This window comes from Fundulus heteroclitus, chromosome 20 (genome assembly GCF_011125445.2).
Source record: "Fundulus heteroclitus isolate FHET01 chromosome 20, MU-UCD_Fhet_4.1, whole genome shotgun sequence".
Taxonomy (NCBI): domain Eukaryota; kingdom Metazoa; phylum Chordata; class Actinopteri; order Cyprinodontiformes; family Fundulidae; genus Fundulus; species Fundulus heteroclitus.
In genome coordinates, this window is record NC_046380.1 from 47695110 (window position 1) to 47839288 (window position 144179).

The 144179-nt window shown below is 42.8% G+C and overlaps 1 long non-coding RNA gene across 2 annotated transcripts; it reads right to left on the minus strand.

Moving 5' to 3' along the window:
* Positions 1-33079: 33079 nt before the first annotated feature.
* On the minus strand, positions 33080-34953 carry LOC118567292. Of its 2 annotated transcripts, none has more exons than XR_004933576.1 (3): positions 34817-34953; positions 34320-34602; positions 33080-34204 (listed from the first exon to the last, which is right to left on the minus strand). It is a non-coding gene; the product is annotated as an uncharacterized LOC118567292 (long non-coding RNA). The 2 variants fall into 2 exon arrangements; XR_004933575.1 differs by having other exon boundaries at positions 34748-34953.
* Between the last annotated feature and the right edge of the window lie 109226 nt (positions 34954-144179).

The following is a 144179-nucleotide window of genomic DNA, read 5'->3' on the forward strand; positions in this document are numbered from 1 at the left end:
GTTTTATTTAAACAATTCTTTATAAAGAAAAGACAGCAAATCATCTTTTGTGTGCAATAAGTGATAGTTATGTAAAGTCAGCAATACTACTGTTAAATGGTGTATTAGAACTTACTCTGAACGTCCTTTTGAATCAATCATTTATATAGGGAAAAGATGGCCTCCTGTGTCATTTTGTGAAAGAAAAAGAATGGGTGAAACATGCCTCATGCAACAAAAGTAAAAAGTTTTTTTTCAGCCTTTTCCTTGGTGGCTGTTATAAACAGACAAACACATCATTTAACAGTGGCTTTTAAAAACGAGGAAGAAGTTGCTTTTTAAAATACAGTATAATTAAAGGCTACCATTTTGTAGAACATTCTTGTAGCCTACTTCACTTTTTTCCCCCATGCTCTAGCGGGTCCCATGGAGGCTCTGATATAAAGGAACAAAGTAAATATGAAATTATTAAATGCCAAAATACATACTGTAGAAAGTGATAGAAACATCTAACATGGACAGCAATTATGCATGTAATTTGTCTGCTGCTTTCTGCCAGCCCTCTCTCCTGGCTTTAGCAGACTTTGAGGTTGTAACAACCGTAATTGTGTATATCTCTTTAAGATACTACAGTCTCACTAGTGACGTCATATGTATGCGCCACTGTTTTCTCTGTAGAGAGCGCGGGAGATGTATACGCTAAACGGAGGCGGTCATGTTACACCGCCTCGTGAGGTTGGTGAAGAGAGTTCATTAAAGAACAGCATTGTGGAATTTCCAGTACCAATGTGGTCGTGAGTTTTTGACCGTCTCGACGAGCCTGTGCCTCCTCTCCTCACTTCCACGCAACCCAAACCGTTGCAAGGTGTCCCCTGTCGTTTTAATTAATGACTCAAATTCAGCATAACCTTCCATTAAAAGCTCGTGTTCCGCTTGTGAGAAAACTGTGGACATTCTTTGGCCATGCTGAACTCACCTTCCTCGGCTACCGTGTTACTCCATCTGGCATTCATCCTGACCCCGATAAGGTGAGAACTGTGACTGAGTTTAACATGCCAACCACGACAAAGCAGGTGAGACAGTTTCTTGGTTTAACAGGGTACTACCGCCGCTTTGTGAAAGACTGTGCCAGTCATGCAGAACCACTCTTCGCTCTCACAAAAAAGGATGTGACATTCAACTGGAATGACAAGTGCCAAGCAGCTGTGGACTTTCTAAAACATTCCATAACTTCGGCACCAGTCTTAAAGTTCCCTGACTTTACGTGTCCATTCTTCATCCACACTGATGCATGTGATGCTGGACTTGGAGCAGCTTTAATGCAGAAGGATGAGGATGGGAAAGATGTGGCTGTGAAAGGTGTGGCTGTGGTGTTTGCTAGCCAGAAAAGCCCTATTCGACTCCAGAAAAAAAATGTCTGGCTGTTATCTGGGCATAGGAACATTTCCGTCCCTATGTTGAAGGTTTACATGTGACTATTTACACCGACCACAGCAGCCTCAAGTGGTTGATGTCTCGCCCCAATCCCTCTGGTAGGCTCGCCAGGTGGTCTCTTTGCCTTCAGGACTTCGACTTCAGCATCATACACAAACCTGGAGAACGTAATAAGGTGCCTCTCACTACCTTTCTAACTACTTAATTTCTTCAAAGTAAAAATGAGATCATGTGTGCCCAATTGCAAATATGTGTTGTGCACAACACATATCTGGCTTGGCCATGGCAAAAACCACAGCTGGAATTGGCCACATGGGCAGATATTTTCTTGAAAAGTTTGTTTTCATCTTAGTAGTGATTTATTTTTTTCCTTAAGAGGAGTATTATTCTTTACATAACCATAACGCATATCTGTTTTCCAGCATCCACTGATGAGGTGAAGGCCATCAAAGTTCTGGGCTGGATGGAAGGCTCCTACATGAACTCTCACTATGGAAAGTAGCCATGGTGGTCCACCAGGTCATCAACCTGCTTTGAGACACGCCGACTTCCATCACAAGACTACCAAGACTTAAACAATTCAATATTTGATGTAATCTTTAAACACAGGACAGAGGATTTGGGCTTGTTTAAAAATAATCTTAATATGTAACCGTTTTAATTTCCAGTATTAACTACTTTGATCAGTAACTGTTGCAGCATGTCGTTCATAGCACTTAGCGGAGCCGTTTAGGCTGAACACAAAGGTTAGGGGAAAAAAAGGCCAGGTTTGACATTGTTCTAATTTTCCTGACAGTCTTACATGCAGAAATTGTTTTTCATAGTCCTGTTTTTGGCTTCATCCATTTCATCAGCCCCCTCCCTGGGCTGCCACCTTACCGTGGTGGAGGGGTTTGAGTGTCCCAATGATCCTAGGAGCTATGCTGTCAGGGGCTTTAAGCCCCTAGTAGGGTCACCCAAGGCAGACAGGTCCTAGGTGAGGGACCAGACAAAGCGCAGCCCAAAACTCCCCTTATGATGAGTACGATTATTGGACCTCGTGTTCCCTCGCCCGGATGCTGGTCACCGGGGCCCCACTCTGGAGCCAGGCCTGGAGGTGGGGCACGTTGGCGAGCGTCTGGTGGCCGGGCTTTTGCCCATGGAGCCCGGCCGGGCTCAGCCCGAAGAGGTGACATGGGTCCCCCTTCCGATGGGCTCACCACCTGTCGGAGGGGCCAAAGGGGTCGGGTGCATTGTGCAACGGGTAGCAGTAGAGGGCGGGGACCTTGGCGTTCCGATCCTCGGCTGCAGAAGCTGGCTCTTGGGACGTGGAATGTCACCTCTCTGGTGGGGAAGGAGCCTGAGCTTGTGCGCGAGGTTGAGAGGTTCCGACTAGAGATAGTCGGACTCACCTCGACGCACCGCTCTGGCTCCGGAACCAGTCTCCTTGAGAGGGGCTGGGCATTCTTCCACTCTGGAGTTGCCCATGGTGAGAGGCGCCGAGCTGGGGTTGGCATACTTGTTGCCCCCCATCTCGGTGCCTGCACGTTGGGGTTTTCCCCGGTGAACGAGAGGGTGGCCTCCCTCCGCATTCGTGTGGGGGGACGGGTTCTGACTGTTGTTTGCGCTTATGCGCCAAACAGCAGTTCAGATTACCCACCCTTTTTGGAGTCCTTGGAAGGGGTACTGGAGAGTGCCCCTCCTGGGGACTCCCTCGTTTTGCTGGGGGACTTCAACGCTCACGTGGGCAATGACAGTGGGACCTGGAGGGGCGTGGTTGGGAGGAATGGCCCACCTGATCTGAACTCGAGTGGTGTTTTATTGTTGGACTTCTGTGCTCGTCATGGATTGTCCATCACAAACACCATGTTCAAGCATAAGGGTGTCCATATGTGCTCTTGGCACCAGGACACCCTAGGTCGCAGTTCAATGATCGACTTTGTTGTCGTTTCATCTGATCTGTGGCCGTATGTCTTGGACACTCGGGTGAAGAGAGGGGCGGAGGTCTCCACCGACCACTACCTGGTGGTGAGTTGGCTCCGATGGCGGGGGAGGAAGCCGGTCCGACCGGGCAGGACCAAACGCACTGTGAGGGTTTGCTGGGAACGTCTGGCAGAGTCCCCTGTGAGGCGGAGCTTTAACTCCCACCTCCGGGAGAACTTTACACACGTCCCGAGGGAGGCGGGGGACATTGAGTCTGAATGGACCATGTTCCACGCCTCTATTGCTGAGGCGGCTGGTCGGAGCTGTGGCCGCAAGGTTGTCGGTGCATGTCGCGGCGGCAACCCTCGAACCCGCTGGTGGACACCAGCGGTGAGGGAAGCCGTCAAGCTGAAGAAGGAGTCCTACCGGCCTTTTTTGGCCTGTGGGACTCCGGAAGCAGCTGATGTGTACCGGCAGTCGAAGCGGCAGGCGGCTCGGCTGGTCGCCGAGGCAAAAACTCGGGCGTGGGAAGAGTTCGGAGAGGCCATGGAGAAAGACTTCCGTACGGCTTCGAAGCGATTCTGGTCCACTATCCGGCGTCTCAGGAGGGGGAAGCAGTGCAGTACCAACACTGTTTACAGTGGGGGTGGTGTGCTGCTGACCTCGACTCGGGACGTCGTGCGTCGGTGGGCGGAATACTTCGAAGACCTCCTTAATCCCACCAACACGTCTTCCATTGAGGAAGCAGAGCCTGAGGACTCTGGGTCGGGTTCTCCCATCTCTGGGGCTGAGGTTGCCGAGGTTGTTAAAAAGCTCCTCGGTGGCAAGGCCCCGGGGGTAGATGAGATTCGCCCTGAGTACCTTAAGGCTCTGGATGTTGTGGGGCTGTGTTGGTTAACGCGGCTCTGCAACATTGCGTGGACATCGGGGGCAGTTCCCCTGGATTGGCAGACTGGGGTGGTGGTCCCCCTATTTAAAAAGGGGGGCCGGAGGGTGTGTTCCAACTACAGAGGAATCACACTCTTAAGCCTCCCTGGTAAGGTCTATTCAGGGGTTCTGGAAAGGAGGGTCTATCGGATAGTCGAATCTCGGATTCAGGAAGAGCAGTGTGGTTTTCGTCCTGGCCGTGGAACACTGGACCAGCTCTATACCCTCAGCAGGATTCTTGAGGGGGCATGGGAGTTTGCCCAACCAGTCTACATGTGCTTTGTGGATCTGGAGAAGGCATTCGACCGTGTCCCCCGGGGGATCCTGTGGGGGGTACTCCGGGAGTATGGAGTACCGGACCCTTTAATAAGGGCTGTCAGGTCTCTGTACGACCGGTGTCAGAGTCTGGTCCGCATTGCCGGCAGTAAGTCGGACTCGTTTCCGGTGAGAGTTGGACTCCGCCAAGGTTGCCCTTTGTCACCGATTCTGTTCATAACTTTTATGGACAGAATTTCTAGGCGCAGCCAAGGTGTTGAGGGGATCCGTTTTGGTGGCCTTAGGATTGCGTCTCTGCTATTCGCGGATGACGTGGTCCTATTGGCTTCATCAGGGCGTGATCTACAGCTCTCACTGGAGCGGTTCGCAGCCAAGTGCGAAGCGGCCGGGATGAAAATCAGTGCCTCCAAATCCGAGACCATGGTCTTGAACCGGAAAAGGGTAGAGTGCCTTCTCCGGGTTGGGGAGGATGTGCTGCCCCTAGTGGAGGAGTTCAAGTATCTTGGGGTCTTGTTCACGAAAGAGGGGAAGATGGAGCGGGAGATCGACAGGCGGATTGGTGCTGCGTCTGCTGTGCAGCGGGAGCTGTACCGATCCGTTGTGGTGAAGAGAGAGCTGAGCCAAAAGGCGAAGCTCTCGATTTACCGGTCGATCTACATTCTTACCCTCATCTATGGTCATGAGCTTTGGGTCGTGACCGAAAGAACGAGATCCCGGATACAAGCGGCTGAAATGAGTTTTCTCCGTAGTGTGTCTGGGCTCTCCCTTAGAGATAGGGTGAGGAGCTCAGTCATCCGGGGAGGACTCGGAGTAGAGCCGCTGCTCCTCCACGTCCAGAGGAGCCAGTTGAGGTGCTCGGGCATCTGGTCAGGATGCCTCCTGGACGCCTCCCTGGAGAGGTGTTCCGGGCACGTCCCACCGGGAGGAGGCCCAGGGGAAGACCCAGGACACGCTGGAGGGACTATGTCTCCCGGCTGGCCTGGGAACGCCTTGGGATTCCTCCTGAGGAGCTGGCCCAAGTGGCTGGGGAGAGGGACGTCTGGGCCTCCCTACTGAAGCTGCTACCCCCGCGACCCGACCCCGGATAAGCGGAAGACGACGGACGGACGGACGGACATTTCATCAGCCAGTTTTTTTTAAACAGCCCGTTTTATGGTAATACATGGATTGTTTAGTGGGAAAAATCTGGACAATTAATGGAGTTCTTTCAGTCTTAATTTCAACAATAAAAGCAATCCTTGTGGAAAAGGTGTATTGACCTTTATTAATATTGGTAAGAATTGGAAATACAGACTTTATCTTTAAACTGAGGCAGTTTGGAGGAGCGCACCTAACGGCTGCGCTGATGTGCTTTAAATTTAAATGCTTAATACCATGTCTCTTTGTTTAAGAGGTAAATAAAAATATTTCGGCATGAAAATGGGTGTTTATTTACAAGGGGACAGATAGGGCATTCGGACTTGCTCAACAGCCAATACCGCACAGTGGCTTCACAAACTGGGAGGAGGCAGTGCTGTTCTTCACCAAGATGGCAGCCCCCATAAAAGGACCTTCAAATGAGAATTACTCTTAATTAAAAAAGCTTATCATTTATTGAACAGTATGTAATAATTTTATATTTAAATAACTTTCAGCAGTTTGAATTCTGATTTTGACCAGAGTTCTCATTTAAAGGCTGAGCTAAAGTCCATGAATAGCATCCTAACATAGGTGTTGGGATGCCGCAGATGAGTCAGAGCCATGTGAAGTGCCAACGAGACAACATTGTCCATGGAGCAGTTCTCCCTGTAGGCAAACTGCTGGATGTCAAGGCCAACATGGATAGCATTCTTGATGTGTTTCAGGAGGACTCTCTTGGAGCACTGCATGATGGCAGGGCTCAGAGCAACAGGAGGGATATTTTCATAAATATAAATTTTATTAGCATATAACATTCACAAGACACATGCACAGATTCTACTTCATACCCCCAATGGTAGTGTGAAGCCTTCACGCAGATACCAAATGAAAGCAAATACCTTTATGTTTATATATAAGTGTTAAGTTACATCTAAGGCTCTCCTTACAGGAATGGAGCAGACCTGTTAGTATTCTGGTGTGTTTGGTTCCTTTTTATGAGTGAGTTTCTGTTTCAGAGAAGATCTCTGCTGGACAGTCCCGTCAGCTCTGGTTCCTGCAGACCTGGAGCAAATCTCTTGATCAGGCTGAATGGAGCTTAAAAGGAGCAGCAGGATCATCACTCTTCGCTGGATCATTATCTATAATGGTATTCCCAGCCAGTTCTCGAGCATTAGTGGGTTTTTGTGTGAATTTTCTGACCTTATGATCTTTTTCTAAGGATTATTTTATTCATGTGTTTCAGACCTTTTTATTGATTGCAAGTTTCCTTCAGATTGGTTGCAAAGGAAGTTTTGCGTGCTACAGCTTTGTGATGTCCTCAGTCTCCTTTACCCGCCTGCCTGCTCTCCAGCGTGCTGCTCACTCCAAGGAAACAACCTTACTGGAAGTCACCCTCGTTCTCTCGGACCCTGGACAATTACATTTCCACCAATACTGAATCCTAACTCCCCCCCCCCCCCCCCCCCCCCCCCCGCTCTTGCTGCACCAGCTCCCATGCAGACTTGTTAACTCATCTCTCTCCTCTGTAGACGTACCCAAAAGCGGATTCCGTAAATGCCAAGCTGACCTTGGTGGATTCCACTGCTTTACTGAATCCTTTCATATGTTGTAAATAAACCTTCACTTTGCCCCTCGCTTTTCAAGGGATGAGAGTTTAACTGTCACATGCAAATTTAGGTCTCAGTTTGGCCAAAGTTTAAAAACAGGCTTACATTATATAGCAAAAAATATTCGCTCACTCATACAAGTAATGGAAATCAGGTGTCCTAATCACTTTCATGGCCACATGTGTATAAAATTAAGCACCAGGTAAGCAGACTGTTTCTACAAATATTTGTGAAAGAACAGGTTGGATGGTTATATGATAGGATGCCATCTGTATACCCCCACCCCCCACTCTCCTTTTAATATACAATGTACTTCATTATACAATAATTAAACTGCACCAATCTACACATAAAAGCTACCTAGCTAGTGATTTGTGTAAGACAATGTTGAATTTTAGTATTGTACACTAAATTCTTTAAAACTTCATCTCATGGATTTCTGTTTTTTAAGGGTCAAAAGGAGTTAGGAGTGTAAATAAACCTCAGACAGTTAGTTATGTGATATTTACAGTTTTCTTGTCCAATGTATGTTTCAAGATATATTTAGGAGTTTAAATTTTATTAAATTAATATTTCACATGAATTTTATCTGTTTACATATAAATGTCTTTCACATACTTAATTTATTAAGGTAAGTTTATTTATATGGCACTTTTCAGTAACAAGACAATTCAAGAAGCCATGTGTCACATAGGCCCTGTCTGACCCCAGATAACACACACATATCTGATATATGGACAAAAATGCACACACAGGGACTGACAGGGTCTCAGCAGGGACATCCCTGTCAGTCTGTCAACTCTTGGGGTTTCCAAACAAGTCAAGGAAGACTTTCTGTGAGATAAACACACGACAACTCATCACTTTTGGCTATTTGTCTTTTGGGATGTCAGTCTTTCGCTGAAATGTCATGTTCCTAAAAATAAAAAATAAAAACCAAGACTGTATCCTCGTAATGCTATGGGAATAATATTTGTTTTTAAAATAAACCTTATTACCATTGATTTTAGGAAAGCAATGATTTTTAGAAAACAGTTTTAAGAAAACAATGTGTACTGAATTGTTAGACTATATCTGAAGATTACAGGCACAATAGTAATTAGGATTAAGCAGTACAGAAAAGAACAACACTGCACACTTTGGAACCCACCACTCACCCCTATGTTCACACACCCTCTCTTTAAGTGATATACTTTCACATACATATAGACAGGTTTAAATCCAGCGGCCTATCTACTCACTAACAAAAGGAAGCACAAATAAACACTGCAATCTCATTACTGATGCTGTTCTTGGTTAAGAACCTTTCACGGTTCATGCTCCTTCTTGCACTTTTAGGAAAAAAATCTGATAAATTCACACAAGTTCAATGACTGGCCATTTATTTTAATTAACTCAACACCATGTTCTTGTTTTTTTTTTTAAGGAGATCAGCAATTCATTAGATTTTTTTCTTTTGATGCCAAACAGCAGAGACATGAATTTTACATGGAGGGAAGAATAATTACAGGTAATAATTATATTTTAAAAGGGGCATGATGATGCTTAAAGCTCATGAAAGGATACACAATATGGCATTCATTATATAAACTATAGACTATACACTTTATATATATATATATATATATATATATATATATATATATATATATATATAAACTATATATAAAACTTATTTTTTATTAATTTTTAACAACATTTAGTGACAGTTTTCCATAGTTACGTTTTCTATTTCGTACAGGTAAATATTGTCCCTATAATAAATTGACAAAAGCCATTAGCTTTTGTCAATTTATAGCAATATTATAGCAATAATGACAAAATATTCAGTGCAATAGTAAAAACAAGGTAAAGACAAAAAACATAAAAAGAAGTTTTTTTTATCAAGGCCTGAGTAGCCAGAGTAAAATCCATATTTTGAGAAAAGCTCTTTTAGGTAGAGGATTATTGATGAAGGTTCTGTTAATACAATAATGCAGCATCGGCATTCAATGAGATTTTTTGTACTTCATTGTTTTTTACTGTGCTTTTAATATTAGCATCATATCTAATGAGTTGGGCTAATGGTTCAATATTGGCGAACAGGAGGGGTGAGAGGGAGCACCCCTCCTACATGTCTACACCCTGTTCTAATGGAAATCTGTAGCCCATTTGAGCTAACTTTAAAGCTGCCCTTTCCATCAGTTGGCTCAATTTTATGTTTTTTTTTAATCTGCCAGATCTTGGTTATCACTGCAATATTGGTGTTCTTATATAATAATTTGTAAAATTTTGTGAAGGACTCTGCTATTTTGTCATGTTTTGTCACAATAGTCTCTTGAAATTTTATTTTATAAACCACAGTAGAGGACTGCGTTTTCTCAGTCTAAATGTTAATCCAAAAAAGGGTAAAAAATAAAACAGCTGGACTTCTATTCTAAAACTGAAAAAGCTTTCTCATTAGAGCTTAGATTTGCATGTAGATTCACCTGGAAATGATCTCACCTCATAATGGAGAGTCGTTAGGCTCATTGTTTGCTGTTTTGCTGGGAGATGCTAACAAACGTTAGCCAGTTCCTCGTGTTAACCCCTGATGTGCATGCACAGTATATACTTCCGTTAATATTGTAAATAAACAAAACATGCTTTATTTACTAACAAACTGAGCAAAAACAAAGCATAAAACACCAGAATAACAACTAATACAACAGCAGGACGTGATAATCTCTCATAAATCATTTTATGTAACCAGAGTGAGCTACTGACGTATAAATGAAAAGAAAAGTCAAATAACGTGGCTTAACACCTTTAAAGTAAACTTCAAAATGTACTGTTCAAGCTCCTGCAATCCCTAAGAAAAAATTTATATCTAAAATAAAACAGCATATTTGCTCCTATAGTTCCAGGCTATACATTCATCGTCACACAATAGTGAAAATAGTTCCTAATATTATTGTCTTAATATATAACTATTTGTTACCAGGTCAAAAAAAATACAAATAAGTTGAGTAACCTACTTACTGTGTTTTTGTCAGGTATCTGGGGTTGTGCCATCTGTCCCTTTCCCTGCTCAGGTTCATTTGGTGGGCAGAGGTGAGCTGCTACTACAGTCCACATTTAAAAATCATCAGGCTTGTTTTGAGGAGCTTAAGAAGAGCTGGCTGCTGGTCATTAATCGTCTGAATGTCAACCTTATTGGTACCTCTAACCATCCAAGTTCTTGTGTTTCCCTGGCTTTTTCAAGTTCTAATCCTGGCTGTTTTTTCCTTGATAAAGTTAATCTTCCCTTGTCTGACTTCCCTGGTTCAATTTCTCATTTGATTAACTCCTGGATCTTCACCCCACAGCTGGCAGCATTTATCCTCCTCAGTCTTCCTCTTTTCAAAGAGCCTGTCCACCCTCCAAAGAACCACACTACAACACACCAGCTCAAACAGCGACCGCTGGTCCTACTAACCTCCTCTGGATTCAGAATGCTTCTTTCTCACAGTAAGCCACCAATCACACTATCTCACCTTCTCTGGAAACCATAACTTGCAACTCACCTTTCTTTCCTCCTTCCAGTAACCATTACCCGGATCCGTGGTTACCATCAGACCACCTTCCAGAATTCTACATTTTCAATAAAACTATTTATTTCATATCAGTTTCTTAGGTTTTCACCATGTGGGTCAAGAAAATATTTCAGACTATGGCTACGTTCACACTGCAGGGAAATGCAACCCAAATTCGATCTTTTTGCACAAATGCAAAGACACAAAAAAGCCCCGATTTGTGTCACTTTCATATGTGTTGTGCAATTATACACTGTTTTAAAGTTATTTAATGTTTGTTAAGTAACCCTCTGTCTGTTAAGCATTGTCTGGTGATGATCAGCTCTTAAGCTGATATCAAGACAATGGTTGAAAGGGATGAATTCGAGCACTAGCGATCTTTTAACAGCAAAACCTGCACACACATAGAATAAAGGAGTGACAGCTTCTTTTCAAGTTCAAGAATTTAATAACGGAAATAAAATGAACATCCAGAGAACATCACTATAGAATGCTGTTTATCTGAAATAACACAATATTTCAATCAGTAAACCCTCTCTACTAGGCTAGTGAAACTTAAACTATTAAGCAAAATGAAGATAGAGAAGCTAAGCTAAGGAACTATTTACATGCAAAGGTAAGCAAAAAAACAAAACAAAAGTGGTTGATCATAATCAGAATGAGTCAGTGACTCCTTGTTCACTGGAGATCTGATTCAAAAAGCATGGAATGGAGTTAAAAACATTTGGCACTTGTTTCAATCCATTCACAATGTGAATCCTGAGTTAAACAAAACATTATTTGATGAAATAATATTTTGTTTAATTAAAGACCCAAATTTTAACTTAAAGAATGTGAATTGATGTTAAATTAGCTTAACTAATGTAAACAACATTTGATATGTTTTAATCCATTCACAATGCAAAGCCCAAGTCAACCAGTACATTATTTTGAGTAAATAACATTCTGAGGACCGGTTTGTCCTGTAAAGTAATTTAATTCAGAATCGCTTGCCTTTGTTTATGCAATTCTACCTCCGGACGCTAGGGGTCACTGTGGCGATCAGTCGCTAACCTGGTTAAAGTCTGAAGTTATCAAAATTGCCTTTAAAACCGACATTAATATTCAATATTAATGCAGGAATAAGGCTCATAGATCATAAACCGGATGTTAGCAAAAGCTAATAGCATTTTGGCTAGCGGGCATTCGGCGCTAACAAATAAAGGCTTTAGCTTTATTTTTAGTCATGAGTGGACTGGATAACATAAACATTAATGTCCCATCAATGTCTGAAACCCTTTTGGAGATAACCTTGTTATAACCCTAAAACACACTCAAATGATATTAGCAATACCATGAACGGAAGGCTAGCGTGAGCTACCTCCGTTAGCCCTTTGTTCTAAAGGCACCATTTGCACAACGATTTACAAAACATTTCAAATAAACCCTCTTAACTTCTCTCTCAGCTGTCTGCCCAAACCTGTAAGTCCATGTGAGTTGGTCCACTTTGGTCATACAAAGGAAGGCAGTAAAACCAGGAAAGTTGCTGATTGTTCTTGTCGGGCTAGCATTTAGCTCTCCAGCTATGAGCAAACCAACAGCCTGTTCGGGCAGCTTGGCGAAGCATGGTGGGGATAGCTTGGAGGCCTCGACTGATGTCCATTTAATAGTCTGATCACTCAGTTTGTCTGGTGAGGGAAGGCATCCATCGTCTCGCGTCTGCTTTCCTGCAACAGCTGACAAAAATGAACAAAGCTGTTTTGGCATCCCTTACTTTGCGGCTGGTTTGCGCAGAAGTCAGAGTGAAACTTAGCTCTGTCCCAGCAGTTCCTCCGATACCAGGGAGGTCCTCCATTGAAGCACGCAGAGGAGTTTAGCAGACCCTGGGTCAAGCATGGCTGGTCCAAGCACCTTTCTTTAGATGCTGGCTTGTATATCGGTCAGGCCCGTGCAGGGCCCATGGCCTGAAGTGGTTTTCTGGTCTGCTCCAGGACGAGGTGGTCTGAGCAGCTTGGAGTCTGAAGAAGTCAGAAGAGTCTGGGAGAAGAGAGGTGGGAGCTGCAGGAGAGGGTCTGAAGAGGGGGTGGTCAGAAGCACCGTGCTGAGAGAGGAGGTCCTTTGTGCCTGTGAGGGTCTCATGTTTGCAGCAGGAGTGGAATTATTTTTGTTACCTCCTCCATACTACATGGCCAGAATTCAGTCTGACATCAAATATTATTATCATGGCGTTATTATGGCACAACAATATGTGATATTAATTTGAATACCTTATGGATATTTTTCAAAGTGTCGGCAGTCTGAACGTTCATGTCACATTTTATCCATCTTTTATTTCACTGTCCTGGCTCCCACTACACAACCACACAGAGTAGAAGCAGTTAGTGCTCCACAACAGCAGAAAGACCTCTCCAAACCAGCCTCTCGGACTGAATTTCAACCCTAGCCCTTGAGTGATGATTGAAAAGAGCCGCCTATTAATATGCTAAACCTGGTGACAAGCGAGAGAGAAACAACCTGAAGAGTTATACTGACACTCTTCACACACTGTGAATTAGGGATGTAGTTTTTAGTTTAGCCTGTTCATTATTTTGTTATCTGTTTTCTGTATTAGTTCTGCGATTTGTTTTAATTATTGTCCTTGGACTTTGTTTTTTTTCCCTGCTCCTGTCAGTTCTGCCTTGCTTCCACCTTTGGTTAATTAGTTTTCATTCCGCTCACCTGTTTATCTGTTTATTTAAGCCTCACTCCCTCCTCAGCTAGTTGTCGGGTCGTCACATTCACATGCCCATGCTCTGTTCCTCCTCGTCCTCACTCTGCCTCGGTAAGAGCCCCGTCACCTTGATTCTGTTTTTGGTTAACCTGTTTCTGTTTATCCTGCCCAGTTTGTTCGCCTGTTCCCGTCAGTTGTTTTTGGATGTCTGCCTTTTTTCGGATCCTTTTTCTGTTCATCGTTCCCTCAATAAATCCCGTTAAATGAATTACTGTTTCGGCTGAATATCGGGTTCTGCCCCACACCAATCATTACAGAACGACCCGACCGGTTTTCATGAACCCGTCTCCGACTCAGTTTTTCTTTTTGGAGCAACTGTGCCCTACTCACCGACTCACGGCATGCACTCACCGGATTTCTTCCTGGAGGCGGAGGAGGAATCCATGCCAGGATTCTCTTTCGAGGGAAACAGGTTGGTGATCTGTCGGTCCCAGCCGTCACCTCCCTGGCAGCGACACTCCCCCGCAGCGGTGCCATCCAGACCTGGATTTTTTTGGAGGTCATCGCGGAGGTGGACCCGCCTCTTCTCAAGTCCCATGAGGGGGTCCAGGAGGACCTGCCTCCGCTCAAGCCCCCGGAGGCGACCCAGGAGGGTCCGTCGTCGACTTGCGATGCGGAGATCCAAGAGGGTCCGTCGCCGTGTTGCGACGCGGGAACCCAGGAGAGTCCGTCGCCGTCTTGCGACGCGGAGACCCAGGAGGGTCCGTCGGCGTCTTGCGACGCGGAGACCCAGGAGGGTCCGTCACCGACAGGGCGACGCAGAAACCCAGGAGGGTCCGTCGCCGACTTGCGACGCAGAGACCCAGGAGGGTCTGTCACCTACTTGCGACGCGGAGACCCAGGAAGGTCCGTCGCCAACTTGCGACGCAGAGACCCAGGAGGGTCCGTCGCCAACTTGCGACGCAGAGACCCAGGAGGGTCTGTCGCCAACTTGCGACACGGAGACCCAGGAGGGTCCGTCGGCAACTTGCGACGTGGGGACCCAGGAGGGTCCGTCTCCGACTTGCGATGCGGAGACCCAGGAGGGTCCGTCGCTGACTTGCGACGCGGAGACCCAGGAGGGTCCGTCTCTGAGCCCTAATCCGATGGGATTAGTTTTACCTAAAGACCACATGCAATTTGTAATAATTGCAAAGATTGTTTGTGTTGTTAATCCCATGCGAATCGGCCATGTCAGTAATTTGTAAGGTAAAACTTATCTACTATGTTTTGCTGAACTTTGAGGTCCTGCGTGATATTACTAATTCAATGTGAAAAGGATCTCAGTGATTAGGACTAAAATGGGCATGATCCGACAGTTTTGGTTTCCTGGGCACATTTTTATTTGCTTTTGTTGAGTAATTGGAGTGTTTAGAAAACGTTTTGTGTCTCGGGCCACCAAAACCATATTGGCCCCTAATGCACAGCATCAAAAAGAAGAGGCTGAAGAGACAGAGTAATATCAGATCCATGATGGATTCAACATTGTAATGCCAATTCAGACGTGACGAAACTGCATTAATTCAGGACATGATGGACTGCGTTTCCCATGATGCAATGTGGTCAAAAAGGCCACCAACTACCATCATGCAACATGGCCCAATAAATGGCCGCCGCCCTATTAGGGAACTTACTAGGGAAAATGTATTTACGCACGACAATCACCCTTCTTCTTGGCATTCAGCCAGTCAGAGAAGTCATGCAGCTGCTACTCCAAACTTCCCCCCACGCCATGTGCTCGAGTTTCTTGCTGGACTGAGATTTTTCAAAGCAATCCTTATCCCCTGCTTTGTGGACACAGGAGGTCGACTTAAAAGGTACTTTTTAAATTCTCTCTGATCAAAGACTTGTAGCCGCCTTATCTCCCAGTGATCGACAGAGGACTACGCTTTTGCTGGGCCGAGCAAAGCGACTGTAAGCCCGGAGGAAGAGATAAAGGAGCTCCTTCATCCCATCCCCGCTGCTGCCCGCTCCTGCCTACAACCGTGCACCTGCGGTCGTCGAGAGCTCCAGGACACTCACGGACTCCGGAGTCAGGATTTCACTCCTGAATCACCTCAAAGTAACGGGATTCTCCCCTTTTTTTTCACCCACAGGGTGTTTCAGAAGTTCCTGGGCATGTGTAGGAACTTTAAGTTAATGCTTGTTACTCCAAGGCGGAGTTTGTTTTTAACTGTTGAATATTTTTCTTTGTATCTGCATGCATTTGTGAAAGCGACTTAGGCTGTGTTTGATTTTGTGGCCCGCTGCGGGTCCTGCTGTAACTCTTTTTCAAATTCTTCCATCTTTCCCCCCTCTCTCTCTTCTCCTTATCAGTTGAGGCGATCGCTTTGTGTGAGACTTAGTTTGCGTTTTTTCTTTAAACTCATCGGTTAGCCGCGCCCTCTCGAAGCGAGATATTACCCCATCAGCGTAAGCGTGGTTACGTCATTAGGACCTCCCCTCACGCATCACGCAAATTTGTAGATCATACATCATCATAGTCGCCATCTTGGGAGGGTGTCGGGTGACTGAACTGTAGGTAGCTTAGCTGAACTAGCTTTTTTAAGACATCAAAGCGTCCAGTGGGACTCTCAAAGCTGTTCTGTCTGCCAATGCTGCTACGTCAAATGCCGATGTTTTGAAGGTGGTGTTAAACAACCGTGAGCTGGACTTAGATTTGCTAACCGCTCATTTTAATCCATTGTTTATTTTTGTTTTGTTCTTTTATTTCCACATACATATTTTGCATGTTTAGTTTTAGTAGTGAGTAAGATTTCCAAGGTTGTTGAATCAGAGAATTACTGTAACAGGGAATTGCTTTTGGTTCAATAAAAACAACAACTGCGGAATAGAAATTGTTTTGTGTTCAATTCAATTCACAGTTGCATGGTTATTCAGAATTCAGAGCTACCTCCTTTTGGAGTCAACATCTGATATTAATACAGAGACATCATCATTGGATTGGTGATAAGGAATAAGGATTTAAACTGTGATTGCAGTTATATTGGGGTTCTCACAGTCTGCCGGATAAACCTCGTCGGTTAAAATCTGACCAGATAATTTATTCCAGCATAAATGAGTTCATAACAGCTAATTAATTAATGCATTAGTAGTATAAATCATTACAAGCTTCTGGCTAACATCACCACCATTTAAACTATATTTTGTTATAGCGGAATTTTGAGTTGAATGACTTATTACTTAAATTATAATACCAAATTATAATTATTAATAATAATAATAATAAGCATATTCAAACAGCTACTGGCATAACAATAAATTGGCGTCCCTGGGTGGTCGGTGTCTTATTGGCGTTCTTTTAGACTAAATTGAATAACCAGCAACTTATGAATTTAATGAACACAATCCATATTCCAACATTTTGACGGCTCACCTTGCCAAAAGGGCTATTCAGTCATATTTGATTAAGGAAGTATTCCTACTAAAAATATACGTGTTTGTGGTGGTTTGAGGTTGTTAACCTGAGGTTTGAATATTGATTCCTGAACTGGAAGTCAGCTATTTTGAAATAGACAGCACAATCCAGCTTCTGCTACTGATCAATCATTGTCTGGGTCGTGTTCTGCTTTGAAAAGAGAGACCTTGCCTCCATCTGGTGGACGTTGTGTGTAATTGCAGCATAATTGTTTTGATGAGGGACACAATTCCCCATCTGCTGGACATTGTGTGTAATCACAGCTCAGTCTTCCCAAGGTGAAGTGCACCCTGCCGCCATCTGGTGGCCAGGATAGGTAGTTGCAGTCACGGTTTAAAAGACAGCTGAGATCCCTCAGTGTCCCGGAGGGACCATTTTGAAAGCCAGTTTCTTAAAAACTTGCCTTACGGTTACGCCCTTTTGATACTTGTAATTTAATTTAATTTATTTTTCTTTTGAACTTATCATCATATCTTATTTTTATTCCTTTTGGGATTTTTTTGTATTTTTTTTCTTTTCTTTTCCTCCCTCTTCCCCCTTCTGCTCATCATAAGTGGTCAAAATTGAGCTGTGATTTTGTAACTAAGGTTGCAATTTAGCGGTTTTAACTGTCATTCTTTGCCACCTCTGAGGTTCCAAACACTTTGCTATTTTCCACACATGTGTAGAGCACCTGTTCTTAAATAACTTACATCACAAACAAAGCCACAGCTTATCACTCAATTACAGGCCAAAAGGTTAGTGGTCCATGTCACTCACAGTTAATATTCTAAAAGTTAAACAAGCATATTAACCGTTCCTAAACATAAGTTGTAAGTCGCAGGGTTGATTTTTTCCCCTGTGCAGCCTAATTAAACGCACGTATTTGAACACACTTCCTGCAGTAAAGTGTCAGTCATAGTGCGTGTTGCTGTTAACAGTTAAAGTGAAACCACTTAACAGTTGTTGTTAGCAGTTGTTGTTTAGCACTGAGCTAAACTAAAGTGTTGTGTTGTTGTTGTTTAGTGCTAAGCTAAAATACAGCGTTGTTATTTGTTGTTGTTGTTGTGTAGTGCTGAGCTACAGCTGTTGTGTTGCTATCCATAGCTGACAAAGAATGGATAGTAAAGGTTCTTCAGTCAAAGGAGCTGAAGGCCCAGAACCCTCCATTGGAATGGAGGCCCAGGGTGTCATTAGCTCACTGCTTAAAATGACACCGGAGGACCAAGACCGCTTGAATCGGTTTGGTAAAGAGGACTGTGAAAGAAAAATTCAGGAATTGGTGGAGGAGGTCCAAAGTAAGCCAAAGGGTAGATTGGTGGCAGATGCCCTATGTGAATTATCTGCGTTATACCACTGAAGGTTAATGCTAGAAACTGATCTGCGTAACAGAGAGACTGAAAGCCGTGTTTTAGCTGAGAAAAGAGTCAGGGAGCTAGAACAGAGAAGTGTTCAGGGCAGCTGTCATCTCAAGGAGGAGCGAGAGGAGGATCTCACTAGCTTGCAGACAGAAGGATCTGAATGTGAGAACCCCAAAGGAAAACATGGGGACCACACCTGGAGGACATTGGATGAACTGGGCCCTCAGGCTTCTTCTGAACAAAGGGTAAGCAAAGGTCAGGGCAGGTATAGCTGTGTGGTTCGGGAAAAAGTGCCTAAACAACTTAAGGCGGGAAACAGGACTGATCCACATGATGTAAATCATGGAACAACACCTGCTTCCCACCTGACCCCTGACACTGTCCGCTATGATCTTTTTCCCCCACCAGGGCGACGGGAGCACAGTTCCTGGGACACAGGTGAACCCCACTCCTCTGAACTGCGTCAACGGACAAGAGTTTATGACAGGGAGGGTCCCCTGGCGTCCCATGAACGGCAGCCGACGCCAGGTAGGTGGTCAGAACTGGAGCCCCCTTTTCATCATGGTTATCGCAGGCAGGAGTCCTCAGGAGAGGACTCAGATGGACCAGCCATGATCCCTGAACAGGGACTGCGGATGCGTCAACTTGAGTCCCTGGCCCGAGATATAGAGCGCTTTGATCCTAGCAATACAGAATCCACCATTGATGACTATCTCAGAGAGGTAGAGCGCAGTCTGCTAGACTTATATAACCCCTCTGCTCGAGAAAAGTTGAGGCTTATCTGGAAAACCACGTCCAGAAGTGTCCATGTTTTCATAGAAAGCCTCCCTCCAGCTACACGTGACCGTTATTCAGCTCTTTGTCAGGCTTTAAGAGAAGAATATTCTGTGTTCACAGACCCAGCTTCTGCGACTCTTGAAGCTTTTGCAATTCAGCAAAAGAGAACTGAAGCACCCAAGGAGTACTACCGCCGTTTGCGGGCTGCTTACCTTCAGGGACGAAATGCTCCCGGCTTAGAGGAAGACCACACTTTCAAATCTTTGTTCCTCCACAACCTTCATGAACGCGTGCGTTATGAGGTTACCATGCATTGTAGAACCAAGAGACTTGCCATGCAGGAAATCAGGAAATACGCGCAGGTTGCATGGGAAACACGTGTCCGGTCCAACAAAGGAGCCGACAGTGATAACAGGGTTCCGCAGATTCAGACCGAACCAGAAAAGAGCTGAGGTCTGGAGGGACATGAGATGCCTCCCTTCAAACCTAAAACTAGGTTTGGGTCCAAGAAGCAACATGGTTTTGAGCCGCAGTAGAAGAAAGCTTCTCAGGATAGGAGAGGTCAGCATGACAGCATGGAAGGTGAGAGGTTTTAAAAGCGGCACAGGCCGGATCCAGCCCGATACGGTAAGCAAACCGACAGGTCGGAAAAGCTGAAAAGCACACATGACAACAAAGGCTGGAAACTGGGCATAGAGGAGTCAATGAGAAAGGAGATGGAAGAGAATTTTCGCAGGTTGCTAGCCGAAACAGTGCGTTAGATCACGCCGCAGCCGTCCCAGCCACCATCCAATCCTGCCGACCCTCCTGGAAAACCAGGCCCAAAACCCCTGTCAGCATGACTAGGCGTGGACCAGGCTTCCCCTTCTAACATTGTTTATCTGATTAAGTGGGGGAACCAACCGAAAAATCACCAACAACCTTCTAAAATCCCATCAGCAGGTGATCAGAAAACCCCTTTTCTAAGGTTTTTAGGTGAGCTAAACCACCGTGAAAATGCGCACCACTTATACTGCTCGACAGTTATCAGAGGATGTGTAACGGCAAATGCTCTTTTAGACACAGGTTCCGAGATCAGTCTGATGTGCTCAGATTTATTTGATGAGGTGACCAGAGCTATGGTGTCTCTTGGGAAACCGTTCCAGGTGGAGACCTGTAACGTGGGCATTACCAGCTACACTCAGAATCAGTCATGCATCACCAAACGGGCATGGTTAGACATCACTTTCCGTGACATGACCCTGGTGCACCCCATCTACATCTGTACTTTGGACACAGAACCTTTTCTTGTGGGTCAGGATCTGTTGAACAGGTTAGCTCCACTCATCGACTGCCATCATGGTCATCTTTGGGCCCAAGTGGGGACTCCCAAGCCTCTTACTTCTGGAAGTGGACCGTCCGTCCCTATCCACCAGTTGACCTGCTCAGAAGAGTCCAAAGGACTCTTAGCACCATTTTTGCCTACAACAGAGCCGATTTCCAAATCCTCTAACACACCACCGCTTCTCAGCGATCAGAGAACTTCTCTCTGCAGCCATACATCTTTCCGCTGCTCACTAAAACATTCTGGAGTTGAACCCTATAACCCCAGAGTGGCTGAAGGTGTGCACCTGGAAAGCACAGTCATGCCAGACGTGCCGCTGGCTCTTTGGTCAGAGAAATCTGTGATCAGCAGAGATCTGTACAGCTCTCTGTGCCGTGAAAATCCCCATTTGGCTGAAACAAAACACAGCCACTACTTGCTCTCAGCAGACTGGCCTCGCTGGCTTCTGAAAGCAACGGGGGTGTGCATACTTTATGCACAGATTGGCACAAGACAGCTCTCTCATCCTTTCAGCATTGTGGACAATTTACATTCTCCAGTGTTGGTGCGGATCTTCTGGTACGGCTAGGTGCACAGCTGGACACTTGTAACCAGGTCCTGTGGGCTCAGGCTCACGCGACCCCAAGTTCCTTCCTGGGCACCCCTGAAGTCATGCGATCAGGGCAAACCATCCCACAGTCTTGCCAGGTGTCTAGCGAAACAAACATGCTAATGCCACCCCAGACTGCAGGTGTACCTATCAGATTAGCCATCCTGAAAGAACAAAAAATACAGAGCATTTTTTTCTTTCAACCACTTTCTTACTTCCAGGAATCCAACCTGGTCATCCGGGGCACACCCCTGCTTGAGCTGAACAACCGCTCAGCTTACCTCTTGGTGGAGAATCCAACCCACATGCCGATCCAAGTGGTGGCGAAGAAACCTCTTGGGGTGTTCATTGAAAGCTCTTTCCACGACTTTGAGCTGAGCATTCCCGTCATCGGAGACCTGCCCTTATCCTTGACCGGCAGACAGGACTCTCCAGACACCGTGTTTACTTTTCCTTCCAACATGATCCAAATCAGGCGACATGAAGCTCTGCCTGCTGGATCCATTTGTGGTGCTACGCTTGAAGCTGAAGGAAACCTGTTGATGTATGCGATAGCAACCAACCCAACAGAACCAGCACCAAATCAACCAGAGAACCAGGACTCACCCACTGAGCAATAACCTGGTTTGAAAACAGAAATTATGCAGCAGCTGGGAAAAGCTGATGCACTGACCACTGAAACGCAGGAAACAGCACTTAAAGAGTTGCTCCATGAGTTTCAGCCCATTCAGCCCAAAGATTCAAATGAACTTGGGATCACATTGACACACATCCATGACTCACCAGTAGGAGGACACAGGAGCTGCAAAGCTAATCTGAAAACTCTCCAACAGGTGGCGTCCCAACCTTCAACGGCCCAAGACACCCAGGAGTATGTACAAGGCTGCTTAACCTGCTGCCAGTTACAACCCACACGACCACTAGACCGAGCCCTGATTCAGCAAAGGGGGGTTACATTTCCGTGGTCACATTTGCAGACTGACCGGAACGGTCCAGTCCCCAAATCGTGAAGAGGTAACAGATATCTTTTGACAATAACAGGCAGTTTCACAGAATGGGTCGAATGTTTGCCGGCACCGAATGACCCCGCTGTCACCACAGCAGTCCTGCTGCTAAATCATGTTTTCAACCGGTGGGGCCTTCCCCTGTCCATCGACTCGGATAAAGGAACGCATTACACGTCAAACATTATGACTGCACTTTTTGACATGTTGGGCGTGGAAGTTAAATTCCACATCCCCTATTACCCACAGTCATCGGGACAGGTAGAGCGAAAGAACCGCACCGTGGTCAGCATGTTGAAAGGACATGCCAGCAGCCATGGCAGGGACCGGGACATAAAGCTTCCCCTGGTCCTAATGTTAATCCGCTCTACCTCACCATGCTCCACAGGGGTGACACTTTTTCAGATGACGACAGGGAGACAAATTACACTTCCCCTGAATCTCATCTACCAGCCCGAAGACGTCAGTGTGACAACCGTCTACATGGCACACCAGTGCGTCGCTGATTTAAAAGACCGTCTCCGAACGACTTTCACCTGGCCTCGAAAGAACCTAGAAGCCAGCGTGCAAAGTCCAGAGTACAAATGGGTTCATGCAAACCAAATTAAACTGTCCACCAAACTCTTCTCACAGGGAACAGAGCCTAACTCCGCCCCCGTCGAAGAGAACAATGCATAGCATTAAATAGGACAGGTGCATATTCAACCAGGACATGTAAACATGCACTAATAAAACAAATGTCCATACATAACTTCGCGTCTATAATTCCACACTCAGCAATAACACCATGCATTGCTTTGGAAACGCTCACAGAAGTGGTAAAGAATGACATGATGTATACTCAGGTGGTTAGAGACTTAATGCAGGACCTCACTCGAGAGGTTAGTTCATCCATAAATAGCCTTGCTGAAGGACGGATTCGTCCGTACCTGGTTCCAGTACATTTGGTTGAAAAGGTTCTCAAATCTGCCTCTAGTGAAACACTGCAACCACCACAAATACACCTGGCGTATAGCCTAGTGCAATTCCAATATTTGTAAATCCTGACAACTTGGAGATAGGATTTATGCTAAACCTTCCCATCATTGAAAGAGCTAACGTGTATAGGTTTAAATGAGTATTGAATGTCGGTTTTTGGCAAGGTGAGACCCACGTACACCTACAAACCCCCTCAGCTTTTACTTGCAGGCACCCAGCTGATTAAATTCAGTCTCAATCCATCAGAGTTGAGCTCGGTCCCTCTGCGTTGCTTCCCCAGAGCTCCAGAGTCGACCGACACTCACATTATGACCATTATTGTGGTTCTCCTTGTATTTGGATGGGCCATCACTACTGCGATGGCGTATGCAGCATATAAGCAGATCAAACAGTTGCAAACCAGGATTGACGCCCTCACCTTCGTCGCCCCCAGGTTCGTAACATCAGCGCCTCAAATGCCACAAGCTGATTAGACTACGGACCGCTGTCTCTTTCCTTTCCCTTTTCCCTCTCTCCTTTCCTTAGTTCAAAGTTCAAACCTGATGACCAATGAATGTATCGACACTAGTGATTGTGAAGTTTGTATTTCTTTTTTTTATTTTATTGTTTGCCTTAATAGCCAATAGAAATTACTATCTATAGCTTAGTCCTGCCCAGGCAGGACTAAGCTACTCCTAAACTGCGTGCGTGTGCATTCGCGCACAGCATCTGGATTCAGCGCGCACAGCAAAGCTATGCTGCACAGTAAATAAAATCCAAGCTGAACTGTAAACAAAATAATAAACCAAGTTTTTTTAACCATTTTGCAACTCTGGTGAGATGGTGTACCACGGCCTGCTCTGTACGCCAGGTGCTGATCGGAGCGCACCACTGATGGATGGGTTGTGCAGACGCCTTTATGGTTGGGCAGGTTGCGCTGTGCGTCTTTGTTCTGAGCGTCGTTTCAGAAAAAACGGCTGATCTACTCTTAGTAGAAAGCTGCTGCTCTGAGTAGTTCTTCCTCCCTTTGTCATTCTCAGTATGTCCATTTTCAGAACAGATGATATCAGTCAGGTCACTAAACACAGCGCCCGACCGACCATTGAACGTGAGCATGAAAAAAATCCCGATCACTAGAACGCAAATAACGTGATTCACCATGGCAATGACAGGAAATAAGCTTGGAAGTACTCATGTCCTACAAGTAGAATTAGAAATCTTTAAAGAAGGCATATGGACAATATTAAACCATAAGAAACAATGCCATTGCTGCTGAAAACCGCAAGAGAGAATTGTTGAAAAAGTCAATGCATGCGCGATATCAAAGTTATGTGATGGAGAATTAAAGCTGTTTTCACCACACTTCACTGTTCAACACAAAAGGGGGAGTGTGTGTGTGTGTGTGGGGGGGAGGGTGCATTAAAAGGACATGGCAGCAAAAAAATAAAAAAAAAAATAAAAATAAAAAAGCCAGTCCACAAGCATCCTCATTCACAACATGTTTACTTAGGTTATTATGTTATGATACGGGTTCACATTATTTATTGACTTTATCTAAAAATATATATATATTTTAAATTCAAATGAAAATATAAAATAATACAATGCAACAATGACTTAAATTGTATTATTGTGTATACTTAGTCATCAAATCAGTGTCAGTTAACTCTGTCAACTAGGTTGCCTGTAGTGATTTTTAAGGTCCAGTAGGTGTCAGTATTCAGTGACACAGTATCGGCACAGTATCAATACAGTTTGACGTGACAAAACGCTTCATGACGCCTCATCAACCCATCACTACTCAGACTGGTTGGGGTCCGACAGGGGGCAAAACTGTCCAGGGAGAACAGGGCAGAGATCCAGAGTCCAACGGTTCAGGTCTTCGATCAGGCAGACAGAATCAGACATGGGGCAGGCAGGCTCGGTAACAAGGTAGAAACAGGTCAGGCAAAAACAGGCTTGGCAAACAGAGAGGCTAGAAAGTTCTCACCAACTGGTTAGAGACGATCTGGCACTGGAGGCTGATTTGGATGGGGTATATATGGAGGCGAACCAGGTGGAACCAGTGAAGGTTAATTGCAGCGAGAGAGGAGTAGAGCAGGTGTGCTGAATTGTGGATCAGCTCCAGTGCCAAGATCGTTACAGTTTTCTCATGTCACTGATGCTTAGGTTAAGTACTAAGCATTTCTAGCTGTTAAAAAAAGTGATGGAGTTGATGGATACATCTAGCTTTAGCATTAGCTTGCATGCGAATCCCATAATTTAGTCTCTAATGGCTTTTGTTGTTTATTAGAGTGTAAGTTTAGCCCTATTTCACATTGTTAATGTTAAAGCCAGCTCTTTCTCTGCTCTTTGGTTATTTTTTCTTTGTTCTGTTTTAAGATTGAACACAATTCAAACTTTAATCAGGTTCCTGTAAGAGTGATTGCTGTTGTTGTTTTCAACTGTGTTTGGTTGGCAAAAAGTTGATGGATTCAGATGTGTGCAGTTTAAGTCACAGATCTATTACAGTGACAGGGAAACATTATGAACAACAACAAGCTCATGAACAATGTTTTTTTTCTTATCCCATTATTATTTCTCACTTAATGCACAATAACACTTATGATCTGTACTAAAACACTACTTCCTGTGTAGCTGTGCCAGCATCTTTACATTAAATCTCTGAAAGACATAACTAAAACATGGTTTTGAATTGCAAATCTAAACCCAGAGTACAAGTCAATATACAATTAAGTAAAAAAAACAGCCAATACTCTGAAATCCTTCTATTTGGCTGCACCCATATTTTCACTGCTACATGAAAATGACAAAATAATGCCGGGCATTCACTGCACAATATTTTCAATTGTGGTACTCATGTACAGCTCAAACTGTACGACAAAACCGCAGGGTTTAAAAGTTCACTGCTCACGATATCTGTTCTTACGCTCTGATGACCTGACTGCTCACACAGTGCGATCAAAAACCACACGTCGGACTCAGCCCCGTAGAGAGATGGCGCTACTCGGACTTGTCCACCCGGAAGGCAAATGTCAACAGTAGAAGATTAAAAGACCGAAGTGTCGATGCTCACTGTTAAATATGAGGCTTACTAGAACAAAACGCTCTGCCTTCGAGTTGCTCCTCCGTAGTTTGACTCCATGTCACACGTACGGCCATCATGCTTCTCTCTGCGCCTATGTTTTTGTTTGAGAAGACGAAGAAGAATCTTCTTGTTTGCTGTGATGATCCTGGCGCTGGGGTTGGGGTTTCCTTCACTCAGTACACCTACCTCAGCTCCACTCCACCTGCAATCAACCTTCACCAGCTTCACCTGGTTCCACCTCCTTATAAACCACCGTCAAACAAACCACCAGCGCCAGATCGTCTCCTGCCAACAAACCTGAGTACCTTCCAGCATTGCCTGATTGCCTGATTGCCTGTTTCCGTTTCCCGACCTTGACCAGTTTTTGGATGACCTGTTTTTTGCCTGTACCTGGATTACCGAGCCTGTCTGACCCCTTTGTACCTACGAGCCCGGACGTTAACGAACCCTGGATTGGACCTGGACCTGCCTTTGGATTTCCCCTTTTTTGAAACGCTGTGTGGACCTGGTGTGTATTAGTGATTATCCTGGACATTCTCTGGATCACACCAGGAGAGTTCCAGTGGACCATCAGCCCGGCTGCCGCCCCACGGCTTACGCCCCGCAGACCCAGTCGGCAGCCGGACCTCCAGCTCTCAACAGGTTAGTGATTCAGCTTCACTCCCTGTCGACCATTCTCCTCTTTATGTAATGATTCTAGCTCAGTCTTTCGCCTGATCACCTCCTCCCCACTGATCACCGTCACCTGCAACTAATTCCCTGCTCTAATTACTCCTGTCAGGCCATCCCTATTTAAGCACTCCTCTTTCAGTCTGTCTTTGCCGGTTCGTTCTGATCTCCAAGACCATCCACTCCCTCGATTACCAGACGTCCAGCTTCCCTCACGCTCTCCAGCCTTTGTACTCCTCGCCAGCCAGTCTGCTACCTCACGCCATCCCAGCTTAGTGGATCTTGCCACCCACTCACCTCTCAACTTTGTGTTCCAGTCTCCCCTCCTGTCTCGATCCACCAGCACATCCTGGCTTTCACCCTGACGCACCACAGCCACAGTCCTTCTTCACGTCCTGGTCCCTGCTCCGACGCATCACCTGTCCCACTTCCTCAAGCACGCCTCGGACCCGGCTCCGGAGCTCATCAGGCCCGGTCTGTCAGCGCTCCAGCGTTTCGTTCTGCCCGCTTCAGCTCCACCATCTCCAGTCAGCTTCGGCCCGGTCCTGTCACTGTTCCATCCAACCTTCTTTGTGGCAATAAAACCTCCTTAATCCACGGCTCTGTGTACGGTTGAATTCGGGCTCTTGACCCCAGGCATTACACTTTATGCTGATCACTAACCCGTTGTCTCTATCACAGGAGGTTACCAGCTTGTGAGTGAGCTGCGCGTCACCAGCAGCACACTCAGCTGCTAAATATAGAGCCTGTTAAACTTTCCACTGACCTGTTCTGAGTTGATTCTTGGGTCCGTTTTCCCGTTCCTTACAGTTTGCGCAGTATAAGAAATTCGTTAGTAATATTAGTTCATGATTTGAAGGCTATGTTATATCCAAGGAAAATGTTATATATTTCATATTGATTAAATTAAAAATATAAATCCTTATATGTCTGTGCAAATACTCAGTCATCCATCTCATGGCAACCACAAAACAGGCATAAATTGGAGGCAACCAAACTTTCACTCACATTTTATAAAAATGTCTTTGTCAATTATTTCAGCCTGTTTTGTGATAAATTTTTATATACTACATTTAGATATATCATGCCTCTTCTCCAAAATATGTGGTGTCACTGATGATTTTTTTCATGGTGGCAAGCCTTTTCATTGTTTTACAGGGTGTGAAACCAGGCCACATATGCGACATAGCTTTTGTCTCCTCAAGGCCAAAACAGCACATGGTACGAAATAGAGTAAGGTAGTTGATGTACTTAATTACAGTGGCTTGCAAAAGTATTAATTCCTCCTTGAACTTATCCACATTATATCACATTACAACCACAAACATAAATATATTTTATTGGAATTTTAGGTGAAAGACCAACACAAAGTGGTATATACAACTGTAAAGTAAAAAGAAAATGATACATTGTTTATTTTATTTTTTTACAAATAAACTGGAAAATGCTGCATGTCTTTTAGGGCATGTCTCTTCAAGCTTTGCACATCTAGTGACTGAAATTTTTGCCCATTCTTCTTTGCAAAACAGCTCAAGCTAAGTCAGATTAGAAGGAGAGGGTTTGTGAACAGCGGTTTTCAGATATTGCCACAGTTTCATGATTTCATGGTCTGGACACATGAATATGTTTTGTTTTAAGCCATTCCATTGTAGTCCTGGGTTTATGCTTAGGGTTGTTGTCCTGCTTCAAGGTGAACCTCCGTCCCAGTCTCAAGTCTTTTGTAGACTCCAACAGGTTTTCTTCCCAGATTGCCCTGTATTTGGCTCCATCCATCTTCCCATCAAATCCATCTTCCCTGTCCCTGCCGAGAAGCAGCATGATGAAGTGACGATAATTTAATGATAAAATGAACACAAAGTCCAAAATAGTACAGAGCAGGAAAGCCAAAACTGGGGAACACAATGAAGGAACAAGGATTGATCACAATGGAGGATCTGACAATTGGTGAATGGAGACAGGTGGCTTTAAATACAGGAGGACAAAGGAGAAATCAAAAGCACAGGTGAAGACAATAAATCAATAATTAAAGTGACAGGTGCCAGCAAAGAAAGTGACGGAGGAAAGATGGCAGGGCAGACAGGGAGGTAAACAGAAATCTAACAGAAGCAGGATACAAGGAACTAGTAAATAGATAGAACACTAGAAATAATAACTGAGGGAATGAACCAAATAGGCAAAGTCCAACACAAGACTGAGGATCGTGACGGTATTTTTTTATTTATTTTATTTAGTGTCTTATCTTCCAACTAAGTCAAATATTTGTTTTCTTTTTACTTTTCTGTCTTTAATTTATCTTCCATATAAATGCCAGGTAAATTTTTCACCTGGATTGCCTGACGTTGGTCACTTGACTCACATACATGAATGGTGACATCTTCCTTGCTTGCTTCACTCAACATGGCAGACTAGGATTTTATCGAACAAGTCACAGGGCTTTATTTACCATGAAAATCAGAATGATGGCATCGGCTCTCCTGGGTCCACCAGATCCTCCAGAGATGCACCCGTTTGGTGAAAACCGCGTGAAAACCTGTAGCTTTTTCTTGATCACAATCACATTGTTTAAGCTATATCTGGATGGGGTCGTAGAGCTGAGTGGAAAGTGCAGCTGGTAGGCTTGACTGTATATTTCTTTGACACCGACAAACATGGGGTAGCGGTTCAGATGTAGATTATGTGTGATTATATGAGTAAGATACGAAACTAGCTCTCGACTGAGGAGATTGCCAAGTCTATTTAGTAAATAAACTTACCACTGAGCAGCGGCAGCAATAACTCACCAGCGTCCACTCAGCTGGAGACGCATGACAGCAAAGCTAAAATATAGTTGCTATAGCATTCCAGTCAAAGTTCAGACCTTAACCTGATCAAACTGCTGTGGTGTGACCATGAGAATGCAAATTAATGTCTGTACGCCTCAAAGAAATTAATCAATGTTGAAAAAGGAAACATGGGCTCAAATGTCTTTATAAAATGAAGTATGAACAAATTAACAGATTCCAATGTTGGTTCTGGGGCACCTACTGTACATAGCACATATGTTGAGATAAGTAGGTTTGAGTGGTTCAATTGCACCTCCTTGGTACTCAAAAACAAAATCCATCTAGGCTACCCTGATAGCTGAATTATCTCCAAACCCAGTGGTGTGCTCAACGTATGGCTGAGAGTTTTTTGTAGTCATACGGTATACAAATAAAGCCATTTAATAAACAACTGTAAAACACAAAGAGTTATACATGAAGCATATTAGTCATACTTAGCAGTTACTCCCATTCTTGTATAATCTTTTGGAAACTTTTAATTCCTCCATTTGTAGATGAAAATAGCTTTTAGATGTTTTTTCCCTCTGGCATTCCATGCTGTGCTGCTGGAGGGATTAATGCTCATACTTTTTAACTTTTGGACATTTGTTGAGATGCATAATGCTTTCTAGAACTGCACCGCTCATAGTGGTAGCACGTTGGCGTAGCTCTGTACTTTTCATTTAGTTTTTTTTTAAAAAACCTTTCATTCCAACCTTTTTGGAGGAAAAATAGCTTTTTATGGACAACTGTTGCTTCTTGTTCTGAATACATTTGATTTGGACGGATTTTTGGCACCATATTTTATATTTACCTATTTTCTATGATGCATAACCATAGCAACAGAGTGGTTTACAACGTAGAGCAGCTGATTGTCATTGGAAAAGCTGAAATTGTCAGGGTTCTCTGTGTTTTGGCTGCTCTAACTCTACTCCTCAGGTGTGTCTAGTTGGCTGAGGAGGCGTGGTCCACACCTGCTGCTCGTTGCAGGCGGCTTCCTCTGGCGTCTTAAGCAGAGCGCTGACAGATGGAAGACGCCGGAGCCTTAACCAGTCGTGGTACGACGTGGCCTCAGTCCCAACTCTCGGAGACCAGCTTGTGAGTTTTTTGTTACTCTTCATTTTTGGATTAATTTTTGAACCTCTCTGTTGCTTCAGATTTTGGTGCTTGGATGCACTCACCTGTCTTGACGTCTCGTCCGAAGAAACAGACCAGCGGAACCTGCCTGCTCAGATTTTGCTCTGGCGCTCCCCTCATACTTCCTGGAAGCTACCCAGCGAGGCCTGAGATCCCCTCTCCCGGGTTCTGTTGGTTCTGTGTTCACTCTGGTCAATCCATCTGTCAACCGTTGCCGATGAGGCTCGCTCAGGATTCCTCGCCAGCTACATCAGCCGCCCTCAGCCACTAGCCGCCTATCTCCAGCAGAGTAGTATCATAGAGTTCTCCTGACGCTACTTCTTCCCGGTTAGGTCCGCCCAGCCTAATGGTAAGCAGCGCTACTTCTAGCAATTCTCCGGGTTCTTCCTTCAGAGTACTCACTCACTCTCTCTTGCAGACTTTCCAGCCGTGACGTTCTGACCCAGCCGATTCACCTGTAGTTCCGTCCGTAGACCTGCCTGTTTTCCAAATAAAATATCTTAAAACTGTGCATTGCCTCCCGTTCGTATCTGCATGTGGACTCGTCACCTGAAAACCATGACAGAAATAATGCCACAACTGAAGCCAGAAATCCCAGAATATTTGAAAATGAGGTGCCATGGATGTAGAGCAGGAGCAAAGAGGACAGAGAAGGAGGACATTCAAACCATCTCTTCCATCCATCATACTGGGCAACATGAGATTATTAGCTAAAAAAATGGACGAACATCAAGTCCTGACAAGGAGTCAAAAGGAGTATATGTAATGAAGTGTAATGTGTTTTACAGAGACACGGCTGCATGATTATATCCCCAACTCCAGCGTTTCTTTGCCCGGCTTCCTGACAATAGGAAGCATACAGGGATTTAAAGAGCAGTGGGGAAAAGGAAAGGAGGTGGATTAGCAGTTGCTTGTGAATGGCAGATGGTGTCATGGATATTTTGCTGTGAAGTGTTGTTTCTGCAGTCCAGGCATTGAACTCTTGGCAGTAAGTTTCCGTCCACATTATTTACCAAGAGAGTTCACCAGTGTTATTTTGGCAGCTGTTTACATTCCACCCTCAGCTGTTGCTGATAATGTATGTGAGGTTATCGGTTCAGTTGTTGCCAGGATACAGACACAATCCTAATCCCAATGCATTTGTGTGCAATATCTGATGGTTTTAATAATGTCCCGCTCTCTTAAACACTGCTGTTTCATCAGTTTGTCAGGTGATTCACCTGGAAAAACAAGACATTAAATTTGTTTAATACCAATGTCAAGAATACATCTCCCAACCAAGACCTCTTCTGGGGAAATCCAATCCCAATCTTGTTTTTCTCTGCTCTCAATATAAATCTCTTGTTAAGAGACTACCTATTAGGAAGATGACTGTTAGAAAGTGGTGACAGAAAGCCGAAGAAGCCCTACAGGGTTGTTTTGAAGCAACTGATTGGACTTCTCTTTTCCAGCCACATGGAGTTTATGTGACTGACTACATAAACTTCAGTGTGGACAACACCATCCCCACCAGAACAGTGAGATGGTTCCCTAATAATAAACCCTGGATCAATGGTGAGCTAAAGGAAATGGTAATACTAGAAAAAAAGAGCAATTAGGGAGTGAAAAAGGGAGTCATTGTGGAGTATACAGAAGCAGTTCAAAGTCAAGATTAAAGATAGCAAGGAGAAACACAGGAATAAGCTGGACAATAAACTACAGAGGAACAATATCAGAGATGTGTGTTCAGGGATGAAGAAGATCACAGGCTTCAAGCAAAAGGAGGATTGTATAGATGGAAGTCTGGACAGAGCCAATGAGCTAAAGACATTCTTCAATAGGTTCTGTTCAGGAACAAGCTCATCATCATCCTCTCCTGTCCCCAGCCAAACAGACATCCCACCCTCATCTGACCCAAAACTTTCCTGTCAAACCTCAGATGTTCCACCTCAGTCATGGATTATTCTGCTTTAGCAAGTTTGCTTTTAACCAGATCTGGAGATGCTGTTGCTCCTTTGCCTCCCCTTCCCACTTTTCTGTATCTAGAAGTCAGGTGAAAAGGCAGCTGGAAAGACTGAACCGGAACAAGGCTGCAGGTCCAGATGATATCAGCCCCAGAGTCCTGAAGGTCTGTTGTGAGCAGCTCTGTGGGATTCTGCAACATCTCTTCAAACTTGGCCTGACCCAAGAGAAGGTTCCATTGTTGAGGAAGAGATCCTGCCTTGTTCTGGTACCGAAGAAAACTCATCCTCCAGTCATTAATGACTATAGACCTGTTGCCTAGACATCCCACATCATGAAGGTCTGGGAGAGATTTCTGTTGGTCCACCTGTAAGCAGATAAGCACATATCAGGGCCCCCTGCAGTTTGCTTATTGCCATTGAGTTGGAGTTGAAGATACCATTATACACCTGCTTCAACACACCCATTGTCATCTGGACAAAGCAGGCAGCACTGTGAGGATCATGTTTTTTGATTTATCGTATGCATTTACAGTTTTTTTGGATTGCTTAAGCACGATTGTCAAAACAGGGCCCGTGTTTTCAAAACACTACACACAATTAGCACAACCACACACCCAATTAGCAAAACACTACAGATCCTTTGCATAATTAAACACTCTTGTAAAAACTATACACTTCTGTTTAAAAACCACACTTTGTTACCATATGAAACACACGTTTCACATTACTATACTCTGTTTGCACGAGTTACACTCTGCTGTGATAAACCTAAAACACTTTTAGCACTTCTACTTCCCTATGATTAGAGTTGGCTACCATCAACAAAGTACAAATATAATGTAAATTCACCAAACACTACACAAGACCAATGTTGCAGACTGAAGAAACTCATTTATTTCTCAACACGCCCAAAATGTTGACATGGAGATTCATAATACTGTAACAAAATGTCACTTTACGTATTGTACTGTAAGTTTACTGTAAAAAACAAAACAAAACAAAAACTAGACATTGTCTCTTCGCCTAGCTGGATCTGGCCAGAGAATTTCATCAACATCGCAGGCAATGTTGTCATTAGCAAGACACCTTGGAAAGAAACGTCTTGAATGACGAATCCATCCTTGCATTGCTGCTACCTCCATCTGGTCACAGGCCTCCTTCATGGCTTGGATGAGGGGTACCTCGGCCTGGAGATGGAGATCATATACCTTCCACCGCCTTGCCGAGAAAAACTCTTCTATAGGGTTGAGAAATGGAGAGTATGGTGGAAGATATAGGACGGTGAAATGCGGATGTTGCTGAAACCAGTTCTGAACCAGAGCAGAGCGGTGGAAAGACACATTGTCCCAGACAACAATGTATTGCATATGATCGATTTGATTTGCTGCTGTTATGTTGTGCAATTGGTCCAAGAATGTAAGTATGAGTGCTGTGTTGTAAGGGCCCACATGGGCATGGCGGTGGAGGACCCCATTCTGTGTAATGGCTGCACAGAGTGTTATATTACCCCCACGTTGCCCTGGGACATTGACTATAGCCCTGTGGCCAATGATGTTTCTTCCCCTCCTTCGTGTTCTCGTCAGGTTGAACCCAGCCTCATCTACGTAAATGAACTCATGCTGGATCTCCTCTCCATCCATTTGTAAAACTCTCTGAAGAACAGTGTCAGGCAAAATTGTGTTCAGTGTAGCTCTAGTATACATATTACAGTACAGTAAAAGATTATGAGACAGTATGCAAGATCACAATGCTTAGGTGAATACATACCTCTGCATAATCATGCCGCAGTCGTTTCACCCTTTCGGAATTGCGCTCGAAAGGCACTCGATAAATTTTCTTCATTTGAATATGGTTTTTTATTAGGATGCGTGCCAGTGTTGATGTTGAGACCTGATAGCTATTGTTGAAACCGACCTGGTTATTGACAATGTTAGCTTGGAGCTGATTGAGGGTTATAGCATTGTTGGCCAAAACCATGTTTACTATCTCCCTCTCTTGCTGTTCTGTGAACATAGGAGGCCTTCCCCCTCGTCGTTCCTGACCCTCAATCCTATGTAGAAAAAAAACAGTAAACAATAGTACAGTAATTTCACAGGAAAAGGTAACAGAAGTGCTGATAGTGCATAGAATACAGTACTGTAAACAGTTGCTGAAACTGTGCAGATGTTTTTGATATGAGGATATTTTTACAATACCTATTTTCCAGTCGAAATGTTCTTATCACACTTGTCACTGTGTATCGGCTTAGATTTGGATGTACTCACAGTCCAGCCTCCCTCAGCGTCAGGCCGTGGTTGACAACGTGGTCAACCAGTGTTGCGCGGATCTCATTTGTCAGATTCGGTCCTCTTTGAGCACGTTCTTGTCTTCCTCTTCCTCCATCATGGCCTCCATCTCTTCCTCTTCCGTTGATTCCTCCTCTGTTGATTCCTCTTCCTCCCCTTCCTCCTTGTCCTTCTCCTCCTGCTTGTCCATGTCCTCCTCCTCCTCCACCTCGTCCTCAACCTCGTCCTCCACCTCGTCTTTCCATTGTGCTTGAAGACCGATGAACTCCTGCTGCTTTTTATAGTGCTTATACACCTGTTTGGTGTGTCTACAATTAAGCAAACAAGTGTTTGCATACCTGATGACTGTGTTGAATCAATTGGTTGGAAGGTGCGGTAATTTGACAGTCAGTGCTTTGGTATTGCAAGGAAGTGACTTCATAATAGAATTTTGTGTGTAATGTATGTTAAGTGTGTTTAGTGTTTTGCAAATCACTGTGTAGAGTTTTGCATCAAATGTGAGGTTGACAATGTGCTTATAGTTGTGCAAATATGGGCTGATGTTTTGCTTCTTAAGTGTAAGGTTTTGCTAATAGTGTACTACTTTTAACTTTAATGTGTAAGCAATCCAAAAAAACTGTAACACCCTTCAGCCTGGTTTGCTTTGTGGGAAACTCCAGAAAACTCAAGTCAACAATCACCTGGATCTATGACTACTTAACAAACAGACCATAGTTTGTGAGACTGAAGCAGTGTGTGTCTAACCAGGTAGTCAGCAACACAGGAGTACCACAGGGGACTGTACTCTCACCATTCCTTTTCACTCTGTACACTTCAGACTTCCAGTACAAGTCCGACTTCTGTCATCTACAGAGATACTCAGATAATTCTGCAGTGTCGGATGAATCAGAGATGGACAAGAAGCTGAGTACAGAGAGCTGGTGGACCACTTTGTAGGATGGTATGGAAACAATTATCTCATCTTCAATATGACTGTCGAGGGACCAAGCAGTACATAGTGGAGGACACAGGTGTTGGATTCAAAAAGGGGGTTTTATTTACCCAAAGCACAAAAATATTTAACAAAGTCAGGAATTAAACTGGCATGCCATTAAAAGAGGTCAACTGAAAATACTGAACACAGACAGACACAAACAAAACTGACCTAATGAAATGACAAACAAGTTCCCTTAAATAATAGTTTAGCTAAACCATAGACACATACAATAGGGGAAAACAAAATGGCTGCCACATAACTACTAACTCAAATGAAATAAACCTAAACACCCCCTAAGACTCCCCCACTTGGCAAAAGGCACTTGGTTCAGTCCAATGAGGCCATCAGCTGCACTTCAGTGATCAGCCACGCCTTAGACACGCCTTCTCCCACCCGGAAGGGGAAGCCAAACACCAAAGTAACTCAAACAAAGAAAAGAGTATTAGTACAACATAATAATCTGAATTGACCTTGCAGTGTTAATATGTGTGCACTCCATATAAACATTGTAAGGTAAAAAAGGAATAAACTAAGAGATACAATGAAGGAATATTTAAAGTAATAACTAAAGTGAATTAAAGAGAAAGCAAATTGTTGTAGGGTGTGTTCTTACCCTGTGTGGCTTGCCATCACAATGACCGAAACAGGGCATACATCAGACAATGTTTCTGTCATGGGAAAACAAGTGGAGGTGGTGGAGTATAAATATTTTTGTGTTCACCTCAACAGCAGACTGGACTAGAAACTGTGAAGCAGTTTATAAGAAGGGACAGAGCAGACTGTACTTCCTGAAGAAGCTTAGGTCCTTCAGGGTTTGTAGCACGATGCTGCAGATGTTCTATAAGTCTGTTGTGGAGAGAGATTTGTTATGTCATCATCTCTATGGATAGCAGCATCAGAACCAGTGACTTAAAATGCTCAACAAGCTTATAAAGAAGGCTGGCTCTGTATTCTATCAGAGGTTTCTTCAGATCCACTGTAAGACAGATCTCTACAGAAGATCCTTTCTGCCCACAGCCATCCTCCTCCACAACACCTGCAAAATATGAATATGAAGTATTTTTAAATTACACTGAATAGAATTCAAATGCTAAAACAATTGTAATATTATATAGAAGTTGAACCATATTTTACAATTTTTTTTTTATTTTTAGTCTTCAAGCTCTGCTTGAAAGTTGCTGGATAATAGGAAAATGCTACACAGCTTTCTATCTACATCTATCTTTGTATCAATACAACCTGTCTACACAACTTCAAACATCATAAAAACCATCGTTAAAAAAAAACCCAAAAGGACAAAGAATGTCGAAAATCTTCTATAAATGCTCGTGAGTACCTCCGAGCTTCTGAGCTCTCTTTTTTTATGTGGGCAGTCCTTTGCTAAGCTCGATATTTAAAACATAATCAGATAAAAGCAGCAAGCCTTTCAAGGATATGTCACTTCATATCAGGGCTGTTGAAGGCAGGTATTCCCAGCTGTGTGTCTCACACATTGTCCTTCCCAAGCATGGCTCATTACAATGCCTTACAAAAGTATTTACAAAAGCACCTTGAACTTTTTCACGTTTTGTCAGGTTGTTACCATAAACTTTAATGATAAAAAAGTATATTGAAGTTTTGCCACAAAAACAAACTATGCAGATGAAAAAAGCTAAGGTGCTCAGGTCAACTGAGACTTGGAAAAAACTTTTGAAGTCTTTTTTTCAAAAAAGTTTGTTCTTTAAAGTATTCACTCAAGGGTGGGTCGAATATAAATGTACTTTGCTGATTTATTTATTTATTGGCAAAAGTTGTAACTAAATACATAACACAATAAAATGTAGGACAGTTGAAGAAGTTTGAATACTGTTGCAAGGCTCAATTACTCAATCTGATGTACAACACAAAGGAAATTGAAAAGGAATTCTAGGCTGTTTTCATTTTAAACAAAATCTATCTTCATGTGTTCATCTGCCAAATCTACTCTTTTTTTTCTGTCTAAACAGATTTCCAGATATCCCTGGACAAGAGATGTAATGATCAGTGTCTCCGTGCAATTGTGGAAATTAATGAAGAAGCGCAACAAGCCCCCCACCCCACTGTCAGCCCCCCAGTAACAACATGATCTAGTTGCTGAAAATTTTGTTTCCATAACAAAGTTCCTGCTACACTCAGGTTGGAACACATTGCTTTCTGCCTTTTTTAGCTAGCTGTTCCCCGGAAATATATTACAATCCACAATAAAAACAATAACAAACACTGCATGACAATATATTTCTGTGATTAAAGGGTGGCATGTGTTACTTAGGGAACAGCTGTCATTTTAGATGCATACATTTAGCAAAGGGACTCTTTAAAATTCACTGATCTGACTGGTGGTACCTCCTCCTGTCATCTCCAAATGCATCTCCTCGCACATTTCCACTTCTGAAGGAATCCTACCTGCCTCATGGAAGCAATCTTTTTGTGTAAGGTGAGGATGGGTTGCATGTCTGAGCATAATTGGAGGAAGTTATCTGTCTTTGCACCCCAGGGTTTATTTTTACAAGCTTGAAACAATGGTGTCAATTCATTCTAGTCTTTCATGACTCTCCCTGCATCTATTTTCTTTGCACAAGGATCAATATGGGACACCATCTTGCAGCTGGTAAACTGACTGCATCGTTATGTTTGTGTGCATGTGTGTGTCCCCATTCAATCCCAATTTGTGTCTGAAGAGTTTTGTATCTACAAGAGGCTCTCTCAGAGGAACAGTTTATTTGTAGAGGAACAGTTTATTTGTAGAAGAACGTGAGAAAAGAGAGGAAAAGGGTGAGGAATGATGGAAAGTAAATGGCAACTGTCACCAGACATCCCATAATTCCTTGAAAAAGTACTCTTTCTTATTCAACTTTTTCACATTTTGTCTTGTTCTAACCACAATCTTTTAAAGTATTTTATTTGGATCTTATGTTATGGAAAAGTACACATGATATAAAAAAGCGGATATGTAAAATTCTTTTTAAACACAAATCGGAAAAAGTGCAGAGAGCATTTGTATATAGCGCCCCTGAGTCAAAACTTTGCAGGACCATTTCTCATGTCATGCATATCTGCCCACTTAGCACATGTGGACACTAAAAATCTGTGTCCATACTTTTTTGGAAACAAAAGCTCAGTTTCTGTCAGATTGAATGCAGAGTGTCTTTGAAAGTTAGTTTTCAAGTCTTGCCAAAAATTCTCAATTGGATTTAGATCTGGACTGCGCCATTCTAGCTCATGTGTAGGCTTTGTTGTGCAATTATACACTGTTTAAAGTTATTTAATGTTTGTGACAGATAGGCACAGAGCTGTTTCGCATGCAGGATCTTTGTCCCTGCATCTGATTGTGAAGTTAGGACTGCAACTTAGCTCTGTATTTGCCTGGACATGTTGTTTGTCCGGATTCAGTCAGGTCCTCTGCTGAAGCAGGCAGTCGGGTCTAGCAGACCCTGGATCAAGTGTTGTTGGTCCAGGCAATCTTTCAGATGTTCCAGCAGATGAGGCCATATGGCCCCATGGTTCAGGCCCTCTCCCTTGTCCTGGAGAGATGATCAGTGCAGCTGCTGAAGAGGTCTGGAGAAGTGGGGGTCTTTTTCTGTGGGAGGAAAGTTTTTATCACCAGCAGGGGACCCCCTGGTGAGAGAAGGAAGGGGCTGTCCCCACTGGCTCTCTCTCCTCTGTGGCTGTGTCATCAGAATGGCATACCGCGCACGTGACGTCACCGTCTCAAGAGCAACGCCCCTTGCCGCTTAGGTAGGGCATACAGGTAGAGAACATCCGTAGCAACCAGCTATTACACGCGCAACAGAACCAGCGATATGACCGACTTTGCAGCCGTTAAACTTTCCCAAGACGATGTTCCAGGCGCACGGATTACTGGCCGCACTGTCGAAGAACACACCAACCTTCAGCTCAAACGATGGCTTGAGTGTCGAGGGCTTAAAAAGACGAGAAAAGGGGCCGAGTTGATCGAACGGTAAGCTTTGTTTTTTTTCTTCCTGCGCGGCGGTCATGGCGTCATCGGCCGTTTTTTTTGTTTGTAATCACCGTCCAGGGATCGGTATATGTTTAATGTTTGTCTCATTTGAAATGTTTTTGAGTAAGCTATCCTGGTAGCAGGCTATCATGTTAGCGCCTGCTACCATGATAGCCTATATGCTGTCATGGTAGCAGGCGCTTCATTATTAACATGTCGGCCACCAAAATACTCTTACCTGTTCACTACTTGATGTCGCTGGAATTGGGTCAGGATGTTCTTCGGTTGGGCCCTTTCCTCCGACAAAATGCTTGCTACATATGTACTTGAATTTGGTAACTTTTTCCGGGTTGAACTATTGTGTAGGCCGACCGCCCCGGTGTACCAGCACACACATTTCTCCTTGGCAGTCTTGAAGAAAACATCCTTCATATGCGGCCGATCAGCGTACCTCGAGTCGCTGTTGCCCGTTCCATAGCAACAATGTTTAAGAACCATGGTTTTAGATTTGGAAAAAGCAGTCGTTTACCGAGTAAAACCAAGGGTAACGCACGTCTCTTTTACAGCGAAACAGCGGCGGACTATGCAAGCTTGTCCTACTGCGTACCACGTGATGTGACGTCATTGTGACGTTACGTTTCTAAAAATAGCTCGCTCGCGGTACGCCATTCAACCATTTTGATGATGCTGGCGGTACTATCACAACAGCTTTGATCTAAATTATTCCATTGTAGATCTAGTCGTACATTTAAGTTTTGTGGCCCTGCAAAAACACATGTTCAATTAAATTCAGTCACACAGATTCAAATACTAATTATAAAACACTCCTTTAAAGCACAGGTTATATTACTAAAAAGCTTTCTATCTGTAGAAACACTGCCGATTTACAGCAATCACACCTGAATGAAGACATGAACTTTAGTTTGCCATCCTCTTTCTATTTTCAGATAATGGATTAAGCAGTATTCAACCCTATATATGTAACGTCTGCCTTCATGAAGCAACAGGTGGAATTTGTTTACCTGTTGGATGACTTCTAAACTTACTGCACTGGAGTTTATTTAGGAGTGTCAAAGTAAAAGGGGCTGAAAAAACATCCACCCAAAACTTTAAAAATTTTATCTGAATATTTTGTATCCTCTGTCATGTTTGCCTTATCGGGCCCACATGCAGAACACACTCGGTGACAACAGGTAAGTTTAAAGGTTTTACTTGACTCTGGAGTATACCAGGCTGCAGAGCTAATCTGCGAGGGCAGGAGACGGCTCGAACGGGAGCCCAGAACCATGGAACCGGATCAATCTGGGAGGTAAGGGAAATGATTAATTCTCGGAAAGTAATTTTGTAAAATAACTGAGGGACGTAAGCTTACCACGAGGTGCAGTGTGGACTCAGCTTGGATGTTGGCAGCAGGTGTACTGGCAGCTGGAGAGCGGAGTGAGGGGGTCCGAGCAGCACCGGGGGAATCCAGGGATCCAGAACAGCGGGAGGAACCAGGGAAACGTCGGAAGGAGCCTTACGTCCAGGGAGCAGGGGTCGACTCGAGAGGAACCAGGGGAACACAGGAGGAGTCACCTCGAGGAAGACAGCAGAGCACGAGGAAGGACGAAGGAACACAAGAAGGTACCTGGGAGACACAAAGGGCGATTATGAGCACGGGAGGTAGGTTAAGTGGCGAGAGGTCATGGCTAGTAGGCATACCACAACGGTAACACTCTGGCATCCTCCTGCTGTTCGAGCGCAGTTCTTATAGTGCAGCTCCGGTGCTGCTGAACGAGCTGCAGGTGCGCGCACTCCGCCCACCAGCCAACCACGAACACCTGTGGAGAAAGCGGAGACGGCAGCAGGCTGCATGGCCCTGCCGGCTGAGTCCTGACACCAGGGGTGGACTGGGACAAAAAATCGGCCCTGGCATTTTGGATTAGACTGGCCCACCACATGGTTCCTAAACAAGCGCGCTTGGCCTCCCCTGGGATTGCCAATCCCATGTTAACTGCGCTGGCTTCCATTCTGTGAATGCATCTTCCTGTCTCTAGATCATAAATTCAATTGTTCAAACAGTTATGAGCTGATTTTCCATTTAATATATGTGGATTACTGCACAGTGGCGCAGTGGGTAGCACTGTTGCCTTGCAGCAAGAAGGTCCTGGGTTCGAGTACACCCCTGGGTCTTTCTGCATGGAGTTTGCATGTTCTCCCTGTGCATGCGTGGGTTCTCTCCGGGTACTCCGGCTTCCTCCCACAGTCCAAAAACATGACTGTTAGGTTGATTGGCTTCTCCAAATTGTCCTTAGGTGTGAGTGTGTGCGTGAATGGTTGTTTGTCTCTCTGTGTTGCCCTGCGACAGACTGGCGACCTGTCCAGGGTGTACCCCGCCTCTCGCCCATTTGACAGCTGGAGATAGGCACCAGCAACCCCCGCGACCCCATGAGGGATAAGCGGTTTGGAAAATGGATGGATGAATGGATGGATGGATGGATGGATTACGAATTGTGTTTTGGTCATCAAACTGTGTGCAGGTAACATGTTTTCGTGCTGCTGGGCGATCATAACCAGCAGAGAGCTGGTTGTAGGTGAGACCGGCAGTTCCTTGGCCTCTAGGCAGGGGGCGCTCAAGGAGCACCGCTCCTGATCCAAAACTGTAGAGTGACAGCAAATTATGGATGTATTATTAGCGAGTTTTGCTAAACAAGTAAAGCACTAAAACGACTCTAAACATCCAGCTGGAACAGGACTGATGAAGGAAGGCTTTCCTCCCTGGCAGTGAGCTCCACTGAGACTGAGAAACTTTTAAAACTGAAGAAGATAAAGAGAACTTTTACTGGAAAATGAAGATATTTTTGTGCAGAAAGAGCTGCACATGGACTTAATTTATAAGTAGAGGTAAGACAGCGATAATTATTCATGTTTTGTTTCTGTAATGAAATGTGCTTAATGTGGGTTATAGTTTTAGAATGTGTTACAAATGCAGAAATCCATCATAACTCATAAACTGTTACAGTCAAATGACAAATAATTAATTTTTATTTGTTCATCAAATAATCAATATTTTTTCCATGTATCTTGGTGAATTAATTTGGCTCAATCAGTCGCCTTCAGCACTTTGCAACGAGTCTATTCTGTAGAGTGTATATATTTGTAAATCTGACTCTGATGACGTCAGTGCCTCACCAGCTATCAACCCTACCGCACGTCGCTGACTACAACCACCACCACCATATTTTACATCAGCAACCGGAGCAGATGAAGGGCCTGCTGTTGGGAACATGTCAGTCAGTTTGACACATTTCGCAGCGTCCGTTTGAAGAACTTGTTTCTTTTTTTCGCGCAGTTCTCCGCGCAGTTCTCCGCGCCTCCCTTGCGTTTCTTATCCATTACTGTCAACACCGCTGCACAAAGTTTCACATGGAGCGTGAAGGTGTTTTTCTCCTTTATGATTGGCCTAGCCCTTTAGACTGTCAGGGATGATAACCAATGGGCTGCAGTAGCCTGTGGTAAGGGCCGGATGATCGGAACAGACTCTTGCGCTGCTGATTTTATTTTTCTTCATGCATTATGCAAATATAACGAGGCAGATATATATAATAATAATCCATCCATCCATTTTCCAAACCGCTTTATCCCTCATGGGGTTGCGGGGGTTGCTGGTGTCAATCTCCAGCGTTCACCGGGCGAGAGGCAGGGTACACCCTGGACAGGCCGCCAGTCTGTTGCAGGGCAACACAGAGAGACAAACAGGACAAACAACCATTCACACACACACTCACACCTAAGGACAATTTGGAGAGGCCAATTAACCTAACAGTCATGTTTTTGGTCTGTGGGAGGAAGCCGGAGTACCCGGAGAGAACCCACGCATGCACAGGGAGAACATGCAAACTCCATGCAGAAAGACCCAGGGTGTACTCGAACCCAGGACCTTCTTGCTGCAAGGCAACAGCGCTACCCACTGCGCCACTGTACAGCCAATAATAATAATAATAATATTAATAATAATACATATTATTAATATACATGTCGGGTCTGCCGGCCCAAACAGCACGTCGGCCCACCGGGCAAATGCCCGGTACGCCCGATTACCAGTCCATGCCTGCCTGACACTATCACTTTTCTTCCACTGCACAATAATATGGTATTTGATGTTGGTCTATCGCGAGACAAAATGTGAAAAAGTTAACTGGGTTTTGATTGTTCCTGTGTGGGACATTTTTTTGCTTTAACATGAGAGATGAGATGAAATGAGTAAACACGGAGATGGAGAACAGGTATCTTGTCAGCATTTCTGCCTGTAGCATGCCTACACACATGTTTGCGAGATCAAAAAGTCTCAATTTGTCTTTGTGCCAGAAATTGAAAAGGATGGTTGGGGTTATCAGAAACTATGGGAGGTTCTGCAAAGCTTTGCATTATTAGATGTGGGGTCAAATAAAGTTCAACACTGCAGTTTGACCCAGAACCATTGTCAGGATACATGCACGCTAACAAGTGCGTCCAAAATTCAGCTTCATGGGAGAAAGCTGCTCACAGCTCCTCAAAGCACCATATAGACACCAACACTCACACACACATACAGCTGATGAGCTTATCTCGACTGAATGCAGCCTATTTATTTGTTTGCCGAGACTGGAGATATAGCATAGGGAGCAAAAAGCCCAAGACACTGTAAATCCATTTATGTGTGACAGAAAGTGCCAGTTCCTATCTAGCCATGTTTGTACACATCTGCACGGTCTAGTTATCATCAGACTGAACTGAAGCTGACTCAAAAGAAGCCCCTTTGTGTCAGTCCTTTAGCAGCACGCCACCTATAAGGAGAGAGGACATTTGTATTCAGCAAGCCTCCTGCATGTTGGTGAGCTGCTTCACTTAATCAGCCTTTAAAAGCCAAAGCAAATCACTCTCTTGTTCTGATTAGTAAAAGCCAAGCATATCAAGAAGAAAATTAATCTTATAACATTGATTTAGATCTTAGTTGTCGTCATAGAATCATATTCTGTACAAGGTCAATTTCATCACTTTTTAAAAATAGAATATCTGCTGGGTTTAACATGTTTCAGTGAAGATCGAAGTCCAAGCGCCAGATAATCAGTGAGATCCTACAAATCATTAGAATTCCACAACATTCTCAGATAATGCTCTGGAGTTCTTTAAAGGCAGTTAAAAATAGCACATAGAAAGTGATTGCATCAAATGGAAGACAAAATGAATGCACTTTTGTTTTAAGGGGAATTGTGCCGCAAAAAAAGCCCTGTATTCAAGAATTTTGAATTGGCCCCTTCTTTTTATAGATTCCACATCCTGAGAGCCAGCTTCTGCAGCCGAGGATCAGACCGCCAAGGTCCACGCCATCAGCTGCCACCCATCGCACAATGGACCTGACCCCTTTGGCCCCTCTGACAGTTGGTGAGCCCATTGGAAGGTGGACCCATGTTTCCTCCTCAGGCTGTGCTCGCCAGCGTGCCCCACCTCCAGACCTGGCTTCAGAGCTGCGCCCCGGCGACCCACATCTGGGCATAGGAACATTGTTTCCAAATATTAATTTCTTGTCATCAGGGGTATGTGGGCTGCACTCCGTCTGGTCCCTCACCTAGGACCTGTCCGCCTTGGGTGTCCCTACTAGGGGCATGAAGACCCTGATAGCATAGCTGCTTGGGTCATTGGAACACTCAAACCCCTCCACCACGATAAGATGGCAGCCCAAGAGAGGGGTCGGGGAGGATGTCCTGCCCAAAGTGGAGGAGTTTAAGTATCTCGGGGTCTTATTCACAAATGAGGGAAAGATGGAATGAGGGATCAACAGGCGGATTGGTGCTGCGTCTGCTGTGAAGCGGGCGCTTTACCAGTCTGTTGTGGTGAAAAGAGACCTGAATCAAAAGGCGAAGCTCTCGATTTACCGGTCGATCTACGTTCCTACCCTCATCTATGGTCATGAGATTTGGGTCGGGACCGAAAGAACGAGATCAAGAATACAAGCGGCCGAAATGAGTTTTCTCCGTAGGGTGTCTGGGCTCTCCCTTAGAGATAGGGTGAGGAGCTCAGTCATCCGGGGAGGACTCAGAGTAGAGCCGCTGCTCCTCCACGTTGCAGGAGAGACTATGTTTCTTGACTGGCCTGGTAAGGCTTTGGGATTTCCCCGGAGGAGCTGGCTCATGCGGCTGGGGAGAGGGAAGTCTTGGCCTCCCTACTAAGGCTGCTACCCCTGTGACCCGACCCCGAATAATTGAAAGAAGATGGATGGATGGATGGATGAATGGATGGATGAATGGATGGATGGATGGATGTAGATTCTATATTTCTTATGTGTGCATGGATTTTTCTCTCAGCATTCCACTTTCTTCTACTGTCCATATTATGTTTATGGCTGCTCTGTATTGGGAACATGTGCAATGTCTGTGCATTGCTGCCTGTCTCCATGTTGATCCAATTAAACAGATGACACAACACAGTTATGTGTAGAGGCTTTATTTTATCTGCTGGTTACTTTACACAAGGGTTTTCTTATTAATACTCATCTGATGCAGTTATTTTGACAATGCTGAATGAATATATCTTACATTACATTTATATCCACTACTGTTTGTTGATGGTCATTCACTGATTTTAAAATGGAACGCAGAGATGAAAATTACAGTTCCACAGCTTTAAGCAACTTTAACGATAATAATGTACAAAGGGCATGTTCATAAAAAATATTTTTTGAATAAGCCTTGTTCCACATAAAACTAAATATCTGGGAACAATTAACTGACCATGAAAATGTGGGCAGTCCCATGCCAACTTTACAAGGAGAATATGCACATTTTTAGAGTTATTGGTCTATTGGCGATACATAATTAGAGCAGCAAAACTGTTAATCATATGAAAACAATTGTACACACCAGGGATGCATGATAAACAATCTATTTTCCATATGTCTGCAGTTACAGAGTATGTGTGCCAGACCACAGAACTAATCCTCTTTAGGACAGACCAGGAAAGGAGGGGCCACATAGAATTAACAATAACTTTTTAATCCATCTAAGTAGCATATACAATTTACAGATGAGATTTACTTAAAATACACAAAAATATAACTACCTGCAAAGTCTTTCTGTCATGGAGATATGCCCCATTTCGGAACCTCTCGAGCTTGAATTACATTTAGGTGGGCTCCAGTTACGTTATTTCTGGAAACTTATAAATGGACTCATAATTTGCTTTCATGACAGATCTTTTAAAACATAACATTCCATTTATCAGTGAAACAAAATCAAAGTGCAATGGGTCTTATTTACTGAAGCTGTATAATGATACAGGTATGCAAAGGCAGAATACTATACAGAAGATGTGTTTCAGTTTTCAATGCATGTCCTTTGATATGGTTATACATAAACTAAGGTAGGTAAGATTAGTCAACCTTGTTCTGGAGTTTTAGATCTAGTTATATATCCTTCTCAAGTAATCTCTGGAGTCTCTTCACTTTTGTTTTACAACACAAGATCATGCTTTTCAGCTTTTACTATAGAATTCTGACTGGTTGCCGCACAACAAAGAGTAAAGCTTAGCAGCTCTCCAGCTTGGTGGCTGATTAGTGGGGATACGAAAAACTCCCATTCCATTTAGACTTTACATATTTTCTGTTGACTTTAATGAGAAACACTTTTCTTGTTTTAAGTAAATGGTGTCATTTTTGTAATAACTTTGCCACCCAGTGGAGCTCTTTGTTTCAAACAGTTCTCCTCTTATTATGAAATAATGAGCCCCAAAGTGAATATATGTATAGCACACATCAGCATCTTAAAGGTTACATGCTCAACTTTAATATTGTAAAGTACTGCATGGTGTTTGTTAGGTTTAACTAAGTCATCTTGGAAACCCAATGTAGAGCAATAAAGCATCCTGTTTAGCTACAGCCTCCAATTAATTTAAACATACATTGTTCTCCAGTTGAGACATTTTTAAAGCACAAACCGCATATAATCTGTTTTTCATCCATTTAAAATAGTTGGTGTGCTTTAAAACTATTACTGGTTCACTAGTCTCCTCAACAGCATTCCTGATAAGACAAATGCCTGATTTTCAAAGATTACAAATAATGACCAGTAAACTACATTGAACTGTGAGAGCAAAAAGTGGGTGTGTTGCACTTGATCATCAAAGGTTACGTCCCTAGAGGAAAACACAGATTTGGTCCGCCCCCTTTAAATGAGTAAACTGTGTCTACTTCTGGCTGTTTGGGAGCTGCTGTCAAACAAAGAGGAAGCTCAAATCCTTCACATAATCACTCCAAACACCCAGGATGCACAAAAAGGTTTTTAATGAATGGAGAATTGCCTCTGTTAAACATTGTCTTAGAGACAATAATAAATATTCTTTAAAATAAAGAAAAAAGGTTTTGTCAGCAGACGTTCTGCAAAACTGAAGAAAAACTTGTATTTTATGTCTCACTTTAATAAGAAATATTACAGTGGACAAATCAGATTTATCCCTGTTTATCATTATTCTATGAGTTTGTGTATCAGTGACGGTGGTGGTGTCAAATGCGACAGCTGAGCAGAGCTTCTCCAGCACTGTTTTCCTCCAGTTGTTGGAGGTAATATTGATAATAACTATTTAAAGAAAAATAATAATCTAAATAGGTCTGTTTACCCAGCCTCTCCCCCATTGACCAGCTTCCCCGCGACCCTGCAGGGATAAACGGGTAGAGAAAATGGATGGAAGTTACAGAGACCGTAAGGGAGGGAGGTATGGATAACCTGTTGACCCGCTGCTCTGGAATAACCACACACACACACACACACACACACACACACACACATGCTGGTGAAGATTCTCAGTCATCCAGGTCATGATCATTTCAAAAAAAGTAAAAAAACGAAGCAACTGGACTTGTTTTCTGTAGTTGAAGACGTTTCGCTTCCTCTCCGGGAAGCTTTGTCAATTCACAAAGTCTGGAGTAATGTGGAGTACCAAGCTTTATACTATACGGAATCGGCCGTCAGGAACAACAATCTGGATGAAACAGAGGCAGAACAACTCAGGATGAAAATAACAGCTACCCTATCCAGCGCCAAACCCCCTCCCTCCAATCTCACACTACAGGAAAGGAAAGCCATAAGATCGCTTAGCCAGGACCAAAGCATCACCATATTACCAGTAGACAAAGGAAGATGCACCGTGGTCCTCAACACTTCAGATTACCATGACAAAATTCACACTCTACTGAATGACCTGAGTGGTCTGGAGGGTTGATACACTGATAACAAGTCTGTGATGTATTTAGGTGCTAAGCCATTCAGGGATTTATAGACTAACAGAAGTATTTTAAAGTCTATTCTCTGAGATACAGGGAGCCAGTGTAAGGACTTTAGAACTGGGGTTATGTGCTCTACTTTCTTAGTCTTAGTGAGGACGCGGGCAGCAGCGTCTGGATCAGCTGCAGCTGTCTGATCCACTTTTTAGGCAGACCTGTGAAAACACCATTGCAGTAATCAATTCTACTAAATATAAATATAAACGCATGGATTAGTTTTTCTAGATCCTGCTGAGACATCAGTCCTTTAATCCTAGAAATGTTCTTCAGGTGATAGAAAGCCAACCTTGTAACTGTCTTTAGATGCTTTTGGAGGTTCAGGTCTGAGTCCATCACTACACCCAGGTTTCAGGCCTGATCAGTGGTTTCTAGCTGAAGCGACTGAAGCTGTGTGCTAACTTTTGATCTTTCCTCTATTGGTCCAAATATTATTACTTCAATTTTGTTTTTATTCAATTGAAGAAAGTTTTGGCACATCCAGGCATTGATTTCTTCTAGGCATTTACTCAGTTCTTGAACTGGTTCATAGTCACCTGGTGACATGGTGATGTAGAGCTGTGTGTCGTCTGCATAGTGATGGTACCTGATGTTGTTGTTTTTTATTATCTGAGCTAGAGGGAGCATGTAGATATTGAAGAGGAGGGGACCCAGGATGGACCCTTGGGGAACCCCACATGTGATTTTTGTCATCTCTGATGTAAAGTTACCTACTGATACAAAAAAGTCCCTGTCCTTTAAGTAGGATTTAAACCAGTGGAGAGCTGTAGCAGAGAGGCCGACCCAGTTCTCCAGGCGTTCTAACAGGATGGAGTGATCGACAGTATCAAATGCTGCACTGAGGTCCAATAGAACCAGCACGGTGGTTCTTCCACAGTCTGTATTTATATGGATGTCATTAAACACCTTGATAAGGGCGGTCTCTGTTCTGTGGTGAGAAGCCAGACTGGAAAACATCAAAGCGGCCGGTTGTTGTTAAGAAGGTGTTTAATTGTTGAAATACAGCTTTTTCAATAATCTTACTGATAAAGGAGGTTTGAGATGGGCCTGTAGTTCTGGAGTAGAAGTTTGTCTAAATTGTTCTTTTTCAGCAGCGGTTTGATAATTGCTGTTTTTAGGGACTGGGGGAAAACACCTGACAGGAGGGACGTGTTTATTATCTGAGTCAACTCAGACGCTATGACAGGCAGAACGTTCTTAAAGAACGCTGTGGGGAGAACATCAAGGCAGCTTGAGGAGGAACTTAGCTGCTGAATGATCTGCTCTAAGCTTTTGGAGTTTATTTGGCTGAATTGAGACATTTTGTCAGGATAAGTTCCAGCTGAATACGGCTTTGGTTCTGGTGCTGGTGTGGATGTACAAACTGATCCTCTAATTTTTAGGATCTAATTTTTAGGATTAAAGAAGTTAGCAAATTCATTGCAGGCCCTGGTGGAGTGGAGTTCAGAAGCCACTGACACAGGAGGATTTGTTAAACTGTCAACTGTGGAAAATAAGACACGAGCATTATTAATGTTTTTCTTGATGATCTCAGAGAAGAAAGATTCTCTTGCATTTTTCATTTGTAAGTTATTTCTGTAAAGTCTCTCTTTATAGATGTCATAGTGAACCTGGAGTCTATTCTTTCTCCACCTGCGTTCAGCTTTTCAACATTCCCTTTTTTCACCTCTAACTGATGGAGCATTTCTCCAAGGAGATTTTTTCTTCCCGTAAAACAACCTTCACTTTGACTGGAGCAATGCAGTCAATGATGTCTGAGACTTTAGACTGAAAGTTATCTACTAGTTCATCTACTGAGTTGCAGCCCAAGGTTGAAGTATCAGAGTAAGCTTGAATAAAAGTTTCTGTGGCATTGTCCTTAAAGGTGCGTTTTCTTATAATGTCCCTTCGGCTAAATGAGTCACTGGTAATGATGCTTTCAAAGGTAACAGAAAAGTGATCAGATAAGGCAACATCAGTTACATTGACCTGTGAAATGTTTAGACCTTTAGTGATGATCAGGTCTAAAATATGTCCCTGTTTGTGTGTTGGCTGTTTAACATGTTGAGTTAAACCAAAGTTTCTAAGTGTGTCACACAGTTCTTTTGCACTTCTGTCTTCAGGGTTGTCAACGTGAAAGTTGAAGTCTCCCACAATAATTAAACAGTCATAATCAACACATATCACAGACAGCAGGTCACTAAAATCATTAAAAAAGTTTGATGTGGACTTAAGAGGCCTGTAAACATTCAGAAACATAGTTCGTACCGGGCTCTTTACCTGGAGAGCCAAAAGTTCAAAAGAGTCAAATTTTCCCAAAAACACCTTTTTACATTTTAGTGAATCATTAAACAATGTTTCCAATCCTTCACCTTTCCTTTGCTGTCTGGGTTAGGGTTCACAAATTGTAGTTTGGAGGAGTCGACTCCAACAGAATAACTTCTTCATTAGATTCATGTAACCATGTTTCTGTTAAAAACATTACATCAAGATTATTGTCAATAATGAAGTCATTAATTAAAAGGGATTTTCCTGACAGAGATCTAATGTTTAATAAACCCAGTTTATATGACTTAGTGGTTGATGATGTCTCTGTGACAGGTTGCATCTGACACTTTATGATTTTTAAGTATTTGTTCCTGTTTATCCTTTTGTTTTTCTTATTTCTGCCATGTATCATCACAGATATTCCATAATCTCCGGCAAAAGGCCCAAGCTGATTCTGGAAACTGTCATGTCTGATAAACGTGTGGCCAGGGCCCGATCTGTCTCACAGCGAAGTAATCTGGAGGTCCTAAGCACCAGAATGTTCTGTGATACGTAGAGGAGGGGGATCTGAGGCTCTGAGGCCTTTGGAGAATCCTGGTTTAGTCACAGCAGAATGGGTATGTGGAGAGGATGTCATCTGTAGGCCAATCTTAAATACTTTGTTCATGTTGTGAGAAAATTCCAGAAAAGGAACTTATCGGCTTTGTGGAGAAGAAGGCGAGGCGGGTCCAGTCTGGATCGGTGTTCATGACGATGGAGGTTCTTGGTCCTCTCTTTGTCCTGCTGAGATCTGGGATGAATCCTCCTGTAGCTCTGACGAAGCCTCTTTCTGTGTCATCTTTCTGGACATCTTTATCTTGGCTTGTTCGGGCTGTACTGGGCTTATCATTTGTTTTGGCACTGGTTGAGCTTTGTTTTGAGAAACACCTTGACATTAAGGCCATCACCTAAATTCAACAGATGAATGTAGTCCTCTTTCAATACTTCTGATTTTCTTATCCGGTTGATGTCATCCAGGGCAGCTTGTATTATGAGTCTTTCCAGGGTCGGGCGTTCTTTCAAGATCCTTGGAAGGATGTCTGATACATTAGACACCAGGCCACAGTTCCTATGGTTAGAAATCAACACCTCTGTTTTTTTCTTGTTACAGAAATGTTTAATCACACTTACAGATCCATTGCATAAAATCAGGGTCCTTGGCCCTGTGGCGTGTTTCTTCTCTGGTAGCTTAGAGTGAAGATTGTTGACATACCTCTAATTGTTGTCATCATCCTCCTGGGTCACATTTTGGAGCGGAGCGAATCTGTTTAGTAACGGAATTCCAACATTTCCAGCAGGTTTACTCCTATCATTTGTTGTGAGAACAGCCCGTTGTTGTTTCACTTGTCTTGGGACAGTTCTCTGTAGTCTCGGCCAGTTTTCTTTGTCTAGGCGTGGGGTTCATTGATCCTTTGGTCTTGCACCCAGAGTGGTCCAGGGATTCTCATTTTCCTCAGGGAGCTGTTTGCTGAGTCGCTGGGCTGGTGGTCACCATTCAGAATCACAGGCAGGGTTGTTTCATTTCCATGCGTGGCGTTTACATCATAATTCACTTCGAGTCAACAGATTTTCAGTTCCATAACAGCTATCTTCTGTAAAAGCTTGTCAAAGTCCATTGTGGTGAAGGTAGGCATCTTTTCAAAATCAAAAATAAATAAAATAAAATAACTAAATCCAACTTTCTGTGGTTTTGGTTAAGCGATAAAAAGGAGATAAAAAGTAAAAGTTAGGAAAATGCAAGCAAGCAGGGAGCAGAGAAAAAAGCGTCCGAGCAAGCTGAGAGACGGAGAGTCTAACAGGCATGGAATGGGCAAACAGAAGAATCCGGCGTTGAGCAATGACAGCCAGTGTGTTTAAATATCTAGGCAGGGTTGAAGAATGATAAATGAAGCAGAGGACCTAATCAGAGGAACCCGGCACCTACAGAGACTACAGGTCTCTGTAGGTGCCGGGTTGCAGATTTCAGGAGGCGGGTCCCCCTGGACCCCCTTGCAGGACTCGGGAGCGAGGATGGGAGACAGTTCCACCTGGACCCCCTCACTGGACTCGGGAGTGGTGGAGAGAGGCAGGTCCTCCTGCACCCCCTCCTCAGGAAACTCGGGAGGCAGGACCCCCTGATGAGGCCAGTGGCGGCAAAGCAGCAGCCGGCCAGCAGGGGAGAAAGTCATCCCGGTCACCATAAAAGAAGTCCCACAGCTGGGTCTCCTCGATGTGCGGGGCCCGAACCGATGGGATTGTAACCCTCCAATCCTTAGCCTTTAGCCCGCACCCTAGGGACCAGCTGCATTTCTAGGAGGTGGTGACCGAGACGACGGCTAACCGAGAAACCTCCACCCCGACCCGCCGGAGCAGCTGCGACTCTGGCAGGGAGATGGAGGTGACGTTAGCCCCAGTTGGCGGAAACGCTGGTTCCATACGATCTGCGCCACTTTCAGTCAAGCCCACGGCGGATCAAAGGCTGCACAACTGTCCAGCACTCACACATAGGGACACACACACAGAGTCTTGTTAAGAGGCAGTTTATTGAAAGCTTTGCATTGTGGATGAGAGAACGAGAGTCTTTACCGGGGTGGAGAAGATGGATGAGGAACACTGAAGCCGGCTGACAGGAGGGAGCTGGAGAACTGGAGAGCCCTCGGAGAACTGTGGGTGCTGCGCTGCAGAGACTGGAATCCCTTTGAGCAGGTGAGAGAGTGCTTGGGCATTAGTTGGACTGGCAGCATGGCAGAGGAAGAGTTCTTAGGACACAGGGGCTGCAGTAGAACCAGCAGCAGAGAGAGTTCTTGGGACTTAATGCTCTTTTAAAGGTATACTATGCAACCGGGGTTGATTTTCCAGTGAGGCTCCCCCCAGAGGGCGAAAGTAAAAGTGCACTGTCATAAAGATGCTCAGCTGTTCTGGTTTCTCCGTCAAGCCAGGCGCGGTTGTTTTGAGCTTAGCAGACAGGCGAACGCAACGAAAAGTAAAAAAAAACTGCAGTACAAACAATGACTAACACAGTGAAAGTATGAACATCAGGGTTTCCCGCAGCGCTATCTTGGCGAGGCGGCCGCCGTGGACGCCTCACCGCGGCCGCCGCGGTAGTGTCTTGCCAACATTCAAAAAAAAAAAAAAATAATAATAATAATAATAATAATAAAACTCAATATGCTTGCATATTTATTTGAGGTTAACACGCGGTTCTTTGTTGTTGCTTTCGCGCTGCTTGATGGCTGTGTTCAGACAACAGAGCTCCTCCGCATGCAGTGTTGCATTGGATCCAAATGTTGTTCGAAGACGGTCTGATTTCCCTACGTTAGTGGCGGTATAGCTTGCTCCAGCTGCTGCTGTGCTGTTTATGCTGCTTGCTAGCTAATGCGGACGTGACTGCGTTGGTTACAGAAAAGTAACTTGACATTGTTAGCCGTTGTCTGTCCCTTGCAGCTGATCTGTGGCTGTCTGCAGTGGTGTAGTGGTCCCTGGAGAAGTGGGTGTACTCTAAGTGTTTGCCTTTTTAGACGCAGCTCAGAAAAATGCTGTTTTAGAAACAATGACACGTAACACTGCTCTATTTAGTTTACCCAAAAATCCATCACTAGGGTTTACTGATTTTAGCCTAAAATATTTAGCCAAAAACATTTAGATAAAAATATTTCCTTGAGCTACTATGTGAGGTGTGAAAATACTGTTGTCTTTTTTTTAAAGATTTAATCTAGCTTCTGGCAGGTAATGTAAAAAATTATTTGGTTTATATTGAAGGAATTCCTACCCTACATCCAGAATCAACTTTTCATTACTTTACTGTAGGTTTTTTAATATAGACCTAGATGATAAGGCATATGGAAAGTCCTAAATTTAATGAGAAAGAGATAAAGTTAATGACGAGGAGAACATCAAAACTCAAATCTCTTTGTCTTTGCAAATTATAAATTGTCAAATATACCAGTTGAAACACCCAAAGAACTGTTGATTCTGTTGATTTAGACACCTGACAATGAATGTTTATACCCTCGATTTTAAAATGGATGGTGATTTTAAACTTGACAGTCAAAAATGACTTCAGTTAAGTCATTTTTATCATGTAAGGAACAAAGCAAAGGTAAAACCTATTCCTTCAAGGCAAAAATATTGAAGCACTACTCTAAGCCTTCATTTCTTCATGGCTGGATTAGTTTATTTCTCTTTATCTCTGAATCGGTCAGTCCTCCCTCAGATGTCTGCAGTTGGTTCAAATGCTGCTGCACACCTTTTAATGGAAAAATATAAAATAAAGCATATTACCTCATCATGTCCTCCCTTCACTGGTTGCCTGTTTATCTTAGAGTTCAGTTTACCTCGTGTTAAAGTGCTCTTTAAATAATGATGACAATGATGATGATTATGATCACAAGAAACTTTTACATCATCACCCAGAAGCTGAAAAGAAAAGAGACAAAAAAAACATTTTCACACCTCACTTAGTAACTCAAGGAATTTTTTTACACAAAATATTTAGGATAAAATATTAAACTGTTTATTGGTTGTTGTTTTTTTCTTCAATCCCACCATTATGTTTAGTAATTTCTGCCAAAAGCTGCAGCATTTTCATTTAATCCATCTGAATGCAGTATTTGCAAGCCCTGCTCTGATTGGATGGAAAGAACCCTGTCTGTGATAGGCTGGTGAGGAGGACAGTTTTTGAAGTCACAAGCGCACAGACAGAAGCTCAAACAAAAGACAGACACTCCAGAAGTGGGTATACGTAATTCTGACTGAAAAATAAGTGGCTATGCGCCGTATACCCGCGTACACCATGGACTACACTGTCCAACTTCATGTGGGATCGTGAAGCAATGACACCCATTGTGCAAAGCTTAATTTTTTTTTTACAAACACGGCAAAATCCTTCATAATCTTTACCGTCGACAGGCTGCAGCCATGTCCCGAATTCCCCGTTTTCCACCCACTTTTGTTGAAATTAGCATTTTCCCCCCATTCTCTAGCTCTTTTTCCGTCTTGAGCTCCTTTTCCGAACATTGTAAAAACATACGGCTTTACGATCAACCGGAAACAGTTCCGCGCAAACACGCGGAATCAGTTATATCTGATATAATATATCTGACGAGACTGTTTTTATGACCGTATTTTTTTAAGAAAAAAAATAAGGCATTTTTAATGCCACAGATAATCACATTTAATGATTTTAATGCCAATTAAGGCCTTCATTTTAGAAATTTTTATTTACAGTTATTTTGGATTGCTTACACACTAAAGTTAAAAGTAGTACACTATTAGCAAAACCTTACACTTAAGAAGCAAAACATCAGCCCATATTTGCACAACTATAAGCACATTGTCAACCTCACACTTGTTGCAAAACTCTACACACAGTGATTTGCAAAACACTAAACACACTTAACATACATTACACACAAATCTATTATGAAGTCACTTCCTTGCAATACCAAAGCACTGACTGTCAAATTACCGCACCTTCCAACCAATTGATTCAACACAGTCATCAGGTATGCAAACACTTGTTTGCTTAATTGTAGACACACCAATCAGGTGTATAAGCACTATAAAAAGCAGCAGGTGAGTTCATCGGTCTTCAAGCACAATGGAAAGACGAGATGGAGGACGAGGTTGAGGACGAGGTGGAGGTGGAGGAGGAGGATGAGGACATGGACAAGGAGGAGGACGACAAGGAGGAAGGGGAGGAAGAGGAATCAACAGAGGAGGAATCAACGGAAGAGGAAGAGATGGAGGCCATGCTGGAGGAAGAGGAAGACAAGAACGTGCTCAAAGAGGACCGAATCTGACAAATGAGATCCGCGCAACACTGGTTGACCACGTTGTCAACCACGGCCTGACGCTGAGGGAGGCTGGACTGTGAGTACAGCCAAATCTAAGCCGATACACAGTGGCAAGTGTGATAAGAACATTTCGACTGGAAAATAGGTATTGTAAAAATATCCTCATATCAAAAACATCTGCACGGTTTCAGCAACTGCTTACAGTACTGTATTCTATGCACTATCAGCACTTCTGTTACCTTTTCCTGTGAAATTACTGTACTATTGTTTACTGTTTTTTTTCTACATAGGATTGAGGGTCAGGAACGACGAGGGGGAAGGCCTCCTATGTTCACAGAATAGCAAGAGAGGGAGATAGTAAACATGGTTTTGGCCAACAATGCTATAACCCTCAATCAGCTCCAAGCTAACATTGTCAATAACCACGTCGGTTTCAACAATATCCATCAGGTCTCAACATCAACACTGGCACGCATCCTAATAAAAAACCATATTCAAATGAAGAAAATTTATCGAGTGCCTTTCGAGCGCAATTCCGAAAGGGTGAAACGACTGCGGCATGATTATGCAGAGGTATGTATTCACCTAAGCATTGTGATCTTGCATACTGTCTCATAATCTTTTACTGTACTGTAATATGTATACTAGAGCTACACTGAACACAATTTTGCCTGACACTGTTCTTCAGAGAGTTTTACAAATGGATGGAGAGGAGATCCAGCATGAGTTCATTTACGTAGATGAGGCTGGGTTCAACCTGACGAGAACACGAAGGAGGGGAAGAAACATCATTGGCCACAGGGCTATAGTCAATGTCCCAGGGCAACGTGGGGGTAATATAACACTCTGTGCAGCCATTACACAGAATGGGGTCCTCCACCGCCATGCCCATATGGGCCCTTACAACACAGCACTCATACTTACATTCTTGGACCAATTGCACAACATAACAGCAGCAAATCAAATCGATCATATGCAATACATTGTTGTCTGGGACAATGTGTCTTTCCACCGCTCTGCTCTGGTTCAGAACTGGTTTCAGCAACATCCGCATTTCACCGTCCTATATCTTCCACCATACTCTCCATTTCTCAACCCTATAGAAGAGTTTTTCTAGGCATGGCGGTGGAAGGTATATGATCTTCATCTCCAGGCCGAGGTACCCCTCATCCAAGCCATGAAGGAGGCCTGTGACCAGATGGAGGTAGCAGCAATGCAAGGATGGATTCGTCATTCAAGACGTTTCTTTCCAAGGTGTCTTGCTAATGACAACATTGCCTGCGATGTTGATGAAATTCTCTGGCCAGATCCAGCTAGGCGAAGAGACAATGTCTAGTTTTTGTTTTGTTTTTTACAGTAAACTTACAGTACAATACGTAAAGTGACATTTTGTTACAGTATTATGAATCTCCATGTCAACATTTTGGGTGTGTTGAGAAATAAATGAGTTTCTTCAGTCTGCAACATTGGTCTTGTGTAGTGTTTGGTGAATTTACATTATATTTGTACTTTGTTGATGGTAGCCAACTCTAATCATAGGGAAGTAGAAGTGCTAAAAGTGTTTTAGGTTTATCACAGCAGAGTGTAACTCGTGCAAACAGAGTATAGTAATGTGAAACGTGTGTTTCATATGGTAACAAAGTGTGGTTTTTAAACAGAAGTGTATAGTTTTTACAAGGGTGTTTAATTATGCAAAGGATCTGTAGTGTTTTGCTAATTGGGTGTGTGGTTGTGCTAATTGTGTGTGTGGTTGTGCTAATTGTGTGTAGTGTTTTGAAAACACGGGCCCTATTTTGACAATCGTGCTTAAGCAATCCAAAAAAACTGTAAATGACTTTTAATTATGTTTTTTTTTTTTGGGGGGGGATTTTTTGCGGCTCTAGTGGCTCACTTTTTTTTCGAAAGTAGGCTGACAGAAAGGGGGTAGAAGAGGGGGAGAGACATTTGGCAAAGGACCACGGGTCGGATTCGAACCCGGGTCGACCGCGTCAAGGACTAAGGCCTCTGTATATGGGTCGCGCTACCCGCTGCGCCACATGCGCGCCCGACTTTTAATGATTTTTTTAATGCCCCACGGAAACCCTGTTCTTTGGGTCAAGCAAACTACCTTTAACATGTATTTATTCAATTTGGCACCACATTTACTTTTTTCTATGTTTTTCTTCAACTTCAGCTTAATTGTTCTTCCTCTTCAGCCAGGTGATCTCGTAAATGTATTTATGTTCAGAGCTGCAATTCTCTTGACAGAGTCAACATTTTGCTGTTGGGTTCTGGGAGTTTCTCCCTCTGTTTTTCGCTGCTGCTTCCTCTAGTCTCCACAGGTGGTTTCTGAGAGCAGGGTGGTCGAAGGTTGATAGGTGTGACTCATCACCCCATCAGGCAGGAGGCTTAAAAGGAGCTTGCTGCCAGCACTTCAGTGCCAGAGTGTTAACCTATGTGGTATGCCTCTAGCTAGTCTTTGTCTCCAGCATTTCTCCCAAGAGAATGTTCTCACTGTGTTTGTGTACTCCTCCTCAGGTAGCCTCCGTGTTCCTGGATTTCATCTCCAGAAGTTCCTTGGTTTTTGAACGACCAGACTAAAGCCTACAGATACTCACCTCGCCGTTTCTCCTGCTGGCAGCTTCCTGGCATTCTCCTCCTCCGAGTTCCACTCTTCAATCGAACCCTGCTCACCCTCCAACAGCTCCACCACGATAATTTATCTCTTTATATATATATTTTTTACTACTTTATACTTTTTCTTTTAGTTTCATACCATTGTATACTGGCCAGTTTCTTGTCTTTTTGTTGTTTTTTTTCACATTTAATCGAGTTAAGCCTCTTTAGGAAGGGCTTATTGGAGCCATCTAAACCAAAGAACTTGACCATGGTTGACACTTTTTTGACCGCTTAGGGTGGTCGACGGACCTTAAACCATAACAGAGTCTAAAACGACTCTCTGTTGCAGAATGGTTGGACATGGCTAAGATTTGGTGCTGAGTCCTTGACCACTGTCCTTACCCTGCTATGTCCACTTGTTACTCTTCCTCATTATTATATATTCTGAACAATTCCTCTGCCCTCAAAATTACAAAGAAATATGCTCACAGAAGATCGGACATCATAGCCTCTAGAGATTTCAAAAAGGAAATGTCACCTTATTTTCTTTGCAGTTGCCGCTGTGATGTCATCTCCCTCTGTGGCACCTCACCAAAAAAATAAAGATTAAAAACACCGACTCATGTCAAGAAGAATTGACCACATCCAATTGTGGTCACCCCTGGTTCTTTTTCCTGAAAATATGTTTTCTTCAAATTGTAGACTTTAGTGACTTCTTTAGAAATAAAAGGACTCTTGAAACAGAACCTGTACTTTAACATATTTAATTTAAATGGGCAGAAGGATGTTTACAGCTTCAGTAAAGGACTCTCAACACAAACAATGTGAGATAGGTAGATTTCCAGATGTGAGGAAGAGTGTCCCACTCTCAGTTACATCAGCTTATATGGATGAGCAAAGCCTGTCACAGAATTAGTAAATTCTTGCCGTGTGGCCTTTGGGATATGTGGCATTGTCAGAATGAAAGACTTCAGGGACTCCAGGGTCCAGGGATATCCACGTGTCTATTCTGCCCCAAGATAACTGTCCATTTGTTTCTGCATGCCACACGTCCTTGGCTTTGTGAGATATCTGCTGTTTCTCTGGTAACTGTTTTTCGCAGCCCCCAGCCTCTGTGATCTCCTAATCCATAACAATTATTAATTGATTGTTCCTTTATTTAAAGTTATGGTTTCTTCTGTCTGGATGGATGTAGGTAGAGGTTGAAGGTTAGCGTTCTCTTATAACGTAACAACTGACATCATTTCATATTGTTCGCTTATTGAGGCCTATTGGTGGCTGAATAGAGGCAGTTTTTTTACACTTTTGACACTGTGAGTCAGATTCAGCTGGCCCTTAGAGTGATGGCTTGGTAAAAGAAACTGTTACCTAGACTGAAAAGTCTAGGTTTTTTAATTCGGTAAATGGCGAATAGTCTTGTCGTTTAGGCTGTTTGGCCACGTGAATGCAGTGTTTTGGGAGACCATAAACAGTCAATTTTGAAACCTGGTCCCAGAATGAATAAATTTCAGAGTGCCGGTTTTACTTTTGCATGTGTATATGTGAGCCACATCTTTTTAAAGTAATGATGTTGTAGCTTTGCCTACTTCTGTAACCCGCATGCACCTCACTCTCACAAATAACAAAGATGGTGTTGTTGGGTGTTGCGGCTTCTGTTATGGCTGTTAGTATCATCTCCTGACTCTTCCTTTTTAAAAACCCTGCCCAACAAAGTCAAACTTGTGGAAATCAAATACAATTTGAAAAAGATATCACCTTTTGAATGTTGGCACTTGGCAAAGAAGATTAGGAAGAAAACAAGCCTCAAAGTTTCATTAGAATCACCCCAAGCAGGGGAGCTGCGTGGTGACGGACATGGGTTACTGACCTGGTAGCTGTGCTGCCGCTGGGTGGGTCCTGGGTGGGCCTGGGGTCCCTGGGGCGTGCCGCCCTCGGGCGGGGGCCCCGGCGGGGCCCCGGGGGTTCCGGTTTTGGGGGTGTGCCGCTTTTGGTGATGGCCAGCGCGCGCCCGGGTGTCCGCCTCTGCACGGGGCCTCTGGTGCGCTGGGGGGCCTCGGGGCCTGTTGAGCTGGTAGGGGGGCATGGTCATCAACATCTCAGGGCAGATGCTCTTCTCCTTCATTGGATAGGCACTCTGCTAGTGGGGGGAGGGGGAAGGAGGGGGAGTAGGGACCTACCCAGCCTGGATGTCTACTGTCGAATGTATGGTGAGTTGTTTGAACATTAGTGTTGGGGAGGGATTAAATGTACGGGTGTGTGTGGGTTGGGGGGTTGGGTGGGGGGGGGGGGGGGGGGGACGTTTTGGTGGGCTTGTGTCCGGCGCCCTGTCCCGGTCCGTGTCGTCTTCCGGTGCGGGTTTCGCTTGGGGGGTGGGGTTTGGGATGGCTCGTGCGGGCTGGCACGAGCCAACACTGGTAAGCACTATTGCCATGCAGGAAGAAGGTCCTGGGTTTGAGTCCCACCCTTGCCCTTGGTCTTTCTGCATGTTCTCTCTGTGCATCCGCACATGACTCTCTAAATTCTCCTTAAGTGTGAGTGTGTGCATGAATGGTTGTGTGTCCTATGTGTTTCTGTGTTGCCCTGTGACAGACTGGCTACCTGTCCAGGGTGTACCCCGCCTCTCGCCCAGTGAATCCTGGAGATAGGCACCAACATCCCTCATGACCCCACAAGGGATAGGCATGTTAGCGAATACATATATATATATATATATATATATATATATATATATATATATATATATATATATATATATATATATATATACATATATATATTAGGGCTGTTATCCTTTTATTTCTGAAAGTGTAATAGCCTGTTTGGGCATTTTAATATGCAATTTTGCAATAAATGACACTAATAAAATACATGCTTGTACAAAAAATATTTTTATTTTGTTATTTTTCAAACACTTTTCAGAATTGGAATGAAAACATCCTGGTGCCAAATGTTAAACTCTGGACTATAATGGCTATATGACTAATCATGACGCCCTGATGTTTAAACAGTGTGTAAACAAATATACACACCGATATATTTTTTTTGCCTCTTAAACAAAGATAGACATGGTATTATGCATAAACATATAAATTAATAAAAATTGTACATACATCTAATTCTGAGCTTTCACACCAACAACAATAATTTCTTTGAATATTTTTGCTTGCTGTTTGTATCCATATTCATAGAGTTTAAGCCTGAAAAAAGGTTTTAAATCTCCAGGTCATTCCAGTCTTACACTTTGCTTGTAACTGGGCAGGAGCTTAGTACCCTGAATGAGACTGTTTAGCAACTGTTTAGTAACTCCAGGTCCTTCGTTTGGCAACGTGATTCATCCTTGGTTTGTCAAATACAGAGAAAACAAATTAATAAGCATTAAAGTACGGTTTATGGGATGGGGTTTCTGCAATGTTATCAACGTGTAAAAACTCATCTTCTGAACCAATGTCTGCTCAAAATGGTGATCTGCACCAAGTAATCTACTTTCAGTAGTTATCACCGGTTATTGCACCGTAAACTGCAGAAAATACGGGCAGAGTTGCTCTGTCTGCCTTTACTACCGTCGGCTCCTATGGCGGAGGGATATTTCAGCTGGATACACTCAAATGTAGTACAGGCAGGTCTCTTAATAACCACTGTTTCGTCACTTATTTTAGAGCCCAAATAAGTGATTTCACTTTCAGAAACCTGCCCAAAAAAACCGCAACCCGTGACTCATGAAATTTAGAAGCGCTTTTAGAAAACAGAAGCCCAAAGTCGCTTGTGTCCGAGGGTAAAAGAAACTTCGCGCTCACTGGTCTGTTTTGCTACAGTTTTCTAGCGCTCTTTAAACTACGGAAAGCGCCGAGGGTAAAAGAAACACAGTCCGGAGAGCGCGGCGGAGGGAAAAACATTAGGGAACGGTGTGTGTTTTGACGCGCGATTAACAGCGACAGAAAAATTGTCGTCGTTAAAATGGGTTTACGTTAACGCCGTTAATAACGCGTTTAACTGACAGCACTAATATATATATATATATATATATATATATATATATATATATATATATATATCTGTTTTGGATGTATTTGGCCCACATGCAGAGAAACACTTGGGAGGACAATGAGCAGTTCAGATATTTTATTAAACAGGTGCTGAGTCGGCCGGACACAGAACCCTAATGGATCAGAGTCCGAGGCAGGACGGAGCCAGTGTGTGGCGATGTCGGGAGAAAGGCAAGATGTTTTAGGCTGGGTCACGGTGAGAGAATAATGAGACAGAGGCGCTTATCACAAGGCACGGAGACCGGACCAGGGGGGAGTGGAGCGGAGGAGAGAACTTAGCGCTGTCAGCTGTGATGGAGGTTGGTGACTGAGCGACGGTGAGCGGCAGGAGCGAGGATGGGGTCCGAGCAGCGCCCGAGGTGGTCGAGGACAGCCGGGGGAACCAGGTGAGTCTGATCAGACTCGGTTTGATCAGGGAGACTCCAGGAATTAATCAATGAGCGATTCCAGGCAGGATAAGTACGTGGGAGCCACGGAGGGAAATCAAAGCACAAGGAACCTGGGTGGACAGGAGACACAGGTTAGATGTAAGTTTGAAACTGTCGACAGACAGTGGCCACATAATGATACCACTCAGGCTAACAGTGGTTTATAGGAGTGGTAACACTCTGGCATCCACCGGCTGTCTGAGCGCTGCTCTTATGCTCCAGCGCTGAATTGCAGAACGAGCCGCAGGTGTGCGCGCCCCGCCCACCAGTCAACTGCAGTCACCTGTGGAGAGAGCAGAGGGGACAGTGCCAACAGAGAACTGCATGGCGCTGCCTGCTGAGTTCTGACACCACCTCCCCCTCAACGGTCGCCACCTGGCGACTCCGAGGAGGAAGTGGAGGCACGGGATGCCAAGAAGTACTCTATCAGAGCAGGATCAGAGATGAAGGAACCCGGTACCCAAGACCGGCCCTCAGGACCGCGGTCCTCCCAGTCGACGAGGTATTGGAAACCTCTACCTCGCCGACGGGAGTCCACGATCCTTCGGATCCAGCACCCCTGGTGGTCCTGGGCGGGAGGAGGGGGCTCGGCCAGAGGGCACAGGTTACAGGAGTGCACGGACTTGATTTGGGAAACGTGGAAGGTAGGGTGAACACGGGAGTGCGGACGAAGACGGACGGCCGTGGGGCTGATGATGATCTGAATTTCGTACGGGCCAGAATAACGGAGAGCTAATTTACGGCGAGAGGATTGGGTGGAAGTGTTCTGGGTGGAAAGCCAAACCAGCTGGCCGGGGCGGTAGTGGGGGGCTGGAATCCTCCTCCGATCGGCGAACCTGTGGTTTTGCTCTACGGATCTTTGAAGGGCCTGCTTCGTCTGGTTCCAGAACTCGTGGCAGCGGAGAATGTGTTGGTGTATGGATGGGGCGGCAATTTGTCGGGCACTGGTGGGGAATAAAGGGGGCTGATAGCCAAGAGAGGCTTCAAAAGGGGAGAGTCCGGTGGCTGAGAAGGTGTGGCTATTATGTGCGTATTCCACCCAGGGGAGGTATTTATTCCAATCCGATGGGTTGGAAGATGTTAAACAGCGGAGGGTGGACTCCAGTTTCTGGTTCAGCCTCTCTGTCTGGCCGTTGGTCTGTGGATGGTACCCGGAGGAAAGCGTATACCTGGCTCCAAGAGCCGAGGCAAACTCTCTCCAAATCTGGGAGGTAAACTGGGGACCACGGTCAGACAGAATGTCTTGAGGTATGCCGTGCAGGCGAAAGACATGCTTCACCAGGAGCTGGGCCGTTTGGAGAGCAGAGAGGAGTTTACGAAGGGGGATCCGATGACAGGCCTTAGAAAACCTATCCACTATTGTGAGGATGGTGGACAGGCCTTGGGATTGCGGCAGGCCAGTGACAAAGTCTAACGCTATGTGGGACCACAGGCATTCCAGAACGGGGAGTGGATGGAGGAGGCCAGTGGGTGGTCTGTTAGAGGGTTTATTTTGTGCACAGGCAAGGCAAGAGAGGACAAACTCCTGGGCATCCCTGGACATTGATGGCCACCAGAAATAACGGGAAAGGAAAGCAGTTGTATGGCGAACACCAGGGTGGGTGGAGAATTTCTCAGTGTGGGCCCACTGTAATACACAGGGATGAAGAGTAACGGGTACAAAGGTCCGATCAGGGGGTCCATTGCCTGGGTCAAAGTCGGATTGTTGGGCCTGCTGGATCAAATCTTCTATCTCCCAATGTATGGCTCCAACGGTGCAGGTGGGAGGTAAGATGAGGGCCGGTTCTTTTTCGGAGTCATGAGGGGCGTGCAAGCGAAAGAGAGGGCATCTGGCTTTTGATTCTTGGAACCTGGACGGTAGGAGACGGAGATGTCGAACCTGGAGAAAAAGAGGGACCAATGGGCCTTTCTTGGGTTGAGCCGCTTCACGGTCTGTAGGTAGGTGAAGTTCTTGTGGTCCGTCCAAATAACCATGGGCTGCTCGGACCCCTCGAGCCAGTGGCGCCATTCTTCGAGAGCGAGCTTAATGGCCAGCAGCTCTCTGTCTCCCACGTTGTAGTTGCGCTCAGTCGGGGATAAGCGCCGGGTCCCTTGTGGAATGCTGGGAGAGCACGGCTCCAACCCCGGTATCAGAGGCATCGATCTCATCAATAAACTGCTTTGCAGGGTCGGGATGTATGAGGACCGGTGCTTGAGAAAACTTGTTTTTTAATTTGGTAAACGGCGAGTCGGCGTCGGAACTCCAGCGGAAAGGCACCTTTGTGGGTGTGAGAGCGTGCAGGGGGGCGGCGATCTGACTGTAACCTCCTATAAACTGGCGATAAAAGTTGGCGAAGCCAAGGAAACGCTGGAGCTGCTTCCGTGTTTCGGGCACCGGCCATTCGATGACAGCTTTGATTTTCTCAGGATCTGATCGGACCCACCCACCCTCCAGGATGAGGCCAAGGAAAACAACTGAAGGCCTATGAAACTTGCATTTTTCAGTCTTGACGAAAAGGCGATTTTCCAGGAGACGCTGAAGAACTAGACGGACATGATGTTGATGTTCAGAGAGAGTCTTAGAGTAGATCAGCATGTCGTCTAGGTAGACGAAGACAAATATGTTTAGAAAATCCCGGAGGACATCATTCACCAGGGCTAGGAAAACAGATGGTGCATTGCACAGGCCGAAGGGCATCACCAGGTACTCAAAGTGGCCTAGCAGGTTCTGACATATATATATATATATATATATATATATATATGTATATATATATATATATATATATATATATATATATATATATATATGTATATATATATAATATATATATATAATGTGTGTGTGTATATATATATATATATATATATATATATATATATATATATATGTGTATATATATATATATATATATATATATATATATATATTATATATATATATATATATATATATGTGTATATATATATATATATATATATATATGTATATATATATATATATGTATATGTGTGTGTGTGTGTGTGTGTGTGTGTGTATACAATAAAATGCATTTCCCACTACAAACAATCACCTTAGGCACTTATATTAACAAATTGATGCAAATTAGCTTAACTCAAAGCAGATTTTAAGTTGATTGAAATTCTAACATCCTGATGACTGACACGATTCAGCCGGCGGAGCCGTGCAGTTTCTGCCAGTCCTGCCCTCTTTGCTTCCCTCTGCAGGTGTTTGCGGTTGACTGGTGAGCGGGGTGCGCTCACCTGTGTCTGATTCAGCAGCGTCCGGCCGCGCTATAAGAACCGGGCACGGACAGCAGGAGGATGCCAGAGCATTAACCTGAGTGGTATGTAAAGAGCCACTGTCATGGACAGACATCCAGTTTCTAGAACTGATTATTTCTCCTTTTGTGCATCCCAGGTCACACCTCGAGCTCCCCTGAGCGCCCTTCTCGGTGGATCTCCCTCTTATGTCATCTCCGGCTTTCGGGTATTGGTCCCCGCTCGGTGCGGTCCCTCGGATCCCTTTCCCCATTGCCTAGTCACCGGGCCGAAGCTCCTCTGTACTCAACTGGTTCCTCCTGCTGCTCCTGGACCTCTGGTTTCTCCAGCGTTGCTCGGACCCGCTCAGCCTGCGCCCACTGGTCACTCAGACACCTGCCACCAGCTCCATCAGGCAAGGCTGAGTCCACTCCATCCTCCCCGGTCCGGTTTTCTGCGTCCAGTGGTAAGCTGCGCCCAACTCTGACGTTGTTAGTCTCCATCAGCCTGTCTAACCACTCTCTTTCCCTTTCACTGTCTGAACGTGTCCTGGCTGAGCCTCGTTCCCGCTGTCTTCGTACAACCGATCTCCTGTTATCAATAAATCCTTTGAAACTGATCCCTGCTGCCGATCATGTCCTGCATGTGGGCCAAACACTTAAAACCAATCATGACAATGACAATCTAGTGTTGATAATTAGTAAACTTACAACACTGAGTCAACTATATTGCAAACTTTCACAGGAGTTAATCTAAATATTTTAACCAGTTTTTAGTTAGAACAGCAAGTTACATTTTTGTTACTATCCCCAGGTATTCAATTTAGTTTTAGTTTAGGTTCCTGGGGATCATACATCTAGTATTCTCTTTTTGGCATTGTTGATTAAGTTTATAGATTATGTTCCTTTTATTTCTTGTCACTTAGTGTCCTGTGCATTATGTATTTATTTAGGTTATTCCTATTTCTGTTACATTGTTATGTTCCCACCTGTCATCCTTTTTCACTTAAGTAGTCTGTTTATTCCTTGTGGCTTTTGTATGTTTAGATCTTATGGCCTATTAGCCTCTGATATTTTATTGCACTCTCTCTCTCCCTCTGGTAACACCTGATTGTCTTCCTAATTGTCTTCACCTGTGCTTCTGATTTCTTCCCATTGTTCCTTCCCTCTATATAAAGCCACCTGATTTCCTTCACCAGTTGTCAGGTCCTCTGTCAAGCTCCCTGTGTTTTCTGGTTCACGTCTTTGTCTGCCCTGCCTGCAAGGGTTTGTTAATTTCACTCAATAAATCATCGTATTTACTTCAATATGAGTCTCCCAAACTCTTGTCTACACTTAGGTCCGCAAACCAGCCCACGTCATTTTAAGCGGTTAAATGATGACATGTGGCTAAACATGTCATCACTGGTCACATCAGTAAAACATGCATGTTTGCATAGACAAAATCAACATTCCAGTATAAGAAATAAAAAAAAATATTCCTTGACATAAATTGATGACAGCAACAAACACTGACTTACAGCATATAAAGTTTTAAATGAAAGTAAAAAATAGAATGAATCAATCCAGGATTCTAAGTGTCAGCACCTCTTTTTGATTCATTTTTGGCTTATTCTGCACTCTGAGTGGTGTAGTGCTGTGTGGTGCATCCAAATTGCTGAATACATACTTAAAGTATGGATTTTTCCATGGAGTTAAGCTGTCAGTTTAGCACCCTTAGTTGATGTGATTTTGTCTCTGCTGGATTTGGTGCCTGCTTCCTGATGGGAGAAACAGAAACGTTAATCAATACATTCTCCCCCTTCTTGACTTGCCCTGTCTCTCTAAGATCAAAAACAAGCAAACAAAAGAGCAGCTAAGCCTCACCAACATGGACTTAGATGTGACAGCAACTTTATAGAAAAAAGAAAGAGCAGTGTTGATGCTTAAAGCACCTTGGTGAGCATATATTGTGACAATGTCTTCTGCTACATTCTTTGTCTTTAGATATTAAACAATGTCCTTTTGTCCTTGGTGTAAAATACACAAGCCATTGGTTAGGATGCCCAACAGGAAAGGAGAGCTTGCAAAGTAAAAGATAAGAGTAGGTATTAACTTGCAGAATGAAACAAATAAAGATTTAGAAAACATTCACGTGCATGTTGTTGTTTTTTTATTCAGAGGTGCTTCTACAGTACTTTGCACAGAAGTCACACAGGCATACTTCTCTTGTCATTAATCATACTGATAGGCCTTTGGTTGTCCCTTGGCAGGTATGTGCTGGGAACATTAGTTTTCTATTTGTGATGGCAAACACATGTGCACAAGACACCACCCATGTATATACATGTGGGACCGTGAGCTGATGTTTACCTTGCTTGAACCCACCAATATACAACTTGCTGCAAATGTTTTTTCATGCTTTGATAGCAGTTACAATCGAAGTAGACAATGTAAATAAAGCAATCAGGGATTTAAATATCATCCTGAAAATTTTCCACACATTAGTTACTGTCCTGTTTTTTGTATTTCAGGTATACCACATGGAAAGACTGTTTGCCTAAACGAGACAGGGCAGTTTTACTCAACATCTAGTTTGTATCTTACTTGCATAACTGACCTTACAAAACGTCAAGACTGCATCTGGCATAAAACTAGACTTGACACATCTGTGAAATTGGAGATTTCATTTGTGTGTGTATGTGTTACTATTTAATAATTTTTGGACAGTTGAAAGATGTTTCTGTTCAATGCACAGATGTAACACAAATATTGTTATGCAGAGCTGTAAATTATATTTACATAGAAAAATAGTTACATTGACACCATTGACAGGCATCGAGTGAATGGGAGGTGTTGCTGGAAGTTATGCAAAGTTATTCAAATTAACAGCTTTTGTTAATGCCCAACTGGCTTCCCAATTGATCCTAAAGAAACTTTAAGGCCTGTTTTCCCACGACCTTCGTAGGAGAGTGCCAACGTTGAAATTGTTATTTCTTAAATTATTTTTTGATTTTCACTAGCTTGACACCATTAAAAAGCTTAGATTCCACTCCTTCAGGATCTGTACATAACACAAACCTATCCTAGAGAGACTTGTTTCTGGTTTTGCCATGGCCTGTCATATCTTTAAAAGCTCAACAACTGGCTGATCTAAGAGCTAAAACAGAGCATATTCCATGGCTTTTGCTTCATATCCGTAGTTGTCTGATTGGTGCTAACCTGTTTCCACTGCCCTGTTAGTCCTGTCTTTGATATCAGACTCTACCGGCGGCTTTCCAGACTGATATGCCGTTTTTATGGCGCAAGTCAGTATAGCTGGCCATGCTAGTTTTCTGTGATGGACAAGTATTTGCTGCAAAATCTGCAAATACACAAATCTGGGGGGGGGGGGTGTTTTATTTATAAATATATATATATCAAAACTGAATTGGAGTGATAATCACCTGGCAGACTGAGGGTTATTGAATTGAATATTAATTAGCATTTAATTGCACAACAAGTGCACCATGAGCACATGCCCTGGCCAGGCCTAATCTACATAAGCTAGCAAGGCTGGCTCGGGTAGCATGCGAAATATACCCACTCAGTTATTTGTAGTATTCGCTACTTAGCATAAGCTAATTTTGTACTTTGGGATGTAGAAATGTTAATTTAATCACCTTGATAGTGAGCAATTATCCCAAAATTTGTGAAGAAGTGAAAATGATAGGTCTCTCACTGGCTTCATGGTGAACTTGACAGTTTCCAACAGTCACCTAAATTAAACACGACCATATTTACAAGGATAGTTAAAATGAATAACATTTCAGATCTCGCTCAGCATAAAGTTGTCAAGCATGTGGATTAAAAAAAATTGTTAAAACAATAGTATAATTAAATGCTTGCCAAACTGACTTATACTGACATATTGACATAAGTGCAACATTACATTTCACAACAATAATTGTTCTGTTAAAATTAGTTGAGAAATATTTTTAATTGAAAAGAATTATGTGTTACCTTCTGTTTAAAAAAGACAAATCCCATCAGAGTATGGTACTATGAAGTCACACGTAACAACTTTTAAAATCATTGCCATCCATGTGTAGGCATAGTAACAAGGCCTCAGCACAGCTCAAAGTCCTTGGGCTCCAAGCTGGAAAATGTCTTCTTCCTGAATATTGGAGACAAGCACAGGGGAAGTGAACTGTCTCATACTGTCCCAGATGGACTCATTATCCATGTAATGAATCTCTCCCCCATGCACACTACCTCTTTTACACACTCATTCTCAGTTGTCCCTCTCATGAGCACATCAAACAAAAGCCGTGTGATAAAAAAGAACAGCAAGATGAACTAGAGGAGAGTTTTTCCTTAACACTCTTTTCTCCTCCTGATTAAAGATGATGGGGATTTTCTCCAGCAGGATAATCACAGTTTGCTTCATAGTTGCCTGTGAGCAGAATCAGTTGAAAGCTAAGATTTAAAATTCAGTCAGGGGCAGTTTCTCTTTTTTATGCAAATTAGAAATATGCAAGTTTGGAGTTTTTTTTTTTTCTTGTTAAATGTTTTGTTAACAGTCCGCAGTCAGGGTTTGGCCAGCATAATACTGCTGATGGCCTACAGGTAGAGATGGGATTTTCTGAAAATTTAGAGAACACATCTCTCAAATATTCTGTACAGAGTCACTATAGAAATCAACATTCAGCGGAACCACTCAACATAATGTTATCAACAAATGTGTGCACGACTCACTGTGGGCTACTGTTTTGTGCATAGCAGAAAATAATATGCTGTTTAACACAAGGGTACCTCAGTCCCTCTGATTGCCTCTGCAAAGTCGGGGCACAATTAAAACAAGCCAGCTGCAGTTATTAGCTGCCTCTCCTCCTCCACATTCACCTCTTTAATAATTCCTCCTTGCTCTTCATTACTTTTTTTAAATAGAGAGAAAAGCCAGGTCTGGTTTAAATGAAATCTCAGACCTCACAACTTTTCCAATCAGAAACACTTTGTCAGTTCAAAGGGAAGGAAGAGCCAACAACAAATATCAAATTTAATCAAGCCAGAAATGATGGTGAGTGTTTCCTTAGGCTCTAAACTACAGTGTTTGCCAGAGGTTTGCAAACAGTCTTCATCAACATGTAATTTTCATTTTGGCTTTGACTCCTAAATAGGGTGTAGGTTAATAGTATTCCTGACACTTAATGTTGGTGAGCCTGGGTCTTCATAAAATCTGTATGGATGTACCTGTGTGTGTGTGTGTGTGTGTGTGTGTGTGTGTGTGTGTGTTTGTTCACTGTCTTTTTAAAACAACCAAGAAATTGGTCTGGACATCTATGAGGGTGACCACAAAAAGTGTGCTGGAAAAATGTTACCCTCAAGCTTAACAGACATTTGCAGCTGAAAGTTTGGTCAAGAAGAGTGTTTGGAGGAGATAAAGTGATGCTTTCAAACCTGAAAAACACATTACTAATTGAGAAGCGCAGCGGTGGTGGAGTGCTATGTTATGCACAGGGTTTGGTTTGTTGTCAGTGGTAATAGTGCATAACACAAAGTTGATGGAATAATTAATGCAAAACTATGTAAGATTAAACAGGTACACACAATTATTGTTTTTAAAATAATGAATGGACATTACGTCAGGATTTGTCTTCGTGAACCCGGATTGAGCACACACACACACACACACACACAGAGCTCATTTTAGGCAGTTTATTGAAAGGAATGAATACTGGATGATGAATACCAGAACCGGTTACTGGACTGAAGGAAATGGGTGCAGGAGCTGATGGCCCAGAGAGAGTTCTCGCTGACAGGTTTGCTGCAGCATAGAGGAGACAGGTACTGCCTGTACAGTGTTAGTCTAGAGACTGAAAGTTGGCTAAGCAGTCAGCAACGAGCTGAGGAAAAACTAAAGACTAAATGTCCAACAAGAAACTTAGACTTAACTTAGGATGCAGGAACAGCAGGGTTCCAGCAGAGGCCACATCAGGTAGACTGGTGAGGGATAAGTGACGTCTGAAGACGGACCGGCAGAGGAGTGAAGGCAGAGGGAGGCTTATATAGGGAGGCTGGCAGGTGAGGTGAATCTGACTACTCAATGACCAACAGGTGTGACTGACTGCAGAGGGAGTGACGGGTAAGCTGGGGCCGTTTCTCAATATGCGTTCTCGTGTGCTCGTGACACGTCATCAGCCTCAGCCCGAGCACTGTTCCAAATGCCGAGAACGCAAAATCCCCGGATGTTGTTCTCGCCCGCCCTCTTTATCGAGCATGCATCAGAGCAGACTTGTGCGTTCTTCAGACTGACCGCTTGCCCAGAATGCACCGCGGCCGCAGCTTGATTCGAGACGGCGCAAACAGAGTCACAGCGGTAAGTTAAAAATTCCCTTTTCTGCTGCTGTTGTTCTTCAAAAGTACGTTTTCAGATCGTTTGAGGTGAGAACATTACACTTTTAAGCTTCCCTATGTGACCTGTTTACAGAGTTATTGCGTAATTAAAAATAGTAGTGTGCATAATACCGCTGGTTATGATTTATTTGTTTTTTGTTTATCTGACTGACGTGTGTTGCTTTATTAACTCAATACTTTCTGGAATAAATTGTAAATGTCTGCCAAGGACGACAGCAGCATATAAAATAAATACATAAATAAAAATGTGTTTCCTATCTAAGTGAGTTTGTTCTGAGTCAGGACACGAGTAATTGAGAGGATAAAGAGGGAAAGAAAACAATAGTAATAATAGTATATGAAAAAACAGACATTTATTTTATACAAATGTTTAATCTTTGGAAAAGAATGAAGGTGTAATATATTCAACAAATTATTAACAGTTACTAACATGGTTTAAAACAAAGAAATAAATCCTATTAAGATCTTATACAAATAGACAACGCCTATAAACTTACAATTAAAAATAGTTGGAATGGAAATTATTTAATGAATATTTATTTGGATTTTCACAGGTAGTGAAAAAGATGAAATGAAGCAGCATGTGAACATGACTCCAACTGATCTACATTAGGTCAGGTGTAGTCATGTTCACTTAAACATGCAGCCAGCTGGAGCCGCTCCCTGTCTTCAGCCGCTGGATGGTCATCCTCCTCTGGATCAACCTCCTCATCCTCCTCTGGGTCAACCTCCTCATCCTCCACGTCTAGCTGGTCCACTGCCTCTATACTAATATTGTGGAGGATGCAGCAGGCGGCGATTACTTTTGGGGCAAACGTCAGGCGGACCTCCAGCGCCCTGAAGAAGATGGAACGCCACCGTGTCTTCAGACCACCAAAGACACGCTCAATGATGTTTATCAGCCTTGGCGTGGTGTCTGTTGTAGCGTGCCTCCACTAGACCTGTACCAAATATAAAATAACTTGTAATTTAGGTAATATGCTGATATGTCTTAATCTTCTATCTAATTAATATTGTCTATCAATTGTGTGTCATTGCTGGCTCTATTTAAGGACAAGAAGGTATAGATCTTACTGGCAAGCTGTTTCCCTATAGGATGCACCACAGACCAGCCAGCAGAGGGTCACCAGCACCTCTATCTCCTGTGGCCATCCATGGGCCTTCTGGATGGGCAGCAGCTGAAGGAGGAGGACGATGGTGGCCTTGTTTAGCTAGAAGGCTGGTTTCAGGTCCCCTTCATTAAAAAAATATTTGGAGGATTGGCACAGAAGTGTTTATCCTCACATATTTTGTTTCTGTTTCTTCCTGTAAATAAAAAATGCCAAATGTTACCATAATTGGTTTTTTTTTCAATTTTCACCTTTTCACAATATAAAACTATAACTGCTTAACATGCAGATTATTATAGCTCTCAAGAAAGAAAAGGTAAAATGTATAGTAAATATAACAAATGGCTTCCCTTCTCTGGTATTTTTACCATTTCATTGTAAAATGAGCTGAACTAACTGCACATAATTTATAGATTAATCACTGTAAAGATGGACAGACATAAAAATATGTTTTTTTCTCCTTTCTTAATGATCAACGCTGTGAAGGTCAGGAGGTGCAATAAAGTAGCTTAACCCTACTGTCATACTGTTATTAATGTTAAAATTGGGTCTTCATTTTAATTATTTATAGAAAAATAGTCACAATTTCAACCTGTTCACGTTTTTAATACCATCCTCAATGTCTTTTTAAAGATAAAAGTAGGAAATAGGCTGTCAATCTTAAAATGCCTACCAGTTGGCAATAGATGGGTGAGCAAAGCCTGCCTTCTGAGCCTCCTCTGCTGCATCAATCTTCTCCTTGCTCGGATTTGCCTCCTCAACTGCATCACCTCCTCTTCAGCCTGCTGGTAAAGCTGACCAACGACCGAAGCAACAGCAACATTGCTCGTATCGCTCATTTTGCTTCTACAAAGTGCTGATTTTTTAAAAAGATTCAATCGCCTCTGCAACTACAACAATTACAACTCCCCAGAAATTCCCACTATTCCTGGTTTTATACCCACAGTTCTGACATTTTTTTATATATATTTTATTAGACTTTTTAGAAATTAATAAAAAAAGCGTTTTCAATAAGATATGATGGTGTAGTGAATAATTACTTTGGAACGTTAAAGAAATGCTCAAGAGCTGCGGGTGTGATGACGTCACGAGTACGCTTCTGTTCCAATGCACAATACGTGCTGCGTGCTCGCGTTCTTGTCAAGTCCGATCTTCCTGTGTTCTTACCGAGAACAGACTTGACGAGAACGCGAGTACGGACTCGCGTTCTCGTGAATTGAGAAACGGCCTGAGTGTATGGAGGGTGAAACATGTCATAATAGTCCAAGATGCAGAGAGCAAACACTGCACCCTGACACATTAACTCATGTTTATTTCTTGGTAGGTTGTTGGTGGATCTGCAATGGAAAGGAAGAGGTTGGGTAGCTCAAGTGGAACTTGAAGGTAATATAGAGTTAGAGAGTTTCCTTTGCAGGGTGGTGAAGTAGCATGGAGGTAAGTTGTGAATCAAAGGGCATCAGATAGTTCCAGATAGCTAGAAGTGTGGCAGTCAAAGGGCAGGCAGGTATTGGATAGAATTGAAATTATACTTTTTTGACCCTGGGGGAAATTCATTTGTAGCAGAGTCCATAAAGTCTACACACAACAATAAACACTCATGTTGTGGGGTTAAATGTTTTTAAGTTATTAAAAGGAGTCATCACTTGGAATTCTGACTTTTTCATGTTAAAACCTGTGTGTTGGTGGTGGTTCTAAGTTCCAGAAAATCAGAAGTCTGAAAGTGATGTGTGTTTTTTGTAGGCTCTTTGTACAAACCATAAACCCCCACAAGAGTAGGCTGTCTGTCAAGGGAGAGTTTGGTGCTCATCCTTGATTTACGTCACTTGCGGAAGGACGCTAACATAAGCCATCAACCGAATCTCCCCTGCAAATCTATGTATGTGTGTGTGTCACATTTTGCTCCGGAAATTTTTGTTAGCTTAGGATAATACCAGGCGACAGTGGCATCAAGCCTGGGTTTGGAGAAAGGAGCGATTCCAACAGGGACTCATCTGCAGTGCACTCAGTATGTATTGTTCCTTGGGTAAGTTTTTACCGGGGTTCTCTATTCTCTGTTCGCTTTGCTCTGACTTCAAGCATGGAGCTTTTTATGACGGCCAGCTGCAGTGTCTGTGTGTGTGTGAGAGAGAGACAGCACTGCCAGCAAACAATGGTAAACAAACCATGGCACATGAAAAAGTCAAATTCTCCTGCATAGTCTCATGAGAGATAAAAAGGGGTATGAAAAAGGTCAGAATGAGCTCTGTTTAAAACATTTTTTTCCTAAAAAGTACTAGACATGAACTTAAAGACATTTCCAAAAGGATGTTATATGTAAAATACCTTTAATGTTTAATCAAATATCCATAGGTCTATCATGTATTGTCCTATGAATATGAGCCCGATTTCTCTTTGATATTTGGACAATAGGTGAAAGAGGGATTTGAGCTGTAGCATTCTCTAACAGCAAACTCTGCACACACATAGAATAAGGTGACAACTTCTCTTTAAATATACAAAATTATTAACAGATATAATTCAACTTCAAGTTAAACAAACTTCAATCAACAACTCTAGACTTCTGAAACAACTAAAACTATAAAGTAAAATTAAGATTAAAGAAACTAAAGAACTTTGTTCACAAAAAAAGAAAAAAATACAAATACAAACGTTTGTAAACCATTGCCATAAAAAATGTTAAAGTTCAGAAAGGATCTTCAATTTAGAGATCCAAAGTTCATCTTAAAGAATTTGGAAGGAGGTTAAGTAATTCAGAACAACAATTGGCATGTCTTCAAACCATTCGCAATGCAACTTAGAGTTAAAATAAAACATTATTTGAGAAAATAACATTAAAAAAATTATTTGCAAAAGTTTAATTTAATAACCTTTAGGACACTTGATTTTTAACGAATCTATTTCCATCCATCCATCCATTTTCTAACACGTCTATCCCTTGTGGGGTTGCGAGGGGTGCTGGTGGCTATCTCCAACTGTCAATGGACGAGAGGCAGGGTACACCTGGACCCTGGACAGGTCGACAGTCTATCGAAGGGTAACACAGAGACAACACAGCATTATCATATCAATAAATCTATCCATCCATCCATCTATCCATCCATCCATCCTCTTCCGCTTATCCGGGGTCGGGTCGTGGGGGTAGCAGCTTCAGTAGGGAGGCCCAGACGTCCCTCTCCCCAGCCACTTGGGCCAGCTCCTCAGGAGGAATCCCAAGGCGTTCCCAGGCCAGCCGGGAGACATAGTCCCTCCAGCGTGTCCTGGGTCTTCCCCTGGGCCTCCTCCCGGTGGGACGTGCCCGGAACACCTCACCAGGGAGGCGTCCAGGAGGCATCCTGACCAGATGCCCGAGCCACCTCAACTGGCTCCTCTGGACGTGGAGGAGCAGCGGCTCTACTCTGAGTCCTCCCCGGATGACTGAGCTCCTCACCCTATCTCTAAGGGAGAGCCCAGACACACTACGGAGAAAACTCATTTCAGCCGCTTGTATCCGGGATCTCGTTCTTTCGGTCACGACCCAAAGCTAGTGACCATAGATGAGGGTAGGAACGTAGATCGACCGGTAAATCGAGAGCTTCACCTTTTGGCTCAGCTCTCTCTTCACCACAACGGACCGGTACAGCGCCCGCTTCACAGCAGACGCTGCACCAATCCGCCTGTCGATCTCCCGCTCCATCTTCCCCTCATTCGTGAACAAGACCCCAAGATACTTGAACTCCTCCACTAGGGGCAGCACATCCTCCCCAACCCGGAGAAGGCACTCTACCCTTTTCCGGTTCAAGACCATGGTCTCGGATTTGGAGGCACTGATTTTCATCCCGGCCGTTTCGCACTTGGCTGCGAACCGCTCCAGTGAGAGCTGTAGATCACGCCCTGATGAAGCCAATAGGACCACGTCATCCGCGAATAGCAGAGACGCAACCCTAAGGCCACCAAAACGGAGCCCCTCAACACCTTGGCTGCGCCTAGAAATTCTGTCCATAAAAGTCTACTGTTCTCCAGTTTTGCATTGTATTACATTGAAATGACTGTCGTCATTTCAGCTTTTAACTTTTTGCTCTCTCTCTTTTTCTTCATAGTAGGTACACCTGGTCTGGCGTTCTGTTAACTGTGACATCATCCAGAGAAGACGGCTCACCCGCTACTACCATCTAATGTAGAACAGATTACTAGATCAATGTGTGCTTCTGTGCTTGTTTGTCTGTCTTGTTGTGTCTCTGTTCTGTCTTCTGTAACCCCAGTCGGTCGAGGCAGATGACCGTTCATACTGAGCCCGGTTCTGCCGGAGGTTTTTCCTTCCCGTTAATGGGTGGTTTTTCTTCCCACTGTCGCTTCATGCTTGCTCAGTATGAGGGATTGCAGCAAAGCCATGTACAATGCAGACGACTCTCCCTGTGGCTCTACGGTTCCCTAGGAGTGACTGCTGCTTGTCGGGACTTTGATGCAATCAACTGGTTTCCTTATATAGGACATTTTTGACCAATCTGTATAATCTGACCCAATCTGTATAATATGATTGAACTTGACTTTGTAAAGTGCCTTGAGATGACATGTTTCATGATTTGGCGCTATATAAATAAAATTGAATTGAATTGAATTGAAAAGTTATGAACAGAATCGGTGACAAAGGGCAGCCTTGGCGGAGTCCAACTCTCACTGGAAATGAGTCTGACTTCAATATCAAATAATTTAAGAAAAAAATAGCTGAATTGTGTCCTTTTGTCTCAAACAAAAATTTTATTGAAAAATACCAAATAAACAACATCAGTAAAACTAAATTATCAATAAAACAAGAATGTGAAAAACTTTTCAAAAAGTAGATAAATGTGTAATAACTAATAAAAAGCTAGCAAAAACTGTGTAAATAAATGTGTAGCAAAAAATCTGCAAAAACTTGAAAAAAATTTAGATATCTGTGGCTCAGTGTCTGGTTCACCTGGAAAGTATCACATGTCATCAATAGGCGGAGGGGTAGCTTGAATCGGCCGCCTGATTGCATCTGATTTATAATAAGCTTAGTAATACAACGCTAACACAGTAATGACACATTTTTTGTAACCACAATGGAATGCAGAATAGACTTCTCACCTTGAAAAAGAAGAGGAGGCTTTCACCGTAGTGGTTGGATGCACAGTACTTTCTGTACCAGATGGTCCTGCTTCCTCCTTGCTATAATAACATGGAGATAAGGTAGTTAACTGCCAAGTTTTCAGATAATGAGATGATTCTCCAAAAAACAGTGAAACAACAAAATAAGTGTTGTAAACCCGCTTCATAAAAAAATACTTTTAGATCACCCAACATACAGTACAGGTAAATCTTCCTTTAGTATACAGAAACAGGGGGCAGTAGCACAAATTTCTGCTTCAAGACAATTTATTTCTTACTACTCCAAAAATAGCAAATTAAAACACAAAACAACACTGGTATAAAACAGTAGTTGTATTGGGAAAGTGTAAATTATATAAACACTTCATATAAGGCTTTTTTTACCATCCAATTTACAGTAAAATTAATAAAGTGATTGTGCTGCTGCAGTGGGGAAGGAGCGGTGAAGCTAATCACAACACCATACATGGTTTCCTACAGCTCTCCAAAAATAGCAAAATACCATAAAACAACACTGTTGTAAAACATTAGTTATTCATGACTGTAACTAATTGCATTCGACATATAAGGTAAAGATGCTGGAAATAAAAAGTAACCCTACGACTTACTCATGGACCAGGTCCAGAATCAACTTCTGCTCGTCTTCCTCCTCTTCAAAATCAGTCCAAGAGTCAGAAGATTCCTCTATCTCAGCATGACTCCCTCATAATTTCTTCCAAAGTCTCCTGAATGGTACATTTCCTCTTCTGTGCCATCAAGACTATATTTAAATCCCATATTAAACAGGTTTCCAGAGTTTCCTTTTTTCACCTCAGGAATATCACCAAAAAAACTAGTCCATGCATTTGTTACTTCAAGGCTGGACTATTGTAATTCTTTACTATCAGGAAGTCCACAAAATGCAGTTCAAAGCCTTCAGCTGATCCAAAATGCTGCAGCAAGAGTTCTGATGAAAATCACCCAGAGGGATCATATTTCTCCAATTTTAGCTTCCCTTCATTGGCTTCCTGTTAAATCAAGAATAGAATTTAAAATTCTCCTTCTAACGTATAAAGCCCTTAATAATCAAACTCCATCATATATCAGAGCTCTGATTACCCCGTATGTTCCTAACAGAGCACTTCGCTCTCAGACTGCAGGTCTGCTGGTGGTTCCTAGAGTCTCTAAAAGTAGAATGGGAGGCAGATCCTTTAGCTATCAGGCTCCTCTCCTGTGGAACCAACTCCCAGTTTTGGTCCGTGAGGCAGACACCCCGTCTACTTTTAAGACTAATCTTAAAACTTTCCTTTGTGACAAAGCTTCTAGTCAGAGTGGCTCATGTTACCCTGAGCTACCTCTGTAGTTATGCTGCTATAGGCTTAGGCTGCTGGAGGACATCAGGGTCTATTTCTCTCACTCTACTGATTTCTCCTAGTGTTCTCCAATTTGCATTGTCTGTTGTTATTTCAACTTTTACCTTTTTGTTCTCTGTCATACACCTGGTCTGGCGTTTTGTTAGCTGTGACATCATCCAGTGGAGGCAGATCATCCACTATTACCATTTAACATAGAAAGCATTCCTGGATCAATGTGAGCTTCTGTGCTTTTTTGTCTGTCTTGTTGTGTCTCTGCTCTGTCTCCTCTAACCCCCATTCGGTCGTTCATACTGAGCCTGGTTCTGCTGGAGGTTTTTCCTTCCTGTTAAAGGGGAGTTTTTCTTTCCACTGTTGCTTCATGCTTGCTCGGTATGAGGGATTGCTGCAAAGCCATGGACAATGCAGATGATTGTCCCTGTGGCTCTACGCTCTTTCAGGAGGAGTGAATGCTGCTTGTCAAGACCTGATGCAATCAACTGGGTTCCCTTAGATAGGAATTTTGTTTTGACCAATCTGTATAATCTGACCCAATCTGTATAATCTGACTGAATTGGATTTTGGAAAGTGCCTTGAGATCACGTTTCATAAATTGGTGTTATATAATAACATTGAATAAAAATTCAGCTTTTGTTAACACCCCCTGCTTGGGGTGATTCTAAAAAAACTTTGAGGCTTGTTTTCTCCCTACGCTCTACGCTTCTCCAGGAGTGAATGCTACTGGTCGGGACTTTGAAGCAATCAACTGGTTCCCTTATATAGGAAAATTTTGACCTATATGTATAATCTGACCCAATCTGTATAATATGACTGAATATAACCTTGTAAAGTGCCTTGAGATGACATGTTTCATGAATTGGCGCTATATAACTAAAATTGAATTTAATTTAATTCAATTGAAATCCTTCTGATCCTAACACATCAGCCATCCAACAAGATTTATTTTCCAATTAAGACCTGATGTGATTTTGAAGTGTTGCATAAATTTTTTGACCAGTGTATAACTGTAACAGGTATATACTTATCTTGCAGTTTATGGCACTTTGTCTTGCTTTTGAAAATGTGGTAGACTATACTTGTTTAAACATTTAGTGACAAAAACGAATAAAATGTATGTAAAAACACATTTTGTACTAGTACCTCAAACTCTTGCATATGTGTATACTGTGTTGCTCAGAGGTTGGGTGTTCCTAATCTAAAGTGAAAGGCCTGCGGCTCTGTCGATCTCATGCTGTTTAGGAGAGGCTTATCTCAGACTCCAGCTTAGTTAGAACATAGACACTTTGCACACACATCCACACAAACACCTAGAGCCCCCCCCCCCCCCCCCCCCCCCCCCCGTGTCTCTACAAAGACAGCAGAGGAAGCAGACAGTGGAATGAGGGCAGGGCACCGATGCATGGACAAGGCCAGGCAGAGATGTCATGAAAGAAATGAAGTGAGATTCCAGACATAAGCCTTTGAAAAAAGCACAAAAAGGAACACTGGGAGTGAAGAGATGCCCTCCCCACGGAGGAGCTCTGACTTTCTGCTCTCACCCACTGACTATTTTCTCCCCTTTTTGCTTGCCTGTTCTCTCTTTGACAAGTTACTGGCCTAGCCTCACCCAGCTTAACCTCGTCTCCTTCCTCTTCAACTTTCTCAGCCACCACATTTCTCCTCCATCATATACTCCTCAACCTGTCTCTCACCCCACCATTTTGTATTACCTTCCCTCTCAAACTGTCAAAACTTGCACCGTCTTCACTCTCAGATGGTAGGATTTAGTGGATAAAAAGAGAATTTGTTGACTACGCCACAAACAATTTCCATGCCTATTGATCACAAAGTGGAGCTGACTCCTGAATACAGAGGCTGGTAATAAAAAGAAAAGAAAAGAAACATCACAACTCTAAATGTTGAAATATTTGCAGTGTACAAAAGTACAAACGGGTTAGGTCAAACAAAACATTTATCCTCTGTGCACAATTATTACGGAAGTTGTATTTTTGAGGATTTATTTAATAATCAAACAACTATAGTGCTCTCATCAAACAACAACAACATTTAATGCATGTTTTATACATTGTCAGGGTCGACCCTGCACTTGTAGAAAAACCAACACGTTTTCAGTAAGATTTAGGTTGGGTAAAGGAGACCATGTTCTAACTTTCACATAAATGTGTGGGGGAGCCAGCTGGCAGGAGGTGTTAACAACTCAACCTACCTACAAGCTGCTTCAGCACCAACAGCAGCAGCTGACCCACATAGCTACTCAGTCATTGAATTAAACAAATGACATCACCAATCATCACCATGTGACTGGTTGGTAGATCTGTCCTGAGCCTTTATAAATACAAGCTGAAGTAAACTCCGTCCTAATAGTAATAAATATAAATCAATGGACAGTGTGGAGGCATGAACCGTCCGATGCTTCGCATCTTCCGCAAACTCAATTCATTTCTGATAATGGACACCTCGAAGGCCATTATCCCCCTTATACCATGGTCATTTATGAAAGAAATAAATATTAAATCTGTCATGGTTTTTAAGTGTTTAGCCTGCATGCAGATACAGAGGGGAGAGAGGAATAAATTTAAGATGTTTATTAAAGGCTCGGACAACGGGGAAAGACACAACGTGTGGCTCGAGCGAGGTCTGAACGTCAGTGCTGGAACGACTACCGAAAGAAAGACGAACAAAGTTACGAGAGATCGAACCAGGGGAAAATTCCAGAAGCTGCGCCGCTTACCATTTAGTTGAGAAGACCTATCTGGGGAGAGTAATGACCGTAACTCAGAGATGGTAACAGGCGGCTCAGTGACTGGAGGGCTGACAGATGTAATGCTGGCGAGGGATCCGGAGCGCACCACAGTAGACGGCAGACGGGAGGAGCAGATGGAAGAACAGGAGTATTGCGGGTGAACCAGGTGAATCCAAGGAAGGGGGTCTCACGCCCGGCTTGGTACCATCAAGAGAGTATGAGGGGAGCTGCCAGAGCTAAATCTGAGCGGCGGGGATTCTGTGGATCTGGTTCTTCGAACACAACGTCAAGGCAGGTGAGTAAATCCAAACACGACTGGGTTAACACTCTGGCGTCTTCCATCTGTCTGAGCTCTCCTTAGGAAGTCAGTGGAAGCCGCTCCTGACGAGCCGCAGGTGTGGGCCACGCCCCCCAGTCAACTAGAACCACCTGTGGAGCAGAGCTAGAGCACGGAAACCACAGAGAACCCTGACACAATCAATTATTAATACTTTAATGTTTTTTCACCATTAAACGCATACCCTTGCTCTGCTCGTTCTGGTGGTTCCCCGATACACATCGTCTGTTCTGGTCTGTTCTCCTGCTTATCCTTGCCTGCCTGCCCTGCACCATTAGCCATTATTCATTCTGTCAAGTCGGATTATGTCCGCCTGCCTCACCTGCCAAAACTCATTCCCTTCAATACCTTTCTTTGTTCCTCACCCCCAAATATGCACCGCTCATCAATCGTGTGAAGCCATCAGTGAAGACCATCAAGGTGTGGCCTGCAGGAGCAGATTCATCACTTCAGGAAAGGTTTCTACACACAGACTGGAGGATGTTTGCTTCTCAAGCCACCAGTGGCTCTCACACAGACATTGACTGTTACGCCTCCTCTGTACTGGATTATATTAATACCACTATTGACAATGTTACAACCGAGGAGCAGATCAACACATACCTAAATCTGAAGCCATGGATGAACGAGAAGGTGCGACTCCTATTGAAGACACGCAACACTGCCTTCAGATCAGGAGATGCACAAGCCTGCAGCTCAGCCAGAGCAAATCTGAAAAGGAGCATCAAAGAGGCCAAGTACTGCTACAATCTTAAGGTAGAGGGACACTTTTCCAACGCTGATCCCCGAAGCATGTGGCAGGGAATCAAGTCCATCAGTGACTATAAACCCACTCACTCCACCTCTGCAGCCACTGATGTCTACTTCCTGAACGAGCTGAATGACTTTTATGCTCGCTTTGAAAGAGACAACAGTGAAACTGCCACTAAGCTCAAATCCTCAGCCGACCACCCGCCAATCACTCTCTCCTCCACAGATGTCTGCACTGAGCAGGATCATCACGCACAAGGCAGCTGGAGCAGATAACATCCCTGGACGCGCGCTAAGGGCATGTGCGGAGCAGCTCGCTGGGGTTTTTACAGACATTTTCAACCTGTCTCTTGCCCAAGCAGCTGTACCAACATGCTTCAAATGCACTTCCATTGTGCCAGTGCCAAAACACTCCAGCCCAAAGTGCCTTAACGACTATCGCCCTGTAGCACTCACACCAATCGTAATGAAGTGCTTTGAGAGGCTGGAGCGGCTCACTACCATCCACATTGGACTCACACCAGTTTGAATACCACAGCAATAGGAGCACAGAGGATGCAGTTTCCATGGCACTGCACTCTGTGCTCACACATCTGGACAATAAGAACACTTATGCATTCAACACTGTCATCCTGGCTAAGTTAATAGCCAAACTCCGACATCTGGGCATCAACACCTCCATGTGCAACTGGATTTTGGACTTTCTGACCAACAGACCCCAGAACGTCCGATCAGGCTCCAACTGCTCCATGTCCATCACATTCAACACTGGTGTACCACAGGGCTGTGTGCTAAGCCCGTTTCTCTACTCCCTCTTCACCCACGACTGCAAACCTGTGTACGCATCCTACTCCATCATCAAGTTTGCGGACGACCTTACGGTGATTGGTCTCATCAGCAACAACGATGAGACAGCCTACAGGGAGGAGATCAAGCACCTGGCCACATGGTGCACTGACAATAACCAGCTCCTCAACACCACCAAAACGAAGGAGCTCATCGTGGACTTCAGAAAAGATTCAAGAGGCACGCACGACACCATCCACATCAATGGAACAACTGTTGAGTGTGTCACCAGTTTCAAGTTTCTGGGGACCCACATCTCAGCGGACATGTCCTGGTCACCAACACCTCCAGCCTGGTCAAGAAGGCTCACCAGCGCCTCTTCTTCCGGAGGACACTGAGGAAAAATCAGCTCTACTCAACTATCCTGGTGAACTTCTATCACTGTGCAATAGAAAGCATCCTGACCAACTGTGCAACAGTGTGGTATGGGAGCTGTACTGTTGCAGAGCGTAAGGCACTGCAGCGGGTGGTGAAAGCCGCCCAGCACATCACTGGGACTCCACGACCCACCATTGAGCACATCCAGAAGAAACACTGCCTACATGGAGCTCCCAGCATCCTTAAGGACTCACCCAGCCCACAGACTGTTTTCTCTCCTGCCCTCCGACAGGCGTTTCAGGTGCCTCTGGACCAGAACCAGCAGACTAAAGAACAGCTTTTCCCCCAGAGCTGTCTCTTTATTGATCTCTAATCCTCACTGATATACTCTCCTCTCCCTCCTCACACCTACCTCCATTTTGTTATTCTATTATTAACTAGACTATAATGTTCACCTGCACTCCTGACTGTTACTATTGTAACAACTGTTTACATGCATCCTGCACTACTAACTATGACTGAATATTCAATTCAATTCAATTAAATTTTATTTATATAGCGCCAAATCATGAAACATGTCATCTCAAGGCACTTTACAAAGTCAAGTTCAATCATATTATACAGATTGGGTCAGATTATACAGATTGGTCAAAAATGTCCTATATAAGGAAACCAGTTGATTGCATCAAAGTCCCGACAAGCAGCATTCACTCCTGGGGAACCGTAGAGCCACAGGAAGAGTCATCTGCATTGTACATGGCTTTGCTGCAATCCCTCATACTGAGCAAGCATGAAGCGACAGTGGGAAGAAAAACCACCCATTAACGGGAAGGAAAACCTCCGGCAGAACCGGGCTCAGTATGAACGGTCATCTGCCTCGACCCACTGGGGGTTACAGAAGACAGAGCAGAGACACAACAAGAGAGACAAAAAAGCTCAGAAGCACACATTGATCTAGTAATCTGTTCTACATTAGATGGTAGTAGCGGGTGAGCCGTCTTCTCTGGATGATGTCACAGTTAACAGAACGCCAGACCAGGTGTACCTACTATGAAGAGAAAAGAGAGAGAACAGAAAGTTAAAGCAGAAATGACAACACATAATGCATAATTGAAGAACAGTAGAACTCTATATAGTGAGAAAATTAGATCCTGATATACTCCAGTAACCTAAGCCTATAGCAGTAAAACTATAAAGGTAGCTGAGAGTAACATGAGTCACTAGTTATAATTTTTGTCAAAAAGAAAAGTTTTAAGCCTAGTCTTAAAAGTAGACAGGGTGTCTGCCTCACGGACCAAAACTGGGAGTTGGTTCCACAGGAGAGGAGCCTGATAGCTAAAGGATCTGCCTCCCATTCTACTTTTAGAGACTCTAGGAACCACCAGCAGACCTGCAGTCTGAGAGCGAAGTGCTCTGTTAGGAACATACGGGGTAATCAGAGCTCTGATATATGATGGAGCTTGATTATTAAGGGCTTTATACGTTAGAAGAAGAATTTTAAATTCTATTCTTGATTTAACAGGAAGCCAATGAAGGGAAGCTAAAATTGGAGAAATATGATCCCTCTTGTTGATTTTCATCAGAACTCTTGCTGCAGCATTTTGGATCAGCTGAAGGCTTTGAACTGCATTTTGTGGACTTCCTGATAGTAAAGAATTACAATAGTCCAGCCTTGAAGTAACAAATGCATGGACCAGTTTTTCAGCATCACTCCTGGACAGAATGTTTCTAATTTTGGCGATATTCCGGAGGTGAAAAAAGGAAACTCTGGAAACCTGTTTAATATGGGATTTAAATGACATGTCTTGGTCAAAAATAACACCAAGATTTTTTACTTTATTACCAGAGGCCAGGTTAATGCCACCCAGATTAAGTGATTGGTTAAGAAGTTTATTTTTTGAGGACTCTGGCCCAAAGATTAAAACTTCGGTCTTGTCAGAATTTAGATGCAGGAAATTTAAAGTCATCCAGCTTTTGATGTCATCAAGACATGACTGCAGTCGAAGTAATTGATTGGATTCATCAGGATTTATGGATAAATATAGCTGAGTATCATCAGCATAACAGTGGAAATTAATCCCATGCTGTCTGATAATTTTGCCTATCGGAAGCATATATATAGTAAAGAGAATTGGTCCAAGGACTGAACCCTGTGGTACTCCACAGGTGACCCTAGAGTTTGAGGAAGATTTATTATTAACATGAACAAATTGGAATCTGTCTGACAGATAAGATTTAAACCAGCCTAATGCTTTCCCCTTAATCCCTACAGTATGTTCAAGTCTTTGTAGGAGAATATTGTGATCAACTGTATCAAATGCAGCACTGAGATCTAACAGGACAAGTACAGACACAAGTCCATTATCTGAGGCCATGAGAATATCATTAGTGACCTTCACCAGAGCTGTTTCAGTGCTATGATGAGCTCTGAAGCCTGACTGAAACTCCTCAAGTAGGTCATTACTTTGTAAATGTTCACATAGTTGATTAGCAACTACTTTCTCAAGAATTTTAGATAAGAAAAGAAGATTAGATATAGGTCTGTAGTTTACTAACTCATCTTGATCAAGAGAAGGTTTCTTAAGTAAAGGTTTAATAACAGCTACTTTCAAAACCTGTGGTACATATCCATTTACTAAGGATAGATTAATCATGTCTAAAATAGTGCCACTGATCAAAGGGAATATGTCCTTAAACAACTTGGTTGGGATTGGGTCTAACATACAGGTAGAAGGTTTAGATGAAGCTAAAATTTTAGATAGCTCAGAAAGCTCTATTGCTTCTAAACAGTTCAGGCCCCGCGCAGATTCTAAAGATTCCTCCAATGCTGCTTCACTTACTGAGGACGAGGTAATCATGTTTGGGAGGATGCCAATTATTTTATTTTTAATGGCATAAATTTTATTTATGAAGAATCCCATAAAATCATTACTACTAAGAGCTAAGGGAATGGATGGATCAACAGAGCTGTGGCTCTGGGTAAGTTTGGCAACTGTACTGAAGAGAAATCTAGGATTATTCTTATTCTCCTCAATTAATGATGAAAAATATGCTGCTCTAACTCTGCAGAGGGTCTTGTTATACAACAATAGTCTGTCCCTCCAGATTAAGTAGGATTCCTCTTGGTGTGTAGAGCGCCATTTTCTCTCCAATTTCCTAACATTGTGCTTCAAGGAACGCAGCTCTAAAATTAAACCAAGGAGCCAGCTTCCTGTGAATAATCACCTTCTTTTTCAAGGGAGCTACATTGTCTAATGCAGAACGCAATGAGGAAGTCACATTGTTAGCAAAGGTATCGATTTGTGAATGGGAAGAAACAGCAATGCTGCCATCTACAGGGCATTTCTGCAATACTGAGGATATTAAAAAGGGGACAGACTCTTTAAGTTTTGATACAGCATTATCCGATAAAGATCTACTATAATGGAACCCTCTTTTGGGGGTGGAGAACTCAGTTAGATTAAACTCAAATGTTATTAAAAAATGATCAGATAGGACAGGGATGTGAGTAAATACTGTTAATTCTTCACAATCAATGCCATATTTCAGCATAAGGTCTAAAGTATGGAGCCAAGAATGCGTCGGTTTATGCACATTTTGAGCAAAACCAATTGAATCTAGGATAGTTTTAAAGGCTACACTAAGGTTATCACATTCAGTGTCAACATGGATGTTAAAATCACCCACTATAATAACCTTATCAGTATTTAACACCAAATCAGATAAGAAATCTGTCAACTCATCCAAAAACTGAGTGTAAGGGCCTGGTGGATGATACAAAACAACAAACAGAAGAGGTTTTATTGCTTTGCAGTTTGGATGAGGGAAACTGAGGGTTAAATGTTCAAAAGAACTGTAATTATTAGTTGGCCTGGGACTAATTAATAAATCAGACTGAAAGATAGTTGCCACTCCTCCTCCTCTTCCCACAGATCTGGGAATGTGGAAATTTGAATAACTGGAGGGGGTTGACTCATTTATACTAACGTAGTCCTCTTGTAGCCAGGTTTCTGTGAGACAAAACAAATCAATCTGATTATCAGAAATCAATTCATTAACTAACAAAGTCTTTGGAGGGAGAGACCTTATATTTAATAGACCACATTTTATTATTTTATTTTTAGGTTCAAGGTGAACCATATTGATTTTTATTAGGTTTTTATGATTTGTTCCTTTTAGATCAGTTTTTGATCTGTTAAGTTTTGGCCGTGGGAAAGACACCGTCTCAATAGGATAGTGGATGGGTAACAGTACAGAAGCTGCAGAGAGGTGTGTTAAACTAAGGCTCTGCTTCCTGGTCTGGACCCTGGGTTGTCAGCATTTAGGAGAACTAATAAATCCGGCCAGATTCCTAGAAAGAAGAGCTGCACCATCCAAAGTAGGATGGATGCCGTCTCTCCGGATCAGACCAGGTTTTCCCCAGAAAGTTCTCCAGTTATCAATGTAGCCCACGTCGTTTTCTGGACACCACCTAGACAACCAGCGGTTGAATGATGACATGCGGCTAAACATGTCATCACTGGTCAGATCAGGCAGGGGACCAGAGAAAATTACAGAGTCCGACATAGTTTTAGCAAACTCACAAACCGAAGCAACACCAACTTTGGTGACCTCTGATCAGCGTGACCGGGTGTCATTACCGCCAGCGTGAATAACAATTTTGCGGTATTTACGCTTATCCTTAGCCAGTAGTTTTAGGTAGGATTCTATGTCACCTGTTCTGGCCCCTGGTAGGCATTTAACTATGGTCCCTGGTTTCTTTAGTGCCACATTTCTCATTATGGAGCTGCCAATAATTAAGGTCGGCTCCTCGGCGAGATTGTCGCTCAGAGGGGAAAATTTATTAGAAACGCAGATGGGTTGGTGGTGATCTGGGGTCTGTAATCTAGAGCTATGCTTCCTACGAACTGTCACCCAGCCAGCCTGGTTACCAGGCTGCTCGGGTGCTACTGCTTTAGGTTCGCTACGTGAAGTTACTCTATGCGGCTCCGCGCTAGCAAAAGAACGGCTATCAGCTGGTTTTTCAACAGCACAGAGCCGGGTCTCCAATTCTGACACCCTAGCCTCCAAGGCTACAAAAACACTACATTTATTACATGTACCATCATCACTAAAGGAGGCAGAGGTATAACTGAACATCTGACACAGAGAGCAGCAGATAGGAGACTTAGTCAGAGACGGAGAAGCCATTATGAGGCTAAGGCTTGGCTAGCGCTAGGCTAACGCTAGGCTAAAGCTAGGCTAACGCCTTATTATCACGCCAAAGAACAAACCGTGTGAAACACGAGGAGTTCCCAAACGTGATGAGCAGCCACAGACAATGTTTTAAAAGTGCTTATGTGTTAGAAACAGATGTTACAGCAAAGAGATTAAAGATAAAAAGTGAGAGAGCCTGGAGCAAAAAACCATCGTTCACACAGCAACAACAGGAAGTTACACAATACGCCTTACCGCAAACAGATATTGATTTGCACTGCTGACTGTTTGTTCACAATTGTTTACATATACATTTACAATACCGTACTTTAACTGTAATATGCAATTGACTTCCACTGCACTTGAATTTAAATAGCTTAAGATAAGATAAAATAAGATAGGCTTTATTGATCCCACAATGGAGAAATTCACTTGCCACGTCGGCCCATACAAGAAGGTGCAGAGTAGGAAAGGTGCATTCAATTATATACAGTGAATCTTCACATATACAATGGATCAAAAGAATACAAAAAGAAATAGGATTGGGGATATGGTGTCTTATTTACATTCATGGTGATCTATATCTATCTATCTATATATATATATATATATATCTCTATCTATCTATCTATCTATCTATCTATATATATATATATATATATATATATATATATATATATATATATATATATATATATATATATATATAAACATATATACATATATACATACAGTTATAGTGCAGCATTGTATAATCTGATAGCAGCAGGAATGAATGACCTGCGGTAGCGCTCCTTTTTACAGACAGGATGTCTAAGTCTGTCACTAAAGGAGCTGCTCAGCTCCTCTACAGTCTGGTGCAGGGGGTGGAAGGTGTTGTCCATGATGGATGTGAACTTGGACAACACCCTCCTCTCAGCTACTTCCTCCACAGAGTCCAGAGAGCAGCCCAGGACAGAAGTGGCCTTCCTCACCAGCTTATTCAGCCTCTTTCTGTCCCGCTCTGTGCTGCCAGGAGCCCAGCAGACGACAGCGTAGAGGAGGGCTGAGGCCACCACAGAGTCATAGAAAGTTTTTAGCAGAGGCCTGCTCACTCCAAAGGACCTCAGGAGGTGGAGGCGGCTCTGGCCCTTCTTATACAGAGCTTCGGGGTTATGAGTCCAGTCCAGTTTATTGTTGACGTGAACACCCAGGTATTTGAAACTCTCTGTCCAAACTTTGTTTATACATTTTATAGTAATAGCTACCTGTATATCATGCTCACAATTCTGCCTATAGTAATAGCCATCTGTACATATATTCATAGTACATGCAAACCCTGTTATAATAACAATCATCTGTATATTATGCTATTGTACATATCTATAAAACTCTACTCATAGTAATATCCACCTGTACATTATATTTGGTACATATCCAGCTGTAAATTTAGTTCACAATACTAGTTATCTAAATATACATATCTGTACATATCTGTAAAACAGTGACGTGCGGTAGGGTTCGTAGCTGGTGAGGCACTGACGTCATCAGTCAGATTTACAATTATATACAGAGTAGACTCGTTGCAAAGTGCTGAAGGAGACTGATTGAGCCAAATCAAATAACCAAGAGACATGGAAAAAATATTCATTCTTTGATGGAAAAAAATAAAACTAAATTATTTGTCATTTGATTGGTAACAGTTAATGAGTTATGATGGATTTCTGCATTTGTAACACATTTAAAAACTATAACCCACATTACGCACATTTCATTACTAAAACAAAACCTGAATAATTATCGCTGTCTTACCTCTGCTTATAAATGAAGTCCATGCGACGCTCTTTCTGAACAAAAATATCGGTCATTTTCCGGTAAAAGTTCTCTTTATCTTCTTCAGTTTTAAAAGTTTCTCAGTCTCAGTGGAGCTCACTGCCAGGGAGGAAAGCCTTCCTTCATCAGTCCTGTTCCGGCTGGATGTTTAGAGTCTTTTTAGTGCTTTACTTGTTTAGCAAAACTCGCTAATAATACATCCATAATTTGCTGTCACTCTACAGTTTTGGGATCAGAAGCGGTGCTCCTTGAGCGCCCCCTGCCTAGAGGCCAAGGTACTGCCGGCCTCACCTACAACCAGCTCTTTGCCTTTTATGATCGGCCAGCAACACGAAAACATGTTACCTGCACACAGTTTGATGACCAAAACACAATTCGTAATCCACATATATTAAATGGTGGAAAATCAGTTCATAACTGTTTAAACAATTGAATTTATGATCTAGAGACAGGAAGATGCATCACAGAATGGAAGCCAGCGCAGTTAACATGGTGTTAGCGCAATCACAGGGGAGGCCAAGCTCGCTGCGGCCTCACCGGCTTCGCTATCAAGCGCCACCAAGGATTTACATGGAAAATAGCGAAAAGTCTGCGATTTTAAAGAGAAAATTATCAAAAATTAGGAAATTAGATAAAGAAAATTACTTATTACAAATGACTGAGTGAATGAAAATTTATTTTATATTATTATATATTTTCTTTCTTTCCATGATGACAAGTGAGGCCTGGCCTCACTTGCCTCCCCTGACTGCACATCACTGCTGTAAAACTCTATTTATAGTAATATCCATCTGTATATTATATTCGGTACATATCCAGCTGTAAATTTAGTTCACAATACTAGCTATCTATATATTATACACATAGGACAAATATATCAGTAAAATTCTGTTTATAATAGTATCCATCTCTATATTTATTCAGTAGTAACCCATGTCCTGTACTTATGGAACCATTGTTTATCCTGCACTTGCTGCTATTGCACTTCTGGTTAGACCTAAACTGCATTTCGTTGCCTTGTACCTGTGTAATGATAATAAAGTCATTACTCGTCCCGAGTCGAGGTCAGCCGCACACCACCCACACTATAAACAGTGTTGGTACCGCACTGCTTCCCCCTCCTGAGACGCCGGATAGTGGACCAGAATCGAAGCCGTGCGGAAGTCTTTCTCCATGGCCTCTCTGAACTCTTCCCACACCTGAGATTTTGCCTCAGCGGCCAGCCGAGCCGCCTGCCGCTTCAACTGCCAGTACACATCAGCTGCTTCCGGAGTCCCACAGGCCAATAAAGCCCGGTAGGACTCCTTCTTCAGCTTGACGACTCCCGGAGTATGGAGTACCGGGCCCTTTAATAAGGGCTGTCAGGTCTCTGTATGACCGGTGTCAGAGTCTGGTCCGCATTGCCAGCAGTAAGTCTGACTTGTTTCCAGTGAGAGTTGGACTCCGCCAAGGTTGTCCTTTGTCATCGATTCTGTTCATAACTTTTATGGACAGAATTTCTAGGCGCAGCCAAGGTGTTGAGGGGATACGTTTTGGTGGCCTTAGGATTGCGACTCGTGGATGACGTGGTCCTATTGGCTTCATCAGGGCGTGATCTACAGCTCTCACTGGAGCGGTTCGCAGCCGAGTGCGAAGCGGCCGGGATGAAAATCAGTGCCTCCAAATCCGAGACCATGGTCTTGAACCGGAAAAGGGTAGAGTGCCTTCTCCGGGTTGGGGAGGATGTGCTGCCCCTAGTGGAGGAGTTCAAGTATCTTGGGGTCTTGTTCACGAATGAGGATGGACAGGGAGATCGACAGGCGGATTGGTGCAGCGTCTGCTGTGAAGCGGGCGCTGTACCGATCCGTTGTGGTGAAGATTTACCAGTCGATCTACGTTCCTACCCTCATCTATGGTCATGAGCTTTGGGTCGTGACCGAAAGAACAAGATCCTAGATACAAGCAGCCAAAATTAGTTTTCTCCGTAGTGTGTCTGAGCTCTCCCTTAGAGATAGGGTGAGGAGCTCAGTCATCCGGGGAGGACTCAGAGTAGAGCCGCTGCTCCTCCACGTCCAGAGGAGCCAGTTGAGGTGGCTCGGGCATCTGGTCAGGATGCCTCCTGGACGCCTCCCTGGTGAGGTGTTCCGGGCACGTCCCACCGGGAGGAGGCCCAGGGGAAGACCCAGGACACGCTGGAGGGACTATGTCTCCCGGCTGGCCTGGGAACGCCTTGGGATTCCTCCTGAGGAGCTGGCCCAAGTGACGTCTGGGCCTCCCTACTGAAGCTGCTACCCCCGTGAACCGACCCCGGATAAGCGGAAGAAAACGGACGGACGGACATCTGGATTCAAACTTTTTTTATTCCATTTTTTTGACAACAATAAAATTGTACAACAAAACACAAAATGACTGTTCATTTTAAAAAAATATCCTACTCAGATTTAATGAGAAATGGTCAAGTAAAAGAAATAGCCATGATTGTAGAAAAGTAGTCTGGTAGCCATACTCACCCACACGGAGTGTATATCAGTCTGGTAAGGCTCCATTCCCTCTGGCCCAAAACAGATCGGAGCAGTCACTGCTGGGATGCGGGAATTTACAAGGCGTCACACACAGCAGCATTACCCATAATGTAGCAGCTCTTTTCTGCTACCATAACAGCCAATATACATACAGAGATTTTTGTTGCTTGGTGCGTCGGAAGATTAGGAAAGTGCATGTGAGTACAACATGTATCCTCTGCCGCATCGCTTGGAGTTTTTTGCATCACATCCGTAGTTATCTGATTGGTTCTAACCTGATGATGCTGACCCTGTTTGAAAAAAGAAAAGCTATATTTCAGATCCAGATCTATTGTTCCCAGGTATACGCGACATCCATGTAGTGTTTGTACATATTTTAATTGGAAGTATTACTGTCATGGTCTTGCTTTAAAGTCACTTTAAATAAAAACTGGCAGAAATTACCCCACTCTCCCAATGGATTTTCAAAAACGCCTTATTACATCTATGTTTGTCCTGTTATGCCTCTTCTTCTTTTTTTCTCTTTCTTCCCTGAGTAGCAACAGCTTTGGCTTTTTTAACATGTTTCCAGCTTAACGGACTGCTGCATCTGAGATGCTCAAAGGAGTGCTTCTGCACATCCTTCCCACCAGCTGCCATTAGATTTTCTAATCTCTAGTTCACCGCGCGTTTTGATCCAACTTTACTTGGTCAATTGGGTAAAGTGGCTAATGAGGTCTGCTACGTCTAAACAGGATACAACATATTTGGGGACAGGTTTAAACATGAGGGCACAAACTTTCTTTTTATTTAAATACTATTTGTCATGGTTTTTAAGTGTTTAGCCCACATTCAGATACAGACGGAAGACAAGCACAGCTTTAAGATGTTTATTGAAAGGTTCAGGCTGCGGGACGAGACACAGCGTGTGGCTCGGGCGAGGTCAGAACTTCAGTGCTGGAGCGACATTTAGCAGGGCTGACCTATCCGGGGAGAATAATGACGAGGGAACTCTGTGACCGTAACTCGTAGGTGGTGATAGGTGGCAGTGTCTGGAGGGCTGACAGATGGTAGGCTGGCGAGGGATCCGGAGCGCACCACAGCAGACAGGAGGAACAGACGGAGTAACCAGAGAGTTTGCAGGTGAACCAGAAGAATCCAGGGAAGGGGGCTTCAAGCCTGGCTTGGTAACACCAAGAGAGTATGAGGGGAGCTGCCAGAGCTAAATCTGAGCGGCGGGGATTCTGTGGATCTGGTTCTTCGAACACAACGTCAAGGCAGGTGAGTAAATCCAAACACGAAAACTGAGAACAACAGGAGACAAAAACATTAGTACATAAACGGGGTTTATGACTCACAAAATACGGAGTTCAGGATTCAGGTCAGAGGCCACGGCATACCACGACTGGGTTAACACTCTGGCGTCTTCCATCTGTCTGAGCTCTCCTTAGAAAGTCAGTGGAAGCCGCTCCAAACAAGCCGCAGGTGTGGGCCACGCCCCCCAGTCAACTAGAACCACCTGTGGAGCAGAGCTAGAGCACGGAAACCACAGAGAACCCTGACACTATTTTTTGAGTTTTGTTTGTTCAGTTGTTTCAACTTTGTGTAAAGTAAAAGAGACAATTAGAAACCCTCACTCTTCCCATGTCCCAAAAAGAAAAAAAGGAAAAAAAAAACAAAGTATAAAGAGAAAGATGGACCTGGTGAGCCGTTCAAACAGAACAAAAAAGTACAGTAAGGGGCCAACCCTATACAGGCCCATCAAACCCACTGCCAATATCAGACTAAACTAAAAGGTAAAAAAAATACTGCAAATGAAAGAAGTGAAAACAAGACAACTGGTCCAACCAGGCTAAAATGACAAAGAAAAGAAAAACAAAGGCTAACGAAAGCTACCGCATGTCAGGCAGCCTGCTGTGGCCTACAGCCACTTCTACGTGTGTGCACTGGCGAAACGCATCCTGGTGGTGGAACCAGCAAGAGCAGGTGAAGGAGTGAAAGAGAGAGAACGAGAGGGAGGTGGAAAATAAGATTTATTTCGCTGCCGAAGGCCAGCCTATTTATAGGTGGGTGGGAAACACCTATAAATAGCACCACAGCTGAAATCAAACACTAATTACAAAATATATACAATCAAACAAGCCCCAAAAACATCATAGGGACAAAGAAAACCATTTAACTAAAATCTAGAAACAAAGTCTAGAAAAATAAACTAAAATAATTAGAATGTGCCCAAAGCACATAACACCCCCACCCAAAAACACTGAATGGGATTGGTGTAGCCAACAAGAAAAGAATATCGCTCATCAATCCATTAAGAGGGAAAAGAAAAGACTAGTCATGAGAGTGCGTCAGCAACCACATTGTCCTTGCCACAAATGTGTTTTATGGAAATGTTAAAAGAATGGGGCCTCAAAGACCAGTTCATAAGACGGCTGTTCTTAGTATGCATGTGGTCCAGAAACACTAATGAATTATGGTCCGTAAAAACAAGGTCCGCTCGAACCGCCAACATACTCATGCAAGTGCTTTAAAGCCAGGACCAACACTACTGCTTCCTTTTAGATAGTGGAATACCACCTCTGATGTCAATTTTCTTTGAAAAATAAGATACTGGATGCTCTACACTTTCAGTATCATCTTGTAAAAGGACAGCTCCAATGCCAGAGTCACATGCGTCCACAGTCAACTTAAATCGCACATAAATCGAGAGGCAGACAACACAGGAGCGTTGACAAGCAAAAATGTAGTTTGCTCGAAAGCAGATTGACACCGATCAGACCAAATAAAATCCACTTTAGTGTTAAGTAGGTCTGTTAAAGGGCAGCCACAGAAGAAATGTTTTTGCAAAACCCCTTATAGTAACCAAACAATAGCTAAAAAGACAGAAAAAATAGACTCAACGGAGCACACCTGACCTCCTCCCTAGTAGAAATAGATCAGTTAAAGCATCATCAGAAAAAGGTTCCAAACTTTTTTCAACTTTTTGGAGATCCACTAACTGTTGTTTCGACAATGACAATGTATTCATATCTGGCATATCCACCTCTACACTCTCCTTTAATAAAGGGACAGGCTTGGATTCAGAGTAACCCAGAAAACTCAGTCAGGTCAAGCTTATCTTTACTTTCCTGTTGTTGATGCTTAAATGCTGCGCGCATCACGATGTACGATGTAAACACATCTGGATGTGTGCAACACTGGGACAGGAATAGACCCTTTTCACATGACGTCACTCAACTTCCGTTTTGAAGCGGTGCAGGGTATCTTTACTTCTGGCTACATGCTTTTACATAGAAAATTCGGGAGGTAAGATAAGATAAGATAAGATAGTCTTTATTGATCTCACAATGGAGAAATTCACTCGTCACATCGGCTCATACAAGAAGGTGCAGAGTAGGGAAGGTGCATTCAGTTATATACAGTGTATGTTCATATCTACAATGGATCAAAAGAATACCAAAAAAAAATAAAAAATACAAAAAAGGAAATAGGAATGTAAATGTCTCATTTACATTCTTAGTGGTCTATATATATATATATATATATATATATATATATATATATATATATATATATATATATATATATATATATATAAACATATCTATATACTTAAATATATACATATATCTATGCGCCTACATACATACGTACCTACGCGTATGTACGTGCATATACATTGTATACATTTGTACATACATACATACATACATACATGTGGGCTGACTTATGTTCAGGTGGTGATAGCAGCAGAAGTCACTACATCAGGATTATTGCACGGGTTGTAGGACAGTGTATTAAATAGATTATTGCACCTTGGTTATTGCACATTAATTATTACAGTTATGGTCACAGTTGCAGTTATAGTGCAGCATTGTAAAGTCTGATAGCAGCAGGAATAAATGACCTGCGGTAGCGCTCCTTTTTACAGACAGGATGTCTAAGTCTTGCACTGAAGGAGCTGCTCAGCTCCTCTACAGTCTGGTGCAGGGGGTGGAAGGTGTTGTCCATGATGGATGTGAACTTGGACAACACCCTCCTCTCAGCTACTTCCTCCACAGAGTCCAGAGAGCAGCCCAGGACAGAAGTGGCCTTCCTCACCAGCTTGTTCAGTCTCTTTCTGTCCCGCTCTGCGCTGCCAGGAGCCCAGCAGACGACAGCGTAGAGGAGGGCTGAGGCCACCACAGAGTCATAGAAAGTTTTTAGCAGAGGCCGGCTCACTCCAAAGGACCTCAGCCTCCTGAGGAGGTGGAGGCGGCTCTGGCCCTTCTTATACAGGGCGTCGGTGTTATGAGTCCAGTTCAGTTTATTGTTGACGTGAACACCCAGGTAATTGAAACTCTCCACAGTTTCTATGTCCTGCCCCTGGATGTTCACAGGTGAGTGAGGTGGGGGTCTTCTCCTGAAGTCAATCACCATCTCCTTGGTCTTACTGGTGTTTAAGCACAGATGGTTCTTCTCACACCAGTCCACAAAGTCCATGATGACCGACCGGTACTCCAGCTCGTTCCCCTCAGACACACAGCCCACAATGGCCGAGTCGTCAGAGAACTTCTGAAGGTGGCAGCTGTCCGTGTTGTAGGTGAAGTCCGAGGTGTAAAGGGTGAAGAGAAACGGAGACAGAACGGTGCCCTGGGGGGCCCCGGTGCTGCAGAGTGCCACCTCTGACTGACAGCCGTGCAGCCGCACATGCTGAGGGCGGTCAGTGAGGTAGTCCATGGTCCAGTCAGCCAGATGTTTGTCCACCCCAGCGTCCTCCAGCTTCCCCCTCAGTAGCACCGGTCTGATGGTGTTGAAAGCGCTGGAGAAGTCAAAGAACATGACTCTCACAGCGCTCCCGGTGGTCTCCAGGTGGGTGAGCACCCGCTGCAGCAGGTAGATGATGGCATCCTCTACTCCGATGTTGGGCTGGTAGGCAAACTGCAGCGGGTCCAGGGTGGGGCTCACCACGGTGCGCAGGTGAGCTAGGATGAGGCGCTCCATGGTCTTCATCAGGTGGGAGGTCAGGGAGACTGGTCTGAAGTCGGCCGGTTCCCTGGCGTGCGGCGTTTTGGGAACCGGTACCACACAGGAGGTCTTCCACAGGGTGGGCACCACCCCCAGGCTGAGGCTCAGGTTGTAGATGTAGCTGAGGACCTCACAGAGCTCGTCTGCACAGGTCCTCAGCAGCCTGGGGGGGATGCCGTCCGGTCCTGAGGCTTTCCTTTGTTTCAGCCTCGTCAGCTGTCCTCTCACCTGCATTGGTGTGACTGTGAGGGGGGAGGAAGGTATGGCTGAAGGTGTGGATGGGTCAGTCGTTGATAGGAGTGGCGGTGGGGGGGATGGTAGGTCTCTGGAGCGCTGGTGGTTGGAGACATGTGGAGAGTTGATGGCAAGGTGAAGAGGTGTTTCACTGATAATCAGTGCGATTTCATAAGGTAAGACTGAGACCACAATATTAAACGTGTCTTATTGACTATCTTTTTTTTCCTTTTGTATTGGTAGCGATCATTGCTTTTATATAGATGCTTTGATTGGGACAGTAACATTAAGATCAAAACTAACATGCAGCAGCTTGTTAGCTTACTTTACCTGTCATTAATCTGATGTAGATGTTATAAAATGATTACTGTAGCTTTGCTATTATAGAAATAAATCTTGTTCACTGAGTGAAAAAAGACACATTTATCTGCTATATTGTTCCCTTTACTTGATTATGGTGACGTGTTATATATATAATTGCAGTCACTGAATTCAAAAGATCTTATTCCATTTGAATCTTTTTGTTCATTCCTAAAAAGATGACAACTGTGGGTCTATTGGACAGTACTTCTGTTTCTGAATTTTCTGTGTATTATAATGAATTTACTTCATAATATTATTTGCACTTATATTAATGCACTTTTTTTGGTTTTTGTGCAAAATACTGTATATTTTAATTAGAAGCCTGAAATTGTTTTTATTATACTGTATTAGTAATGACATGTGCTGCTGACCTCTTAGTCAGATCAACCTTTAAAAAAGAGATCTTAATCTCAATGGGAGTTTATCTGGTTAAATAAAGGTTTTAAAAAGTATTATAATTAATCTATTTTTTCTCCCCTTGTGTCCATCTCTCAGCAGCATCATATCCACCAAGCATGGCACAATCACAGAGAAACCGCTACTGCAGTGTCCCACAGTGTTCGAACAACAAAAAAAACTTTCCATATCTCAGTGTTCACGACTTCCCAGCTGATGCTGAGACTGGAGCCCGTTGGGTGACGACAATAAGAAGAGACGAGGGGCCAAATTTTAAAATCCTTCGTGGCAGCACTTACATCTGCAGTCAGCACTTCTCTTCCGAGGAGACCTATGTTTCTGCAAGTGGTCTTTAACAAATTAAACTCCATCTTTATTTATTTAAGATAATTGAGTTATAAGTTTATTTAGCTTTTCCCAAGATAATTTCAGGGGCTCACCACGTAAATTTTTATTAGAGCTGTCAAAATCAATTTGTTAATGAAAGGAAATTAATCTGAGAAATTAATTAATTTCTGCACATACAAATGCTTTTTAAAAATACTCACCTGTACACTGTGATCGCACACTGTCTCTTTCTCCTGCATTGTTTACATTTCAATTGTTTACTGTTAAATCACTGCTGCACTTTATCTTGTAATTTACTGTAATTCTCAAGCTGTATGCAAACAAAATTTGTTCTGTACGCACTCTGTGCATACAAAATGACAAATAAAGTTGTCTAAGTCTAATTTGTTTATGGATGAACCCAGAACCACACACACGGGACTTAAAGGCATACTATGCAACATTTTTCAGTTAATTAATATGTTCCATACCGTTTTTGATGATTAAATGAGTCATTTCAGGTTGAACTAAGGTTTTCTCGGCCGCCCTGGTGGTCTGTGGGGGTAATACCGTACTTGCAATTGCAGGAGCAGTCGGCCCGCATCCACAGGCTCAGTAGTCTCGTGTGCATCGCGAGAGTCGGTCTTACTTTACGGCGAGAACTGCTACACGCCCCCAGTGAAAGGTGTGCTGGTTGGTAGCGCAGTGGCGATATTTGTGCAGTTATCATGGCGGAACCAGCGAGAAAACAGCGAAAGCCCATGTTGGAGCAGGCAAGAACGAGCAAAAAGGGCTCTGGACAGAGAGAGGAGTCGTACACGGGTGAACATAGAAGGCTGCAAGGCTGACGCGGACCTCGCGTTTCTGCTGATGCGATTGTAAGTAACATTGTAGGGTTTCCCTCACGCTACCGCCTCGCCGACAATTCAAGAAAATAATAATAAAAAAATAAAACTAACTCGATATGCGTGCCGCTCCGCTCAGCCGGTCAGCGGTGCAAAGTTTGTCTCCCCCCGCTCCGCTCCGCCGGTCAGCGGTGCAAAGTTTGTCTCTGCCCCGCTCCGCTCCGCCGGTCGTCCCAAATTCCTAGGGGAAACACTGCATTGGAATGGTTTCTCTCTCTCTGTGCATGTTCATACTTTCACTGTGTTAGTCATTGTTTGTACTGCCGTTTTTTCGACTTTTGTATTCGTTGCGTTCGCCTGTCTGCTAAGCTCAAAACAACCGCGCCTGGCTTGACGGAGGAACCAGAACAGCTGAGCATCTTTATGACAGTGCACTTTTACTTTCGCCCTCTGGGGGGAGCCTCGCTGGAAAATCAACCCCGGTTGCATAGTATACCTTTAAAATTAAAGTCTTTATTGAAGGTTTGATGGGATGGAGGGTGATGTAAGCAGCGAGGTAGAACTGCACGGGAACAGGGTGATGGTGTTGGCAGGAGCTGATGGCCCAGAGAGAGACTTCTTGGAACCAGGAACAGGCAGCAGGGTCCACAGCTCGGCAGAGAATTGACAGTTCAGGGGAGAACCCTGCAGGCTCTTCTGTAAGGCAGAGGGGAACCGGAGCAAGGCAGCAGGATAAACAGGACTGGTAAAAGGTAAAATGGACAGAGCTGCTATGAAGTATCTATGTAATAAATAACTAAAATATATGAAGTGTGATGTCTGAAGTTTTTAAAATCCATTTTTTTTTGTCATTTCCTGAAAAATAGGGTATAGGACACAAGGGGTTTGCCCCGACAGCAGCATAATCCATAAATACTATAGTGAACTGATTATTAGTGTGCATGCAGTGTGCATGCAACATTATTGACAGCGTCTTTCTCAGTTTTTGATGTCCTAAACTATCACAGTTTTAACAGGAATGGGCAGAATTATTTTATTAATTGAGGCTCCAAATCTACTGACGAGACTGAGAAACACACTGAACCCACAGAGGAATTTTGTGGGATACTGCAAAGTCGGCAACCGCAGTAAAATACTACACAAAAAGAAAAACCTGAAGGGAATGAGGCTCCTCATTTTTATTCATAGAGCTGTGACCAAGTGGCCAACAGAATTGACACTGTTCTAAAACAAAGTATGAAAAGGCTCAACATTATACATCAACTATATCCCTGGTGTGACTCATACGCTAAAAGCTGTGAAACAGAATAGCTGATATAGCAATAAAGCTAGCGTAGCAATATAATGGAGAAATAGAAAACTAATAAATGACAAAAGTCCTGTTGGTAGCATTGCTATCATTATCCTAGCATCTATGCTAACAACAGAGCTAAGAAGACAAAGCTCTTACCTTCATAATCAAAAAGGTATTGTTCCACAAAGAACTTGTCATCTTTGTCGAGTTTGGAGGCTGGTGTGGCCGAAAGCTTTTGTGCCAGTCTGTGCACGTCTCCCAAACGAAATTTGGGTAGATTGGTGAGGGACTGTGTGAATTCCCTATGTAAAAACACTGCTGGCGGAGAAAGCGGAAGTAAAGATACCCTGCTTCACCGCAGAACGGAAGTTGCATGACGTCACTGTGAAAAGGGTCTATAACCAACACTCAGCCCCCAGCTAAATGTACTAGTTACCAGACACAGGAACAAACTCATCCTTTACAAAAAGTTTAAAGTCAGCATACTCAAAAGTGAGTAACGTGATTCAGTTTTAATCAAAGCAACAGACTTTGTGTTCTTTTTCTTTAAAACTGGACAGTTAGTCACAGTATGTAATTTCAGTTAGTAATAAAAGCATATGACATTATCATTAGTTTTTAACACCAGCACACTTGACTGGCTTTCAACACCACCGGGCGCAGCAGGTGTAACTGGTTCCACGGGTGAAAAAACTGTTTTTACAAACTCTTTACCATTAGATTTGTCAAACTTATTGAAGCTGTGTGAGTGCTCAAAACTAGTTTTGTGTGTTGACATATATTTGTCAACAAGCTTTTAACACATCCGCTTCTTTATTCTCATTCAAGTAGATGGTAACCTTTTCTGGAAAGCAGTTTTTAAAGTATTCCATTAAAATGAGCTGTTTAAGCTGCGCACCACCGATCAAAACAAATTTCCTTATGTCTTACGAAATCCAAATTGTATGTCTGATTATATCCATCCAACCTTTTTCTGACCCGCTTAATCCCTCATGGGGTTGCGGGGGGTGCTGGTGCCTATCTCCAGCATTCACTGGGTGAGAGGTGGGGTTCACCTGGACAGGTAGCCAGTCTGTCGCAGGGAAACACAGAGAGACAAACAGGACAAACAATCATTCACACACACACTCACACTTAAGGACAATTTAGAGAAGCCAATTAACCTAACAGTCATGTTTTTGTACTGTGGGAGGAAGCCAGAGTACCCGGAGAGAACCCATGCATGCACAGGGAGAATGCAACTCCATGCAGAAAGACCCAGAGTTGGATTTGAACCCAGAACCTTCTTGCTGCAGGGCAACAGCACTACCAACTTCTCCACTGTGCAGCCCCTGTTTGATTAAAGTGCTTCTTTATCATATACATTTTTGACGAAATGCTTCGGGTACGAGTTTATATGCCTGCAACCCAACACTAATCTTTTTCAAAATCAAGGCTATCCGCAATGGAAAAAGAGACAGCCTCTTGCGCTCTGCCAAATAATGTCCACTGTAGCAACAAAGTCCACACATCTTAAGGCCGTTTCAGTGTGAGTGCCACCCTCAAATAATGTGAAATATTTAGCAATGTCTCACTCATTAAACGGAGGAACCAAACGAACATTTTTACTGAAATTAAAATCAGTCGATTTTGATGTTAGTAACCACAAACCTGGATCTCTTTCAAAATATTTTACAAGGTGTAACGTCATTCGCAGAACCAGTTGTGTGCTCTACATCTTCTTCTGGAAATGAGTAGCAAGATCTGGATACAACGTTTTAGTCTGCCTTTGTCTGTTTGCAGATGGTGTCTTCTTGCAACCACGTGCTGGACCGGTGGTGTATTGCAGTATTCCTCACAATTTCCCCATGCATCATTGAGCTGATTTACACAAATGACCCCTAGCTCATGGAAATGTGTCCAACAGCCCAAAGATTTGGAGTGGTCAGAGAAAACTCAAGCCTGGTGCTTTAAATCATGGAACTTGCAATGAAAAATTTTAATTTGATACTCATTTTACATTATTTTATGATAGATGCAGTCTTATTAGATATAAAATCATTGGTTAAATACATCTTATTTTAAACATAAATCTGCCATTGGTATGACTAATTTTGGGCCTAGTCATAAATATTCCAATATGCCTTGGTTCTTATCCTGAACCCAGTTCATTGGTTCAGCTTATGTAAGTATGCTAATGAGACTGATTTTTGTTGGCCTCGTTACACAGCAAGAAATTGGGCTGATAAAACAGGAGTTATGCAAGAAGGAAGAGGGCCACAGTTAAACATCTGCCCTTTAATGACAGTAAACCAGCAGGCACCGAGCACCAGTGCCAAGATACTGAACGACAGGGAGATGGAGATAGACACACACATCACCAGCTTAATCTGAAATCTGGCACGGATGAATGAGGAAGGATGTGTGTGAGTCTATAAATTGGTGTTTATGTGATTAGTTATTGTCTCTCTGTTTTATGTCCCCACTTATTTGCCAAAGCTGAGATTTCATGCTTGGGGACTAACAGGGGTGATTCTGAGTGCAAAGCTGAATTATCTCTTTTTTATGTCTGAAATAGGAGCCTTGGGGTGTGTGTGTATGTGTAAGAATGTGTGTGCGTGCGTGTACTTGCACTCTCATACACACACAAATCTTTGTATTTTTGCAGTCTTTACTGAAACATTTTGTCAGCCATTTGTTCTCAATCCAGTGTATCAGCAAACATGAATTATACACTGTGAAAGTAAACGGTTTCTCTGTATACGGCTCTAAAAGGCTGTCTGCTTCTATGCTACGCTTCACTCTGGCACATGCAATCAAAAGCTAGCTGTGAGGGGCTTCCTTTTGTATTCTTGACAAGGATTTTTTTTTTACCAGATATATCCATTTAAATTAATGGATAATGGTAAAATCATTCTGTCTGATGGTAAACGGCTTTGATAGCACCACAGAGGACAGCTAAGTTTCTAAGTTATAACTAATTTTAAATTTATTTAAATCCCCTGTGCTTCAAATATATTCTTCAAAAGAAAGCAGGTGTCCATTGTGTAAGCCAGATAATTTTCAGAAAACTGCCTTCAAGTGCTTTCCACATTTATTTTTCGTTTGATTTCCTTCTGTTGCATCTTTTTATCTGATAACCACAAAAACACTAAGACGTTAGTGAAGGATAATTAACAATGTTATCCTTAAAAACTGCTGGGAGAGTCACTGATTCCACTGGAATGGAGCTGTCCACAATGGCTTTTGAATTACAGATGTGTAGAGAACCCGGAGTCTATCATCCTGAGCCCATGATTTGGATCTAAAGTAACAGCTTTTGTGTCCCTCTCTAAGGTTTCAGTGAATATTCTCTCCCCTCTTCCTATTCTTCACTCACTATTCAGTCACAATCTCCCATTGCTGCCTGATCCACTTCAAATGGGGTAAAAGCTGTGTGTAAGATGCATTTTATGATGTGGAGTGAAATCTAGGACAAGAAAGAAGGCATAGATTATGTAGGGACTGGTATGTACATGGTTTATTCTGTGCAGTGCCAAAGAAGGAGAGGTTACCAGATGTGATCGTGTCTGATATCGCTCTGGCCTCTCAGTGCAATCTAAGGGCATGTGTGGGGTACAGGTTTTCCTATTCTATCAATGTTTGTGACAATATGGGTTGAATGCATGCCTACAAAAGCTCTGTTTTGTCATTTTTTTTAAGTTTTCCACCTGGGACTTACCTGGGCATATTGTTACTGAAATGAGTATTCATTGTATATTGCTGCCCACCTGCCAGGTTGTAAGAGCTGTTAGAAGGAGCATATGTGCCTTCAGAAGGACCATATATCTTTGCAGTCTATAGAGCCAACACAATGCAGAAACAAGAAAGAACTGTTTCATCTAATCACCATAATGAGCAGAAGATGGTCTTTAATATGTTAAATTATACAATATATTCCATGTACAGTTCTACAGTATGTTGAACTGAGAATAGAATCAGTGTTAAGTAGTCATTACACAAAGAGTAAAAGTTAAATTTTTACTTTTTGAAAAAGATGTAGTTCTAGAGGCGGTTTTCCTGCACCATACAATAAATGTAAGGTATAAACATAATGAACAAGACAGTTTAGTGAGTAAAAAAATGCATTAAACATCTGAATGAATAAAAAAGTTGGTGCTTTTATTTGGATATTTTCAGCCAAAAGTTTCCTTTTCATGTTGCACACCTTAGCAGCGACAGGACATCAGAGGTCAGTAAAGTTTATTTTGTTCTGTAATTATCCAAAGTAATGTAATACAGTGTTAATTCGGAGAGAGATTTATGCGATCATGGTTAGGAGTCATCAGCAGTCAATAATCCACCACCATCTCAGTTTTTGGATCAGTTGTCAGACTTCTTATCTGATTTGGTGTTAAATACTGACAAGGTTATTATAGTGGGTGATTTTAACATTCATGTTGACACAGAATGTGATAACCTTAGTGTAGCCTTTAAAACTATCCTAGATTCAATTGGTTTTGCTTAAAATGTGCATAAACCGACGCACTCTTGGCTCCATACTTTTCTTTTTGACAAAAATTATAACTAGTGGCTCATGTTACTCTCAGCTACCTTTATAGTTTTACTGCTATAGGCTTAGGCTACTGGAGTATATCAGGATCTAATTTTCTCACTCTATTGAGTTCTACTGTTCTTCAATTATGCATTATGTGTTGTCATTTCTGCTTTAACTTTCTGTTCTCTCTCTTTTATCTTCATAGTAGGTACACCTGGTCTGGCGTTCTGTTAACTGTGACATCATCCAGAGAAGACGGCTCACCCGCTACTACCATCTAATGTAGAACAGATTACTAGATCAATGTGTGCTTCTGTGCTTTTTTGTCTCTCTTGTTGTGTCTCTGCTCTGTCTTCTGTAACCCCAGTCGGTCGAGGCAGATGACCGTTCATACTGGTTCTGGTTCTGCCGGAGGTTTTTCCTTCCCACTAATGGGTGGTTTTTCTTCCCACTGTCGCTTCATGCTTGCTCAGTATGAGGGATTGCAGCAAAGCCATGTACAATGCAGATGACTCTTGCTGTGGCTCTACGCTTCCCCAGGAGTGAATGCTGCTTGTCGGGACTTTGATGCAATCAACTGGTTTCCTTATATAGGACATTTTTGACCAATCTGTATAATCTGACCCAATCTATATAATATGATTGAACTTGACTTTGTAAAGTGCCTTGAGATGACATGTTTCATGATTTGGGGCTATATAAATAAAATTGAATTGAATACTTTAGACCTTGTGCTGACATATGGCATTGATTGTGAAGAATTAACAGTATTTCCTCACATCCCTGTCCTATCTAATCATTTTTAATTACATTTGAGTTTAATCTAACTGAGTTCTCCACCCCCAAAAGAGGGTTCCATTATAGTAGATCTTTATCGGAAAATTCTGTATCAAACTTTAAAGAGTCTGTCCCCCTTTTAACATTGCAGTATTGCAGAAATGCCCTGTAGATGGCAGCAATGTTGTTTCTTTCCGTTCGCAAATAGATGTCTTTGTTACCGGTTTGACTTCGACATTGTGTTCTGCATTAGACAATGTAGCTCCCTTGAAAAAGAAGGTGATTATTCACAGGAAGCTGGCTCCTTGGTTTAATTCAGAGCTGCGTTCCTTGAAGCACAATGTTAGGAAATTGGAGAGAAAATGGCGCTCTACACACCAAGAGGAATCCCACCTAATCTGGAGGGACAGTCTATTGTTGTATAACAAGACCCTTCGCAGAGTTAGAGCAGCATATTTTTCATCATTAATTGAGGAGAATAAAAATAATCCTAGATTTCTCTTTAGTACAGTTGCCAAACTTACCCAGAGCCACAGCTCTGTTGATCCATCCATTCCCTTAGCTCTTAGCAGTAATGATTTTATGGGATTCTTCATAAATAAAATTGATTCCATTAAAAATAAAATAATTGGCATCCTCCCAAACATGATTACCTTGTCCTCAGTAAGTGAGGCAGCGTTGGAGGAATCTTTAGAACCTGCACAGTGTTTGAACTGTTTAGAAGCAGTAGAGCTTTCTGAGCTATCTAAAATTTTAGCTTCATCTAAACCTTCTACCTGTATGTTAGACCCAATCCCAACCAAGTTGTTTAAGGAGGTATTCCCTTTGATCAGTGGCACTATTTTAGACATGATTAATCTATCCTTAGTAAATGGATATGTACCACAGGTTTTTAAAGTAGCTGTTATTAAACCTTTACTTAAGAAACCTTCTTTTGATCAAGATGAGCTAGTAAACTACAGACCTATATCTAATCTTCTTTTCTTATCTAAAATTCTTGAGAAAGTAGTTGCTAATCAACTATGTGAACATTTACAAAGTAATGACCTACTTGAGGAGTTTCAGTCAGGCTTCAGAGCTCATCATAGCACTGAAACACCTCTGGTGAAGGTCACTAATGATATTCTCATGGCCTCAGATAATGGACTTGTGTCTGTACTTGTCCTGTTAGATCTCAGTGCTGCATTTGATACAGTTGATCACAATATTATCCTACAAAGACTTGAACATACTGTAGGGATTAAGGGGAAAGCATTAGGCTGGTTTAAATCTTATCTAACGGACAGATTCCAGTTTGTTCATGTTAATAATAAATCTTCCTCAAACTCTAGGGTCACCTGTGGAGTACCACAGGGTTCAGTCCTTGGACCAATTCTCTTTACTATAATATGCTTCCGATTGGCAAAATTATCAGACGGCATGGGATTAATTTCCACTGTTATGCTGATGACACTCAGCTATATTTATCCATAAATCCTGATGAATCCAATCAGTTACTTCGACTGCAGTCATGTCTTGATGACATCAAAAGCTGGATGACTTTAAATTTCCTGCATTTAAATTCTGACAAGACAGAAGTTGTAATCTTTGGACCAGAGTCCTCAAAAAATAAACTTCTTAATCAATCACTTAATCTGGATGCCATTAACTTGGCCTCTGGTAATAAAGTTAAAAATCTTGGTGTTATTTTTGACCAAGACATGTCATTTAAATCCCATATTAAACAGGTTTCCAGAGTTTCCTTTTTTCACCTCCGGAATATCGCCAAAATTAGAAACATTCTGTCCAGGAGTGATGCTGAAAAACTAGTCCATGCATTTGTTACTTCAAGGCTGGACTATTGTAATTCTTTACTATCAGGAAGTCCACAAAATGCAGTTCAAAGCCTTCAGCTGATCCAAAATGCTGCAGCAAGAGTTCTGATGAAAATCAACCAGAGGGATCATATTTCTCCAATTTTAGCTTCCCTTCATTGGCTTCCTGTTAAATCAAGAACAGAATTTAAAATTATTCTTCTAACGCATAAAGCCCTTAATAATCAAGCTCCATCATATATCAGAGCTCTGATTAACCCGTATGTTCCTAACAGAGCACTTCGCTCTCAGACTGCAGGTCTGCTGGTGGTTCCTAGAGTCTCTAAAAGTAGAATGGGAGGCAGATCCTTTAGCTATCAGGCTCCTCTCCTGTGGAACCAACTCCCAGTTTTGGTCCGTGAGGCAGACACCCTATCTACTTTTAAGACTAATCTTAAAACTTTCCTTTTTGACAAAGCTTATAGTCAGAGTGGCTCATGTTACCCTGAGCTACCTCTATAGTTATGCTGCTATAGGCTTAGGCTGCTGGAGGACATCAGGGTCTATTTCTCTCACTCTACTGATTTCTACTCTCTACTCTCCCTCTAGTTTTGCGTTGCATTGCATTGAAATGACTGTTGTCATTTCATCTTTTAACTTTTTGCTCTCTCTTTTTTCTTCATAGAAGGTACTGGCGTTCTGTTAACTGTGGCATCATCCAGGGAAGACAGATCACCCCCTATTACAATCTAATGTAGAACAGATTACTGGATCAATGTGTGCTTCTGTGCTTTTTTGTCTCTCTTGTTGTGTCTCTGTTCTGTCTTCTGTAACCCCAGTCGGTCGAGGCAGATGACCGTTCATACTGAGCCCGGTTCTGCCGGAGGTTTTTCTTTCCCGTTAATGGGGAGTTTTTCTTTCCACTGTCGCTTCATGCTTGCTCAGTATGAGGGATTGCTGCAAAGCCATGGACAATGCAGACGACTCTCCCTGTGGCTCTACGCTTCTCCAGGAGTGAATGCTGCTTGTCGGGACTTTGAAGCAATCAACTGGTTCCCTTATATAGGACATTTTTGACCATTCTGTACAATATGATTGATTTAAGCCAGGGAGCATGGTGGAGAGCGGAACAGGTTCTGGAGGAGGGGAAGTGGGGAGCCTAGAACCGCCAGCCGTGGTTTGGTAGAATCCGGGTCTCAGGGCAGAGCAGTTGCAGGTAACTGAATCGGTTGGAGATCAGACTGGAACGAAGTCCAGCAAACGCAAGAGGCTATTGTGAAGCACAGAGCAAACACAATGAGTCAGGTTTAAAAAGAGAGCAAAACACGAAACCCGAGGAGCTTTGAGGGCTAGCACTTACCATAAAAGGCAAACACTTACGTCAAACACGTCAAAGAACTGGCTGCAGGCTCTTTTTAAAACTCCGCTGATGAGGGTAGATGATTTAAGATAAGATGAGATAAGATAAGATAGGCTTTATTGATCTCACAGTGGAGAAATTCACTTGTCACACATCGGCTTAATAGACAAAAGAAGGTGCCAAAAGGAGGTAAAGGTGCATAAGGTATATAGAGTGCATCCACATAGGTACAGTGTATCAAAAAATAACAAATAAAATAAAAATACAAAGGAAATAAAGCAGATATTTAGGATGACTTATGTACATTCAGGTGACTTATATACAAATGGATTGACGTTGTAGATTAAGTGGTACCAGGTAAGGAACAACAGTGAGGTAGGTTATTTAACAGGATTATTTAACAGTATTATTGCACAGGGTATTGCACAGTGTATTAAATAGAATTGCACAAGTTATTGCAGTTATAGTGCAGCATTGTAAAGTCTGATAGTAGCAGAGATGACTGACCTGCGGTAGCGCTCCTTTTTACAGACAGGATGTCTAAGTCTGTCACTAAAGCTCCTCTACAGTCTGGTGCAGGGGGTGGAAGGTGTTGTCCATGATGGATGTGAGCTTGGACAACACCTTCCTCTCAGCTACTTCCTCCACAGAGTCCAGAGTGCAGCCCAGGACAGAAGTGGCCTTCCTCACCAGCTTGTTCAGTCTCTTTCTGTCCCGCTCTGCACTGCCAGGAGCCCAGCAGACGACAGCGTAGAGGAGGGCTGAGGCCACCACAGAGTCATAGAAGGTCTTAAGCAGAGGCCTGCTCACTCCAAAGGACCTCAGCCTCCTGAGGAGGTGGAGCCGGCTCTGGCCCTTCTTATACAGAGCGTCGGTGTTATGAGTCCAGTCCAGCTTATTGTTGACGTGAACACCCAGGTATTTGAAACTCTCCACAGTTTCTATGTCCTGCCCCTGGATGTTCACAGGTGAGTGAGGTGGGGGTCTTCTCCTGAGGTCCATCACCATCTCCTTGGTCTTACTGGTGTTTAAACACAGATGGTTCTTCTCACACCAGCCCACAAAGTTCATGATGACCGACCGGTACTCCCGCTCGTTGGTTTAAATCTTATTTAAATATTCCATGTCTGTCTTGATGGCCACATGTCCTCCTCTGCTCCAATATCATGTGGTGTCCCGCAGGGTTCAGTTCTGAGACCTTTCCTTGTCATCTTGTACCTCCTATTTTTAAGAAATCTGGGATTTATTTTCATTGTTATGCGGATGACACAGATTTATATCCCGCTAAAGAAAACTGACTACACCTCTAGTCGGTCTCTGTTTTTTTGTTTGGAAGACTTGAATGTCTGAATGGTCCTAAATTTCTTAAAACTAAATGAAGAAAAGACAGAGGTCGTGATTTTTGGTAGTTCTAGCGAAGGCACCCTGAATAATGTTGGCTTCTCGGCCCAGTACGTCAAGCCTATTATTACAAATGTAGGAGTAAAGACAGACGCTGAACTTAAATTATAAACCTACATTAGAGCTGTTGTAAAATCCAGCTTTTTCCGCTTGAGGCAGCTTGCAAAAGTAAAGCCTATTCTTTCTAATCTAATTTTAAAATCCTTTTATTTGCTTTTAAATCTCTTAATGGCCTTGCCCCACCTTATCTGTTTGAGCTGCTACATCCCTACACACCCTCCCGTTCCCTTAGATCAGCTAACCAGTTGTTACTGAGGGTTTCAAAACAATGTATAATTTTCTGTCTATGTCATAATCATGCACTGTTTTGTTAGCTTTGTTATTTCTATGTATGTTCATCCACATCACATCTATACATCTGTTTGGAACTCATGATAGGTACCTATATATAATACCACTGTTGTAGACCTCTGGGTATGCTACACTGTTGGCAGCTGAAACATCAACTGGCTTTAAAACAGGTTTCAGGATGCTGGAAACATACATCGGGTGACAGCTCCAGGTGGAATAAGCCACAGAAAGAAGAGCTGTCAGTGGAAAAAAACTTTGTCCATTTTAATCCTGTAAGTATTTCATGAGTTATTAGATTGACATTCAAAAAATATTGTATATTTGACAATATCTGTCATTCTCTGACCAGTTTGACCCTATTCTGTTTACTCAGTCAGCAGTTTACAAAGCATTGATTTTTCTGCTGTATACGATTGACATTCTCCAATTTTATTGATAGAGTTAGAGATGTTCTAAATTACTATGCATGACACCTAATGTTCAATTTTGTTGAAATTGCCTCTGTTCAATGTGCACAGTTTAAAAGCACAGACATGTTCTGGTATCTGCTGACAGCTACAGTCTGGTGGAGACTCAGGAGACCCAGCTTTTTATATAATAGTGACCTTTCAAGCATCTCATCAGGCAACCTGGACGACTTTGGTAAAACATCTGGTATTGTTCATTCAAAGACACCAGCACCACAGTTCTTAAATAAAACTGCTGCATCCTGCATAACTTGGGCCATACTTTGAAGATGGGTTAGCTATTTTTAAACGTGCCTGGCAATTCTAAACCAGAATACGTTTCAGAATAGGGTCTATATCCAATAGAGTACAGCCAAATTAGGAGTTAGGGTTGTTTGCATGTAAGGCTGAACAGAAACAGGCTTTGTCCTGATTAAAAAAAAAAAAAACATCAGTAAACAAAACTCTGGCATGTTTCAGCCATGGGTTAAAGAAATAGCTTTCTATTGTCTCATATTTAAGTTTAGTTTTTTTAATTGTTTTGTGTGTGTGTGTGTGTGTGTGTGTGTGTGTGTGTGTGTGTGTGTGTGTGTGTGTGTGTGTGTGTGTGTGTGTGTGTGTGAACAGTATGCAAGCTAAAATGTGGTTGGTAGTTTGTACATTTAAACAAGCTGACTAGACCAAGCTGTGGCCTGTCCAGGGTGTACACCACCTCACCACAAAGGAGAACAAACGGTTAGTCCATGGGAGAGAGCCGGTGGAAATCACTAGGAGCGTAAGCTTACCACGAAGCGCTGGGAACCTGACCGGGGAGGGGGCAGTGTGGTCTCAGCCCTTGCACACGGTGGAGGAGACAGGTGTCTGTGGGGAGCTGGGGCAGGAGCGGGTTCGAGCAGCACCGGGGAATCCAAGGGATCACAACAGCAGGAGGAACCAGAAGATTGTCGGGACCTTGGGTCCGGAGAAGGGGGAGCCGACTCAGAGAGAAACCAGTGGAGCACAAGAGGGATCACGGGAGCACGAGAGGAGACGTCTGAGCTCAAGAAGTGAACCTGGGAGACACAAAAGACAGTCTTAGTCTGCGGAAAAGGTAAGAAGGCAAAAAGCCGTGGCCGATTGGTCATACCACAACGGTAACACTCTGGCATCCTCCCGCTGTTCGAGCACAGTTCTTATAGAGGGGCCCGGTGCTGCTCAACTGCCCGCAGGTGTGCGTGCTCCGCCCGACAATCAACCCCGAACACCTGTGGGAGAAGCAGAGATGGCAGAGCCGGCAGCGAGCTGCTGAGCCTGCCTGCTGAGTCCTGACACTGATAAGTTCTTTCTTTTATGATTCAGCCCATAACTTTAAAATAGCATTTTATTCACATTCTGGGTATGGAAGTGGTGTGGGAGTGTAGTTAGAAAGATGGGCGTTTACGTCTAAGAGAGGCCCAATGGTTGGCAGTTTGAAACTCAGTTTGAAATACAAATTGCTCCCTGTGTATAGCTCTTAGTGTTGGTGGCACACTGCTCCCTAAGGGCTTAGAAAATACAGAGACAAATTTCCCTTCTATGGAACTATAAAGGGAAAATGTTTTTCTTTTTTTGATTTAATCTAGCTGCGATAGACTGCCGACCTGTCCAGGTTGTACCACACCTCTCGCCCATTGACAGCTGGAGATAGGCACCAGCACTCCTTGCGACCCCAACAGGAATAAACGTGTCGGAAAATGTATGGATGGATTCCTGGATCGTTAACCTAATGGATGTGGGACAAACAGTGCATTGCCCAGGTGGGTGAGATCTGTGGCAGTATGTCTGGCCCTTTTCTGGACTCTTGTAGCACACACCTTGTCTAGATATTATAGACGGCATCCCACAATCCCCTGTGCAGACCTCACCACCCGTGTTAAATCCTTCCTCTCCTGTGCATTGCAGCTCCCATATCATACTGCCACGGAACATGCTTTTGATTGTAGCTCTATAAAGGTTTATGAGCAGCTGAGTAGAAAGTCCACTTTCCTCAGAAAGAGCTGTTGCTGGCCCTTCTTATCCAGGTGAGAGATGTTCACAGTTGTTGGAGTTCAGCCAACATGAGCAGTAAGTATTAGACTATAATCTGATAGCCACATGTATTATGAGATTTCAGGAACTTCCTAAGGACTGCTCTCACAGCAGGGTGCCTCCTGAAATCCTATAAAGCCTTACTGTCAATTCAAATCAACCTGTTTGAAGGTGATCAACAGTGGATAGACAATTACATGGGCCCGGATGAGTTTCACATCGGAGAGCTGCTGACGCTCCTCAGAATGGAATCAAAGCTAAGTACAGTCTGCCTTCTGTGAAATCAGACATCAAAACCTAAGCAGCCAGCCCTCACAGAAACCGGGTGTTTATGATCTCTCATTCAGCCGCTGGCATGAGAAAGCTTACCTGAAAGCCACTTTTCCTGCAAGCTGTGCAGAGGTCCCCAGAATCGTCTAAACGAACACTCTGCAGCCTGCATATGAGGACAGCACAAAAACTAGGCATAAAGGACGGTTGGCCCAAACGAGAGCTTTCACCCCAAGCCAGAGTGCTAGCTAGATGCTTCTGCAACAACTTACTGCAACTGGATGCCCCGAGACACAAAGGCAGAGGAGATGAACAGGGAAAGGTAGTCCCGGATGAAGCAATTTAAAATTGTTTGCTTCTAAGGCTTGACTGAGGTTTAGACCTCGAGTTAACATGCTAAGCTATCCATTAGTGATCTTTGAAACAGAGCTATGCTAATGGGTTTTGGGTTGCATTTTAAAGTTTTAACAAACTTTTTTCCATAAGGGTCGCCCTCCCCAGCGCCCGCATCAGACTCTCTGTCCAGCGCCCCCAAGCAGTCGCTGTCCAGTACTCCCAAGCAGTCGCTCTGAGTTCTCCAGCGATCTCCCATCTCCTGAACTGTGTATTGACCATTTTCCCTCCTTCCGAGACCCGCTTCGCCTGCCCTGGCCAGGTTGTTTTCTTTTTCATGGACACACTCTTAAGGGAGGGGGGCGGGGGTGATGTCAGGATCCCCAAGCATTGCAGGGGCGGATCCAGGATTTTTCAAAGGGGGGTGCGCACCTAAGGGTCATGGGGTCAAGGGTAATGGGGTCGAGACAATGTGAGGCTAAACGACCAAAGAATGCCATCTTTATTCTTTCACACTACCCTAATTATTCATCTAAGGATTTTTTAATTGATAATAATTTTAATGGATGAACATTTATGAACAATTAATCAAACAAAGATTTTCTTTATTTCCAGAAATGATATGTATACAGAAAATGAAATAAAAAGACCCAAGGACTAAAGAACAGTTTGGTACGGTTCAAGTGACAAAAGAGTTTTAAAAATATACATGTATTTTAACAATATATTTTAACCATATAAACTATATTAAGAAAAAAAATACTTAGAAAGACCCAAGGACTTAAGAACAGTTTGGTATAGTTCAAGTGACAAAGGATTTTTTAACACATTTTAACAAGATAAACCATGTTGAGAATTTTTTTTTTAAAGTAAGTTAAACCAATGAACATGTACGGTGAAGTTAAGCCTTAAGCCTATAATAGAACTGTGAGACTTGACAAAGAATATTGTTCTCTTCTACAACACCTTCAACTTTATGCTGATGATGATAATGGGTTTATGAATGTCAACCCTCTAGGATGCTTCTGGGCAAATATGTAAATGATTTTGTTGATGTCTAAATGAATGTCCTTGTGGACATACATAAGTAGCAAAGCCACAAACCTTTCCTGTCCCATTGTTGACCTCAGCAAAGTTTTCACTGCTTTAAGGCCAGAGTTAGCACGTTCCACAGAAGCACTGGTAAAAGGTATAACTGACAGAAGGTGACGAATCATAGAAATGTTTGGGTAGACCTTCATATTTGTTATCCTTAGAATTTCAGGGAGAGAGCTGGGTTTTTCCACTGATGATGACCACTTTGTGTGCCACAACTTCACTTCCTGCCTGAATGTTGATCCTGATGGTAGATCATCTTTATATGATGTAAAGATCTCTTTCTCACTCTCATCGTTCATCATATGCAAGTTGCTTGGCAGCAGTTTTAAGCCTAGTATGTTTTCATAAAGGAGACGATTCTTAGTTTTAACAATAAAATGCATGTGGCACTAAAAGGTTTAGATCAGACAATACAAACTACACAATAACTATTGTATGGGTGTCAATGTCCACTATTTTTTTTACTTGCACTCTTTTTTCATTACTTCTCAAAAACTGCAACAAAATTTAAATTTTCATAACTTTGCCGTTACTTGAAAAAGTTTTCCTGAAATTGCATTACTTTACAACTTTACACAACTTGTGAGAACTCCATGTTTTCTCATTATCAACATTTTCTAACGATCATCATACTTTTTTTCTGTGGGGAGAATATAAGATTAAGGTTAATCCATACTCCAATCTGGAAGGTGGTGGTAATGCACCTAAAAGTTGTTTGCCAACCACTATTAAAAAAGAGAAGAAGAAGAAGTAGTAGTTAGTTATAGGCCCATAGCTCTTACTTCTAATTTATGTAAATTGATGGAGAGTATGATAACTAGGAGATTAATGTAAGAAATAGAAAAAAGAGGTCTTTTATCTCCTTATCAGAGTGGTTTTAGAAGTGGACGGACAACGGTACATCCAATTGTTTGTTTAGAAAATGAAATAAGAAAGGCTCAGGTAAATAAATAAATGCTCTTAGCTACATTTTGATATTGAAAAAGCGTATGATATGCTTTGGAAGGAGGGTTTATTAATTAAGATGGATAAAATGGGAATTAAAGGAAAAATGTTTAATTCGATTAAGGATTTTTTAAAGAATAGAACAATCGAAGTAAGAGTTGGGGTAAATTATTCAAATATTTATGCTATACAAAATGGAACTCCTCAAGGTAGTGTATGTAGTCCATTGCTTTTTAATATAATGATTAATGATATTTTTGATAATATAGATTTTAGAATTAGTAAAGCATTATATGCAGATGATGGGGCATTATGGGTGAGAGGAGGAAATATTAGTGATTTAAAAAATAGAATGCAATCAGCAATTAAAACGGTTGAAATATGGTCACATAAATGGGGGTTTCATTTGTCTGTTGAGAAGACACAAGTAATATGTTTTTCAAGGAAAAGGGTTAATCCAACAGTAGATCTTATATTATATGGGCATAAATTGAAACAGGTAAATATCGTAAGGTACCTCGGCGTATGGTTTGATGAAAAACTTTCATTTAAGATACATATACAGAAGATCATTGATAAATGTAAAAAAGGTATTAATATTTTAAAATGTTTGTCAGGGAATGACTGGGGGGCAACTAGTACATCTTTGAAAAGAATATATGATGTTTTAATTCGATATGTGTTGGACTATGGATGTATCGTTTATAAGTCAGCTGCAAATTCTTTATTAGATTTAGATAGAATCCAAGCCAAAGCGCTTAGAATATGTTGTGGTGCTTTTAGAACATCTCTAATTCCTGCTCTTCAGGTGATTACTGGAGTAATGCCACTGGACTTAAGGAGAATGAAACTGTCAATACATTACTAGTTAAATTTATAAGGACATGAGGAAAATCACCCTACTAAACAGATATTCAGAGAATGTTGGGAATATGGCCATCACATAAGGAGTTTTGGATGGGAAGGAAATATTTATAGTATTCTGGTATAAGTAATATAGCATACTGTAATTACATCTAAAATTGCGCCATGGTTATTTGAAATGTCAACAGTAAATTTAGAAACCAAAAAAATAGAACAGTCCTGTGGAGGTTTGTATCAAATTATGCAGCAGTATTTAGTTATAAGGTATAAAAATATGACACAAATATATACAGATGCATCAAAACAGGAAAATGGTAAAACAGGAGTAGCAGTATATATTCTGAAAGAAAAAAATTCTATAAAAAGAAGAACAACAGATAATTTATAAATTTTTTCAGCAGAGATGTTGGCAATTATTATGGCATTACAATGGGTGCTGGAGGTGAAGCCTAGAAATGTAGTTATCTGTTCAGATTCATTGTCTTGCCTGACTAGTTTTAAAAGTGGAAAATCTGAAAGCCGTCAAGATCTTCTAGATGAAGTCAGTTATTTAATATATGGTATAAAGCAACAAAAAATAAGTATTCGATTTACATGGGTTCCAGCATATAAAGGAATTTTAGGAAATGAAAAAGTAGATAAATTAGCTAAAGAAGCAGTTAAGGCAAGAGAAATTGAATATGATGTCCCGCTAAGTAGAAAAGAAATAAAAGTAATTATTAAAGATAAAATAAATAATATATGGCAGGAGAGATGGAATTTAGAAGAAAAAGGAAGACATTTATATAAAATACAGAAAGATATTATCATAAGATATAATAGTATAATGAATAGAAGAGAGGAAATATAGATAAACAGGTTGAGGATAGGGCATACTAGTTTAAATACTGGTTTAAAAATAATAGGGAAACATCCAACAGGTAATTGTTCTTATTGTGGAGAAATTGAAGAAGTAGAACATGTTTTGATTTATTGTAGAAAATATATAAAAGAGAGGAAAGAACTGGAAAGGGTATTGGGGAGTTCAGTAAAGATGGCTGATTTATTAGGGAAGCATCAATCAGATAAAATATTTAAAGCACTTATTAAATATTTAAAAGATACAGAGTTAGCTGGGAGGATTTAGTGTGTATGTGTGTGTGAGTGTGTAAGTATAGATATAATTTAGTTTCATTAAGATATAAAGATATATAGGAAAATATATTTCTAAATTACATCTCCGTCCAGCTGATGGCGGTAATGCACACAGGATGTAAACTGCCAGAAAACACAACAGAAGAAGAAGAAGAAGAAGTAGTAGAAGAAGAACATGCTCGTCACTGCGTGCTATTATCCAACATGGCGACGACCGGTGCGGCAGAGAGTGATTATTTAGCGATAGTGATGGAGTTTCATGGATTTATCATCATCATCTGAGAGCGATTTGGATTATATAGAAGACTTTCTTGACAGCAACCTGATTTTTGACAAAATCCAGCCATACCAGTGTGAGGCAAGGAGACCAAAAAGGAACGATGTGAGTTGAATCTGTCTGCTGCGGCAGCGGTCTCCTTATTTTTGAGATGTTTTTTCCACTTTTACCCGATGTATTGCAACATCAAACTGCCATGCACGTGGGCAGTGTTGCTTCAATAATAGCTCTAGAAAATTTCAATGGTGAAGTCCTCTGGGAATCTGAAATAATTGTTGTTTATCACACCTGTGTGAGCGCAGTGCCTCTGCTAAGAAACAACACAGGATGTGACGTCAGGCCGCCATTACTGCCCATATTTGGGCACTAAATGCCGCCGCCAGTATCGGTGATTGCGACGACAATTTATGCCGCGCCGGCGTCACAGTGCGTTCTAAATGACAGGTACTGGCTTTTAATCGTAATTCTATGAAGGATGTTTAAAATTTCGGGCTCTTTAAAAAATACTTTTGGTCTCCAAAAGGGGGGTGCGCGCGCCACCTGCGCCCCCGCCTGAATCCGCGCCAGCATTGGACTTGTTTAATTAATTAGTTGATTTACCTCACCTGTTGTTAATGATCCGCAGCCTGTATTTAAGCTCCCTCAGTTTGTTTCCTCGTTGTCGGGTCTTTCTGCGATGTTGCTTCTGCGTCATCCAATTGAATAAAAACAAAACTGAAGTAATAATCTTTGGACAAATAGAGGAGAGGTCAAACGTTAGCTCACAGCTTCAGTCACTTCAGCTAGAAACCACTGATCAGGCCCGAAACCTGGGTGTAGTGATGGACTCAGACCTGAACCTCCAAAAGCATCTAAAGACAGTTACAAGGTTGGCTTTCTACCACCTGAGGAACATTTCCAGGATTAAAGGACTGATGTCTCAGCAGGATCTGTAAAAACTAATCCATGCGTTTATATTTAGTAGAATTGATTACTGCAACGGTGTTTTCACAGGTCTGCTTAAAAAGTGGATCAGACAGCTGCAGCTGATCCAGAACGCTGCTGCCCGCGTCCTCACTAAGACTAAGAAAGTAGAGCACATCACCCCAGTTCTAAAGTCCTTACACTGGCTCCCTGTATCTCAGAGAATAGACTTTAAAATACTTCTGTTAGTCTAAAAATCCCTGAATGGCTTAGCACCTAAATACATCACAGACTTGTTATCAGGGCATCAACCCTCCAGACCACTAAGGTCTTCTGGCCTCAGCCTTCTCTGCAGAACCAGAACCAGAACCAAACACGGAGAAGCAGCATTTAGTTCCTATGCTCCAATGATCTGGAACAAACTTCCAGAAAACTGTAAAAGTGCGGAAAGCCTGAGTTCCTTTAAATCGAGATTAAAAACATATTTGTTTAGAATTGCCTTTGAATGTTCTAGTTAAACTATTTTTAATGTTCTTTTTTGTTTCTACATTCTATCCCTACTTGCTTTTATTCCTATATTTTAATCATGTAAAGCACTTTGCATTCTCTCTGTACTGAATTGTGCTATATAAATAAATTTGCCTTGCCTTGTCTTCAACATTACATTGCTCTGTGTTCTCCCGTGTTCTCTCCTGCGATACCGCTGCCCTGAGTTGTGTTCCATTCTCCAGAGCCTTTCTATAAGTTTCCTTGATTAAAATCCTTGAACATCATACGCTGTCCACTGCCTTATTACCGCCTGGGTCCCCGGCACCGCACCCACACCCTGACACTAAGGGTTATTGTGTTTTTTTAATTTAACAATTTTATTTTCTCAAACTAACTTGGAGTTAGATAAAACATTGTCTTGTGAATTGGTTGTATACAAATACCAAACTTTGTTCTAAATTAGTTACGTTAATTTGACCTCATTTTAAATCTTTCAAGATGAACTTGAAAGATGTGCGTTGTTCTAATGCAGAAAATTGTGTTCTGCATTAGACAATATAGCTCCCTTGAAAAAGAAGGTGATTATTCACAGGAAGCTGGCTCCTTGGTTTAATTCAGAGCTGCGTTCCTTGAAGCACAATGTTAGGAAATTGGAGAGAAAATGGCGCTCTACACACGAAGAGGAATCCTACTTAATCTGGAGGGACAGTCTATTATTGTATAACAAGACCCTTCGCAGAGTTAGAGCAGCATATTTTTCATCATTAATTGAGGAGAATAAAAATAATCCTAGATTTCTCTTTAGTACAGTTGCCAAACTTACCCAGAGCCACAGCTCTGTTGAGCCATCCATTCCCTTAGCTCTTAGTAGTAACGATTTTATGGGATTCTTCATAAATAAAATTGATGTCATTAAAAATAAAATAATTGGCATCCTCCCAAACATGATTACCTCATCCTCAGTAAGTGAGGCAGCGTTGGAGGAATCTTTAGAACCTGCGCAGTGTTTGAACTGTTTAGAAGCAGTAGAGCTTACTGAGCTATCTAAAATTTTAACTTCATCTAAACCTTCTACCTGTATGTTAGACCCAATCCCAACCAAGTTGTTTAAGGAGGTATTCCCTCTGATCAGTGGCACTATTTTAGACATGATTAATCTATCCTTGGTAAATGGATATGTACCACAGGCTTTTAAAGTAGCTGTTATTAAACCTTTACTTAAGAAACCTTCTTTTGATCAAGATGAGTTAGTAAACTACAGACCTATATCTAATCTTCTTTTCTTATCTAAAATTCTTGAGAAAGTAGTTGCTAATCAACTTTGTGAACATTTACAAAGCAATGACCTACTTGAGGAGTTTCAGTCAGGCTTCAGAGCTCATCATAGCACTGAAACAGCTCTGGTGAAGGTCACTAATGATATTCTCATGGCCTCAGATAATGGACTTGTGTCTATACTTGTCCTGTTAGATCTCAGTGCTGCATTTGATACAGTTGATCACAATATTCTCCTACAAAGACTTGAACATACTGTAGGGATTAAGGGGAAAGAATTAGGCTGGTTTAATTCTTATCTGTCGGACAGATTCCAGTTTGTTCATGTTAATAATAAATCTTCCTCAAACTCTAGGGTCACCTGTGGAGTAACACAGGGTTCAGTCCTTGGACCAATTCTCTTTACTATATATATGCTTCCGATCGGCAAAATTATCAGACAGCATGGGATTAATTTCCACTGTTATGCTGATGACACTCAGCTATATTTATCGATAAATCCTGATGAATCCAATCAGTTACTTCAACTGCAATCATGTCTTGATGACATCAAAAGCTGGATGACTTTAAATTTCCTGCATCTAAATTCTGATAAGACAGAAGTTGTAATCTTTGGACCAGAGTCCTCAAAAAATAAACTTCTTAATCAATCACTTAATCTGGATGCCATTAACTTGGCCTCTGGTAATAAAGTAAAAAATCTTGGTGTTATTTTTGACCAAGACATGTCATTTAAATCCCATATTAAACAGGTTTCCAGAGTTTCCTTTTTTCACCTCCGGAATATCGCCAAAATTAGAAACATTCTGTCCAGGGGTGATGCTGAAAAACTAGTCCATGCATTTGTTACTTCAAGGCTGGACTATTGTAATTCTTTACTATCAGGAAGTCCACAAAATGCAGTTCAAAGCCTTCAGCTGATCCAAAATGCTGCAGCAAGAGTTCTGATGAAAATCAACAAGAGGGATCATATTTCTCCAATTTTAGCTTCCCTTCATTGGCTTCCTGTTAAATCAAGAATATAATTTAAAATTCTTCTTCTAACATATGAAGCCCTTAATAATCAAGCTCCATCATATATCAGAGCTCTGATTACCCCGTATGTTCCTAACAGAGCACTTCGCTCTCAGACTGCAGGTCTGCTGGTGGTTCCTAGAGTCTCTAAAAGTAGAATGGGAGGCAGATCCTTTAGCTATCAGGCTCCTCTCCTGTGGAACCAACTCCCAGTTTTGGTCCGTGAGGCAGACACCCTGTCTACTTTTAAGACTAATCTTAAAACTTTCCTTTTTGACAAAGCTTATAACTAGAGTGGCTCATGTTAGTCTGAGCTACCTTCATAGTTTTACTGCTATAGGCTTAGGCTACTGGAGTATATCAGGATCTAATTTTCTCACTCTATTGAGTTCTACTGTTCTTCAATTATGCATTATGTGTTGTCATTTCTGCTTTAACTTTCTGTTCTCTCTCTTATCTTCATAGAAGGTACACCTGGTCTGGCGTTCTGTTAACTGTGACATCATCCAGAGAAGACGGCTCACGCGCTGTTACCATCTAATGTAGAACAGATTACTGGATCAATGTGTGCTTCTCTGCTTGTTTGTTTCTCTTATCGTGTCTCTGCTCTGTCTTCCATAACCCCAGTCAGTCGAGGCAGATAACCCTCTTCCCACTTTCGCTTCATGCTTGCTCAGTATGAGGGATTGCAGCAAAGCCATGTACAATGCAGACGACTCTCCCTGTAGCTCTACACTTCCCCAGGAGTGAATGCTGCTTGTCGGGACTTTGATCCAATCAACTGGTTTCCTTATATAGGACATTTTTGACCAATCTGTATAATCTGACCAAATCTGTATATTTTGTATAGTGCCTTGAGATGACATGTTTCATGATTTGGCGCTATATAAATAAAATTGAATTGAATTGAAAATTGAATTGAACTTCTGTTCTATAGCTTAGATTTTCACAGAATTCTGAAATTCACTGAATCATTCTTATGGCAATGGTTTTCAACTATTTTTGTGTGTTTGTTATGATATTTGTCTAGGATGAACCCGGACACAGCACGCACACACAGAGCTAGTTCTTAGGAGTGAGTTTTATTGAATGGTGTGGAAGATGGATGATGATGAACCCAGAGTCTTTCAACAGACGGAGGTGCAGGGTGCAGAAGCTGGCCGGCAGGAGGCGTGTGGAGAGACTGACCGGGAGGAACTCTGGAGCCGAAGATTTGAGACCAGAACGGAGCATCTGAGCTGAAGACTTGGAGACCAGAACATCAGAGCCGTGGACTTGAGAGCAGAACATCTGAGCCGTGGACTGGAGACCAGAACATCTGATCCGTGGACTTGAGAGCAGAAACATCTGAGCCATGGACTTGAGAGCAGAACATCTGAGCCATGGACTTGAGAGCAGAACATCTGAGCCAAGGACTGGAGACCAGAACTTCTGAGCCAAGGACTGGAGACCGGAACAGCTCACCAGGAGATGAGAACAGGAGTGGGAACAGAGCTGAGCTTGATCTAGGCAGAGACTGGAACAAAACAAAGCTGACGGAAAGTCTATTGGCTGACTGTAACAAAAAACTGCGCTGACAAGGATTCTGGCAGAGACTGAGCGGGAGTGAACGCTATGGACCGGCGACGAGAACAGAATGAGGTGAGTCTTATAAAGAGGTGAACACAGGTGGCAACAGATCAGGGGTAATTGCTGCCTGACAGGTGACGGGAATGAAAACTAATTAGTGTCCAGAGGAGTGACTAAAGCTGAGCGAGGGAGAGCTAAGTGAACTACAAAATAACAAAGAAGCCAGACAAAACTTAAACCATGACAGTGTTCTTTTGTTTCTTTGTGTGTACATAGTTCCTTAGTTTCTTTAATCTTTATTTTGCTTAATAGTTTTAGTTAAGCTTCACTAGCCTAGTAAAGAAGAGTAATTCATTGAAATATATTGTTAATTCAGGTAAACGTCATATAACGGTGTTCCCTGGATGAGCATTTACTTCTGTTAATAAATTCTTATACTTGAAGAGAAGTTGTCACTTATTTATGTGACTTTCCCTATCCTCCCTAACTGGGGCCTGTTGGTGTTGATGTGATGACATGAAATGGGTAAAAATAATACAAAGGAGGAGTAAAACAGGTATAGGTATTAAACATACACAGAAATAAATACATTTAAAAATAAGTAATTAATAAAGTTGAAAATTATAATGTATTATAGATAAATAAGGCAATTACTACAAAGGCAAATAAATAGAGAACCTAATCAAAGGAGATATATACATTTGTCTCATTGTATAAATTCATTACTCCTTACATTTATTCAGTTGCTGTATTTTTGTGCATTTTATTGTTTTATTGTGCATTTAATACTCTTTTAATTATTGCGCATTTATTTATGTCTGTAATTATTTTTAAATATGTCAGAGTTGGTCCTCCATAAAAGGCCATGACAAAGGTATACTTTGTCATGCAAAATATTAAATACAGCTTTTAAACACACATCCTGTTAAATTTCTGCAATTCACTTTGCACATCAGAGTGATATGACTTTTTTATTTTACTTTTGTAGTTCTCGCTCTGTTTCCTAGTTTGTTAAAACAGTAGCACATTGACTTTTAAAAATGTAAGGTGTGTTATAAATTCCATAAATTACTATTAAATAAACCTTGCTTTCTTTAGAATATTTTATGATCATATTCAAAGAGCCTTTGTAGGGTACATAATGGGGTTTAAAGATTTGCGGTGAACCTCATGAAACAATAACCAATAATCATGACAAAACAAATGCCCGAGATGGAAAAATAAATTTTTGGATAGTTCGATAATTGCTTATTGCTGTGACATATACATACAAATAATACATTTAGCTAAAGAAATGTGAGCATTTTGAAGTCCAATTGAAACCTTTTCATGCACTGACTCTTAAATTAATTTCATATTTTCCTACAGTGGACACGATAAACTAATTACAAACAATAAATGTGAATAAAAAGTTCCTGTTGAAATAGATTCTAATAGTAAGTGTCCCATTACCGCTGACCAAGACTATATTCCAAGAAATCTTACCCACTTATGTCTTGACTGGCACTGTGCAGAATTCTTGACAGCTGCCGCCTTCTCCGCATTATCTAGCTGGGCAAACCAGAAGTTCTGATGCACCGTTTGATAGTGTTTCTTGCATGCAACTGGAAAACATATGGTGTGTTGGGTGACCAGATGTCCCGATTTGTGCAGGACTGAGCCACATTTTTAATTTCTGTCCAGCATATTGAATCTATGTCCCGTAGAGTATATACATATATAATATACAATAAGGCTCTTTTTTTATTTAAGGAAAGCAGAGCTGCAGTCACAGAGGCGGAAATGTAGAAGTGAGAGGCGTAATGTAGTGTGACAATGTAGAAGTGAGTCGCTCAAGAAATGCACAGCTGAAAAAGTCTGCTCCTGATCTATGGACTCATTTTTATTCAGATCCAAACATACCTGCCAGACAGATGAGGGAATAGCAACCAAGATTAACCTAAACAATTTTTCACTTTAAACAAAAGTTTAATAACATTTTTCTAATGGGCTTTAGAAAAGTGCTAAACTTTAAAAGCTTTGTAAATGTTATTTTCTGATAAACTTATAACAACGTTATAAACAGAGGTATTAAACTTAAAAATGTGAAATTGTGTTTTTTATAAAGCCATGGTAATTCATTATTATGTTAAATTAAAATGTATGCCATGTTTTGGATTAGAAATGATACAGTCTCACCACAATTTTGAGGTTGTTCTCGCATCTTTTCCTCTTCTGGTCCTGTTGGCATGTGTCCTTGGATTCCAAAACAATAAGCTTCTCCATTGCATTCACCATCATGTCATTCAACTGGGCCAACTGTTGATTGACCTCGGTAGAACGTTTCCTTTCGTCTGTGGTGGGACTTGTTGAAGCTGGTGGGCAAACCGCATTTCTCTAAGAAGATTTTGGGGAGTTGAATTGCAGACAATATCCAGCCATTTTGGTATCAGAAAACTCCCCAGAATTGAGATGCAGTAGAGGTGAAGAATTGAGTAGACGAAAAAATATCATGTATATGTCTATGCTCTTGTCTGACGAGTTTGTCAGTGTGAACGTGGCCTGGAATGTGATTTTTCTTAAATCACAGGTGATGTTGCCACACGGAAATGCCTTGTAGAGGCTTTTGAACCTTTGTAAACATACATATAGACAAGAAGCTATTTAGAGTAACTATGTGAACACTACAATAACAAATGGTCTCAGTCACACTATCATTACCACAAGAGATGGTATCTACGGATTGGCTACGTGGAAAACTAGAAAAATCAGAAAATGCCCAGGGTGTGTTGTCATCAAGTGATCCTATGATTGGTAATGTTGGCTATGCACCGTTGCTGTTTGAATATCAAGAGGAGAACTTTGTTGAAGTTGGAGAATGTGTAAAAAGTTAAATAATGCATCCCAAGGACCAGAAAAGAGAATTAGATGAAGTAACAAAATAATCAGAAGAAATGGATATATATAAGTTCAAATACACACACACCATCTACTACCAGTCTCACCTGTGTCATGTAATGACTCTTACTTATTTGTATGACTCTCTGAGGTTAGTCATTTGAAATGGTTCATACGGCTTTCTTGAAAGAGTTCCCAAAGGTAGTAATAAAACATAGACACCATTGAATGAGTGGGTGAGCACATGCTTTTGACAGATTTCATATATATATATATATATATATATATATATATATATATATATATATATATATATATATCATAATTTTAGGTACTTGTTTTCAGTACTTGTATAGTTACTATGTTTTTAAAATGTTGTTGTTTTGTTTTATCAGTCAGATCTCTGTTGAGAGTGAGATCTTGGATCTCAATACCTGTATAAATAAAGGTTAAACAAAATGTTAAAATATCAGACATGGATATTAACAATTTGTGCGCTCCTTTAAATGCAGGTGTACTTCAGTGATTCTTTAGTAACTTCTAGTTGTCATACTTGTTTAATGTATCATCATTACGATGTTTTGCTCTTACATTAGCAGATGAGCACAGTTTGTGGCCACCTCTGCTTTTAAATCACTCCAAATATATTATGTTGTTTACTGATGTTGTGAATGCAGTTATTTGCACAGTTATCTGCTGTGCTTTAGACATTTTCCAGAACGAACAGAAGATGGCAATGACCCAAGCATGCATCTTTCCTTGAACAGCATCTTTTCCTTGAAACAAAACTATGAAGCATGATGGTTAGAACTTTTCCATTTAAGTTACTATGATGTCATCAGATGAGTGGAAAACATCAAATTACCTTATGTAGTTGAAATACTATACTATACTATACTCACTATTTCATCTGTAAGGCCTTGAATAACTGCCACTATGGCATCAGGTTTGAATTAGTGCTGGCTAGTATCATTCTCTTTTCCAGAGTCATATCCATCAATAGACTAGAAGTAGCAGACAGATATTTGCAGGCATTTCTCTCAAAATATGTGAAGCTATTTTGCCCACTGCACTGCACCACCAATATGCATTTACATCTCCATTTGCAGGAGTGTATGATGGACTACAGACCAGTTCATTCATTCTGATGATTTTTGTTTGAGCGTTTAAGTGGAATACTAGGAAAGTTTAAGCGCAACAATAGGACAAAAGAAGTCCAGTTTATGATGCAATTTCAATATTTTACAAGGATAAATGATGACACAACTGATGTGATTTATGTAAAGCACAATGTTTTGGTGTTGGTAAAAGCACTTCTCTTGTGGTACTCTATAGTGGTAGCTCTATCCCCATTCCACCAGACAATCTTGGAGAAGTTGGACAGACATGCAATGTTGTCAATGTATCAGCAGATGTGCCCTGGAAATTGTATCATTGACACTGACTGCTTTGCCATGACATGGAAAAGGGTAACATATCAGAATATAACTTATTCGATAGATGGATCCAGAGCAGAAAGGTCAGCATATGTATAAGTTAAGTTCTGTGGAAATACTACCACGGCCATCCATTATAAAGCAGTTTATGGTTGTCAATGTTGTGTCACAATGTACATTTCGACACTCAGACAGACATTGTTATGGAAACCCAGTAGAAGTTTGGAGCTTGTAGGGTACAGACACCTCATACTCAGCATCATTTCTCCCTGTTGAGCACATTGCTGAAAGATGGGTGGTAAACACATGCACTCTCCATTTGCGCAAGACAGTGGAAAAGGTGAGGGTTGAGATGTAGGACATTTAGATAATGTATGGGACAATGTAACATCATTACCTTATTATTACAGTACTTAAATATCATAATGCAATATCATTTAGAAAGATTTCCTGTGAATTTAATATTGGTTACATGATTTCTCAGTACTATACACATATTTTAATAGAAAAAGGCCTAAGAGATTACAAGCAATGTAAAGTGCAAATCCTTTTAAAGTTAAAGAAAAAAGAAACAAAACTCTGGTTACATTTGCATCTACGACTCATTGTTAAAATGTAAGGGAAATTACGGAAAGTATTCACCAACACCAGCGATGACTATTTCATATGCATTTGTAGGGTTCACAGCAACTTTCGTTACATGTGAAAGCTACCCCTAGACCTGAGGAGAGGGGAGTCATGAAAGCAACACTGACAAAGTTGACGCAAATTACTGGCAGTTTTGATGCCAACACACCAGTTAAGCACAAATTCCACAGCTAGTATCAATAACTGCCAAATATTGTAATGAGCCGGGGCTGGACCCAGGAATCAACTGAGACAAGGTCAGTGATGTTAAAGTATTGTTTATTTGAGAGAGAGTCAGCTCGACAACTCATGGCATTCGTCAGTGCTAGGACTGGGACTCCTGGAGTATTGGAGTCGGGAGCTCAGAGTATCGGCTCGTGATCAAAGTACAGGGCCTGAGCTGACAGATCCGCGGCCGGCGGGGCTTTGGGGCAATGGCAGGCAGATAAACCGAGCAGGGCTTTCCGTGTACGTGATCCAAGATACAGTCCGAGGTCAAGTCCGAGAGAGCAGAGGTCCACTGACCTAGCCGGTCTAACTCGAGAGACATGGAAGATTGGATGAATCTTCATGGCCTGAGGCAGATGAAGACGGACCGCCACCGGTACCTTGGAGATCGGGAAGGGCCCGATGAAACGAGGTGCCAGTTTCTTGCTCTCCACCTTTAACGGCAGTTCCTTGGTGGAGAGCCAGACCTTGTCTCCAGGTTGGTCATGCGGGGCTTGGACCCGCCGGCGATTAGCGGCCCGAGCCTGGACCTGGGAAGAGTGTAGAATGGCCCTTCTTGCCCTTCTCCAAGCCCGCTGGCACCTCAAGGCAGACAAACGAGCGGCTGGAACTCTGGAATCCCTCTCCTCAATGGTGAAAACCGGGGGCTGGAATCCATATACTATGTAGAAGGGAGATAGGCCTGTGGTGCATGAAGGAGTGGAATTTATAGCGTACCCCGCCCAGGGAAGGTTCTGGGCCCACTTGGTAGGGTCAGAATCGCAGAGGAGGCGGAGTTTAGTCTCAACCTCCTAGTTTAACCACCAAGGTGACAGAGATCCCCAACATGGAGCAAAACTCTTGCCAATAACGAGCAACAAACTGGGGACCTCTGTCAGACACAATATCAGCGGGCAGGCCGTGTGTCATGGTTGAGTTTTGGTTTGGCTTTGTTTTTCTGTTACTTTCATTTTTTCATCTCTTTTGGGTTAGGTTTGACTTTATTTATTAGTTTTCAGTCATCAGTTATTTTCTGTCAATTTTCACTTCACCTCCTCAGCAGTCAGTCACACCTGATAATCATTTACCAGCCAATTAGCCAGACCCTTGTTCCACCTGTGAAGTACTCTATTTAAACCTCCCTCTGCCTTCAGTTCAGCACTGGGCCGTCATCATTCCACACCTCTCCATGCCAGTCCCCGTTTTGCCTTGGAAGCTTTGTTTTGCTCCTGTTGTTAAGAGAACTGCTAACTGGACTAGCCATCCTGGAAAGGCTCTGCTCTGTGCCCTGGTGTCTCTCAAGTTCTGCTAACCTGACTAGCCGCCCTGGAGAAGCTCAGCTCTGTGCCCTGGTGTCTCTCAAGTTCTGCTAACCTGACTAGCCGCCCTGGAGAAGCTCAGCTCTGTGCCCTGGTGTCTCTCAAGTTCTGCTAACCTGACTAGCCGCCCTGGTGAAGCTCAGCTCTGTGCCCTGGTGTCTCCAATGAACTGCTAACCTGAGTGCTATGAGGCTTGCTAGCCGAGCAGCACCTAGCAAGTGTGGACTCTCTATCTCCGGGCCGTCAGCTCCTGCCATCACATTCATCCCTGACCTTCTGCAGTCCTGAACCTCCGGTCTTCATCACTCACCACCCAGCATACTTCCTTCAATAAAAACTCAAACTTTTAGTCCTGTGTGTGCGTCCTGAGTTCATCGGTAAACAAAACCCTGACACCGTGTAAATGGAAAACCTCCCGGGCCAGGATGTTGCCCATCTCTTTTGCAGAAGGTAGTTTGGGCAGCGGGACTAGGTGGATCATTTTGGAAAACCGGTCCACAATAGTGAGGATGACCGAGTTCCCCTCAGAGACTGCCAGACCTGTGATGAAGTCCATTGCGAGACAGGACCAGGGCCTAGAGGGAACGGGGAGAGGGCGGAGCAGACCGGACGGGGTCGTCTGGAGGCCTTAGCCTGGTTACACTTAGGGCAGGCAGCCACAAACTCCCTGATATCCACTGCCAGGGTAGGCCACCAGAACTGTGACTGGACGACTCTGATAGACTTATAGACTTGGTTATTCCACGCAGACAGTATAAGTGGGAGCTGTGACAGAAATGAAGGACCCTACTTCTCAGGGGGTCCAGCATGAAGAGCTTGTTCTTGGGGCAGGCCTCAGGGATAGTTCTCCCCTCCAGGGATCTCCTGATCTAGGTCAAGCCTAGTGATGGCACAATGCACTGAGTCTGGCAAGATGAACTCCTGGGCCTCCACAGGACTCTCCTCTCTTGTTTCAGAAATCCTGGATAGAGCAACTGGCTTTACATTATTGGCCCCAGGTCTTGTGGAATGTATTAACTTTGATCCGTTTCTTACACTCTTATGAAGGTTTAACATGTGTTTATATGCTTTAATATTCTTTTAAGATAGCTGGCAGAAAGCTTTAAAACCAGGCCTGTTGGTAAGAGAATTTGGAATTCTTGGAATTTGCAAGATGGGTTTCTGTCTTGCTCAACCTTTTGTTGATAGCACAAGGTTCGGGGTTGTGGTCAGCGGCTTGCAGGCGATGACCAGAAGAACCAGTGTAGTGTAGCAGCCTGCAAGCAATGACCGGAAGAACCAGAACAAGGCAGCCAAAGAAGCAACCCCATATAGGGTAGAAGTATTGTTAAGGTGTGTCATTCGCTCATGTAACTCTGTGAGACCCTCCCCTTTGAAGTTAATAAAAAGAGCCTGCACAAGGAAGAGGACAGAGTTGTTGCTCGCAGGTGTTGGCTGGTGCAACTTCTCTCCCTTTGCAAAGGTGAAACTTCAATTCTGTTTCCTTGGCTAAGTTTTTGTTGCACTCTTAGACTAAGTGCTGCACATGACTCAACGGACCCGGGGAAGCAAGCGGCTTCAACAATTTGGGGGCTCGTCCGGGAGTCAGGGTGACAGGCTGAATTGGACATCGGACTGGGACGAACGGACGTGGGACACAGGCTAGCCACAATAAAAAAGGTAAGCAGAACCTGTTTTATCGAATCTGCATTTTCGGCTTAGAAGAATATAGGCTAAATTATATGTGTCCCAAGTCCTTGTAGACTAAGTCTGTTAAATTAATTATTTGGAGTGCCTTGGAGCAGTTTTGAAAAAGTGTGGTTCAGAGATGTATTGAGAATTTTGAAAAAAAGATTGAGAATGAGACCAGGCATATAGTTCTGACATAAAATAACAGAACTAAGAATAGAGTAAGTCCTGTGAGTTCAAGATATTTAAAGGGATTCTTGAGCGTTGCGGCTCACTGTGGTTCTCGACGGGGAATCGTATTTTGCTGGGTTAGAGGCCCGAGGACCTGAGAAACCTCGAATTCTACATATAGATTGAGAACAAGACCAGGCAAAATACACATTTTATGAATGCGGAGATTTCACAGGGGGTAACTCTGTGAAACTCCGATTACAGACTTATAGAGTTCTGACATGAAATGACAGAACTAAGAACAGAGTAGAAAATCATAAGGTGTAAGGGATAACACAACAAGAATAAGTCCTGTGCGTTCAAGAAATCTTTTTATAAGAAACCGTGACCTGCCGTAAAACCAGGAAGACCAGTATGAGCCGTGAGCTGGACACACACAACCAGCAAGACCAGGCTAATTTAGCAGAAAACAGTGTGAATGTTGAGAGTGGGGATTTGGTGGCAGAGTGCAAGACATTTAATGTTAGAAAATAAGAAAGAAAAGACAAGAGTTTATGCAGAAAAACCTCCACCCTATGCTCCCCCGCCTCCGTCTCAGTCAACAGCGCCCAGACCAGTAGGTAACAGTTTGTACCCAGTCTTAAGTGTAACACAGGGACAAGTGGTGGTGTCTGACCCTGCGCAGTCGCCTGACTCGGACACGTCATCTTTACAGTCCTCGCAATGTCCATCTTCTGATGACCAACCCTCACAATGTCTAGCTTCATCAACATGGGTGTCTTTTCCCTCTGATGAGTCATCAGACTGGAGCAAAGTAGAGATAGATCCGTTTGAGGGCAGAAAAGGCAGGGAGTGGCCGCAGAGGCCACATTCCACTAATCCTGTTTTTCCATCTATATCTCCCCCAGCTGCTGAACAGCAACACAGGCAGTCACAGGGTCCCCTTGCAGGGACTCAAGGGACAGTCAAAATGTCAGTAACAGGGATTTGGGTACCAGATAATGTAAAATTGGAAGATCAGAATAAAACAGATATAAATCAGAAATCTATGAGTATTTGTCTGAGCGATTTGGGTAGACACAGCAGTGCTGCTAGCAGCACTCCAACAGAGTACAGACCAATACTGTCTCCCTCACCCCCATCCCTCCCTGAGGAGCATGAGGAGGTGCACATAGGTCGCAGAATAACTGCACCAGAAATGGGGGGTTCTGAGCAGCGACCACCACACAGATATGACTTAAGACCCAGAACAGAAATTAATTACCAAATGCCCCTACTACAGCAGCCAGGAGGAAGGGGACATAAATATAAACCTTTTATCCTGGGAGATTTGTCTGCACTATGTGATAAATTACCATCAATTGTAGACAGGGCAGCACCATGGCTGCAGGTTCTAGAGACGCTAACCGCAGGTAACACACTGGCTCTGGGTGATTACAGGGCCATAGCAGGAAGATGCATGAGACCTCATGTGAACAGAGAGGTGGAGCAGGTAGCAGACATTATGGGCCTCCCTGACGATGATCTGTTTACACCACACTCTACTGAAATTGGTTTTGAAAGAGAAATATACCCAGTATCCAGGGGTAACACCATTCCTCAATTTGATTGGGATTCGGGCAAAAATCCCAAAGAATATCTGGAGGGCTGCAAAGCCAAGTGGCAAACTCACACAGGGACCAAACTAGATAGGGTTGGGCCCCAAAGGGACTGGTACAGGGATGCAGTTCTGAAGGAAGTACCTCCCTCAGTGAAAACAGACATGGTGGGTGCAGACCCTGTGGTGTGGGAACAACCATTTAATTCATCCACCAGGGGGCGACATCTGCTACTATTGTGGGGAACCAGGCCATTGGGCCAGAGACTGTCCCTATAAACATAGCGTTCCAGGTGGATATGGGCACCGAGGCTCCCAGCTCCGAGGTGGACCAAGGGGATGCCCCAACAGAGCCAGGGGTGGTCCACAGCGAGGGGGTTACAGACCTGCATTCCAGATGCCTGCTTGGGAGGATCCCAACGGCTGGAATGAACAACATTGACACGCCCCACCGAGCCAGGCAGACAGCGACACCACGGCAGAACCACTGCTGTCTGTGACTGTATCAGGGACTGAAGTCCCATTTTTGGTCGACACAGGAGCAACATGTTCAACCATCAGACAGGCTCCACAAACTCATCTGTCCAAAAAGACCACAACGGTCGTCGGGTTCTCGGGGGCGAAACAAGTTCTGCCATTTACCAAGCCACTAAAAATACAGCTGGGCAATCAACTGGTTGACCACCGTCAACTGGTTTCCCCCAACACACCTGTTAACATATTGGGAAGGGATCTTCTCATTAAGGTGGGAGCAACTATTTTGTGCGGACCTCAAGGCCTACAGGTCCTGCTGCCTGATGGAACTCACTTACAATGTGGACTGGGCTGCACATTTTCTCATGGACAATACCTGATTGGTCCTTTGCAGGAGCAATTAGCGGACATTTACTGGGTTCTCCTCCATCCTGAAACAACTGCACATCTGGGCATCCTGTCGGTTTTCCAACAGTGGAAACCCTGGATCACCTCCTTGGCTCCCTATGTTCCTCCCCCTGACCCCCCGCATGTTACTCTATTTTATGATCGCAACAATTGTGAATGGTATCAGGACTGTTTTGCATTTGAGTTAGAAGGTGAAAATTGAACTATCACTTCCCAAAACATTTATGTAGCACCAGAAGGCGTTGTAGCGCAGGTGCTGCTTACAGAGGAACAGTTCCCATGGTTCCAAATGAGTGCAGACGGGGCACCGCATGTTTCACTAGCATTGCATCCAGGCCATCAGGCCAAAGAACTGGGAGGGGTGCTAAAACGCTCCCTGGCTCAAACTTATTATCAGCAGACCCACATTCCACAGGTGTCTTATTCACCATCGACCAAAACATACCGCATTTCCTGCCAGACAAGCAACACAGGTCGGTTGGAACATGTGCAGTTGGAAAGACATCATGGGCGTGAAAAAACAGATCACCCTTTAGCAGTAGCACTAATGGAGGACATGCCCCCCACTTTGTGGGCTTCTGGACCCACGGATGTGGGACTCATTTAATGTCCACCAATAACATTTGATCTAATCCAGACCCCTCCTGTGTGGGTGCATCAGTATCCACATAAACCACAAGCAGAGGAGGGCATCACAGACACAATTCAGGGTCTTTGGGATTCTGGAGTGCTCGCATTCACAGGACTGGAACACACCTATCCTACCTGTTGAGAAACGCGGTACAGGTAAATAGCGCATGGCACATGATTTAAGGGCAATTAATGACATTTTGGTAACTCCTACTGTACCAGTTCCTAACCCCTATGTTGCACTTACTAATCTGAATCCTGACCATTGCTGGTTTACCTGCATTGATTTAGCAAACGCATTTTTCTGTTTGCCATTAGCAGAAGAGTGTAGGGACATTTTCTATTTCACCTTTAGAGGTGTTCGTTATCGTTACACACGTTTGCCACAGGGATTTGCACTTTCTCCTGGTATTTTTAACCAGGTACTGAAAGAAGTTTTAGTAGACTGCCCATTACCACCAGCATCCACTCTGATTCAGTATGTAGATGACCTTCTCATTGCAGCCTCCTCAGTGGATGAGTGTTTGGAGGTAACTGGGGCAGTTATCTTACATTTAGCAAAGAAGGGCTTTAAAGTCAGCAAAAACAAATTGCAATTGTGCAGAAGACAGGTTGAGTTTCTGGGCAGAGTGGTGTCTCAACAGGGGACTGACATGTCTCCTGCGCATAAGTCTGCAGTCTTGTCTCATCCACAGCCAGTGACCGTGAAGGAAATGCTTTCATTTCTTGGTCTAACAGGTTATAGCAGAACATACGTCCCAGGGTACACAGAGCTCACAGAACCTTTGAGGGCTATGGTTAAACAGCAGGGGATGAGAAACCTCAAAGCTCAATTGACATGGACTCCAGAAGCTGAATCAGCTTTTACAGAATTAAAAAACAGACTGGCAACAGCAGCTCACCTTGCAAACCCAGACTATCAAGCGCCATTTTACCTGGATGTTTCTGTAACAGCACACACAGCAAATGGTGTGCTGTTTCAAAAAAAGGGGGAGTACGGACTGTACTAATGTACGTCAGCGTGATGCTAGACAACATGGAAAAAAGACATCATGAGTGCACTAGACATGCTGCAGGAGTAGCTAAGATAGTGCAAAAAAAAAACACCTCATGTGGTGATGGGACACCCACTCAGGGTGTTAACATCACATGGGGTGGTTGCATATGTGAACTCTCAGGCATTTACACTCTCCCCATTAAGACAGCAAAGGCTGAGCAAGGTGCTGGAACATCACCTCCACGCATCAAGGAATAAACATGGCAGAAAGAATGACCACAGGAACTCCTCATGTGTGCGCAGAAAGAATAGAAATGCAGGAAAATATCAGACCTGACTTACAAAGCAGCTCACTTGTGGGTGCAAGAGACCTATACACAGATGGATGCTGTTTTAGGCATGACATGGAGGGGTTAAAGGCAGCATATGCGGTGGTGGAAGAAGAGAATGGAGTTTGGATCACTAGACAGGCAGAAAGGTTGACAGGGGCACAGTCGGCTCAGAGGGCAGAGGTGTTGGCAGTAACAGCAGCACTGAGATTGGGAGAAGGGCAGAAGGTGAACATTTACACAGACTCCGCTTATGCTACAGGTGCAGTGCATGTGGAAATGAAACAGTGGATGAGGACAGGTTTCAAAACAGCAGGACAGAAGCCCATAAAACATGAACAGGAAATGAAAGATCTAGCAGAAGCTCTGCTCCTCCCAGAACAGGTGGCAGTCATAAAGTGCAAAGGTCATGACAGCAGTGACACTCAGGTGGCCAGAGGCAACCAGGCAGCCAAACAGTGTGCAGGATATCAACTCAGGCTCATGGTGGTCTGCGCAGAACCTGAATGGGAACCAGAGCCCTGTCTGGAAGAGACAATCAGATTACAAAAGGGGGCATACCCAGAGGAAAAAACAATGTGGAAAGCTAGGGGAGGAACCAAGGACCAACAGGGTCTTTGGAGAAGTCCAGACGGGTGTCCCATTTTACCTCCATGCATAACAACATCTGCCCTGGAAGAAGCACATGGTGTAGGACAGATGGTGAAACATCTAGAAAATTGGTGGCACCCCTTCCTGAAACAGAGGGTTGCACACTGGATAAACTCCTGTGAAATGTGCAGACAATACAACGTGAGGCCAACATTGAAACCAGAACCAGGGAAGTGAAACCAGCGCAGAACCAGAGTGGGTGCTCCTCAAAGTCATCAAAAGAAAGTGGTCAGAACCAAGGTGGACCGGTCCATACCAAGTTGTGGAAAGAACATCACATGCAGTCAGGCTTAAAGGCAAAGGCGACACCTGGTATCATTGGAATCAGTGCGCAGCTGCAGAGGCGCCTCAACGCTCTTTGGCTCAGGTCCAGGAGGACCTGAGGAACACACAAGGAGAGGGAAATACAACTTCCACACCTACCGTCCCACTAGGGGCAGAATAATCCCCGGGAGGAGGTGAAAGCTCAGAGGCAGTCTACCCTCAGAGCTGAAGAAAGAAGCTAGAAGAATCGACACAACACAAGGCAGAGGAAGAGGCGGAGGTGTTGGGAGTTTCCCTCACACCGGGGTGGTTGAGTCCCTCTCACATTCCAGAAGACATCATGTATAAGATTTAGCTTGAAGTATTACTGTTTTAGGAAAATGTGTGTTTTTTTTCTTTTACTGCTTATTGCCGTTACAAGACAAATAAGTATTTACCAAATGTGTCTTAACAAACCAGCAAATTCAGGGTTTTCTACTGCAATAGTTTATGGGTGAACTCTTAAAAGAGTTCAAAAGGGGGGATTGTGAAATGTATTAACTTTGATCCGTTTCTTACACTTTTATGAAGGTTTAACATGTGTTTATATGCTTTAATATGCTTTTAAGATAGCTGGCAGAAAGCTTCAAAACCGGGCCTGTTGGTAAAAGAATTTGGAATTCTTGGAATTTGCAAGACGGGTTTCTGTCTTGCAAAAGCTTTTGTTTAGCTCAAAGTTCGGGGTTGTGGTCAGCGGCTTGCAGGCGATGACCGGAAGAACCAGAACAAGGCAGCCAAAGAAGCAACCCCATATAGGGTAGAAGTATTGTTAAGGTGTGTCATTCGCTCATGTAACTCTGTGAGACCCTCCCCTTTGAAGTTAATAAAAAGAGCCTGCACAAGGAAGAGGACAGAGTTGTTGCTCGCAGGTGTCGGCTGGTGCAACTTCTCTCCCTTTGCAAAGGTGAAACTTCAATTCTGTTTCCTTGGCTAAGTTTTTGTTGCACTCTTAGACTAAGTCCTGCACATGACTCAACGGACCCGGGGAAGCAAGCAGCTTCAACAGTCTGTAAGCGGTCCTGAGGTACTTGCCAGAGCACAGAACATTACAAATATCACACTTTTTATACATTGGCAGCAGTAATGAATAATGGGATTCCTTAATAACAAGATTGATTCTATCAAAAATAAAAGTATTGGTATGTTGTGCCATCAGACAATAGGCAAAAGATCAGATTGACTTGGGTACAACATGTACCATGAGGGAGAAATAAAAATGGGTTGTAAGCAAAGGAATTTCACACATCCACGCAGGGACAACCTCTCTCACCTGGGTGCCTGCTATGAAGCCAGATTTCACCTCACTCTCTTCACTCTTCTATCTGGGAACTCTGAAGGAGAAGGTCCCCTGGGAGCCAGCCAGCCATGCGCCTTCACATAGGGCTAAAAGGCTCACAAGCTGAGTAAAGTGTGCTTCTCTGAAACTCTTTTCTCACTGATTTGTTGGGACAGTAATGGGGAGAAACCCGTCCTCTGCTGAGCGAAGGATCTGACTGGGCTCGGACAACTGCCGGCTGGATATCAGAGTTAAGTCTGCAGTCTTAACTTTCTGCCTCAGACGCCGGAACAAAGAATCCATCCATGCCAAAAGCAGCTTTGTTATTTTTTTCTCAGCTGTTAAATGAAAGCTGACTCGAGACGGTGCAGAGCAGTCTCCTCTCCCCACCAGACAACGTGGGGAGCAAGAGCTCGGCTGGGTTTCGCAAACCGGGGACTCAACTGCATGTAGGACCTCGGAGCGGCCTATTCCGACCACGTTTCGGCTTGCCGCAGAGCTGCATGCTCACTGGTTTTCCTGGAGCACAGGCTTCCCTTGGTAGCCCAAAGTGAACCAAACTGCCACAGAGGCACCGACAGATTTGGCAGAGAAACAAACAGAGAAAGTTAAATGGTTTATTTATAAGGTTTATGTAATGCATTTTCACTGTGTTTTTGAAGCACGTGGAGCTTACAGGGTAGCTCCCGTCAGTATTCTTCAAACCAAGTCATTGTTGATGTAATTCCAGTGTGTTTTTATGGTTATAACAAATGTTATCTCCACAAGGGTTGTATACATTGATGGAATATTGATGTTTGTGTTATCCGGTCCACTTATTATGAATAAAATAAAGCCTAACTTTTTAAAGTTAGCGAATGTCCGCTAGCATAAATGCTATTAGCTTCCGGTAACTTCCATCTTCCCAGATGCACGACTACAATTTGTTTCAAACATAAGGTTTGTTTTGCTTTGCTCCACTATTGTTCGATAGATATGAGCATTATTTCCGCATTAATATGGAATAATAATGTCAATTTAAAGGTGTGTTGTATGACTTTGTATGATAAAATAAAGCGTTCTAAAAGTCTACAGATGTTCACTGAGAAAATCCTTCTTTAAAATGTTATGTCATCAAATAATGTTTTGTTTAACTCAGGATTTGCATTATGAATGGGTTGGAACACATGCCAAATGTTGTTCTAAATTAGTTAAGCTAATTTAACTTCATTCCATGTTCTTTAAGTTGAACTTTGGTTCTTTAACTCAGATCTGCAGTGAACCAGGATTCATTGAATTATTCGGATGATGCTGCTGCTGCTGCTGATGATGATGATCAACCACTTTATTTTGTATTTCATTTCTTTTGTGTGTACATAGTTCCATAGATTCTTTTTATCTTCATTTTGCTTAGTAGTCTTAGTTAAGTTTCACTAGCCTTGTAGAGAGGATTTGTTGATTGAAATATAGTGTCAATTCAGATAAATAGTATTCTATTGTGGCGTTCTCTGGATGTTCATTTTTATTTCTGTTAATAAATTCTGTTAAACTTGAAGAGAAGTTGTCACTCATTTATTCTATATATGTGCAGAGTTTGCTGTTAAAAGAATGCCAGTGCTCGAATCATCCTTTTCAACTATTGTCCTGATATCAGCTCTAGAGTTGATATTCACCAGACAATACAGAGAGGTATTCATTAAACATTAAATAACTTTAAAATTGTGTGTAATTGTACAACAAGTACTTTCCCAAACATAGTACCTAGGTCTTTATAATGTGATATGGCCTTAGGTAAGTTGAAGTTGAGCTGGATTTAGACTTTTGTTTTAACTGAGCTTTCTGAGCTTTCTTATCACCTTAAATGTCAGACCCTATCCCAACCACAATTAAGGTGTATCCACCCCCCCCCCCCCTTAGACAAATGGACATTTATCACAGGCTTCTTGCAAAACCTTTGTTTACTAACCCTGCCCTTGCTCACAATGACTTTTTACACTGCAGACCTATATTTAGCCGTCCTTTTTTCTTTC